At 42.9% G+C, this 119,915-nt stretch overlaps 2 protein-coding genes across 2 annotated transcripts; one reads left to right on the top strand and one right to left on the bottom strand.

Moving 5' to 3' along the window:
• Positions 1-28,413: 28,413 nt before the first annotated feature.
• COMMD5 (COMM domain containing 5) lies at positions 28,414-56,997 on the bottom strand. The gene is made up of 7 exons (XM_082263506.1): positions 56,759-56,997; positions 54,330-54,490; positions 50,560-50,588; positions 46,666-46,716; positions 38,348-38,443; positions 31,471-31,546; positions 28,414-28,752 (listed from the first exon to the last, which is right to left on the bottom strand). Exons 1-7 carry the CDS (start codon positions 56,913-56,915, stop codon positions 28,651-28,653), a joined length of 672 nt encoding a protein of 223 aa, XP_082119632.1. The 5' UTR covers positions 56,916-56,997; the 3' UTR covers positions 28,414-28,650.
• A 20,514-nt stretch (positions 56,998-77,511) lies between these two features.
• On the top strand, positions 77,512-102,191 carry FAM199X (family with sequence similarity 199, X-linked). Its single transcript, XM_082264011.1, has 6 exons — positions 77,512-77,873; positions 80,578-80,797; positions 83,830-83,979; positions 88,527-88,688; positions 94,227-94,487; positions 101,866-102,191. The coding sequence occupies exons 1-6, from the start codon at positions 77,707-77,709 to the stop codon at positions 102,034-102,036; spliced, it is 1,131 nt and encodes a 376-aa protein (XP_082120137.1). The 5' UTR covers positions 77,512-77,706; the 3' UTR covers positions 102,037-102,191.
• The last annotated feature ends 17,724 nt before the right edge of the window (positions 102,192-119,915 follow it).

Below are 119,915 nucleotides of genomic sequence, written 5' to 3'. Positions count from 1 at the left end.
TGTGAGAGGAATGCCAGCTGTGTACCTACCTCTGAGAGGAATGCCAGCTGTGTACTTACCTCTGTGAGAGGAATGCCAGCTGTGTACCTACCTCTGAGAGGAATGCCAGCTGTGTACTTACCTCTGTGAGAGGAATGCCAGCGGTGTACTTACCTCTGTGAGAGGAATGCCAGCTGTGTACTTACCTCTGTGAGAGGAATGCCAGCTGTGTACTTACCTCTGTGAGGGGAATGCCAAAAGTGCACTTACCTCTGTGAGGGGAATGCCAGCTGTGTACTTACCTCTGTGAGGGGAATGCCAGCAGTGTACTTACCTCTGTGAGGGGAATGCCAGCTGTGTACTTACCTCTGTGAGGGGAATGCCAGCAGTGTACTTACCTCTGTGAGAGGAATGCCAGCTGTGTACTTACCTCTGTGAGGGGAATGCCAGCTGTGTACTTACCTCTGTGAGGGGAATGCCAGCAATGCACCTACCTTTGTGAGGGGGAATGCCAGCGGTGCACCTATCTCTGTGAGAGGAATGCCAGAGGTGCACCTACCTTTGAAGGAGGAATGCCAGCAGTGTACCTACCTCTGTGACGGGAATGCCAGAGGTGAACCGACCTCTGTGAGGGGAATGCCAGCGGTGCACCTACCTCTGTGAGGGGAATGCCAAAAGTGCACTTAACTCTGGGGAGGGGAATGCCAGCTGTGTACTTACCTCTGTGAGGGGAATGCCAGCGGTGTACCCATTTCTGTGAGGGGAATGCCAGCAATGCGCCTACCTTTGTGAGAGGAATGCCAGCGGTGCACCTACCTTTGTGACAGGAATGCCAGCGGTGTACCTATCTCTGTGAGAGGAATGCCAGAGGTGCACCTACCTTTGAAGGAGGAATGCCAGCAGTGTACCTACCTCTGTGACGGGAATGCCAGAGGTGAACCGACCTCTGTGAGGGGAATGCCAGCAGTGTACCTACCTCTGTGAGGGGAATGCCAGCGGTGAACCGACCTCTGTGAGGGGAATGCCAGCGGTGAACCTACCTCTGAGGGGAATGCCAGCGGTGAACCTACCTCTGTGAGGGGAATGCCAGCGGTGCACCTATCTCTGTGAGGGGAATGCCAGAGGTGCACCTACCTTTGTGAGAGGAATGCCAGCGGTGTATCTATCTCTGTGAGAGGAATGCCAGCGGTGTACCTACCTCTGTGAGAGGAATGCCAGAGGTGCAACTACCTTTGAAGGAGGAATGCCAGCGGTGTACCTACCTCTGGAGGGGAATGTCAGAGGTGGCACCTACCTCTGGATTACACTTCACACTAACAACTTGATTAAGGGCTCATGCACACTGCTGCTTAATAATAAAAAAAAAAAGCTGTTTTTACAGGCATTTTATTTCTCTGCCTAAGGCTCCATGCACCACTAGGCTAGGCTAAAAAAAAACAAAAAAACTCCAGTTCCCTTGGAAGAAAAAAAACAAACAGATGTTTAGCCCCGGTTCACATTAGTGCGATCGCGGAGATCGCATGTAATTCAGAGCGCACTGCACTACAGTTTGTATGGCTGAATTCGCACTGCATCCGCACTAAACTAGCACATGAGGCTTTTTTTTATCCACAGCAGAATCGGATCGCATGGTGGTTCACACTAGCGCGATCCGATTCTGTGCGAACTTTAAGATCGCACTGCGATATGTGATCGCAACTGGGGGTGTCGTTAACTTTTAATTGACACCCCCTGCGTATCGCATATGGCAGTGTGAACTGCCAGAGGTGTGGATGCGATGCGGGATCACGCTGCATATTCGCAGCCTTCCCGCATTGCACAAATGTGAACCGGCACTTAGGAGCAGTCGGGCCTTTTTTTTTTAGCAGCCCCTGAACTCTCCTCTATGTTATCCTATGTGTCCATGTACACTCATTTAGAGGCAGTTGAGGTGGCAAGCATTTTTTTTGAAAGCAGAAAAATCGTGTTTAGGACTGTAGTTTACTGCCATTTCAAACGCCAAATGCTTGTAAACGCGCTAACCCGTGTTAATTTGCATTTGCATTTTTAGGCGATTTTTTTTTAATCACTTTAGCCCCGGAAGCAGGGCCGGCCTTTGGGGTGTGCGAGCTGTGTGGCCGCACAGGGCGCCATGGGCAACAGGGGCACCGTGCGGCCATCACAGCTCGCAGATGATCAGACCACACAGCGGGAGGTAAACGGCGACCGCGGCCTGGAGGTTCAGTGTAGGGGTCTCTGATGTAAGGGGGGCTCTGTGTGTGGGGGTCTCTGATGTAAGGGGAGCTCTGTGTGGGGGTCTCTGATGTAAGGGGGGCTCTGTGTGGGGGTCTCTGATGTAAGGGGGGCTCTGTGTGGGGGGGGTCTCTGATGTAAGGGGGCTCTGTGGGGGGAGTCTCTGATGTAAGGGGGGCTCTGTGGGGGTCTCTAATGTAAGGGGTCTTTGATGTAAGGGGGGGGCTCTGTGGGGATCTCTAATGTAAAGGGGTATTTGATGTAAGGGGGGCTCTGTGAGGGGTCTCTTCTAATGTAAGTGGGGCTAAGTTATTAGTGATCATAAAAAAGAAAAGTCAAATAAAGTGCAAAAAAATGTGCGGGGGGGGGGGGGGGTCGGGGGTCACGTGCGCGGTGGGGGGCGCCACAGGATTAGCTCGCACAGGGCGCCTGAACGCCTAAGGCCGGCCCTGCCCGGAAGGTTTTACCCCCCCCCCCCCAATGACCAGGTCATTTTTTGCAATTTAGCACTGCACTGCATCCCGGGGGGCGCACAGAGCTGTATTATCCTGCCGCCGTCATATGACATCCGGTCAGGATAATACAACCACAATCCCGCCGTCTTTTTGCTATAGGGCGGGCGGGATGTGGTTAAAGGAAGAGTTCTCTTTTTAAAAAAGAAATAAATAAATGCTCATTTTTTGCAGGTAAAATACTGTATATGCATTTTCTATTTTTCTTTTTTTATAAGACTGGAAAGCATTGTATCCACGTTCAGCAGATCGCAGGTGCCATGCAGGACTCCTACAGACTATCAGTGTAAGCTGTCTGTCTGTCTGTACATTGTATGGGCAAGCAGTTTCTCAAAGACAGGAAGATTCAATGAACTACTAAGGGTACTTGATGAAAATATACTTGTAGTTCATTGATTCACAGGGATCTGTGAATCAATAACGTGGCTGTGTGGGCGGAGCCCTGCATGACCAGGCTCTTTTCAGATAGTGACAGCAGGTATGAGGGAGAAGATCCCCCGCCTGCTGTCATGGGGATCAGGGAGCTGCTGCAGGATCAGGAACATGTTACACGTTCTCCCTAAAAATGGGTGGAACAAGGTGAACTTATCCTTCGATGTCATTTGTTTTGGATGGAAGAGAAATGTTGAAAAACTCCCGTGAGTTAGGCTCCATGTACACGGGACGTTAGAAAAAACGTCCTGCAAAGCTATTTCTGACGCCGGGAAAAAGCAGCTGTTAAAACGTGCTTTCAGTAGCTTTTTCCATTTGCGTTATTGCACGTTTGGCCACGTTGCTTTTAGCAGCGTTTTTCTGCCTCCATTCAAAATCAATGGTTCCCTATGGGAGTCTATTGATTTGAATGGAAGTCGCACCGCAAGTCGGATCAGACTTGCGGCGCGACCTGCACTGTGAGAATCTTGAGGGGGAACTCCACGCCAAAAATGGGAAAAAAACTGCGTGGGGGTCCACCCCAGGTTCCAAACCAGGCCCTTCGGGTCCGGTATGGAATTTGAGGGTAGCCCCACGCCGAAAAAACGGCGTGGGGTCCCCCCCCCCAAAATCCATACCAGACCCTTATCCGAGCATGCAGCCCAGCAGGCCAGGAAAGGGGAGGGGACGAGCGAGCGTCCCCACCCCCCCGGACCACACCAGGCCACATGCCCTCAACATGGGGGGGTGTTGGTGCTTTGGGGCAGGGGGAGCTCTGCACCCTCCACCTCAAAGCACCTTGCCCCCATGTTGATGAGGACAAGGGCCTCATCCCCACAACCCTGGCCGGTGGCTGTGGGGGTCTGCGGGCAGGGGGCTCATCGGAATCTGGAAGCCCCCTTTAACAAGGGGGCCCCCCAGATCCAGGACCCCCTCCCTATGTGAATGGGTATGGGGTACACTGTACCCCTACTCATTCACCATATAAAAGGCAGTGTATGGAAATAACGACAAGAGACGTTTTGGAAAGTTTATTAAAAATCTTCATCCGACTCTTCTTGTCTTCTCCTCTCCAGGGTCTTCTGCTCTTTTGCTGTCCGCTCCTCTCCGGGGTCTTCTGCTCTTTTGCTGTCTGCCCTTCTTCTGTCCTCTCTTCTTTTCTTCTCCTCTCCGGTCTTCTGCTCTTTTGCTGTCGACTCTTCTTCTTCCTCCGGTCCTCCTCCGACGACGTCTCCGGTGATTATGCCGGTCTCCGGTCTCTGCAGCTTATTATATAGCCATTAGGGGCGTGGTCCATGATGAAGTCATCGGGAGGCCCCGCCCCCTCATGTCACAGATGACGTCATCATTTTCGGCGTGGGGCTACCCTCAAATTCCATACCGGACCCGAAGGGCCTGGTTTGGAACCTGGGGGGGACCCCCACGCAGTTTTTTTCCCATTTTTGGCATGGAGTTCCCCCTCAAGATTCTCACAGTGCAGGTCGCGCCGCAAGTCGGATCGGATTTGCGGTGCAACTTCCATTCAAATCAATAGGCTCCCATAGGGAACCATTGATTTTGAATAGAAGAAAAAAAACGTATAACGTGGCTGTCACGTTCGGCCACGTTTCTGCATTTGAAACGCCGGGAAACACACGTTCGAACGCAAATAATTGCGTTCTAAAAAAAGTCCCTGAACGCAACTGCCTGCAAAAGACTGTAAATGACCATGTGTACATGGACAGATAAGATAACATGGAGCTGCGTTCAGGGGCTTAAAAAAAACGCCCAACTGCTCCTAAACGGCCATTTCCAGCGTCCCGTGTACATGGAGCCGTAAACTCATTGATTTTGCATTTCTTTTTGAACTTTCTTTTAATAACAGTGGGCAGGAAAAGCCCTCAAAAAGAGGAATTAAGCAAGTGGCTGTGTCCTTAAGGCTCCATCATTTAAAGATAGTTCTTACTCCCCCCCCCCCCCCCCCACAATAAACCTAAACACACCCAGCAAATCCAGCAGTGTTCTGCTTGGATCCATCACGCCTCTGTTGCTCACCTAGCCCTTTACCATCTTCTACATCTCTGATGTCATCGAGAGGCAGATGACCCTTTCAAGTTCTTGCAGCTGACCCTCAATGGTGGCGATGATGCAGCACATATCCTTTAAGTATAGCAAATATGATCAGTTTTGTTTTTTTTTTTAATAAAAAATAGCTGTTTATTAACATTTCCTCATCACTATTTCATTTGTGCATTATTAACTTATCAAGTAAAATGTTATAGTTTTTCCAGCAGCACACATTTGCATCAACTTAAAAAATGTCCAATATTACTGTATTTGTATATTGATGTTATAGGTGTAACCTAATTGTCCCGCTTTTTCAGAGTGCAGCATACAATGACTTCAGGACAATTGTCTTATGATCCATCTGCCTCTGGATGGTATGCTGCAAGAACATAACCTTCCCACGGTTTTCTCTCCCGGCAGCGTTTTGGCACAACACACCAGAGATCTGCTACTGGAAAATTCACTGCAAAAGAACAGTAAACACAGCGCATTATATAAGTGTTAGTGTAATCACTACACACAGTTAGTCATTTCCCTCATAATGTGGGCATTTATGCAAGCCAAACCTGAATTGTGTACATTTTGATTGCTTTCTGTACATGTACCAACAGGCTGGAAAAACGGAATGAAAACCCATACTGGGAAAATAGTCTGAACTGCTAATCACTCCCTTTTAAAATGCTTGTTGCCTGGCTGTCATGCTGATCCAATGGCTTCTGAGTCACTAACCCAGAACACATACTGAGATCAGAAATTTGGACTCTACCATGACTTCATTCAATTATTGTTTTTTTTTTTTTTTTTTTTACTGATCAGTGAGTTAGAAAGTATTGAAGCATTGACTCCATAACCAGCATTTTCAGAAGGGAATCAGCAATAGCAGTTCCCATATTTGTATCACAAAATCCATTAAATGATCTCTTTATTAGGAGGCAAACATTAATCATTTGCCACCCTGGGGATTTACCTCCCTTCATGACCCATTCCAATTTTTTCCCCACAAATATAGCTTTCTTTTGGAAGTATTTGATCGCCACTGCATTTTTTTTTTTTTTTTTGCGCTATAAACAAAAGACCGACAATTTTGAGAAAAGAAAAATGTACAGTGCCTTGCGAAAGTATTCGGTCCCCCTGAACTTTGCAACCTTTTGCCACATTTCAGGCTTCAAAACATAAAGATATAAAACTGTAATTTTTTGTGAAGAATCAACAACAAGTGGGACACAATCATGAAGTGGAACGAAATTTATTGGATATTTCAAACTTTGTTAACAAATAAAAAAACTGAAAAATTGGGCGTGCAAAATTATTCAGCCCCTTTACTTTCAGTGCAGCAAACTCTCTCCAGAAGTTCAGTGAGGATCTCTGAATGATCCAATGTTGATCTAAATGACTAATGATGATAAATAGAATCCACCTGTGTGTAATCAAGTCTCCGTATAAATGCACCTGCACTGTGATAGTCTAAGAGGTCCGTTTAAAGCACAGAGAGCATCATGAGGAACAAGGAACACACCAGGCAGGTCCGAGATACTGTTGTGGAGAAGTTTAAAGCCGGATTTGGATACAAACAGATTTCCCAAGCTTTAAACATCCCAAGGAGCACTGTGCAAGCGATAATATTGAAATGGAAGGAGTATCAGACCACTGCAAATCTACAAAGACCTGGCCGTCCCTTTAAACTTTCAGCTCATACAAGGAGAAGACTGATCAGAGATGCAGCCAAGAGGCCCATGATCACTCTGGATGAACTGCAGAGATCTACAGCTGAGGTGGGGACTCTGTCCATAGGACAACAATCAGTCGTATACTGCACAAATCTGGCCTTTATGGAAGAGTGGCAAGAAGAAAGCCATTTCTTAAAGATATCCATAAAAAGTGTCGTTTAAAGTTTGCCACAAGCCACCTGGGAGACACACCAAACATGTGGAAGATGATGCTCTGGTCAGATGAAACCAAAATCGAACTTTTTGGCAACAATGCAAAACGTTATGTTTGGCGTAAAAGCAACACAGCTCATCACCCTGAACACACCATCCCCACTGTCAAACATGGTGGTGGCAGCATCATGGTTTGGGCCTGCTTTTCTTCAGCAGGGACAGGGAAGATGGTTAAAATCGATGGGAAGATGGATGGAGCCAAATACAGGACCATTCTGGAAGAAAACCTGATGGAGTCTGCAAAAGACCTGAGACTGGGACGGAGATTTGTCTTCCAACAAGACAATGATCCAAAACATAAAGCAAAATCTACAATGGAATGGTTCACAAATAAACATATCCAGGTGTTAGAATGGCCAAGTCAAAGTCCAGACCTGAATCCAATCGAGAATCTGTGGAAAGAACTGAAAACTGCTGTTCACAAACTCTCTCCATCCAACCTCACTGAGCTTGAGCTGTTTTGCAAGGAGGAATGGGCAAAAATTTCAGTCTGTGCAAAACTGATAGAGACATACCCCAAGCGACTTACAGCTGTAATCGCAGCAAAAGGTGGCGCTACAAAGTATTAACTTAAGGGGGCTGAATAATTTTGCACGCCCAATTTTTCAGTTTTTTATTTGTTAAAAAAGTTTGAAATATCTGGTGTATATGTGCTGGAATTTTATATTTTTTTATACAAGTAGTGGCGGCGATCAGCTATGTATACCAGGACAATATTGCGGCGAACAGTTGAACACTAACTGACACTTTTGACACTGTGGGAACCAGTGAAACTAATACAGTGATCAGTGTTACAAACATGCACTGTCACTGTACTAATGACACTGGATGGGAAGGGGTTAAACACCCAAGGCAATCCAAGGGTTAACTGTGTGCCTAACCAGTGTTTTTGTGTAAACGGTTTGCTGCTTTTACTAAAGGATGTGCTGGATTTTATTTCCTGCTTTGCAGGGACAAAAAACCCATCACTTTCCCCCTGACAGAACAGAGCTCTGCCTTGTTTGCATAGGCAGAGCTCCGTCCTGTGTCTCTGACGATTGGCAGGTGCTGTCGGACATCCATGTGATGCTGCACAGAACGGCCACCCTTAAGCAGTATATCTTTTTTTCTTTTTTTTTCCAAAATGAAGCAGTATATCTGCTATGGGGCGGTCGAGAAGTGATTAAAGCTCTCAAAGCAACCCATCTTGAGTAGGATGCATAGACCTCTGGTCTCCCTCTGAAAATGTTTATTACCTGGCTACCATGTTTACTGATCCAGAACATGTATTCAGGGTAGAAAGTGTGACACAGGCGAACGTCTCAAAATGTATTCAAAGCCAATGGATCAGCACATCATCCAGGCAAATAGTTTTTTCCAAAAGGAGGCGAAATGTGTCAGCCTACATATTTCACTCAGGATTTCTATAAAGGGGACTCCAGCCCTCTCTAGATAGTTTATAGTTATCTGCATTTTCATTGGGGAATTTTCACCATATCCTGTCTCATAGGTAAAATGGGCATGAAAGAAAATGTCCCTAAAGTGTGGGGAGCTGCTGCGTTTGCCAGTGACAATTGCAAAATTATAGAGTTAAAGTTTGTCCCAGTGAAAGCAGTGATCAGAGCCAAGATTAGGCGAAATCTTCCCAGGAGGGGGACACTGACAGAACTGCATACCTGATGGATATTCCAAACATTTCCCAATCTACTCAAAAATACTAAAAACAACACAAAATTTTGCTGGATTTCTACATTTACATTATCCTTACATTTTCCTTTAACATGTTTATGATTAACCATTTCAGGATGAGAATAAGGTGACTTTAAGTGTATGTAAACCCTAAATCTATTTTTAGGTTGTTTGAGCATCATGCCTCACTGTATACAGGTTTTATTTTAAGCAAATTGATTTTTATGAATTTCCTACAAAGTTTCTTTCCTGGAGATCCCGCCAGGTACAGCACTTCCTGTTGCAGGCTGACAATGCTACGCCCCTGCTTTGCAATTAGCAGCAGCGTTGTCAGCCTGCAGTGCAAGCCCACTCAGCCAGAGCTTTAGCTGATATCCTTCAGTCACATAATTAAGTTGTTTGATATGATCCTTAAAATTGGATGTGAGTGCCCTACCAGTACTAAACTGAAACTAGATTGTAGCAAACACCCAGAGCTGCTATCCTAAATGAGGATCTTTCACCATAGCATTACATTACTTTTGGTGAAAACTGAGAGGCAGCCTAAAAGCCAACTGAAGGAATGCATATGGTAGCCTTTAAAAGGGAAAGTCCAGCCTAAAACTAAAATCTCTAAATCTACTTGCAGGCACAATCTAAGACTAACCTATCTAACCCTGTAAAGCAAAAATCATTATTCATACCTTTTCTGAAGCCATTCCAGTCTGGTCTCCAGTGGCGGAAGCTCTGTGCAGGACACAGCTGACAACAGCTCTGAAATGCCTGGGAAGTGACGTCACCCATAGAGTTCCTATGGGGGTTTCGTTGTTGCTGCCTCTTCTTCACCTGCCTCCACAGAGAAGCCGCTGCTGACAGCTCAGTGTTGGATCAGATTGAATCAGCTTCAGAAAAGGTATGTATAGCCAGTTTTACTTCACAGGGTTGGATAGGTCTTAGATTGTGCCTGCAAGTAGCTTTAGAGATTTTAGTTTTAGGCGGACTTCCCCTTTAAAGTGGTTCTATGCATAAAGGTAACCCCCCCCCGCTCCAATACTTACCTGAGCCTCATCACGACCCAGTGATGTGAATGAGAGCCTCGGCTCTCTATTGGGCTCTCCCTCCTCATTGGCTGAGGCAGAAGCATGAGCCATTGGCTTCTGCTGCTGTCAATCACAGCCAGTGAGCCAATAAGGAGTGAGAGGGGGCAAGGCCGAACCTTGGCTCTGTGTGTGAATGGACATGCAGAGCAGCAGGTCAGGAGTGAGTCTGCTTAGGTGCCCCCATTGCAAGCTGATTGCTCATGGGGCACTTAGCAGGAGTATACTTACCTGCTCTGTGCAGTTAGTTTTGCACAGAGCAGGTAAGTATAACATGTTTGTTATTTTAAAAAAATTCCTATATCATCACTTGAAAACACTTTGCAAAGCAACGGCTTAGCGTTGTCAGCCTGCTACAGGAAATCCCACTATGTGTAGGATCTCCAGGTAAGAAACTTTGCAACACATTAAAAATGTTTTCCTTAGGAATACTGTATACAGTAAAACATGAAGAAATAAAGAAAGGAGCCTTAAAAAGAATCTTATTAGTCAGCAAGATTATGTGGCCAGCACTGACCAATGAGCACCTGCCATTGCTTGCATTATGCTATTACACGGCCCCTAGTAATGTTCTAAAGAGCTGGAGCAATCAGTACAGAAAATATTGGGCCAGTTCAGTACAGATAAGCTCCTGAAATGTCTATGTAAGGAAGTATAAATGTCAATAACTCCTTTACATAAAACGACAAGTACTCCCACTTATTTAATAGCAATGTCAACTTGTTTGGCAAGTGCATTCTAGAGATAAGCACAGGCGCTTGTTACATAGCTGAATAAAGCTGCTTGTAATGATCTCCTGCCAACCTTTCTGCAGGAAAGTATCGTCTTACTGGTTATGCAGTGCCAGAGTCTTGCTACATAACCATCATCTATTATGTAGTCCAAGACAGAAAAACTCATGTTACAAAAGCTCAGGGAAGTCAGTCCATAGGTTCCATTCACAAAAACAGAACACATGCAGTATTTTCATTACCACGTGTACTGGCTATATTACTTCACTTTCATGGGTGAACAGAGCGGTAAGGAGTCAAGAAAAATATCACCAGCTATACAGGCCAACATTTCAGTGAACCTGTTTAGCCCTGCATGGGTAGAGGTGCCCAAATCATGCAAACCTATAGTTTGAGAAAATATGAAGGCTACCTATACTTACCTCCGCTGCAAATTCTGCTTACCTGACTACCTCTAGCTTCAGTACTTTCCAAGTCACTGAATAGGAAAAAGTAAGCAGAAAGGAAAGTCAGAACTCTGGGTTCCTTGGATCAGTGACTCATAAATTAGTAAAACCAATGCATGAGCATGACAGTCATTTCTTTTTTTAACAAAGTAGAACGCTTTGAGTATAAAACAGACAAATACAGCTGAGCAGCATGATAACCATATAAAAAGCAGATAGGGAAAACAAGTACAATCCACCATCATCTAGTACAAAGAGTAACATGTTGATCAAAAGGCGCCCCAAATGGTAACAAGGACAATCTACCGACTGGCTTATCCAAAAAGGTCTAATAAGCAACCAATTAAAGAGTGTAGTTTAGGTGAAGGTATTTAAATTATATAACGACAGTCTCACAGTGTAAGACCCCTTTCACACTAGTGCGACTTGTCCCGCGATTTTGGACCGCAAAATCGCATGACAAGTCGTTTTACATTATTTTCAATTAGGCCCATTCATATCAGTGCGACTTGAAGTCGCACTGACTTCAAAGTAGTCCCTGTACTACTTTGGCATGATTTTGAGGCCAAAGACATTCAAGCCCTGTCAAAATTGCAGCAAAAATCACGGTAAATCGCGCAACTTTGAAGTCACACAATTGTGAAAGGGGCCTAAGGAAGGGAGAATGGCAGAGGAGAGGACACGCAGGGTACAGAAGTGCAAGGGCAAAGGGGGAGGAAAGCAGCCACAGAGGGGGAATGGCACAACATCCGTTAAATAAAGAGTCACATCAATCAAATCAAATAAATCAATCACATTTTTTAATAATTTCTGGTTGAATATATAACTGGGTGAAAAAAAAGTTGTGTTTGAAAGCCAAATGATGAATGTAGGCTATTCAAATAAAACCATGAACATAGGGCCTATGCAGTAGGATTGGAAAAAAAATGCCCTTTGGTATGCGTACACATCAGATACGTTTCCAACCCAAATGTTTAACGTAGCCATAATGCATAGACCTCATTAGGCAGCACCAACCACCATAGTGATTTACAGCTTCCACAGTGCTTCCCCAGGTATGAAATACACTATATTGTCAAAAGTATTAGGACGCCTGCCTTTACAGGTACATAAACTTTAATGGCATCCCAGTCTTAGTCCGTAGGGTTCAATATTGAGTTGGCCCACAATAACAGCTTCAACTATTCTGGGAAGGCTGCCCACAGGGTTTAGGAATGTGTCTATGGGAATGTTTGACCATTCTGCCATAAGCGTACTTGTGAGGTCAGGCACTCATGTTGGATGAGAAGGCCTGGCTCGCAGTCTTCTATATTGAGCCCTATGGACTAAGACTGGGATGCCATTAAAGTTCATGTGCGTGTGAAGGCAGGCGTCCCAATATTTTTGACAATATAGTGTATGTATTCTGTATATATCCATCGCGGGGGTTACGTTCCAGGCCCACCGGCGATAAGTGAAAATCTGCGAAATAGAAATACCCTATTTAAATACACCCTAGGCATGTTTTTATAACTTTTTAAATAGCATTTTAAGGTCTTTAAACCCACTTTTAAAACAATAGAAACACATTTAAACACATAAAAGATAGAGAGAGAGCAAGAGCAATGGAAAACACAAAAATATTGTGCAAACAATATAAAAACTAGAGTATGTACATACAGTATTCAGCAGCAAAGAAGACGACGATGATGATGATGATGTTGAAGCTCTGTTGTATGATGACGATGATTGGTTGCACTGCACACCAAATAAGAGCAGCTACTGTTCTTCCGAAGGCGCCTGTTCAGCAGGCACTTCTTCAGGTGAAGGTGGGTCGTCTTCTTGCTGCTCCAGAACCTCCACTTCTCCATCAGTGGTGGCCGTGGAGGTACTTGGGGTGGTTGTGGCCTTCTTCTGTCTTGTGAAGAACATAGTTATAGGCAGTTGCTGGGCATGTTTCTTCTTTTGGGCGAGGAGGTTCTTGTACACCTGGATAGCTCCATCAATGCTGTTTTGAGCTAATATCTGTTTCAGGTCATTGGCCGTACGCATGACCCTCCCAAGGCGCTCAATTGATAAGCCTTCATCTTCTTCCTCCTCCTGTTTCTCCACTTCCTCCTCACTCGCTGACTTGGTGAGTTCTGTCAGATCCTCTTCGGTTAGTGTTGCTGAATGGGTTTCAATTAGATCATTGACGTCGTCCTGGGTCATATCCTGAAAACCTTCACCTCCTAGCAACTTTACCAGCCTAATTGCCCTGTCCACGGCCGAATGATGAACTTTGCCAGGAGAGAACCCTTCATAATCGTGAATAATTTCTTGCCAAAGCTTCTTCCAACAGGCATGCAGGGTCTCCTTCATTTCCTTGAGGGCCTTTTGTATGTTCTCCAGAAAGGTTGCAATGGTGTAATTACGCCAGTAGTCCTTCAAATTTAAATTTTCATCATTGTTCATGGATTCGACAAGATGATTCAAGGAGTTGCGAGTGTACAGCGCCTTGAATGCTCTTATCACACCCTGGCCCATGGGCTGAATTATAGACGTGGTGTTGGGTGGAAGGAACTCAACTTGCACTCCTTTGTAGGATAGATCAATGGCGTGGCTTCCTGCATTATCCTTCAACAGAAGCACCTTAAAAACTCAAGGCCAAGTTCGGCAAGGTAGACCTTGATGGCTGGGATGAAACAATCATGGAACCATTCAGTTGTAAGGTGTTTAGTCATCCAAGCCTTAGGGTTATGCATCCAATGGACTGGTAGCTGGTTCTTGATTTTATGCTTCAGTGCTCTGGGGTTCTTGGTTTTGTAGATCAAGGATGGCTTGATCATAAACCCAGCAGCATTTCCACACATAACCAAGGTTACTCTGTCCTTATAAGCCTTGAATCCAGGGGCTCTGGCTTCCTCCTTCATGATGTAGGTCCGTTTCGGCATCATCTTCCAAAACAAGGCTGTCTCATCCATATTAAAGACTTGCACTGGTCGATACTCACCCTTCTCGATTATACTCTTGAAGGTCTCATTGGTGTACCTTGCAGCAGCTTCATCTTGCAATGAAACGCTCTTCAACTGAAAGCGTTTCTGGAAGCGGTCAAACCATCCTTTGGCAGAAAAGCCTCCTGATGAAGATGTACTAGAAGGCTGATCAGGATTGTCGCTGTCTGACTGTTCAGCTTCCTTCAGAGCCTCCTTGATTAGCAAAAGTGTCGTACAGCTTCTTTGCCTGGGTCCTGATGGCGTTACCATCCAATGTGAATTTTTTATTTTGACAATCTTGGATCTAAATGGCCAAGGCAGTTTCCATCCTGACAATGTTTTTATTGCGGGTAGAAATAACTTGTTTAGCAGCTTGATCGATGGACATTGAAGCATTAACTCATACATACCATAATGGGGGCTACGGCAGCGTAACTCTATCCTTACTTTATCATATCGAGAAGTTTCACCTTCTTCTGAATCGTCAGGAACTTCCTCTTCTTTTTTGGCTCACCAGAAGCCTTAGATGATGGGCGTTTGGGTGACATCCTTGTGGTTATCAAAGGAGCACATCTGCGCATGCTCCGAATCACTCTACTGCTCCCACTTACGTCACCACGTTCGGTGCGGTCCACGAGCGAGGCATGCGTTCCACGGCACTGAATCACTGCTCCTAATTGGGCTCCGCCCATTGGCGTCATCTCCCTGCCGCTGGACAGTCAGAAGACGGGACGAGCCGCGGGACCAGGAAGAGAGCCCCTGAGCCGTGAGGACATCTTGTCATCTTCAATGTACAGTAAGTCTGCTTATCATGTGTGAATACTGCAAAGTGTTATCTGCTCCACTCAGAGGCGCCTTTCTTCTTCTTCTGAATCATAACATACTGTAAGCCCCGGTTCACACTTATGCGAGTGCGGGGTTCGCATGTAATGTCGGAGCACACTGCTCCTTCATTACATGCAATCGGCTGTGCGGTGCGAGTTTAGCCATACACTTTGTATGGCTAAATTCGCACCGCACCCGCAGCAAACACGCACAGGACCCTTTTTTGCAGCCGCATCAGGATCGGATCGCACATCGGTTCACACTTGTGCGATCCGATCCTGTGCGAACTGCAAGATCGCACTGCGATATGCGATCAAACTGGGGGTGTCGTTAAGATTACATTGACACCCCCAGCGTATCGCATATGGCAGTGTGAACTGCCGGGGGTGCGTGTGCGATGCGGGAACAGGCTGCGGATTCGCAGCCTTCCCGCATCGCATAAGTGTGAACCGGACCTAACTCATAAATGCCACAAAATGGTGAAATATACGCAATATCAAAATAATAAGTGTTATAGAAAGCAACGCGATATACCGGGACCGCAAAACTGAACCGCAATATAAAGGGGGTTTACTGTATACCTAAAAAATGAGGGGAATTTATCAAAACTGGAGTAGCCAGCATTTAGAGCAGCTGTGCATGGCAACCAATCAGCTTCTATCTTCAACTTGTTCAGGTAAACTTTGAAAATAATCACTGTGCACTGCCAATCATAAGTGACATTTCCTGCCATACAGCTGCATGTAAACAAGGGACGTGTATGTATGCGGCTGCGAGGCAAACCTCATCCATTTAGGATTGGTGGTGTGCAGATGACAGCTTCCTGTTGGTATAGCTCAGGTGGGTTTGGACTAGGGTTGCCATCTCATCCCTTTAAACCTAGACACACAGGTTCTGAGGCTGATATAATGCACATAAGGCACTAATTGAGTTTTACAACTTCTGGACCGGAAGGATTTCCCCCCTAATGACCAGGCCATTTTTTTGCGATTAGGCACTGCGTTACTTTAACGAACAATTGTGTGGTCGAGCGAAGCTGTACCAAATTAAATTCATGTCCTTTTTTCTCGCAAATAGAGCTTTCTTTTGGGGGTATTTGATCACCTCTGCGATTTTTGCACTATAAACACAAAATAAGCGACAATTCTGAAAAAATATATATTTTTTCACATTCTGCTATATAACATTCCCAAAAAAAATTTTTTAAATCAAAATTTTTCATCCTTTTAGGCCAATTTGTTTTCTGCTACATATTCTGGTAAAAAAAAAAATTGCAATAGGCATATTTTAATTGGTTTGCGCAAAAGTTAGTGCGTCTTCAAACAAGGGGAAAATTTTATGTCATTTTTTTTATTGTTTCTTTTTACTAGTAATGGTGGCCATCTGCGATTTTTAGCGTGACTACAACATTGCAGCAGACAGATCGGACTCCTAACTGGAAATGTTGACACTTTTGGGGGTACCAGTGACATTACTACAGTAATCAGTGCTAAACATATGCACTGTTACTGTAATAAGAACACTGGCAGGGAAGGGGTTAACCTAGGAGTGATCAAAGCGTTAAGTGGGAGCCTAGGGGAGTGTTTTCTAACTGTGTGGGGGGGGGGGGCTTGTGAAATGATCATAGAGACCTGTGATCCTATATAGAAGGATCACAGGTGCTCTGTGATCATTTCAGAAAGAACAACGGTCAGTTGCGGTTATATATAATTTTTCTCAATGACCTTTTCAATCAACTGATAATTTACATCACTACGGTTTTATCACACATGATTGTGTGAAGCTTCTGCACTGTAGGTGGTTCGATTTGTCTTACTTTATCTCTATATATATATGTATATATATATTATATATATATCCTTTATTCTAATTGATCTGGTAGATCAATTTCTCACCAGCACTTAGCACCTTTATACCATTTTTGGTTATTTATTATTTTTATTTTTTCTAGTGTTTCACCTATCTATTCATATATTTATCACTTGGCACTTTATTGCACATAAACTTATATTTTAATGTATACGATATGCACTGCTGATTTATGTTTTATAGGACATCAATTTTAAGTGATGTGATACCTATTTATATATTTATTGCACAGGCCACCTATCTTTCTTGTTTACCCCACATCAGTGTGAGTTCAGTCTGCCCACCAGACTGGTTACAGAGCATTGTTTAGTAACTTTGACACTTTATTCCACACATTTTTTGATACACCTCTTACTGGCAGCGCCAATCACTTCCCTTCCTTTCTATACATATATCATATAACCCTTCCCAGGGCTATATTATGAAGGGGGCTGCAGCCAAGCTTTAATTTCTTATCCTAAGCGCGGATTCCCTCTTGCTCTTTGATTCAACGGTCAGTTGTGTTTACAACAGCTGACCGTCCTTCTCTCTTAGCGGATGCCCGGCCAGCAATTGCGGCCGCAGGTCTGGTGGATCGGCAATCCCCGCTGCCTAGTGGGGGCGGGAGCGCCTCCAGCATTGCTCCTGCGAACCGATGTACCCATACACCGATTTGTGCAGCCGATTCAGCCTGCCGCAGTATATATGCGGCGATCGGTCAGGAATCGGTTAATTACCACCTAATCAGCCACAGAACAGGTGTAACTATTGTGTGTCCTATTTTAAAGGAATGAGGTGGCAACCCTAGTTCGGACTAGGATGTGAACATGCCTGACCTCATCCCCGGTTGTTAAAGCAGAGTTCCAGCCTAAACACACACTCACCTGTCCAACAGTCCAGCAATGCGGCCGCCCGAAGCCTCAATCTTCTCCCTCTCTGTCTGCGGCGCCGGCATCACTGGTGTGGGCACCCGGCTGTGACAGTTTTCAGCTTCACAGCCGGGTACGCACTGCGCATGCGCGAGTTGCGCTACGCGCCGAGATTGGCCGGCAATCTTCTGGGACCTCTGACATGTCCCAGAAGATTGCAGGGAGGGAGGGGGAGAGAACTTCCGCTCAGGGCGCCGCGGCGCTCCGAGCGGAAGTGGGAGCGGGTACCTGTCAAAACTAGGTACCCGCTCCCCCCCCCAAAAAAATGACATGCCAAATGTGGCATGTCGGGGGGTTAGAACTACCTAAAGCGGAAGTTCCACTTTTGGAACAGCAGAACTATTGTGTACCATTGCAAAGTAGAAAGCTGAGCCTGCATATTGAATGAGAAAAAATGGCTGCTCGCATGTATGTATACATAATGACAAATTAAATACACAAAATATAGTTGTTTTTTTTTTTCTTGAATAACTTACAAAGTTTAAAAATATATTATTTTGTAATCAAGTTGTTTTTTTTTTTTTTTAGGCTTCGTGTACACTGGTCTACATTTACTGCAGCTGTGGGAAAACGCAAAATTGCGTTTTTGCCATGTTTTTGCAGTGTTTTGCGTTTATCCACTGAGATGTGGAGGCACAGCTTCTGCCATGACTGCATTGTGAAAGCGCTGGTTAATCGGAAAAGGTTTGGTGTTTATTTCTGTCTACAATGCAGAGAAGTATTTGGAGCGCCCTCTGCTGGGGAAGAATAGGAAGTTGCGTAACATTGTGAATATTTGAAATCAATGCAGCAGGAGAAAAATGTTATCTTCTGTACATATTGCTTGGATTCTTCTGTGGCAGCAGTTAAGACACGTGTGCACTGCGATACTTGTGTAAGCAGAACACCTGAAATCTCACAACAACTTAGTGGCGCTTATGCTAGCAGAACCCACATCCATTAGTAGTAGAAAAAGCTATATCCATCAAAAGCGCCTAGAATATTACTGTCCTGAGGAAGGTGCCTGCCTGTGTGCACCCTGTATGAAGCTGCATTGTTTTAAAATAAATAATATGCACTGGGGCACTTTAATATAACGCCAGGGATTATCAGAAGAATAAAAGTTGCTTTACGACCACTTTAACCTTCAGACTTCAGTCCAAATCAAATTCATGCACCTTCACATCTCATATCAGCCCCAATTCCTGCATTTGTAAATTAGTAGTTTCCAATAGCTGGTTACCTACCAGTAGGGATGAGCTTCAAGTTCGAGTCGAAGGTAAGTTCGACTCGAACATCGCTTGTTTGATCGTTCGTCGAATAACGAACAAATGTGCTTCTTCGCGAGAAATTAGAGTTTCCCATAATGCACCACACGAGTTATGTGATTGGCCAAAGCATGCACCCTGACCTCATACTTTGGCCAATCAGATGATCTCTGCCATGATTGGACTAAAGGCAGGCTGCCTTTAGCCAATCATGGCTCAGGGGCCAAGTACATGCCCACACTACATAAAGGCTGGTCGCGCAGCCGCAGCGCGTGGTGTCATTGTGCGGGCGATGAGACAGGGACAGACACGTGATTGAGGCAGGGAGACCGTCGTTTTTTTGGAGTTTGTCAGACAGTGCAGAGACATTGCTAGCAGTGTAGGGAGGGCCAGGTACGTGTGTGAGGTACAAATTTGTATGGATTTTTTAGCAGCAAGGCCCGTTCCTGCGCCCAGCAAGAGTAACTGCGAGGGGCTACGGTATTTAGGCACCACCAACAAACAAGGCCCAATTTTTCTGCACCCGTATGACAAGTACATGCGCTTTGAAATTTGTATGTATATTTGTATATGACATTTTTTGCTTTAGAAATGTCAGTATAGCTGCAGCAGGCTACATACATCGTAGAGATGCACTACTTTAAAGGCACATTCAGGGGACCCCCAGGCACGATATTTGAAGGAATTTTTCATTTTTAAAGTTTCACTTTAAGCCTCATTAAAATCAGTAAATCAGTGCTCCTTTAAAAACTTTTTTTTCATTGCTACATGTTCCCAAGGTCAGGACCCCATACACTTTTTTAGGGCAATAACTTGGATTTAAGCCTTCAAAATGAGGCCGTTTGATTTTCGAGGTTCGAGTCCCATATACTTCAATGGGGTTCGTTTGTTCGAACAAACTTTTCCTCTGTTCGCTGTGTTCTGGTGCGAACCGGGGGGGGGGGGGGGGGGGTTGGGGGGTTTGGCTCATCACTACCTACTAGTCTAAAATGAGAGTAGGCATCCTATTTAACACCAGGACCGGATCTAGCTTGTCTGTTAGGGTGCAGAAAAAAATTGTAAGGGGGCAGAGGATGGGAGATCAGCAGTGCAGAAGATAGGGTCAGCAGTTTGTAGAGCAGTGTACAGATGCAATTAGTTTGTAGGGCACTGTACAAGGGGTGAGCTGGGCAGAGGCTAGGAGGTCAGCAGGGGAGTGTACAGGAACCACTAGTGTTAAAGCGGAGTTCCAGCCAAAAGTGCAACTTCCGCTTTATGTACTCCTGACCCCCTGACATGCTACATTTGACATGTCATTTTTTTTGGGGGGGGGGGGGGGAGTGGGTACCTAGTTTTGACAGGTACCTGCTTCCACTTCTGCTCGGGCTGCTTAACGGCTCAAATGGAAGTTCTCCTCTCCCCCTCCCTGCAATCTTCTGGGACATGTCACAGGTCCCAGAAGATTGCCCGGCAATTCAGGACGCACGGCTTGTGCCCATCAGGCTGTGAACCCGCAAGCTGTCACAGTCGGATGCCCACGCTAGTGATGCCGGTGTCACCAAGAACAGAGGGCGAGAAGTGAGGCTTTGGGCAGCCGCATCGCTGGACCGTAGGACAGGGGAGTGTGTGTTTATTAAAAGTCAGCAGCTACTTTTTTTTGTAAAATGTGATGTAAAGCAGTGGTCCTCAACTCCGGTCCTCAGGGCCCACTAACAGGCCAGATTTTAAGTATTACCCTGGGGAGATGCAGACTAGAGTACTGAAATCACTGAGCAGCAAATGATATCACCTGTGATGTATTTCAGTTAGCTTGCAAACCTGGCCTGTTAGTGGGCCCTGAGGACCACTGATGTAAAGGAAAGTGCGCTGATTCAACTTGGGTGTGCTGCTACCTTAGAGTGAATATAATGAAGTGTGTATGAAAAAATCAGGTGCGCTAGCCCAACTGATGTGGTACAACATACAAAGTGATGTGTAAATAAAATCACCAGTAACAAAGGAAGGTATACTGAAAAGCAAATCCAAAATGGTGAAAAACAAAATGCAAATCCAAAATTAAAACTAGTGAATCACCAGTGAACAACAATATTGAACGTCCATGACATTAAATCAAACAGTCCAAAAAGTGAAGATGCAAATGCCGTGCTGTAAACACAAAAATCTGGAAGGTGCAAAACTTGTGTTAGGAAGGTTCAGGGTCCCGCCCCCAGATTAGCCTCTTACCAAAGACTGGAAATGAAGGGCATATATGGATATTACTGCTCCGGGGGTCATGCAGCTTGTGAAGGGATTCCCAGACACTCAGGTGACACTCTAGCACACTCGTGATCCCTGGACTCTTACCGGACAAAGCCAAAAAAAGAGCCTGGAATGGTGATATGAGGTGATCCTGCCAGGAATCGCTGGACTCTGGATGGGTGCTGTGACTTCCTGTGTCTAGTATACCTGCAGATGCCGGGGTCACACTGCTGCTGGGTAACGGAAGATCAATTCCAAAGTAGAAGCTCCACGGGTGGCATCTGATACAACTTTGATTAATGTATCTCCAGGGCTGGTAGAAGCTTGCCAAAAGTCCAGAGAGGCAGCAGCAAACAGATGCATGGAAGCAGGACACTTGGTTATCTCCGGCAATATCGGAAGGTGGTAAAAGAATCAGATTTGTCCTGTCTACTTGGCTTGCTTACATGAGCACATTTCCTAAGTCAAACTAGGTCTAGTAGCCAGACAACATTCAGGATACAAACACTAATCACAAAGGATCTATAATCAAGCCTGACAAGGCAGGAAAAAAAAACAAAACTCTAGCATTACACACAAAATTTAGCATGTGCAGCCTGACTCCAGTAACACTGTCTTATCCAGGCAGGTTATGGGGACAATGCAAGAAGAGCAGGATCGGTGCATACAGGATCAAACAGCCTTTTTACACAATGCAGAGGATTAACCCCCTTAGGTTCCACAGTAAGTATAACAAGCATGCTTTACTGCATATACAGACTGATTTTACTGTTGTGGGCTTAGTTACAATTTAAGTAGATATAAACTAAATTACATTTTACTTGCTAAATTGCTGAGCTTTAAACAATTGTATTTTAACACTTATTTTGTTTTTCATCCATTGTCGATCTCTTGCAGCTATTTTCAGGTTACATGTATGCAATGGCTGCATTGCTTTTCTCAGGGTTTGCCATGCCAGTGTAATGCGTGTTAAAAGCCTGCCCATATATGGATCGAAATTTGGGTGGTCCTCGCTGAACCGACTGAAGTATGATCCATGTATGGCCAGCTTAACTTCCCTGATTTTCAGCTATATAGTCTAGCTAGTATTCTACAATGTCACCCTACCTAAATCTAAATATTCTTCAGGAACACCATGACCTTAAAAGAAACTCAAAAATCTTCTAATTCCCTTGCCCAAGTAATACAGATAAGCCTATGAACAAGCAAAGGAATCAATACAGTAGATGACTTGCTCGACCCTAAAGCCCCGTACACACGTACCGATCGTCGGCCGAACGATCGACCGTCTTTTGTCCAGGGCTGTCGTGTCTGTTGAAAACTGCAAAAGACTGCACACGAATTTTGTCGGCCAACAACAGCCAACTGCAGAAGTGATGTCATGTGATTGTTAACTTTCCTTGTCTTTTTTCTTTTCTGAGCATGCCCAGTCTTGCTAATCTGCTGTCTGTCGGCCGAAATCTGTACTGACTGGCGAACAATCGGCCGTTCTGGTGTTGGCCAACAAAAATTTTAATGCCTGCACGACAGATTCTGTTCGGCCGAAAAATGCGCTGTCGGCTGTCGGAAGCATCATACTAACAAGCCTACAATCGGCCGATCGGTTGTCGGCCGAATATTTACGGCCGACAATCGGTACGTGTGTACGGGGCATAACAAACAATCCACCTTCCTTATTATACAAGCCAAATACGCCCTATCCTTTTTCTCATATATGCAATTTCAAGCATTTCTCCCACATCAAATTAACATTCCAGACCTCATATGCCTCCCTCTAACAACACTCCTGAACCCTTTCAGGACTAAAAAACATCTGTGAACTTTATAACCTCCACAAAGAACACCAGTTAACCAATTCCCTACACCTAAATTCGTCCCTAAATGGGCCCTCATCCTCAACCTAGCAGTGGAGAAATGATTGGAAATGGTTCTTGGTCTACAAAGCTACCCTCAATGAAGGCTGGAGAGAAATTCAGCTGAAAATCTTTTACAATGCCTACAATGCTTTTGATCTGCCCATCCATTTTGATCTGCCCTGCCCTTGTATGCTGCATACATGCCCAGCTGTCACACTGGTGAGATACTCCTTTCTAATCACACAGGAGTCAATGTCTACTTGTCTTGGCTTCCTTTTCTTCCAACATTTTGGATCGTTATTGTAGAGCACATACCTTTTGTCCTTTACTTGGATGATCTTAATATTTGTGAGAGTTCATAAACTGCACTTTATCTAGCACAAATTAAGTCTATGTGACGGCTTGCATGTGTTGGCGACTCTCCTTTCTAATAATTATTGACACACATCTGGACATATATCCTGTTATCAGTGCGTTTCGCACAAGGTATGCGTGTTACATATTGCGGCACAGAATATGTCTAGTGTGTTAATATAACATGCTTTTATGTAGTTCTATTTTAACCCCTTGGTTAAAATTTGTATTTTGTGTTCGAAAATTACTTAGAACCCCCAAACATTATATATTTTTTAGCAAAGACCCTAGAAAATAAAATGGCGATCGTTGCCATATTTTATGTCACACGGTATTTGCGCAGCGGTCAAATGCAATTTTTTGGGAAAAAAAATACACTTTCATAAATTTAAAAAAAAAAAAAAAAAAAAAAAAAAAAAAAAAAAAAGGAAAGTTAGCCCAATTTTTTGGTGTTACACCGAGTAAATAGATACCTAACATGTCATGCTTTAAAGTTTTCTCACACTCGTGGAATGGAGACAAACTTAAAAAATCTCCATAGTTGACGCTTTCAAAAATTACAGTCATAGTTAGTTAATTAGAGTTACAGAGGAGGTCTTGTGCTAGAATTATTGCTCCTGCTCCAACTATCGCGGCAATACCTCGTGTGTGGTTTGAACACCGTTTACATATGCGGGCGTGACTTACGTATGTGTTCGCTTATGCGCGCGAGCGCAGAGGGACGGGGCATTTTTACATTTTTTTTCCTAATTGTTTTATTTTAATATTTTTTGTTTTTTTACACTATCCATTTAAAAAAAAATTATGTAAACATCCCTTGTGGCAGTAATAGGCAGTAACGTGCTCTTTATGGTGGGATCTGGGGTCTAAAAGTTTGCAAGTTGGGCTGTTTTTTTTTTTTTTTAATCTGGCGCATTTAAGGCTCTAGTACCCGGAAGTGATGTCATGCCATCGCTTCCGGGTTTTTTTTACAAACCCCATCAGAGCTGAATTCAGCTCTAAACAATGGTGTGGACGACTTTTTTTGATTTCTGAAGGAATTGTCAAAAACTTGCTTATTTACTTTTTTGGTGAATGAGGTCATACTCATTCACATGGGGGGAGGGCAGGGATCCGGGGGCACCTTGGTTAAAGGGGCTTCCAAATTCCGATAACTCCCCTGCTCGCAGACCCCCACAACCGCAAGGGTCTGGGTATGGATTTTGGGGAGGGACCCATCTCTTTTTTTCCATTTTGGCATGGGGTTCCCCTTAAAATCTCTACCAGAATCGAAGGGCCTGGTATGGATGGGGGGGGGGGGGGGACCCTACGCTGTTTTTTCATTGCCGGCGTTATTTTGTTTACATTCAGCTGTCTGTGGGGAAACCCACAGACAGCTGATAAGTCATCAGTTGTTAAGGACATGGCGGCCAGCTTCCCAGCCCGATCAATTTTTGACCGATTCGAATTGGAATCTTTCTGAAAATTTGGAATTCATTAGAAAATAAAGAAACCAAACCAAACTAAATTAAATTTTTCTATTCTGCATACGTCTAGCGACTTTGTAGAGAAAACAAACAAACAAACAAACAAACAAACAATCACATTGGTCATAATGTCATAAAGTCATAACAAAGTCGTACTCACCCAGTCGCATCAAGTCACAATGAAAATTGCACAAGTGTGAATGGACATTAAAACTGTAACGTATATGGATTTTTAAAAAAAGTTATTAGCGGTGACCTAACGCTCTACAGCTGAACTCTGGCACACAAAAAAAAAAAAAACTTGAATTTAAATATATTCCATAATAGCCACCAAGGATAAAAATGATAAATCCACTATGTGCACAAAAGGCCTTTGCAAACCCAGATGTTACCTTGAAAAAGTAACAGGGAAATCATTCTCTGTGCTGCACATTGCCTGTGCTGAGAGCAGAGCTGTAGAAACATCTAGAAAGCCCACCAACTACAGACTGCCTGGAAATAAAACCCACAGCAGGGCCCAGGATACAAGACCAGTCAACCCTGCACAAGGACAGCGAACAGAAGTGACTGGTATCTACTATAGGAAGGCCCTATACAGAAGCAGAGTTTCATGTTGAATAACCACTCACATCTGGAATACACAACAAACACAGATTTAAAAATGATCTGAGCTTTTTCGTGAAGTTTAAATAGTTACTTTGGACCATGCTGGTCCAAATTAACTATTTACGTCACCAACAGATTCAGTGGCGGTGTGCACTGTATGCAGCTTTATCTACATCTGGCCTTACCTCAGTCTGCATTACTCATTCACAGCAAGCTTTGTATTCTACGAATGAATACAAAGCTTCCTCTGGTTGATTTGGCGATGACATCTGTCCACCTAAGCCAATCAGAGGAAGCTCAGAAAAAAGGGTTCAGTTTTAGGTAGACCAACTGAATGAACTGCATATAAAATATGTGGCACATACATTTGTATAGACTATTTTGTTATAGAACAATAAATAGGCTTTGGCTAAAGAGTACCTTTTGATTACAGAGAAATGCAAAAAATAAAATGACAGGTTCACATAAACCCACATTTATTACAAAGGTTTTATTTTTTCAAGAATATATGTACAATGCATGTGGGTAAATTCTAAGCAAATTATGAAATCTGTTAACCTATTTAATCAGAGAATGATAAAACTGAATTTGAAAATTGGTCCGATGCTCTATACCAAAAAGTTGATTTTTCAGGCACGTTACGTAATGAAAAACATCTGTAAGATTAGACTCTGTGGAAGCTGTCACTACTTGACATAAGTTGCCCATACTAGCTCTGAAGTACTAAAGATAAACATGCTCAGTCAATGCACAGCAACCATTATGCTGCACTTCAATCAAGAAATGACTGTCAACCAGGTCTAATACCTGACTGTTTTGTTTCATGACAGAGATCCTTTAAGCCCCTTTCACACTTGTGAGACTTGTCCTGGGACTGCAAAGTCGCATGACAAGCCGTACTTCATGATTTCCAATGAGTACTGTTCATATCTGTGCCACTTCAAGTCACAGCGACTTCAAAGTAGTCCCTGCACTACTTTGGTCTGACTTTGATGCGTTTTGAGGTCCATAGACCTCAAGATTATACAGGCATTGCTTCAAGTCCAGTCAAAATAATGGCAAAAATCGCACTACTTTTTGGGGGCACAAGTGTGAAAGGGGCCTTAAAGTGGAAGTAAACCCTCCTATCCTATTCAGCCAAGGAAGCTGCCATCTTGGCCTCGGTTTGATCCTCAACTGTCATTATGCTACACGTGATCAGTTATGACACCAGCCACTGGATGGTTTGACAGTTTGGTTAAGAGCACAACCAATGTGACAGCATTCCCCGCGTGCCAGGAATGAACAGTTTTTTTTAAACTGTTGGGTTTAATTCCGCTTTAAACACAGGTTAACTGTATTCTATACATTAATTTAATATTTACATGTTTTAAGAAATTATTTCTGCAGATCGTCTCATGGCAAATTTTTCTGCCTTGTTTCACAATCCTCTTATTTGAGCCTCAACTTTCTTTCTATCTACTTATATGTAATAAAGTGGTATGATTGACATACAGTCCTCAAATTACAAAAGGATTGTTTTGTAAAGCTCATCACTGAAATCAGATTTAAATATGATGGGCAGGGCAAACACACCAATAATGAACTTTGTGCTGACCACACATTTAAGCCAGCCATAGTTGGTTTTAACTCAGCTTGCTCAGCAGGGACCGGCCAAGATTTAAACCATCTATGGGCCAAGCTGAATCTATCCAAGTCGATCCAACGATCGACTTGGGCACAACCAGCATGTCGGATTTTTGGCATGCGATTATTGCCATAGCTGCTATCAATAAATCACTGTTAGCTACGCAGGAGGGATTAGCAGGAAAGAAAATTGCACCATCTATGGCCTGCTTTAGAGCAACTTTAATCCTGTAAACTTAGATGGCCCATATATCTAGCTATCTTAAACAGATATATGTACTCGCAAGTACACACGCATACACAATCAGCACTACAAATACTTGTTTGCTGACTTTTTCAAGCATCATTGGATTTTTTAGCGAATTTTTAACGGGACACAGAAGTTCATAATATGGACACATAGCTTATTTATACTAAAATGCAGCAGAGGCATGTGGCAGTTTTGCTTTTATTTACAAACTCCCTGAGGAAATATGGAGTTTATTTATTAAAGACCACAGTGCCTAGAAAAAGGGGTGTGCAGTAACCTACAACAACCAATCAAAATTAGTTGTCAATCTAATGTGGTGCTACCCAACCTGAAAATTACAAGCATTCCCAGGCATCTTACCTTATGGGCCTCAGGCACCAGCTAGGTGATGAAGGAAAAAAATGTAAATTTGTTTTTATTGCCGTTTACCAAAACTGAAATTTTATGATCCCTGTTCAGACCACAGATGTTGTGTAGCTTGTCAAAACCTACTAGAAGAAACATTTTAGGGGCAGGCAGTGATGCAACTGCCTACCTTTTACAGAGATGCAACTGCCTACACCTTTGATAGCAACCCGCCATGTGTTTCTCTTTCAAGCTGTAGACTGGGCAATGCAGTATCAGAAGTTTAAGCAAGGATCATTGTTCTTGTTTATCAGATTTGTGTGCATGAGAAGTCAAATTTAATAAGGGTTTCCAATCAGAGAGCCTGGATAGAGGATAAGATAACAACCAGCAAGAAAAGTGGTAAACTGCTGGGTTGGCACAGTGACTACAATACTCCTTTCCTCACCGAGTCTTTCAGAAACATCCTTAGCATCTGGATACAATCAACTCCCATCACATGTTGGTCAGTGTTGGCTTGAACTTGTCTTCATCTTTTTTCTTTATGGAATTCTCTCTGCAATCAGGAATTTCCTCCGAAACCAGAGCCACTGGCTTCTGGCAGCCATCATACTGATCCAAACTGGGTCATTTAACACTAAATGGAAATGCACACAGACCTTGGTGCCCATTATATGTTAAGGTGGGTAGCTTTATAAAGCATCGGTGCCAACATGTGCACTGTAATTTTACTACAACACTGTGCTGATATCCTTTCATTTAAAAAGGTAATTTTGCAAAAAATGCGAAATATAAAATGTGGACATTTTAGTGATGTCACAGATTACACTCAAGGACCACATGTCTAGCCAAATAATCACCATTAATCTATCTAACCGAACTAATAACTGTTTGATCTAGGGCTTGGCATACTGGTAATTTAGTACTGAAGTAAGTATGGCACACACTGTTCCTCTCAGTTACTTCCACTGCTTTTGCTTTGTATTCGTGTACTATCTCCAAAACCTGGGCAGGCATATCAAGACATTCAGATTGGTACGATTGGTACTAGCAAGGCAGAATTCTGTGTAAAGTGCACAATAAAAATCAGTCCTGGATTTTTAAAATGTTTTTTTTCTCCAGGTCATTCATTTCCTTTAGAATCAGAGCGACGTTATATCTCAGTTCCTGAAACTTGGCAACTGAAACCTGGAAAAGCAAACAAAATTACATTTTATTAGACAAATAACTGGCACAGATTTAAAATCAACTGTCAATAACCTTGTCTGAACACATTCACAAGAATTCAATAAATCCTCAACTACACTCTTCCAGCCCTTTGGCCCTTTCAAATACTATGCGACACAAAGTGGTGCTATTATTTTGCTAAATTAGAAAACAATTACCTCCCGTTCATAAATAACAAAATTAGAGGCAATTAGGACCAACTCTAAGTTGTACAGAAACAGGTGGAGTGCCCGTTTCTGTACGCTGTCTAGTATTTTTTCCCGTTGCCACCTCCTCATCTATCACTTGTAAGGATGATGACAGCTTCACAGCTGACAGTCTCCTAGCAACCAATGACTAGCAGTGGGTGGAGCCTGACACAGAAGATGAAAACACCATTCTCCATCATTATAATACTATAAAAAAACAATAGGAGGAGAGGGCCCTGCTCATAAGAGCTTACAATGAATAGGGAGGGGTAAGTGGTACAAAAGGTTATAACTGGGGGGGGAGAGAATGGGCTGATGGAAGTGATAAAAGTTTAGTTAGTTGGAAGCCTGCTAGGCTTTCCTAAAGAGATGCATTTTCAGGGATAGCCAGCCAAGGTAGGAGATAGCTGGATACAATGAAGAAGTAGAGAGTTCCAGAGAATAGGAGGAGACAAGGGAGCTTGAGATCAGGAGGTCTTCAGAGGAGCGGAGAGGATTGTTTGGGTGATATTTGGAGAAAAAACATTGGTGATGTAGCTCGGGGCAGAGTTGTGAATGGCTTTGTATGTTGTTGGTACTGAAAGCCAGTGGGAGGGACTGGCAGAGAGGGGTGGCGGACACTGAGTGGTTGGTGAGGTAGAGGAGTCTGGCAGCAGCATTCACGATAGACTGAAAAGGGATAGCCTATGGAGAGGTAGGCCTATGAGAAGTTAGTTGCAATAAGGCGAGAGATAACAAGGGAGTGAATAAGTAGCTTGGTGGCTTTAGTAGCTAAAAGGGGTGAATTTTAGAGATGTCACGGAGGTGAAGTCTACAAGCTTTTGACAGCGATTGGATTTGGGGCTGAAAGGACAGGTCAGAGTCTAGGATTACACCTAGTCTCCTGGCATTAATTAGTATCATTATTGATCTCAATGGAAAAGCCATGGAGGGGGCAAATTATCAGCTCGGTTCTAGAGAGATTTAGTTTAGTGGTGCGACATTCATGTTGAAATGCCAGTTAGTAATGCGAGAGGAGACTGAAGAAGGAGTGAGGTGAGAAATACAGATAGACTTGTGTGTAAATCAGCGTAGAGGTGGTATTGGAAGCCGTGGGAGGTGATCAAGTGACCAAAGGGAGGAGGTGTAGATAGAGAAGAAAATGCATCCAAGATTAGAGCCTTGGGGGACCCCTACAGAAAGAAGAAGGGGAGAGGAAGAGACAGATATAGGCAACACTGATATGGAGGAGGAGAACCAGCATAGAGCAAAATGTTGGGGGCCAAGGTAGTGGAGTTTATTGAGTAGGAGTTCAACAGTATCAAAGGCCACAGAGAGGTTGAGTAGTGAGAGTATAGAGTAGTGGCCATTGGTTATAGCAGTTAGTAAATCGTTCGTAAGTTTTAGTAGGGCAGTTTCTGTGGAGTGCTGCGAGCGTAAGTCAGACTGTAGGGGGTCAGGAAGGCGGTTTTCAGTGAGGTAGGAGCCAAGACTGTTGTAGACTACATGTTCTAAATGTTTAGAGGTGAATGGGAGCAAGAAGATGGGTCTTAGATTGCTTAGGTTGGAGGGGTCCATTGAGGGCTTTTAAAGTATGGGAGTGATTTGTGTATGCTTTAGAGGAGAAGGGCAAGTGTCAGTAGCGAGGGAGATACACAAAGATGCTGAGTCTATAACCCAATGTCAGGCCCTAATCTGTTCCCCTTGGCTTACTGCATTTCTTTCCTGTTTCTATCTACTACTCCTAAGAAAGAAAATCAATGCTGGATAACGTTATGTTTTAGGATAGATCTCCAAGCATTGAGGAAGCCCCAACAACAATGGGGTGGAGTTGCTAACAGCATAGAGGCTGTTGACTTTATAAAGTATATGTTCTGTGAAGTTAATGTTTATATAAAAAGGGGAACACCTGTGTACACTATGAACACCCAAACATGCATTAGGGAAATGAAAAAAAGAAACACAATTTTTGCTATCACATGATTGATTTACTAAGCTCAGTGTTGGGTGAAGCAACCCTGAAATAAGTTTTCTTGAAGAAATATATTTTAATGTAAAACACCTTTAAGCCCACCTACTTGTAAAGAAGAAACAGAAAACGTACTTTTCCAGCCACCTGCACCTCTAAACTCCACTCTGTTGCTGTGAAATGGTTTACCGAAGCCTATTGGGAAACCTGTGCTTCTGGTAGTGTTGATCTCCTGGGTCCCCCTTAGCTTGCACTGTTTCCTCCTGCTCACTGCCATACCATTGTGTGCTGAAGGGACGTGGAGGTCAGCAGGGGGAACCAGTGAGAAATGTAAATGACCCAAGAGATGGTCACTTAGGGGACTTTAGGGGTGGATTTCACAGCAACAGAGTAAACTTTTTTTTGGGTGGTTGGTACTTTTAAACAATTCTATAACTGGAAAAAAAAAAAAAAAAAAAAAAAGAAAATTTAACATATCATGAGTTACTTTGTTTATGAAAAATGTAACTGCATAACACTTCTTCCAACACGTAATAGACTTACTTCAAATCGATGGGACTCCCCATTTGACAGCTTCATCTGCATTAAGATGGAAGGCTGCAGGGCTCTTGAAAGAGAGCTATGTAGGTTGAAAATAAAAATAGATATTAACGTGCATTAAAAACAAGAGAATGCCTGAAGAAAAATGTATAAACCCAAGAGAGAAATTATTTTTTTAAATAACATGACTCCATTAAACACTGTTTGCAGCCAAACTGGTAGCATGACCACCAAAATCTCTGGCAACAATTTTATCTGTAGATAAAATGCAAGAATTTAAAAAGATAAAAGATGTCTATATGCTCCCTGCAGCTGTATGATATAGCTGAGCAGTTCTGAGCAAATATTAGAAAAAAACAAAAAGCAAGACATTGCATTTTAAAGAAAAGAAAATAAAAAAAAAGTGTTAAAATTGCTATATTTAGTGATTTCAGTAACTTTACACAATATATTGCATTTCCATAAGACTGCAGGTTACCTAAATTATATTTTTATTAAACCGACTATATTTATTACTTAGAGAACTAGTCTACCACCACCACCGAAATGGGATGTGGAAGTTTAACCTAATTTAGCAAGGCTGGCTGGCCACTCCCAGGCCTTGCTCCTCCGCAGTTAGTGATGGACAGGCTTTTACAACCCTAAAGTTTGGTTGGCTCCCTCTTCCAGGGGAGGCTCTGAAGAAGAGGAATTCCTAGAAACGCGTCAACCCACAGGGTCTTCAGTGACTGTTATACCCATGCATGTGGATACATTGGATGGAATTTATAGAGATCTGTTATGCGCAATTTTCTGTTGTCTTTGTGAGTACAATACTTACCCTGTTTTTATTCAATAAATTATTTGTCTTGGGATAATGCACTAGGTCAGTGCGCCTTCTGTGTTTTTTGTATAGTTGCAGTGTTAGACCTCCCTAAGTCTTTGAGAGCAGCAAGACCGTGGTTACCCGTTTCTAAGGGCAACGAAGACTTAAGCATATCCATCCGAAGGGGCCATTTTCCTTAGCGCATTGTGTGTGCGTGTGTGTGTGTGTGTGTGTGTGTGTGTGTGTGTGTCCTTTGACAGCTCTATGGTCTTGCCCATGATCGTGAGGTTTGAATGGAAGAAAGATTTTGTGGACAGGTATCTTTTATACACATAAGTTGTCGTTAGGAGCACCTTCTTAAATTGACACGACTAATTTGTGTACCACATGAGCACATACTGTAGCCAGTCTGTGGGAACCAGAATTATTGTTGGTTTGGTTGGTAGGGGATCAAATACTTATTTTACTCACTGAACTGCAACTCAATTTAAAACATTTGTGTCATGTGTTTTTTCTGGATTTTTGGTTGATATTCTGTCTCTATCATTTAAAATGCATCTATGATAAAAATAATAGACCCATAATTTTTTTTATAAGTGGGCAAACTTACAAAATCTGCAGGGGTTTAAATAATTATTTACCAAACTATATATGGCTTTTTCTGTACATAAATTTTTTGATATCAATAAAAAAAGTTTGGACTTAAAAAAAAAACAAACAAACCTAATATTTGGATAGAATACTACATCTTCCAGTCTCTTATACCTATACTAAAAAGGTGATAAATCGCCTTACTTACACCAATAGTAAGAGAAGGGAAGGTGGAATACAATATTAGGGGATAGACTTCAAGTCACAAAAACTTCCATTACGGTCTTCCGGAAATGTGCCTAGCAGTTTCTGGTTTAAAGGCCCGTACACACGTACCGATCGTCGGCATACAAACGTCGGTGGACGAAGGATCTGCCGATTGTACGCATGTTAGTATGGTGCCTCCGACAGATGTCTGCGCACAATCCGCGGACAAAAGTCTTTCGTGCAAACATGAAAATATTTGTATGCCGACACCAGAACGGACGATTGTTCGCCTGTCAGTACACAATTCGGCCGACAGACCGCAGATTTGCAAGACTGGGCATGCTCAGAAAATAGAAAACACAGGGAAAGTTAACCATTACATGACATCACTTCTGCAGTCGGCGGACAAAATTCTTGTGCTGTCCTTGTGCTGTCTTTGCACTTTTCAGCAGACACCGACATCCCGGGGAGAAAAGAGGAACATTTGTAAGCCGACCATCGGTACGTGTGTACGGGGCTTTAGTATTTTGAGTATTGCATACAGCAGTTGAAGTCTGAGTAAAATTAGATTTCTTGAGTTACCAATCAACACAAAGTGTTAAATTTGTATAACCTGGAATACTGGCTTTCAAGGCTTCTGGTGCAGTTGTAATATCTACAGATACCTCTAGATATCATCTCTAGAGTAGAGTAAGGGCCATTTCACACGGGCGTTCCGGATGTCCGCAAATCATCCTATTTTTTTGCGGATGATATACGGACATAATGAACGTCTATGGGATTGCGGATGTCAGCGGATGACCATCCGCTGACATCCGATTTTCTTCCTTTCAGTTCTGTTCCGTTTTTTGGAACGGAACAGAACCCTATTAAAAAACGGAAAGGAAGCAAAATCGGATGTCAGCGGTGTCATCCGCTGACATCCGCAATGCCCATAGACATTAGGGATGCACCGAATGTTCGGCGGCCGAAATTATTCGGCCGAAAATAGCCAATAAAAGCACTTTCAGTGTTCGGCCGAATAAGTAAATAGGCCGAATAAATTTTGCCGAACAAATTTATTGCCGCTATCGCGGTATCACGGTTATTAACATGGCCCGATATCGTCGTGGTGGGTGCACGGTGTATTCTGACTGGTCTGGGCCGCCGTATCTGTATCTCATCGGCTCCTCCTGCTGTCTGTCACGGTCACCCACACTGTCTGCTACTGGCCGAGCCGAGGCGAGCAGCTGCCAGTTGGTTTGGAGCAGTGTGGGTGGGCGGGCTTGTGGGGCGGAGGCGGAGCCAGCGCACGAGAGCGGCGGAGTCGGACTCGGCGGAGCAGCTTCAGGCACCACGTGACAGCACCACGGCAAGACACAGTGACACTGGACCGCCGGTGAGTTAGTTTACGATGACTCGATAGCGGTTCATACTATGATGACACCTATTATTCATTTTCCTGTTATGTCTTATCTGCCAAATAATTTGCCATTATGCCCAGCCATTTTTGGGATTTGTGCAGTTTGTGCACCTCTGCCAGGCAGCATAGACAGTCACTGACTGGAGTGTGATTGTAAAGCAGTGTGGGGAACTACTAATACTAAGTGCACAGAAATCACTGCAAATCCCAGACTGCATCAATGTTAATCTAGGCTCAGGGCCCATTACATTAACAGAGGACAACACAAATGCACCTGCATTTCATTACATTTCCGCACATTTATGTGTATTGCTATGGGCACTTCTATGCATTTTTATACGTGTGTTTTTTTTTTTTTTTTTAAAGGTATATTTCCTAAGACTCAACTGTTGTAGGCAAGAGGTTTGTTGCCTTTATGCACATTTATGTGTGTTCTTGTAAGCAAATTTTTACCATTTAATTATTATAATGGTGAAAAAATTGGCAAAATAAATGGAAAAAAAATGCGAAACACCGCGTTCGGTATTCGGCCTTCGGCCAAGCATTTCATTATTATTCGGCTTCGGCCAAGAATTTCATTTCGGTGCATCACTAATAGACATACATTATGTCCGTATATCATCCGCAAACGGATGGGATGATATGCGGACATACGGAGCGGATGGCACAAGGCACCGGAGCGGAAAAAAAAAAAACTGAACGGCCGTGTGAAAGAGCCCTAAGGGTGATTTTGCATTGAAGTAAAGTTTTTTGTATTAATAGATACATAAGTTGTACTACTGCTTATAGTGTATATGCAAATCAATCTACAGCACACTGGAAGCTAAACAAAAATCTAAACTTCCATTTTCATCATAACAAGGCATTTCTGGGTACCTGCATGCTAACTTTGTTGTCCTGCACAGTGTCCAGGGACACCAGAAACTCTTGTTTGTGCATTTAGCCACAACTCTTTTGCCAAGTCAGACTAAGCACTGTGTCATCTACTGCACTGTTTTTGTGGGAAACTCTTGATGCCTTTTCACACCACAACACCAACAGACAAGCCATTTCGCCTTATGTCCTATTGTTTCAGTTCACATCAACATATTGCACTGCAAGAAAACGTATAACAACTCATCACATCACTTTGTTCTCTACACTACGTATACCAGCAGGTGCACATCACACATAAATTGCATCTGCTGGAACCCTAACTCCTGATGACATTATCAACGTAATCCAGTAATCAGAAGCAGGAATGGTTGGGATATACATATAACACAATCAGACTGACAAGTATAGCCAATGTATTCCACAAATCAGAACATGTTTCAAGACAGACTACAGAGGTCTTCAGCATAACATACTCAAGAGCATGTGGTTACAGACAGGCATAACCAAACGGAACCAAGGATCTTTGGTCAGAATCTTGGTACCCAAGATACTGCAGAACCCCAATAAGAGGAGTTCTAAAACAATTCCAGCATATAGGGCAACAATATGGACCAGATGGCCCCAGCCTAACCCCACAGGGTGAGGGGGCCAGACTGGTTCTAAATAAGGTCAGGGAACGAGTCGATGGACCACACAGTGTAAACACCACTTGGGGGGGGGGGGGGGGTTCGCCCTGGAGCACGCTGCATGGTCCACCCGGTCTTAGGACCACCAGAGTGCAAACACCACGGTACCCAGTGTATAAAACACCCTAGGCTCCCAGGAACCCCATTTCCCTTGGGTGCAACTTGAATAATAAATAACCAAGCAAACTTGGATGTAATGAAGAGGGAAATAGAGAGACACAAAAAAAGAGAGACACAAAAAAAAAAAAAAAGGGGGGGGGGATAATGAGGAATGGGGATGAGGGAGAAGAAGTGGTTGCAGGAAAAAAAAAAAAAAAAAAAAGGGGGGATATCAGACGCATTATATACCTTAACATCTACGAGACCACTCACACTGGCATGTACCACTGAGCAAAAAAGGGATTCAGTGTAGAATCAGGTAGGTGAATAACCCCCTTTAAAATAATCACATTTTGTTGCTTTGCAGACCGAAATGAAGACACACATTTTTGTTTTATCCAGCTGAAAAATAGAACACCAACAGGTCAGAAAAATGTTAAAAACAAAAAAAATCACTGAGTTGCAAAAAGGATTACCCCCTTGTGTCAGTATTTTGTTGAACCACCTTTTGCTTTAATTACAGCCTTTAGTCTGTTGGGATATGTCTCTACTAAACTTTGAACATCTAGAATTTGGAATATTTTCCCACTCTTCTTTGCAGAACTACTCAAGTTCAGTTAAATTTGATGGTGACTATTTGTGGACTGCAGTCTTCAAGTCATTCCACAGATTTTTAATGGGGTTTAAGTCTGGGCTCTGATTAAGCCATGCAAGGACCGTCACCTTTTTCTCCTTCAACCACTGTGTGGTAATTTTTACTGTGTGCTTTGGGTCTTTGTCATGTTGGAAGGTAAACCTTATTCCCATTGACAACTTTCTGGAGGAGGGCAGCAGATTTTCCTGAAGAATTTGACGGAATTTTGCCCCATCCATTTTTTCTTCTATCCTAGCAAATGCTTCTGTTTCTGCTGCAGAGAAACACCCCTATAACAGGATATTACCACCTCCATACTTTACTGTAGGAATGGTGTTATTTGGATGGTGAACTGTATTGGATTTCCGCCAGACATAACGTTTGGTGTTGAGGCCAAATGATTCGATTTTAGTCTCATCTGATTGTAAAACCTTTTTCCATATGGCCTCAGAATCTTCAAGGTGCATTTTGGCAAAGCTCGGTCATGACTACGTATGGCCTTTCTTAAGGAGTGGCTTTTTTCTTGCAACCCTTCTATACAAGCCACATTTGTGGAAAATGTGCGATATTGTCACATGCACAGAATGACTACTCATTGTCATTAAGTCATTAATTCCTGTAACTGCTTCAGAGTTGCTGTAGGTCTCTTGGTAGCCTCTCTGACCAGTTTCCTCCTGGCTCTTTTATCCAGTTTGGAGCGATGTCCTGATCAAGGGAGGGTCTGTGTTCTACTAATTATCTTGCACTTAACAGACTTCACTGTGCTTCTAGGCATTGATACAGCCTTTGACATTGTTTTGTATCCCTCTCCTGACCTGTGCCTGTCCACAACTTCCTCCTGGGGGTGACAGTGCCTTGCCACCCATAGCCGATTTTTTGCTTCAGTTGCATTACCAGGGACTGAAATGCTCCAGGAAAGCTCTTTTTATGCTGAGCTAATCAAAATGACCACAGCTGAAAGTCAAATGGCTTTGTGTGCTATTGAGAAGGTGATTAACTACACAGGATTGAGTTTACAAGTCATTTTTAGGGCTGGATCCTTTTTCCAACTCAGTGATTCAATTTTTTGTTTTTTTCTCCTGACATGTTGGTTTTTTATCTTTCACTTGGATGTTATAAGTTGCACTGAGTAAAAGCAGATGGATAAAACAAAAAACTGTGTCCGTCTTCATTTCAGGCTGCAAAGCAACAAAATGTGATTGTATTAAATGGGAGGGGTGGACGAAACATCTGTTCCTACCTGAAGAAGGGCGCAAACTTTATATCCTGAAACCATTGTTCGGAAGGATATGCAACTTGTTTGCATGTGAATATTTTTCAATTAATTTTAGGTGCAGCAAATCCTGAATTTGTTTCCATTAATAAAATACACACTTGCTTTGTCACATTTAAATGTAATGTGCTGATAAATCCCTGTTAGACAGCCAGACTTTGGATTTTAAGCATAGGTCTACTTTAAAAAATGTATAACTGTTCTGTGAAGAAGACTCTAGCAACAATAGTAATGCTTTTCAAGGCATTGTTTTAACTGATATGGCTATGTACTAAATTTAAAAAGGTTATTATAGACACAGAATTACCTGGTTGAAATTGCAACATCAACTCTCCACCTCAAATCTTCCACAGTTGGTAACCTAATCCCTTGTTTTAAAGCTGAATCCTCGAGAATTGGACGCCTAAAAAAAAAAAAAAAAAGTTAACTTTGCTAAGAGTGGGTTTACACTGGTGAGCTGCAGTTTGGGTGCAGCACAATTTACCTGCATTTTACACAAGGTTTTAGTTGCGTTCCCACTGACTTCTATTAGACCATACGTTTTCATGAAAGCTCATCGAAGTCCTGCACATTTGATGCACTTTCAGAAAAAACAGTGTCTAACAGAAGTCAATAGGCACTTCCGGAAAGAATATGTAAATTTTGTGCAAACATATCACTATGTATGCATTTATCCATTCAGTCATATCCAACTCTTGGCGATAATATGAGCCAGCTATTTGGGCACCATGTCGGATATGATGGAGCCTTTTCCATAGAAATTGCTTGGCAATTTATTTTTTTAAGTAGGTCGCCATTTCTTTCCTTAACCCTCCTCAATTGCTAAGGCTTAGATCCAGCATGCAGGTAATAACACATGTGCATAGCCAATTTGTACAAAATTATTAGGGCCAATTTACCCAGGAACCAATCAACCTGGCAGCATGTCTTTGGAATGTGGGAGAAAACCTGTGCAAGCATGGAGAGAACATATAAACTCTACACAGGTAGGTTTCTGGATGAGATTTGAACCAAGGGATGAGTATGGAGTTAGAATCCGTGTGGGTAGAACTCCATAAGGAAAAAAGTAATTGTGGGGGTTTGCTATAGGCCACCCAACCAAAGGGAGGAGGTAGAGCTGGAATTTATATCACTGTTGGGTAATGTAGCAAAGCTGGGATCAGTCATCATATTAGGGGACTTCAATTATCCTGACATTGACTGGGAAGAGGGGATTACACACTCACAAAAGGCCCGTCTCTTCATGGAAACCTTACAGGACAACTACATGTTTAAGTTGGTGGATGCTCCTACTAGAGAAAATGCAGTGCTGGATCTATTCATTACTAAATGACCCAGACCTAATCTCAGAGTTAGGAGTCCAGGACAACCTGGGTTCTAGCGATCACAGGATGATCACATTTAGAGTAAATCACAATAGAGAAAGGCAAGAGGGGAACATAAGAACCCTAAAACTTCAGGAGAGCAAACTTTCCCAAACTGTGCTCAATGATAGAGAAAATAAACTGGGACCAAACCCTAGGAACACTGATCTCGGAGGAAAAATGGGAATGCTTTAGGAACATATTAAACAAAAGTATCTCACAGTGCATTCCTATGGAAAATAAATTTAAAAGAGCCAAAGCCAAACCTGGCTGGCTAAACCGTAATGTTAAAAAACTTATTTGGGAAAAAAAATGGCCTTCAAGAAATATAAATCAGAGGGCACAGTATCGGCTTTCCAGCAATACAAGGAATCGAATAAGAAATGTAAATACAAAATCAAGGCCAAAATCAACTTTGAGAGACAAAATAGCGGAGGATAGTAAAAAGAATCCTAAGAAATTCTTTAAATATATCAACAGCAAAAAAACTAGGGCAGAGCATATTGCACACATAATTAACAATGATGGGAGGATGGTTACTTAGCACACTGAAAAGGCAACCGTGCTTAATGCTTTCTTCTCCTCAGTCTTTAAACAAGAAAAGGAGGGGTACACTGACCATGACTGTACGGTTAGCAGTACTTCCCTGGACTTGCCGCTATGGCTAACATAGGGTGAAATCAGGAAAAGGCTGGATAAAATTAAACACAAATAAATCACCAGGCCCGGATGGTGTTCATCCGAGAGTACTCAAAGAACTCAGTAATGTTATATCTAGACCAATGTTCCTGATCTTTGCTGACAGTATTATGACAGGAACTGTACCGGGTGATTGAAGGAAAGCTAAGGTGATACCGATATTCAAAAATGGGCAGAGGCATATCCCGGGAAATGATAGGCCGGTCAGCCTGACGTCAATAGTATGTAAACTTCTAAAAGGGATGATAAGGGACTATAGACAAGAGTTTGCTAAAGACAACAACATCATCAGCAGTAATCAGCACGGTTTACAAAAGGGCATACTTGTCAAACCAATCTGTTAAACATTCTACAAGGAAATTAGCTGTGAGCTAGATAGGGGGAGACCAGTGGATGTGGTGTAGCTGGATTTTGCTAAGGCGTTTGATACAGTTCCCCACAAGCGCTTAATTTATAAAATAAGGTCTGCAGGCATCGACCACAAGGTTTGCTCTTGGATACGGAACTGGTTAAAAGGGCATGTCCAAAGGGTGGTAATAAATAGCGCATACTCAGACTGGTCTGGGGTGGTAAGTGGGGTCCCCCAAGGCTCAGTCCTGGGACCAATTTTGTTCAATTTATTCATAAGTAGCATTGAGGACGGGATCATTAGCTCGGTCTCAGTTTTTGCAGATGACACAAAATTGGGCAGGGCAATAACTTCACATCGGGAGGCAGAAATCTTACAGAATGACATGAACATGTAGAGTGGGCAACTACATGGCAAATGAGGTTTAATGTGGAGAAGTGTAAGGTATTGCACTTGGGGGCTAAAAACATAAAAGCACAATACACTTTAGGGGGGAAACCTCTGGGGGAATCAAAAATGGAGAGGATCTGGGACTCTTAGTAGAAGATAGACTTAGCAATAGCATGCAATGTCAAGCTGTAGCTGCCAAAGCCAGCAGAATATTAGCATGCATAAGGAAGGGGATGTATTCCAGAGATAAAACTATAATCCTTCCACTTTATAAAACTCTGGTCCGACCACATCTGGGGTATGCTGTCCAGTTCTGGTCGCCAGTCCTCAGAAGGGATGTGTTGGAGCTGGAGAGAGTCCAGAGAAGGGCAACTAAACTAATTAGGGGATTGGAGGACCTTAATTATGAGGAGCGTTTAAAAGCGCTTGATTTATTCTCCATGGTGAAGAGATGCCTGAGAAGGGACATGATAGAAATTTATAAATACCTCAATGGTGATCTCAGCATAGAAAAAAAAACGATTCAGTCGCAAGGATTGCATGAGGACACAAGGTCATACAATGCGATTAGAGAAGTGTTTTAACCTCAGGCAACGCAGGGGGTGCTTTACAGTAAGGGCTACAAGGCTGTGGAATTCTCTGCCACAAATGGTAGTAACTGCGGGGAGTATGGCTACGTTTAAAAGACTCTTGGACGTACATCTCAAGGATCAAAACATTCAGGGGTGTGAGAAATGATTACGGCCACACACACCTACACAGATTGAGCTGGATGGACTATTTTCTTTATTCAACCTCAACCACTATGTAACTATGTAAGTGATCACTGTTCTCACTAAATAAATAAACTATTTTTTTTTTCTAGTTTAACTTTTATCTTGCATAGATTGTTCATTTGGCAGAGTTTGCTGAGTATTCAGATAACAGCCTTTGTGGATAGAGCTGTAATAATGAAAACAGGAGAAGTATGTTCTAGGTCAGTGGTCCTCAACTCTGGTCCTCAGGGCCCAGTAACAGGCCAGATTTTAAGTATTACCTTGGGAAGATGCAGACTATAGTACTGCAATCACTGAGCAGCAAATTATATCACCTGTGATGTATTTCAGTTATCTTGCAAAACTAGCCTGTTAGTGGGCCCTGAGGACCGGAGTTGAGGACCACTGTTCTAGGTTATGTAAAGCTCATCTTACACTATACAATCTGATGGTAGATCTAAAGGAGATTGTACAATCAGCTATGTAGTGCAAGGGCCTGCCTGATTGCATACAGAGTAATTGGATAGATGGTGTGTCCTCCTATTATATAGTTTTGGTAACTCTAAAGGAGATTGTACAATCAGGTTGTATAGTGTATGGTCACCTTTATACACCTAAAATTACTATTTGCGCTTTCGGTGCCTGCCATTAATTGTTAATGGCACACCAAACACGCATTTTGCCATGTGAAAAAACAAGTAGCAAACGCTGAAAAATGCACACAAAAAACAGGCCAGAAATGTCCCGTGAGCCACATGTAGTGCAGCCCATTGAAATCAACAGGCTACCCTATAAGTGTCATGGGAAAAGTGAGCCAAAAATTGTGCACTCCCACTATGCTAGATATAAATGGGGCCTGAAAGTGAAATTGGAGTGTTTTCACAAGAACAATAAGGCTCCATTCACATCTTTTGCTTCAAGCGCATGGCAAACTGCACAGAAAATGCACGCTTTGACTTGCATTTTTTTAGAAAAGCACTGCACCAAAAATCCCAGTAAAAAAAAAAAAAAAAAAAAAAAAAAAAAAAAAAAAAAAAAAAAAAAGAACGCACCAGGCTCCACGCTGAAAAAAAAATAATTCTGGAGCTTCTTAGGGGCGATTGTTGCATGTAAGGCAGTCCATTCAAGTGGATGGGCTGCCCTATGCATGACAATGCTCCAAAACTCCCCCCCAAAAAAAAAAAAGAAAAAAAAAGAAGAATGCGAGTTCCTGCTACGCTGACATGTGAATGGGCTCGACAGCTGAGTGTTTCCATCCACTCCCTCCTATGTACTTGTATAAAGATGGCCATACACTATGCAATCTGACACTATGCAATCTGATTGTATAATCTCTGTACAATTCCCTTTAAATTTCCCAGAACTATGGAATAGGAAGACCCACCTATCTACCCGCTCACTCTATATCCAATCAGGCAGGCCCTTGTACTACATAGTTGATGATAGGTCTAAAGGAGATTGTACAATCAGATTGTATAGTATATGGTGAACTTTACAGAACCCAGAACATACGTCTCCTATTTTCAATACTACAGCTCTATCCACATAGGCTGTTATCTGATCACTCAGCACACAAAAGAATGAGCTATGCAAGATGAAAGTTAAGGCAGAAAAAAATAAATAAATAATGTCTGTGTATTTTGTGAAAAACGGTGATTGATTGCATTTCATTTAAAAAATGTGCACTTGGAAGTGGGTGGTAGGTAAGAGGGTAGTTGATGAAGGGTGTGTGCTAATGAGGTCTACGCCTTCCTGTGTCATGACCTAAAGTCTGACCAGGAAGACAGAAGTAATAGAGGAGTTTTTTTTTAACAGCCATGAGGAAAGTGAGGTAAGCATGTGCAGAATCAATGGAAAAGTTTGTTATTTCTGCAAAAGTAGTAAATTAATAGTTTATTGGTACATAGGAAAGCTGGAATGTATTAAAAAAAAAAAAGAAGAAGATAAGGGCAGGTTATGTCCCATACCCTGGTATGGGACATAACCATACCAGGGTACTCTTTATACAGAAGAGACAGAGAAGGCAAGAAAGGAGGAGGAGTGGCCCTGTATGTGAAAAATAGCATTAAATCTAACCTAATACAAGTTGGTGAGGCCAACATAGAGTCAGTTTGGGTTACGTTGCAGTTTGCTAATCATGCAGTAACTCGTGTAGGTGTGATATATAGACCACCTGGTCAAGTTAAAGAACTAGATGATCTACTAGTTGAAGAAATAGCTAAAATGACAATGAAAGGAGAAGTTATCATTATGGGAGATTTCAATCTTCCAGATATAAACTGGAAAACCAAAATAGCAAGTTCTACCAGGAGTACAGATATTCTAAATTCCCTACTGGGGTTGTCTCTGCAACAAGTGGTTGAGGAGCCAACCCGGAGGGAGGCCATTTTGGATTTGGTATTCACCAATGGGGATTCGGTATATGATGTCATTGTAGGCGAAACCTTGGGATCTAGTGATCACCAGTCAGTGTGGTTTAATATAAGAACTGTGAAAGAGTCACACCACACAAAAACAAAAGTTTTAGATTTTAGAAAAACAGACTTTTCAAAAATGAAATTAGTCATAAATGAGTCCTTATCAGACTGGAACGGATTACATGGAGTCCAGGAGAAATGGGACTACTTAAAAGGTGCATTATTGAAGGCAACAGAAAATTGCATTAGACTTGTCAGTAAAAGCAAAAAAAGGAAGAGACCACTGTGGTACTCAGCAGAAGTGGCCCAAATCATTAAAAATAAAAAGCTAGCATTTTGTAATTATAAAAAAACCCATAGCAATGAAGATAAGGAAATCTACAAGATTAGGCAGAAAGAGGCCAAGCAAGTTATAAGAACTTCTAAAGCGCAGGCAGAAGAAAAACTAGCTCAGTCTATGAAAAAGGGGGATAAGACATTCTTCAGATATATAAATGAAAAAAGGAAATTAAAACAAGGAATAACTAAATTAAAAACAAAGGACGGAAGGTATGTAGAAGAGAATAAAGGGCTAGCCGACTGCCTTAATGAATACTTCTGTTCAGTTTTTACAGAAGAAAAAGAAGGAGAAGGACCTCCACTTGAAAGGATGACTAATGAATCATTTGATGCATGTGTCTTTATGCCCCATACACACGTGCAGATTATCTGCAGACTTTTGTCTGCAGACTTACCTATTCTATGTAGTGCAAGGGCCTGCCGGATTGCATACAAATTGAAAGTGTTTAGGTTTGACCTCATATTATATGGTTTTGGTAAGTCTGCAGACAAAAGTCTGCAGATAATCTGCACGTGTGTACGGGGCATTACAGAGGAAGACGTTCTAAGATTGCTGTCTAAAGTGAAGACAAATAAGTCACAGGGTCCTGATGAGATACACCCAAGATTATTAAAAGAGCTTAGTGGTGAGCTGGCAAAACCATTAACAGATCTATTTAACCAATCATTAGTAACAGGAGTCGTCCCGGAAGATTGGAAATTGGCAAATGTCGTGCCCATTCACAAGAAAGGTAGTAGGGAGGAATCGAGCAACTATAGACCAGCGAGTCTGACATCAATAGTAGGCAAATTAATGGAAACCCTATTAAAGGATAGGATTGTGGAACATCTTAAATCCCATGGATTGCAAGATGAAAAACAACATGGGTTTACTTCAGGGAGATCATGTCAAACAAATCTTATAGATTTCTTTGACTGGGTGACTAAAATAATAGACGGTGGAGGTGCAGTAGACATTGCATATCTAGATTTTAGTAAGGCTTTTGACACTGTCCCACATAGAAGACTTATCAATAAACTGCAGTCATTGAGCATGGACTCCCATATTGTTGAGTGGATTAGGCAGTGGCTGAGTGACAGACAACAGAGGGTTGTAGTCAATGGAGAACATTCAGAACAAGGTCATGTTACCAGTGGGGTACCTCAGGGATCTGTACTGGGACCAATTTTGTTTAATATCTTCATAAGTGATATTGCAAAAGGCCTCGATGGTAAGGTTTGTCTTTTTGCTGATGACACAAAGATATGTAACAGGGTTGATGTTCCTGGAGGGAAACGCCAAATGGAAAAGGATTTAGGAAAACTAGAAGAATGGTCAGAACTCTGGCAACTGAAATTTAATGTGGATAAGTGCAAGATAATGCACCTGGGGCGTAAAAACCCAAGGGCAGAATATAGAATATTTGACACAGTCCTGACCTCAGTATCTGAGGAAAGGGATTTAGGAGTAATTATTTCAGAAGACTTAAAGGTGGGAAGACAATGTAATAGAGCAGCACGAAATGCCAGCAGAATGCTTGGATGTATAGGGAGAGGTATAAGCAGTAGAAAGAGAGAAGTGCTTATGCCGCTGTACAGAACACTGGTGAGACCTCACTTGGAGTATTGTGCGCAGTACTGGAGGCCATATCTCCAGAAGGATATAGATACTCTAGAGAGAGTTCAGAGAAGAGCTACTAAACTAGTACATGGATTGCAGGAAAAAACTTACCAGGAAAGGTTAAAGGACCTTAACATGTATAGCTTGGAAGAAAGAAGAGACAGAGGGGATATGATAGAAACTTTTAAATACATAAAGGGAATCAACTCGGTAAAGGAGGAGAGCATATTTAAAAGAAGAAAAACTACCACAAGAGGACACAGTTTTAAATTAGAGGGGCAAAGGTTTAAAAGTAATATGAGGAAGTATTACTTTACTGAGAGAGTAGTGGATGCATGGAATAACCTTCCTGCAGAAGTGGTAGCTGCAAATACAGTGAAGGAGTTTAAGCATGCATGGGATAGGCATAAGGCTATCCTTCATATAAGATAGGGCCAGGGACTATTCATAGGATTCAGATATATTGGGCAGACTAGATGGGCCAAATGGTTCTTATCTGCCGACACATTCTATGTTTCTATGTTTCTAGGTAACCAAAGGTGAACTTAGCCTTTAAAGTAAACACATGTTCATATGAAGTAAAAAATGTATTTGAATAAATTACCCCGAGCGTATTTGCAGGCTACATAATGAAAACTGTATTATCAAATTTGCCAAGAATCTTTATCTATTATTAATGTGTACATAACACATTTAGCATGTTGTTTAATACCTGTTTCCGTAGACAATATTGGAAAAGTCAGCGATAAAATCATCAGGAATTCTAAAAAAAGAAAAAAAAAGAAAAAATAGATGAAAACATGATAAGAACAGCAATCGCAGAGCAGATTTTAGGATAAAAAAAAAAAACATTTAGTACATCTCTGCAATACTTTTACCCATGTTTTGGCTCTTTAAACACAATGAAGGCACAGAACAATTAAAGCGGTAGTAAACTCTTTGAGGGAAAAAAAAAAAAAAAAAAAGGATTTCCAACTGCAAGGCAATATCATAATGTGCTAGTATGCACTGTATTTCAGCACATTATAAAAATACTCACCTTAAAACGAAGCCCTCCAGTGGCTTCCATCTTCACCCAGTGTTCCTTCCAGGTTCGCAGACTCCAGGCGTCTGACTAGCCAAACCGGAATGACGTCACTTCTGCACATTGCATGCGCGTGGGACTCTCAGCCGCAGCACAAAGCTCTGAAAGAACGGTATGGGTATGCCGTTTCTTTAGAGTGCATGTGTCGGGGACATCGCCAGCTGCTGCTTGCTAGAATATCTCCTAAATGGTGCATATTTAGGAGATATTCATTTTACCTACAGGTGAGCTTTATTATAAGCTTTCCTGTAGGTAAAAATAAAAAAGTATTTAACAGCTGGTGTATCAGAAATATAGTGTGTGCAGACAACTGGAAGCGGATTGGATACTTTGAACAACCATAAACCTAGGGGAGTAATTATGAAATATTTGCAGAGCCATTTGTCCTGCGAAACTGCATATACATATGTTTTGTGCCAATTTCTCATTCATAAGAATGAATAATCATCAGCTCCATCTAGTGCCCATAATATGGTATTTTTCTGAATCATGTTATTCTTATAAGTGAAGAACATCTGACCTGGAGAGAGAATGGTCCAGATTAGATTTTGCCAGCAGTTTCACAGGAAGAATAGCTCTGTGAAACTTTTATATGCCTCTTAGCCTCCATATTGCAATAAAGTGCCAAGTGCTCCAATTTCCCTACAAATATGCAGTGGTCTCTGTGCTTCTATTACATTGTCTGGTCTCATAGCCCTTTGATTTCCATTCTCCTTATTTCCTCATCAAAGCATACCACAGAGAACAAAAAAGGGTGCCACAATGTGCAATCCTATTTATTTTAAAAACATATAAAATAATCACACTCACATGTGTTTGTGCCTCATCTTGGCTACAGCAGCTCAGAATTGCGTAGGAGTCAGCTCCACCACCTACCTGATCAGTGCAAGTGGGTCTCCTGTGAAAGATGACACCAGTGCCTAGGCCCACCCAACGCATTTCGTCATTAGTCATCCCTGATGATCTGCTCACATCAATTAGCTGGAGGAGCTGGCTCCTAAACAATACGGAGCACTTATAACAGCTGGGACGAGGCACAAACATATGCGAGTGTAACTGTGACAGACGCGGGTATCAGATCCCTGACCTTCTCAATAACTTGTGACAAAGGAACAGCCAACGTCACACCATGCTGTCACTTACGTAGCAATGCCAATCTCATGTGCACCATGCACAAAGATTTGCGGGACCACAATCTAGGTGCCAGCAGCCTGAGAGCGATTGTCACTGGGCTAAGCGATTAACCCTTTAACTGCCACCACCCCCTTTGGGGAAACTCGTAATTTTAGCAATACCAATTATGATTTTAGAATATGCATCTGTAACACACACTGTTACCAAAGACAGTTATGTTCATAGGATTTATCTTATACAGTAGCACTCTTCAAATGACAGGTTCTTTTTAAGCTTGCATTAAGAGCTAAGGAACAAAGATAACACTTTTCAAAATATGGTTTTTATTCATGAAAAGGTCAAAGTTGGTGCAAATAAAATATTTACAAAAGAAAAAAAAAAAAAAAAAAAAATAAAAGGTGTTTCAAAGAAATATAGACATAATTCAGCAATGAAGGAAGAATACTTGCAATCTATGTCCTGGGTGTTATCAGAGTTTTGTCGATGAGCCAGGTATTATTGGTTCTCAATCTTGACAGATGTTCCCGATTTGAGAGTAAGAGAGAACTCACAACTGTCCTGGCATCTCCCTTTTTCTCTGGGATCAAAGGGGTGTTGACAGATGCCCCTGACCAATAAAGTGGAGTATCCATGGGCTGTCCTGGGTTTATGACATACCATGTCCCTCCCTTTCACAGTTTTATATCACTATTCATATCTTCCAATATGTTCCGGTTGCATTCTTAAAACTGATTATTGTTCAGCATTGAATTTCACGTCCAGGGATACCTAACACAGGGTAGCTCGGATGAACTTGTAATCCAGGGAATATCTGACAGTTATATTTCCTTCTAGATATGCTAGTGTGGTCATGTATGACCTTAAATCCTTCAGTACGACATTAAATATATACTTATTATTAATGTATCATGTTCCTGTCTGAGTTTATAAATCATATGAGGATTTGTTAAGTTTTGAATTGGGCAGAGGTCTCCGATTGCCTTTTACAATCCCCATTGGTTGTGGGTATCCATTTATAGAGTGCTATGTATTCTAAATTGATTTGGTCAATGTTTTACGATAGGCCTGGACAGCAGAACCGGACATCCTGCCAGGACTCAATTAGCCGTTTACAGCTCTGCACAGGCCTAAGCGCTGTTTTCTGATGTCTCTGAGTTGAGATAACGGCTCTTTTGAATTGTAAAACCTAGGCATTCCATGAATTAACGGAGAAGGGAGGGGGGGGTAAGATCATTGCTGCAATGTGTAACTGTTCTGCAAGACTGTCATGGCTGACCTATGATAACTGAACAACATGGCCACTAGCTACAGCTTTTTGTGTGTCCAGTACGTGATCTTATTACAGTAACTACTTTTTATATGTTTTTATGTTAGTTTTTAAATAAAAACAGGTTTTTCGTTACGGCATCCTTCTTGTTTTTAATATGGTATGTTTTGATGAGGAAATAAGGAGAATGTAAAACAAAGGGCTAGGAGACTGGAAACGTAAAAAAAGAAAGAAAAAAAAAAAAAAAAAAAAAAAAAAGCACAAAGACCAGTGCATAGAGGAAAGCTGTCCCTAACAGAATATAAAGCATATTTTGACCCACTTTGTATGAAAAGGTCAAAACTTCTGGTGAGTTCTCGTTTGTTTGGAAGTTTATTCACAGACACAGAAGAGCATCAGAGGAATACAGAACGGAGTTGACATCAGTGGTAGACTTAAATTTGATTACATTTATAATTTATAAAATTGGAGCACTGGGCACTTTATGGCACTGATTAACTTTTTATGATAATTGGACTTATACATGAGCAGTTTTGCATTATTTATGAATTCTATGCACTGAAATTAGTTCACCATGGATTTATTATATTTATGCACTATAAGGCCCCTTTCACGCGATTGGACCGATCAAGTCCGCCTGTCTTTTTCAGGCGGACCAGATCGGGCCATCCATTCTCCTCTATGTAGAAACGGATGTCAGCGTGGTTGTGTCCGCTGACACTTGTCTGTCATCCGATCCGACAAGATCCGCCTAGATTAGACAGATAGCGATACGTTTGCCATCCGTCCAACGGGTCGGATCGGATGAAAACGGCAAGCTGTCCGTTTTCATCCGATCTCCCCATAGAGGAAAGTGGGACTCTGATGGGTCCGTCTCTGCACAGTGAGCAGAGACAGACCTGCCATCCGCCTGCTCAGCGGCGATCAACAGAGCGATCCTCGCTGAGCGGATCTGCCCCATGTGAAAGGGGCCCAATAGTGCTGTACCTATTAGTTTATTTTCCTATTGAAAACTGCAGTTTAGTATACTAAGCTGCAGAATGTGTTTTAAATGGAAAGAATACAGAATATTCTTTGGAAAAGAAAAAGCACTTTTGTTTCTGGCTTCACATGAGCTTTACCTTAATTCTTTCAAGTCTTCTTTAAATACCTATGAAAATCAGGAAAAAAAAAGCAAGAATGATACTTTTTGTAACTTGCAGCAAAAGGTTAAAAAAACTTAATCTGAAACTATAATTTCTTTCATTTGGAGGGTGATGAGGGAAGCTTCCATGTAAACCAATAACCCTCCAACCTTTAACAATCTAGTGTCAGAGCCTCACTGGCCAACAAAGGCTCTTGCATTTGACTGCTAAATAGTGTGTGTGTGTGTGTGGGGGGGGGGGGGGGGTGAAAAGAAGCCGAGGCCTATGCAGACAATAATCTAAGGGGCTCCCCAGCAAATAAAATTAAATGCAAAAGGTTTAAACCCCCTTGCACTTCTGGTTGTGGCAATCTTGAGTAAGGGCAGATGATTCACGTAGCATTTACTTTCTGGAATCCATCTGTCCCTAGCTCAAGTATGCAGGCAGGATTTTGTACTTAGGTTAGAAACACCTCCTCCTCCTCTCCTTTCCTCCTGAAGACTCCTGGGATGTAGGACCTCATTTGCCTAGGCAGGAACCCAGAATGTAACCGAAGAAATAAAAAGTTTAACACACGTATGATTTACTTATGCAAGCTGCATGAGGATTAAAAATAATCAATGTTGATTGGGAGAGTGAGGTTCCACTCTAAGAACCCTTATTGGATTCTCAAATGGTTAGTGGGGGTCAAATAAAAGTTTTTTTTTGTTTTTTTTCTAATTCAGTGATGAGAAAATTCAAAATTGTAAGATGGAGATTTTTTTTTGAATGAACACATCTCTAACAGTGTATGGAAGTACTTTCACACAGCATTGATCAAGTCACTGAATGTATTGATGAGATCTTTGGTATGAAATGTCCCTTCAAAAATCTACCAGTATATAGCCAGCTTTAGAATCTCAATAAAAGTCTCAGGCCTCTTCTTCTTTAGCCCTGTATCCCTGCAAGGATTTGTGTTTGATTTTCTCATGGAAATGCCTTAAAGCAGAACTCCACGTTCTAACTGGTCCAAATAAACTATTTACTACACTAACAGATGCAGCGGCTGTCAGCACTGTATAAATTGTATGCAGCCTCAGCTATATACAGTGCTGAATTCCAGCAAGGAGACAGGAACCTCCCAACAGAAAATCAAAAATCAAGTCGAGCCGTATTCTATGAATGAGGCAGATGGATGATATCACAATCTGCACCTCAGCCAATCAGCCTGACTTAATTTTGTTCCAGAAAAGAAGTTCCCATCCCACTGCCAGAACACAGTGCTGTATACTGTATGTAGCTGTGCCTACATCCAGTTTACCCAGTACTCATAGTCGTTGCATTTGTTAGTGACTTAGTATATAGAATAGTTTTTCTGGAACAGCTTTGTCCAAATAAACTATTTAAAGTGGAGTTCCACCCTAAATTTATACTTACCTCCATCTTCTTGCTCCGGGTCACCTGAAAAACAAATGGATAATCGCATTTTTTATTTATTTATTTATTTTTTTTACTTACCTCGTAGAGAAGAAAATATACTTACCTTACTTCCTTCTTCCTCCCCTCGGCGGCCACGGCCCGTCGTCACTTCCTGGCTTTGCAATGATTCCTGGGAGCTGAACGTCATCGCTCCCAGGAATCATTGCGCCTGCACCGGCCCCGACGTCAGTTCCGGGGCGCGCACGTCATTCCCTTCTAAACAGCTTCTGGGCATGCCCAGAAGCTGTGGAGGGATGACGCGCGCCCATCGGAAGTGACGGCGGGGCCGGTGCAGTGCATCATGGGGCCGAAGAAGACAGAAGAGGACGCAGAAGAGGATCGCGCTGGCTTCAAGCTGCCCACACCTGAGATGGCAGCGCTGAACAATACTTTCTCAAGGTAAGTATTTGTCCTAAAAGGTAAGTGCAACCCGGGACAGATCAGAGGCTAGCCATTGTGGAATATACTAGCCCTGACTGTCCCGGGGGTATTTTTATGAAAAAAAGTATTCCCAGGGTGGAACTCCGCTTTAAAGTTCACTGAAACCTGGAGATCCGCTTTAAAATACCTTTTCCTTTTTGTGGAAATGTCCTTCCTACCTCTCCACTTCAGCCCTCTAGGCTGGCAACGATTAGCAACAGCCACTGCCCTTGCTTGGAGGAGCTGAGGATGCGTTCCTGGCGAGGTCTGTTGTCTCGTTTCCACTGAGTGGTACGGTACGGTTCAGTACAGTACAGTTCGGTACGGTACACCTTGCGTTTCCACTGCCAATAGTACCCTTTCATGATAGGCGATTCTCTGTCAACCAATCAAGGTTCTGCAGAGTGTAGCTCCACCCTGTTGGTACGGTACTAATGTGCTTGGTACCCCAACAAAAGGGTCCCAAAAAAGTGGTACGGTTCGGAATTAGGGTACCATTCACAATAGAAACGGCATAAATAGTGTAGCGTACCGTACCGCTCAGTAGAGACGAGCTCAGAGAGCACTGGGCAGTGCAGTCAAATTGAGGACTATGCACTGGACTATGCAGTCATACTGAGACACCTTGCACAACTGCTATAACAGAAGGTAGAGCTACAACTATGAAAATGGAGGCTGTTAGTACAATGTTCTGTATATCAGACTAAATATTGCTGTGATTTCAGTTGAGCTTTAACCGCTTGCCGACTGCTCACAGTATATTTACTGCGGCAGTCGGCCCCTCACAGGCAGAGTGACGTAGGTCTACGTCGCTCGCCTGTGAGGCTCTGGGGAGCGAGCGTGCGCCCGCGGAGGCGCGCTCCCGCGCGGTCACGGACCCCCCCGCGCGTGTGACCAGCGGACCCGATGTCCGCCGGTCACTCGGCGATCGGCGGGGGAGAAGGAGAATGTCAGGCAGCTTGTGTAAACAAGCCACCTGTCATTCTCCTCGCTGTAAAAACACTGATCACTCGGATCTAGTATGTAGATCCGTTGATCAGTGTCCTTACAGCTAGAGCCACAGCCAATCACAGTAAGAATCACGCCCCTAGGGACACACACAGCCCCTCCCTCCCAAATAAAGTTAACCCCTTCACTACCAGTGCATTTTTACAGTAACAGTGCATATATATAGCACTGATTACTGTAGAAATGTCACTGGTAACCCCAAAAGTGTCAAAAATGTCAGTCAAGGGTCCGATCTGTCCGCCCCAATGTCGCAGTACCGCAAAAAAAAAAAATTGCAGATCGCCGCCATTACACGTTAAAAAAAAAAAACACCAAAAATGACAGAAATCTTTCCCTTTGTTAGTAAACGCGATAACTTTTGCGCAAACCAATCAAAATACGCTTTTTGCGATTTTTTTTACCAAACATAGGTAGCATAAAACAAATTGGCCGAAAATTTAAAAAAATTTTGATTTTTACATTTTTTTTTTGGGGAATTTCATATAAAAAAATGTGAAAAATATTGTTATTTTTGCAAAATGTACGCTCTTTTTTTGTTTATAGCGCAAAAAGTAAAAATCGCACGGGTGATCAAATACCACCAAAAGAAAGCTCTGTTTGTGGGAAAAAAAGGACGCCAAATTTGTTTAGATACAGCGTCGCATGACCGCGCAATTGTCTGTTAAAGTCACGCAGTGCCGAATCGCAAAATACCCTCTGGTCGTTTAGCAGGAAAATCCTCCGGGGCTTAAGTGGTTAAGGCATGTGACAGAATTGCTTTAAAAAGCAACATTAGGGAGACGTTTAAAATACTGCGCCTTAACATCCCAGCTACAAAGATGCCAATAACTTTACACAGTGCTTCCACCCTCGAGCCAATGTTTCAGTTGGAAATGACTTACTTCTTGTTTAAGTGTGGATACTGGAAGTCGGAGTGCCACTCGTAGCAGTGTGTAAGCTCCAGCAATGATGAAACTAAGCTGTTCTTCAGATAGTGAGGTATTCTGCTGGATTACTTTCACTGCTTCTCTGCAGTCTTTTCCCTCAAGTGCGCCCACCACAGCTAAAAGAGAATACAAAGTCATGGAGAGTTACAAAATGTGCAAGTGTAGTGCAGAATGCAAATGAAAACTGCCGCCAGCACTGACATGATGACAAATCTGGACAGCTAACCAGAAAATAACAATTAGGCTTCATGTACACCGGATGTTTTTACAGTTGCTCCTAGGGGTGTCTGACGTTTTTTTTTTTCCTGCCTCTAAACACCCCTCCATGTTAGCTAATAAGTGTCCATGTACACACAGGTTTTTAGCAGTGTTTAGTGGCTGAAGCTTTTAGAGGCAGGAAAAACCCCACTGCCAGTGCATCCAGGAGCAGCAGCGTTTGGGCAAAAAAAAAAGCTTGACGCTACAAAAAGCTGCTAAAAGCTAGTGCTTGTGCATGAAATAAATGTCAATGGGCAGAATAAATGATTTATTCTGCTGTAAAGCAGCGGCTGGTAGTTTATCTGACAGTGGCAGGCCAGCTGATTGCACTCAGTATTACAGATCTATGAGGCCAGAATAGACAGGTAAGGCCAGGAAGACTCCCACTGCTCAATGTAAACAAACAGTGGTCCTGTGGTCATCAGATGGGGGTAAGTGCACCTCTGTGGGGGAAGTGGGGTATTTTTTAGCGTACACCTAATAACCACCATCCCACCCCCCCCATCTTACTGGAGCTCAGCTCATTAGAAGAAGTGAATGTACACACCCATCTTCACCAGGAAGGATGGGATCCTGGAAAGTACAGAGTTGGCAGCTTCATAGGAGTATATACACAGCACAGAGGGGGTGTATACAAAGTATGGAGAGGGTAAGTATATACACAGTACGGGGGGGGGGGGATAATCACAGTACAGGTTGGAGGGGGTGCTATACAAAGTACAGGTTGGAGGGGGTGGTATACACAGTACAGGTTGGAGGGGGTGGTATACACAGTACAGGGGGATATACACAGTACAGGGGGGAGGGGGGTACACACAGTACAGGGGGGAGGGGGGTACACACAGTACAGGGGGGAGGGGGGTACACACAGTACAGGGGGGAGGGGGGTACACACAGTACAGGGGGGGGGGGTGGTATACACAGTACAGGGTGGGTGGTATACACAGTACAGGGGGGGTGGTATACACAGTACAGGGGGGGTGGTATACACAGTACAGGGGGTGGTGTAAACAGTACAGGGGGGAGGGGTATACACAGTAAAGGGGGGAGGGGGGTATACACAGTAAAGGGGGTATACACAGTACAGGGGGAGGGGGGTATACACAGTACAGGGGGGGGGGTGGTATACACAGTACAGGGGGGGGGTGGTATACACAGTACAGGGGGGGGGGGGTGGTATACACAGTACAGGGGGAGGGGGTGGTATACACAGTACAGGGGGAGGGGGTGGTATACACAGTACAGGGGGAGGGGGGTATACACAGTACAGGGGGAGGGGGTGGTATACACAGTACAGGGGGAGGGGGGTATACACAGTACAGGGGGGGGGGTGGTATACACAGTACAGGGGGGGGGGTGGTATACACAGTACAGGGGGGGGGGTGGTATACACAGTACAGGGGGAGGGGGGTATACACAGTACAGGGGGAGGGGGGTATACACAGTACAGGGGGGAGGGGGGTATACACAGTACAGGGGGGAGGGGGGTATACACAGTACAGGGGGGGGGGGTGGTATACACAGTACAGGGGGGGGGGGTGGTATACACAGTACGGGGGGGGGGGTGGTATACACAGTACAGGGGGAGGGGGGTATACACAGTACAGGGGGAGGGGGGTATACACAGTACAGGGGGGGGGGTGGTATACACAGTACGGGGGGGGGGTGGTATACACAGTACAGGGGGAGGGGGGTATACACAGTACAGGGGGAGGGGGGTATACACAGTACAGGGGGAGGGGGGTATACACAGTACAGGGGGAGGGGGGTATACACAGTACAGGGGGGGGGGTGGTATACACAGTACGGGGGGGGGGTGGTATACACAGTACAGGGGGAGGGGGGTATACACAGTACAGGGGGAGGGGGGTATACACAGTACAGGGGGAGGGGGGTATACACAGTACAGGGGGAGGGGGGTATACACAGTACAGGGGGGGTGGTATACACAGTACAGGGGGTGGTGTAAACACAGTACAGGGGGGAGGGGTATACACAGTACAGGGGGGAGGGGTATACACAGTACGGGGGGGGAGGGGTATACACAGTACAGGGGGGAGGGGGGTATACACAGTACGGGGGGGGCTCTGAATGAATTTGATAAATGGGGGGGATCTTGCACTCACCTTTCAGAATCTTCCTGAACATCTCCTTATCCAGCTCCTTCAGATGTCTCACCATGACTTCCACCTCGGGGGGGATCTTGGCTCCCAGGTAGCTGATCCTATCATTGTTAATGACAGAAGACGAGGGATAAGGATGGACGGAGCGGACTGAGGCCATCTTCCTCTCACCTCCTCATCACACAGCCCAGCACCCGGTGTTCTGTCAGAATAGCTCCACCCACGTGACCCGCCTGGCCCCAGTCATGTGATTTCTGTCGGAAGTGTAGGCGCAGCTAAATGTTTCCAGACACAGCAATGTGATGTTATCAGCAGGGCCCTCTAGTGGACAGTTTAGGCGTTGCCGCTGACATTCCCACCTTCCATTGGAGAGCTTGTTGCTATTAACCACTTGACCTCCAGAAGATTTACCCCCCTTCCTGACAAGGCCATTTTTTTGCGAAGCGACACTGCGTTACTTTAACTGACAATTGCGTGGTTGTTGGACGCTGTACCCAAATAAAATTGAAGTTCTTTTTTTTCCCCACAAATAGAGCTTTCTTTTGGTGGTATTTGATCACCTGTGTTATTTTTATTTTCTGTGCTATAAACCAAAACAGACGAACAATTTTGAAAAAATACAATACTTTTTACTTTTTTGCTATAAAACATATACAATAAAAAAAAATGTAAAAAAAAAAATCAAATTTCTTCATCGGTTTAGGCCAATATGTTTTCTGCTACATATTTTTGAAAAAAAAAAAAGCCAATACCCGTATATTGATTAGTTTTCACAAATGTTTTAGCATCTACAAACTATGGGATATTTTTATTTTTTTAATTTTTTCTTTCTTTTTTTACTAGTAATGGCGCCGATCAGCGACTTATAGTGGGACTGTGATATTGAGACGGACAAATTAGACACCTGACACTTTTTTGGGGACCAGCGACATTTTACAGTGATCAGTGCTAAATATATGCACTGTTACTGTACTAATGACACTGGCAGGGAAGGGGGTTAACATTAGGGGTGATCAAAGGGTTAACTGCGGCACCATTAATTATTGTATGTATACTCTGGTCAATGTGTACGCTCCCAACTCGAATTGGGATTTTTATGGAAATTATTCCACAGGATTTCAAAGGTGCGACAGGGATATCTGATGGTGTGTGGGGACTTTAACATGGTAAGAGACTTTAGACACCTCTTTGCGGTCGACAAGCCACTCGCCATCCCTCAGCAACCTTCTTGGAACAGAGGATATTTCTGATGCATGGCGCTGTCTACATGCGAACAAACGTGACTTCACATGTTTTTTTCCTTGTCATAACTAATTTACATGCCTTGACATGTTTCTGGCTGATACGATTCTTTTACAGATGTCCTCGTCCACCATTTCTGATATCACATGATCTGACCATGCCACTGTTTATATGTCCGTGGTGGAGGAGAACACCTGCCCATCTGCATTTGTGTGGTGCTGCAACAATTCCATCATTCAAACCCCCGAGTACCAAAAAAGCTTTACCAAGCAACTTTAAGGGCTCTTTCACGCGGTCCGCCTCCGTAGGCGGATCCATGCTGCTCAGCCGGGATCGATCCGCGATCCCCGCCGAGCCGGCGGATGACAGCTCCGTCTCCACTTGCAGTGCAGAGAGGGAGGTGTCACAGCCCCCGCTGCTCTCTATGGGGAATCGGATGAGAGCGGACTGCCTGTCCGCTCTCATCCGATCCGATCCGATCCCCAGGACGGATGGAAAATAGGGTTTCCATCCGTCCAGATTTCACGGACAGGATCGGATGCGGATGGCAGCAGGTGTCAGTGGACATGTCTCCGCTGACATCCGCTGCTCCATAGAGCTGCATGGAGGATCCGATCAGATCCGCCTAAAAAACTGACAGGCTGATCTGATCGGACCGCCCGTGTGAAAGAGCCCTAAGAGTTCTTTTCGCCCAATGACCTGATCCCTCTACCTTGTGGAACACGCACACAAGGCTTTTGTGAGAGGTACTGTATATTATTGATCCAGCTGGGCTCAAGAGCAAAAAACAATACAATGCTAAAATTGACTCTCTCCTATCTGAAATCCACTGTCTGAATGCTTTTAAGTGGTTGTAAACCACTGTTTTTTTTTTTTTTTTTTGGACCTTCAAGGTAAAGGCATAATGTTCTAGTATGCATACTAGCACATTATGTGAAACTTACCTGAAAACAAAGCCCTCCAGTAATACAATGTAATCAGTCCATCTTCTCCCCGTCTTCCGTCTGGGTCCACAGACTCCGGCTGTGTGACAGGTCGGAGGCGCAGTGATGTCACTCCCGCGCATGCGTGCAGGAGCCATTATTCACGGCACAGGTATCTGAAGGAATAATACAGGTGGCCGTTCCTTCAAAACGCATGCGCCGATGACATCATTGTCTGCATTTAATGTAAATATCTCCTAAACGGTACACATTTCGAAGATATTTACAGTACCTAAAGGTGAGGCTTACTTATTGGAACAAATTATGCCTTATGCCCCATACACACGTGCAGATTATCTGCAGACTTTTGTCTGCAGACTTACCAAAACCATATAATATGAGGTCAAACCTAAACACTTTCAATTTGTATGCAATCCGGCAGGCCCTTGCACTACATAGAAAAGGTAAGTCTGCAGACAAAAGTCTGCAGATAATCTGCACGTGTGTATGGGGCATTAGGGTTTACTTTCTCTTTAAACAAAGTGTCACCATCTTCTAATACGGCAACCACACTGTCACAATTAGGAACCCGAGAAGGTTGTTGTGTGAATGACATGACAAATACATATGCCGCCTGAAGCTGAATTATTATACCTCAAACAATAGGGCTGGCCGGTTCTTTATTTATTTCAGGTACTTATATAGCGCTGTCAATTTACACAGCGCTTTACATATACATTGCACATTCACATCAGTCCCTGCCCTCCAGGAGCTTACAATCTAAGGTCCCTAACTCACATACATACACAGTAGGGCCAATTTTTATACAGGATCCAATTAACCTACCAGCATGTCTTTGAAGTGTGGGAGGAAACCGAAGTACCCGGAGGTAACCCACACAGGGAGAACATGCAAACTCCAGGCAGGTAGTGTCGTGGTTGGGATTTGAACCAGCGACCCTCTTGCTGCTAGGTGAAAGTGCTAACCACTACACCACTGTGCCACCCATTTGCAAACAGACTCAAAACCTAAAGGACCAAAACCAGGATTCCATATATCTTCCACCTACACAACAACAAGAAAAAAACATATAAATCACCAAGAAATTGCAAACGCGTTTGCTGACTATTACGATTCCCTAAACAACCTGAACCGCACCCCAAACACAACCCAACCCTTAGACACTGACATACAACAATTTCTGCTACGTCTCAACCTGCTAACTCTAAGCAAACCCCAGCTAACGACTCTCAATGACCCAAAAACAGTGAAAGAAATCATAAAGACCATTGACTTCTTACCGTTAGGCAAATCTCCTGGACCCGACAGTCTGATCACAATTATCTCAAGACCTTTAGGCCCCTTTCATACAGGCAGACCGGTCAGATCCGCCTGTAAGTTTTGTTTGGCGGATCTGAGCCGTCACCCTATGCATCTCTATGGGGCATCGGATGTCAGCGGAGACATGTCCGCTGACATCCGATCCATCAAATCTGGACGGATGGAAACCCTATTTTCCATCCGTCCAGCGGATCAGATCGGATGGGATCGAATGAGAATGGACAGACGGTCCGTTCTCATCCAATTCCCCCATAGAGATGCATGGGGACCTGACAGCTGTGTCCAGGGCTGCTGTTAGAAATCACGGGGCCCTGTACAGACTACCTGGCAGGGCCCCCCCAAGAAAATATGAAAGATATATTTAGCTAAAATTACAACAAAATCACTATTATCAGACACAAATTCAACATAATTCCTGCTAAATCTAAAAAAAAAAAATCTATCTTAATGAATAAAAATGAAGATGAGATGAAAAAAATATACAGGCTGGGCAGTTGGAGCTCAGTGATCAGAGAGACAGAGAGAGAGAAACAAAGTTACGAATAAACTCAGGAGCAGAGCTAACATTAGAGCCTGTGCTGGGAGGGGGGCCCACACAGGAAGGGGGATTAGTGAGGGACGACTGTCTCTTTCTCAGCAGATAAAAGCTGATAGCAGGGAGAGGGACAGATCAGATTCAGGTGCTGGAGGAAGATTTCTGTATTTGTTGTCCATCACTAATCCTCCTCCCTGTGTGGGCCCCCCTGTGTGCTTGGGCCCCCTAAAAGAGGGCTGGTGTTCCCCCCCTATCAGCGGCCCTGGCTGTGTCTCCACACACAGCACGGAGAACAGCTGTCATCCTCCTGCTCAGCGGGGGATCGGCAGATCGATCCCCCACTGAGAAAAACGGAGTCTGTCCGACGGACTCTATGTGTGAAAGAGCCCTTAAAGATACTCTTACTCCCTTTTCTTTACCAAGGTAATTGAGACTGCTACCTTTCCCTCAGAAATGCTAAAAGCCCACGTAGTAACCAGGGCCCCCACTCAGGGCCGGGACAAGGAGTGGGCAGGAGGGGAGGTTGCCCTGGGCACAATGGTTTATTGCAAAGAATGGGTTGCCCTGACCCTAACCCTAATGGAGGGGGGGGCGCACTTTGGCATCTTTGCCCTGGGCGCTGGATGGCCTTGTCCCAGCCCTGGCCCCACCTGCCCAGTGACCCAGCCCCGGCCAAGCATTAGTCCCAATTCCCGTGTGCATCCCACAGTCGAACTTAGCAGGTGGCAAGCGCCTGTCTGCCCTGAGCTGCTGTCAGGCCACTTGGGCTGTGGAGGGGGAGCCCATAACTGCAGGAATGTCTGTCCTCCTCCATGGGAACAGGCGCACACAGGACAGTCGAGTCTGACTCCTGTCCTTGTGTGTGTGTGTCACTGGACCCAGCCGTCCAACTTGGAAGCTGTCATTAGCCTGGCTCTGCTGTACCAATAAATATCGCCTTATTGATAATTTGCCATTTTTTTCTCGTCTCTCATGGGTGATTGTGTAGGCGGAGCCCCAGTGCACTGCACTGCCCGGGGCCCTTTAATGCTCTTAAGATGGCACTAGTAGTAACCCTCCTGAACCCGGGGAAAAACCCTGACACATCAGCAAATTTCCACGTGATCTCTCTCTTAAACTCAGATGTAAAAGTCTATGCAAAGGATTTAGCCATTAGATTACTGGACATCCTACAGTCCTCAATTAAACCCGATCCACTGGGGTTTATTAGGGACAGCAAGAGCCTGACGCTTCTAGATGTTTAATTGACCTGATTCACCAGTCACCACACAGAGCTAAGTCGGACGCCCTCTCTGCTTCTTTCCATTGATGCAGAGAAAGGGTTTGACCAGGTCCACTGGGGTTATATGTCCGCTGTACTAACAAAGTTCAAGGGTTCAATAAGGTCGGTGATATTGGCTTTATATTCCACCCCCTATGCTCATGTTTTCCCATCTGGCTTACTGTCTAAATTTATTCCAATATCTAATGGCACCCACCAAGGCTGCTCCTTATCCCCCTTGATTTTCAATCTCACGATTGAACCATTGGCTTTACCGCTTGCTGACTAGTTATGCTGCGGCAGGCTGGCTCTGTTACGCGAAACTACGTACATGTACGTCGCTTCGTGCAGCAGTTAGTGTGGGCACGCGAGTGCCGATTGGCTAGAGGGGGAGCCAATCAGCGGTTCCGGTGGCTGCAATGTCTGCCCGGCACCCGCGATTGCTCCTATGGAGACAGAACGATGGCCTGCTGATGTAAACATGGCAGGCCGCAGTTCTGCTAGTGATGAATACAGGGATCATGTGTTCCTTCTATTTAGGAACACAGGTCTCTGTGTTTATCCAGTGAGCCCATCCCCCTCACAGTTAGAACCCCCTAGGCACACATTTCTGTCCCGTGAAACAATGAAACTGTACGTCGCTTCGTGGGACCGCGAGTGAGGGCGTGCACCAATCACTCCCCGTGGAGACAGAACGGCGGTCTGCCGTTGTAAACACGGTAGACCGCTGTTCTGTCAGCAATGAACACAGGGCTCCTGTGTTTCTCCCATTTAGGAACACAGGTCCCTGTGTTCATTCCATAAGTACATCCCCCACACAGATAGAAGGCACCCCCTAGGGACACATTTAACCCTTTGATCGCCCCTGCTGTTAACCCCTTCCCTGCCAGTGTCATTAGTAGAGTAACAGTGCATATTTATAGCACTGATTACTGTAGTAATGTCACTGGTCCCCCCCAAAAGTGTCAAAAATGTCAGCTAGGTGTCCGATCTGTCCGCTGTAATGTTGCGGTTCCACTAAAAGTAGCGGATCGCCGCTATTAATGCTAAAAAAATAAATATAAATGACATAAATCTTTGTCATAGTTTGTAGACATGATAACTTTTGCGCAAACAAATCAATATACACTTATTGGGATTTTTTTTACCAAAAATATGTAGCACAATACATATTGGCCTAAATTGATGAAAAAATTCGATTTTTTATTTTTTTTTTATTGGGAATGTAAAAAAGAAAGAGAAAGTAAAAAAATAATTGTTTTTTTTTCTGAATTATTTCAGATTTATTTCTTTTTTTTGTTTATAGTGCAAAAAATAAAAACCACAGAGGTGATCAAATGCCACCAAAAGAAAGCTCTATTTGTGGGAAACAATTGGGTACAGCATCCCAACAATTTTAATTGGGTACAGCATTCCACAACCGGGCAATTGTCAGTTTAAGTAACGCAATGCGGAAACGCAAAAAATGGCCTGGTCATTAAGGGTGAAAATCTTCTGGTCCAGAAGTGGTTAAAGTGATGTTAAAGTCTTGTTTTATTTTTTACATAACAAACAGGTCATATTTACCTGCTCTGTGCAGTGGTTTTACACAGAGCAGCCCCGATCCGCCTCTTCTCAGGTCTCCTGCCGGCGCTCCTTGCCCCTCCGTCCTGCCAAGTGCCCTCTCCTGATTGGCTCACTGGCTGTGATTCACTGCCTCAGCCAATGTGGAGTGAGAGACTGTTGCACAAGAGAGAGCAACGGTCTGCTGTGTTTACAACAACAGACCGCTGTTCCCTTTCCACGGGGAGCGATCCCTGGTGCCCGCCGGCCCCGCCGATCAGCTTCCCTGCTGGCAAATGGGCGCATTTGCGCGCCCTCATGATCGCTCCCGCGAAGCGCCGTACAGGTACGACGATTCTCAGGAACCTGCCGCCGTATATCTGTGGTGGCTGGTTGGCAAGGGTTTAATCCTTACTATCACCAGATGTGGAATATCTCACCACTAAAAACATAAACAACCTAAGCAAAAGTTCTACTCCACAGGCTTAAGTGCTGCTCTGAAATGGACAGTCTTATGGAATGGCTGAGAAATACTAATACAACTCACAATAAAGTATGGGTTCCATGCATACATCTTTTCATAGCAACATATTTTTCAAATTCTGGATTACTCATTGGACTAACACCTCTCCACTCTAATTGCATTGCTCTTATCCAGCCTTTTTCAACAAGGGCACCCAGGCACCCTGGGGTGCCTTGAGGTCTCCTCAGGGGTGCCTTGGAAAAATGACTAAAAATTGCAACAAAATGGTATACAAGCCGGTGGGCAGATGACACCTGCCTTTTAGTTACACAAAACCACAAGTTTTCATTGTGCACCATTACAACCTTCAAGCTGCCAACCTCCTAATGACCAATGGCATCATCATTTGATAAGAAGGATGTAAGTTGCCTGCATATCATCCTTGTTTAACTTCTCTGGCCTCTTTTCATCAGCTTTAGGGTCTCATTAACTAAGTAGTGGAGAAAAACTGAGGGAGAAGAGAAACATTGGCATACTAGTCAGTACCAGTTTGCCAAAGTGTATTTGTTTTGGAAGAATAAATCACCTCTAAGGTTGAGTGTCCTACGTGTATTGATGTTGCTGCATTATGTAAAATTATCTTAATAGTTTTTACATTTTAGAAGGGGTGCCTCAAAACTGTCCATAATTTTGGAGGGTGCCTCGAGATTGTCTATAATTTTAAAGTGTGTTACTGAAAAAAGGTTGATCAACACTGCTCTTACCGACTGAAGCCTAAATAAACTCTGAACAATAATATGAACTCATATTTACACCCGTATAGAAGGGCTTTACCCCAAAAGTTACCACGACACCAAAGGGAACTCTATCAGTTGCTCTAACAAAAGGAATGACCTATACCTCACTGGGAAGGCGCCTCTGACCTTCTGGGATATCTCAGTGGAACTATGTTTTCTTTCCCCTCCCCACTTGAGACTGGGGCGGAGGTTCACCTCCCAGCAGGAAAATGACTCTATACATACAGCCAGAGCTACAATAGAATTATTTATGGCCCAGTCAAAGTCCAGACCTAAATCCAATTGAAAATCTGTGGCGAGACTGGAAAACTGCTGTTCACAGACACTCTCCATCCAATCTGACAGAACTTGAGCTATTTTGCAAAGAAGAATTGGCAAAAATTTCACTCTAGATGTAAAAAGCTGACTACATACGCTTTGGAATTCTCGCCTGCCCAGTTTCTCCTGCACCATTCCCCTACTTCGCACACATCCTACACGAAATCACTTACGAACCACATGATAAACGCTGCTCGACAATGCATCCCTGTGTTATGGAATTCCACACAAGCGCCCATGGCTGCAATCGCAGAAATGGAAGAGCTTATTCATGTAGCAAATGATACCCCCACTAAATATCATAAGAAATGGGCATGCTGGACTCACTACACGATCACAGCGGAATTCTCAGCTCTTAGTGAGGCTGGGTCTTATCAGTGCTCCTTCGCTTTGGGCTCCCTGATGGCATCTGACTTGTTTTTACCTTCAGAATCACAACCTCCTTGCTTGCTTTATGCCTGTTGGTGTTAACTTTCATTTTGATTTTGTGGGCGTACCTCCTTAGTCATACCTCCCCCCCCCTTTTTTTCTTCTTTCTTTCTCTATTCTTCATCTTCACTTCTCTCTTTCCTTCTAGTATTCCCCCCTGCTCCCGCCTTTCCTTCCCTGCCACCCGCCCCCTACCCCTTTCCCTACCTACCTAAGTCCTACCTCGCCGTTTGGCCGGCCCAAACAGTGCGCACCTTTATACTACCTAAATCACCAAACTCAGGATCCCCCCTTCTCTTGACACCTCTCCCTTCCCGTGCCGGGGCCCGTAGAGCTCAGAGCATGGGCACGTGCTATGTCATGCCCCTCTCGTGTAGTTTGCCCCTTTTAGGGCACATTTGACTTTTATGGTATCCATATCCCTCTCCACAGCTTAGGTTCCTTACCAATCTGGACCCTCAGAATATAGGCCCGATCCTCCTCATTTTAGGGTACCTTCCAAGTTCACAGTTGCTCTACATGAGAAATATGATACACCCTGACCACTCTGTGTAATTCCTGGTTTACATTGTCCCTGGTTGTCCTGGCTACTTTTCACCTCTTTTCACTTATATGTGATGGCAGGGTTGTCTCCTGTTATAATGTTCAATTGTTGTTCTTTACTGTTCATGCCTGTATTCTTGCATATGGTTTTCTTTTCCTGTAATGCTCCTTTATTTCTCAATAAAATGTTTTGAAAAAAAAAAAAAAAAAAAAGCTGGTAGAGACATATCCAAGAAGACTTGTAGCTGTAATCACAGTGAAAGGAGGTTCTACAAAGTATTGACTCAGGGGGGATGAATACAAATGCACGCCACACTTTTCACATATTTATTTGTAAAAAATGTGGAAAACCATTTATCATTTTCCTTCCACTTTTCCTTTGTATACAGTGCCTTGTGAAAGTATTCGGCCCCCTTGACCTTTGCGGCCTTTTGCCACATTTCAGGCTTCAAACATAAAGATATAAAACTGTAATTTTTTGTGAAGAATCAACAAGTGGGACACAATCATGAAGTGGAATGAAATTTATTGGATATTTCAAACTTTGTTAACAAATAAAAAACTGAAAAATTGGGCGTGCAAAATTATTCAGCCCCTTTACTTTCAGTGCAGCAAACTCTCTCCAGAAGTTCAGTGAGGATCTCTGAATCATCCAATGTTGACCCAAATGACTAATGATGATAAATAGAATCCACCTGTGTGTAATCAAGTCTCTGTATAAATGCACCTGCACTGTGATAGTCTCAGAGGTTCGTTTGAAGCGCAGAGAGCATCATGAAGAACAAGGAACACACCAGGCAGGTCCGAGATACTGTTGTGGAGAAGTTTAAAGCCGGATTTGGATACAAAAACATTTCCTAAGCTTTAAATATCCCAAAGGAGCACTGTGCAAGCAATAATATTGAAATGGAAGGATTATCAGACCACTGCAAATCTACGAAGACCTGGCCGTCCCTCTAAACTTTCAGCTCATACAAGGAGAAGACTGATCAGAGATGCAGCCAAGAGGCCCATGATCACTCTGGATGAACTGCAGAGATCTACAGCTGAGGTGGGAGACTCTGTCCATAGGACAATAATAAGTTGTATACTGCACAAATCTGGCCTTTATGGAAGAGTGGCAAGAAGAAAACCATTTCTTAAAGATATTCATAAAAAGTGTCGTTTAAAGTTTGCCACAAGCCACCTGGGAGACACACCAAACATGTGGAAGAAGGTGCTCTGGTCAGATGAAACCAAAATCGAACATTTGGCAACAATGTGAAACGTTATGTTTGGCGTAAAAGCAACACAGCTCATCACCCTGAACGCACCATCCTCACTGTCAAACATGGTGGTGGCAGCATCATGGTTTGGGCCTGATTTTCTTCAGCAGGGACAGGGAAGATGGTTAAAATTGATGGGAAGATGGATGGAGCCAAATACAGGACCATTCTGGAAGAAAACCTGATGGAGTCTGCAAAAGACCTGAGACTGGGACAGAGATTTGTCTTCCAACAAGACAATGATCCAAAACAAAGCAAAATCTAAAATGGAATGGTTCACAAATAAACATATCCAGGTGTTAGAATGGCCAAGTCAAAGTCCAGACCTGAATCCAATCGAGAATCTGTGGAAAGAACTGAAAACTGCTGTTCACAAACGCTCTCCATCCAACCTCACTGAGCTCGAGCTGTTTTGCAAGGAGGAATGGGCAAAATTTTCAGTCTCTCGATGTGCAAAACTGATAGAGACATACCCCAAGTGACTTACAGCTGTAATCGCAGCAAAAGGTGGTGCTACAAAGTATTAACTTAAGGGGGCTGAATAATTTTGCACGCCCAATTTTTCAGTTTTTTCTTAGTTAAAAAAGTTTGAAATATCCAATAAATTTCGTTCCACTTCATGATTGTGTCCCACTTGTTGATTCTTCACAAAAAATTACAGTTTTATATCTTTATGTTTGAAGCCTGAAATGTGGCAAAAGGTCGAAAAGTTCAAGGGGGCCGAATACTTTCGCAAGGCACTGTATGTGCCACTTTGTGTTGGTTTATCACATACCCCAATAAAATACATTTACATTTTTGGTTGTAACGTGACAAAATGTGGAAAATATTACGGGGTATGAATACTTTTTCAAGGCACTGTATGTGTGTCACCTTTCAGGTAATAGAAAATTGTGGACACTGCAGTGTGTGCTAGGTGATGTGTTAGCCATCCCAGAAAAAGACAAAACCTAAAAAAAACGACCTGACTCATAAATGCTTTTTACAATAAAAGGTGGAGCTGCTTTGTGAAATGATATGGTTTCTGTATGCTGTGACTTGTCAGGAATTTAGTCATGCAGGCTTGTAAAATCACTGGAAGGTTTAATTAGATGAAAACTTGACTGTTTTACTATGCTCATTATGACTAAACCACATTGGTCTAACTATAAGGCCCCTTTCAGACTTGTGCAACCTAAAAGTTGCGCGATTTTGCCATGATTTTGACTGGACTTGAAGCAATGCCTATGTCTATGGACCTCAAAACGCATCAAAGTGATACTAATGTGGTGCAGGGACTACTTTGAAGTCGTTGGGACTTGAAGTCGCACAGATTTAAATGGTACTCTTTGGAAATCATTAAGTATGACTTGTGATGCGATTTTGCAGTCCCAAGTCGCAGGACAAGTCGCACAAGTGTGAAAGGGGCCTTAGGGCTCTTTCACACACTCCGCTCCATCCGTTTATCTCTGCGGGGGATCGATCCGCCGATCCCTCGCTAAGCAGGAGAATGACAGCTGTTCTCCGCACTGCGGACACACAGCTGTCAGAGCCCCATACATCTCTATGGGGGAATCAGATGGGAATGGACCGTCGGTCCATTCTCATCCGATCCGCTGGACGGATGGAAAATAGGGTTTCCATCCGTCCAGATTTGACGGATCGGATGTCAGCGGACATGTCTCCGCTGACATCTGATGCCCCATAGGGTTGCATGGGGGGACCGTTCAGATCCGCCAAAAAAACTGACAGGGGGATCTGAATGGTCCGCCTGTGTGAAAGGGGTCTAAATCTTAAACTATAGCTCACTTCAGATAAAGTACTCCCGTGTTTAACCACTTTACCACCGGAGGATTTTGCTGTCTTACGTCTGGGCCACTTTTTGCGATTCGGCACTGTGCGACTTTAACTGACAATTGCGTGGTCATGCAACGCCGTACCCAAACGAAGTTTACGTCCTTTTTTTCCCACAAACAGAGCTTTCTTTTGGTGGTATTTGATCACCTGTGTGATTTTTACTTTTTGCGCTATAAACAAAAAAAGAGCGACAATTTTGAAAAAATAACAATATTTTTTCACATTTTTTTTATATGAAATTCCCCCCCAAAAAAATGTAAAAATCTAAATTTTTTATCATTTTAGGCCAATTTGTTTTCTGCTACATATTTTTGGTAAAAAAAATCGCAATAAGCGTATTTTGATTGGTTTGCGCAAAAGTTATTGCGTTTAATAACTAAGGGAAAGATATCTGTCATTTTTGGTGTTTTTTTTTTTAACGAGTAATGGCGGCGATCTGTGATTTTTTTTGCGGGACTGCGACATTGTGGCGGACAGATCGGACCCTTGACTGACATTTTTGACACTTTTGGGGGTATCAGTGACATTACTACAGTAATCAGTGCTATAAATATGCACTGTTACTGTAAAAATGACACTGGCAGGGAAGGGGTTAATTTTATTGGAGAGGGAGGGGTTAATGTATGCCTGGTGCTTACTGACATGTGTGGGGGGAGGTGACTGAGTGACACAAGGACAGATCTCAGGTTCAGTTATGCTGAACCCTGCAATCTGACCCTGCCTGTCACTTAGGAGATCCGCCCGCTTTGTTTACACAAGCAGGCGGATCTCCAGACTCGATTCCCCGACGATCGGGGAAGAGCATCGGCGATCGCCGCTGCTCCTCCCCTGGCCCGACTCCCGCTGTGACTGAATACAGCGGGAGCGAGCCTCCGGCGGCGCACGCGCGACACCGAGAAGGGGGAGTGTCTGCCGACGTAGGTCTACGTCGTCAGACCTACAAGAATCACTTTGCCGCAGTAGAGCTCTAGTGAGCAGCGGTAAAGTGGTTAAACACAGCACCTAACGTACACTGCAGTGTCCTCAGTTTTCTATGGCCTAAAAGGTGACACCCAGAGCTGTGCCTGCCATTCAGAAGAGGTTTGTAAGGCCCAGCTACAGCTTCCATGTCTGAACCTTCACCATACAGATCACTAAAAGGCACCCAAAATATCTTGCACAGCTTGGCCAGCCTGGCTGGCAGAATGCGAAATGTTCCCTGTAAATAATCCATGCTGTTCTCTTCATTGATCTGTAGGTTGACTGATAAGGCGTGCCTTGCAGCTCTAAAAGCCTGAGCACGTTGGCACGGGATCAAGGAACAAGATCCAAGAACATATTGAAATAAAGATTTACATCAAAGCATATATGAACCCAGGACAAAAATCCATACCCTGCAGCTTAGCGGTCCTTAGATGTGGTGGCTGCATTACTTTTTTTTTTTTTTTTACCCTTTTTCCCTTTTTTTTTAACCTGGTGATCTGACCACTAACTCATTTCCTGTCCTAGGGTGACATGACATCCATACTAAGCAGGGCTGTCACCCTAGGGCAGGAAGTGTGTTAGGACTAGGTAACACCCCCTCTTTTCTCCATAACAGCGGGAGGTGTTTTGTAGTCCAAAGAGCTAGCAGGGAACAATGCTAACTGATAACAGTCTGGAGGCAGAGTACAGAAAGTTTTCAGCTCTCAAGATTCTGGCTGGATGAACAGTTTTCTTTTATTGCACTTATTGAACGAATAAAAGAATTTCAATGGTATTTTTTTTTTTTTTTAACAGACTAAAAGGGAGGAAATAAGAGAAATGTATTGTTAGAGACTACGTACGCTTACTTTTTACTGGGCTTCTCAAAAAAACAAAAAAAATAATTTCTTCTGTCTCCTTAGGTAACATGTCCATAGGGATCTATTTATAAAGCAGTGAATCAATCACGTCATTAAAGCGGAATTTAAAGGGTAACTCCACTTTCATTGGGAAAAAAAAAATGAAAATAAAGAAAAAATAATATAACGTATACAATTGTGACGCAAGTCATATTGTAACTGAATGTTATTGAAAATGACCTTTCCTTTTCAATCTGCAGCCACTGTAATTTTCTGAAAATGCAATATGGCTACCTGGAGGTGTTCTGTACACAGAATGTATACAGAATACTCCCCTCGAAAACATCATTTCCTGCTTGTGTGATTGGCTCACTGATTTTCCCAGAAGTCTGCCCCAAGATACAAATCAGATTTCTGGCATCCCCTGCAACAAAAATGTAATTTTTGGTGAGATATTCCCAATAGGAACACGTCTAAAGGGATGCAGGCCCAGCAGCTTTCCTCATTAGAGCCCTGCAGCTGCAGCAGCTGATTGATAATTATGAAACCACTCCCATTAGATTCACTTTCCACATGGACACAGAGAAAGAAAACAGGGATTTCTTCAGAATAACAGAAGGTAAGAATCTGAAACAAGGTTTGTTAAAATCCCTGCAATGTTCAGAGATCACCCAGAGGGGAATGTTTTTTTCTCAACAAAAGTGGAGTTACCCTTTTACTCTATTTGAGCACCACTAGCTTAAAATGCTATTATATTGATTTTTATTATTATTTTTTACAATAATAATAATGAAAATAATATTCAAAACAAACTCACCCATCTATGTCTCCATGCTTTATTTTTTTTTAAAGAAATCACTTTAACAAACACCCCCTAGCAATTCTAGCCGTGGCCATCTTCAGTAAGGGCAAATTATTCAAGTAGCATCTTCTTCTCTGTCATTGTTTATTTGGTCAGTGTCCACCTTTGACAGATGGGTAATGTATGGGTTTATATAGTATATAATACATTATATGTTCTATAGCAATTAACCACTTGCCAACCGCCGCACGACTATATACGGCGGCAGTCAGCCCCTCCTGGGCAAAGTGATGTACTGGTACGTCACTCGCCCACGAGCCTCTTGGGGGGCGAGCGCGCGCTGTTGGAGGTGCGCTCCTGCCCCCGCTCGTTCCCTGACATCCCTGCGCGTGTGACTGGCGGTTCCGATGTCCGCCGGCCACTTGCGATCTCCCGCTGGAGAGGGAGAAAGGCAGACGGCTGATGTAAACAAAGCCGCCTGTCATTCTCTCTGATGTAACTGCAGAGACTATACGATCCTGCTATGTAGGATCGTATTTCTCTGTGATTACATCCCAAGCCACGCCCCCCCCAGTTAGAATCACGCCCCTAGGGACACATTTAACCCACTGATCACCAATAAAGTTAACCCCTTCCTTGCCAGTGTCATTTTTACAGTAACAGTGCATATGTATAGCACTGATTACTGTAGTAATGTCACTGGTACCCCCAAAAGTGTCAAAAATGTCAGTCAAGGGTCCGATCTGTCCGCCGCAATGTTGCAGTCCCGCAACAAAAAGTCACAGATTGCCGCCTTTACTAGTTAAAAAAAAAAACAATAAAAATTACATAAATCCTTCCCGTAGTTAGTAAACGCAATAACTTTTGCGCGAACCAATCCAAAAACGCTTATTGCGATTTTTTTTTTTACCAAAAATACGCAGCATAAAACAAATTGCCCTAAAATGTTAAAAAATTTTGATTTTTACATTTTTTTGGGGGAATTTCATATAAAAAAATGTGAAAAATATTATTTTTTCAAAATTGTCGCTCTTTTTTTGTTCATGGCGCATAAAGTAAAAATCGCACAGGTGATCAAATACCACCAAAAGAAAGCTCTGTTTGTGGGAAAAAAAGGACGTCAATTTAATTTGGGTACAGCGTCGTACGACCGCGCAATTGTCCGTTAAAGTCACGCAGTGCCAAATCGCAAAATAGGCCTTGGTCTTTGAGCAGCCAAATCCCCATATATATATGGTATATACATACAGTATCTCACAAAAGTGAGTACGCCCCTCACATTTTTGTAAATATTTTATTATATCTATTCATGTGACAACACTGTATAAATTATACTTTGCTACAATGTAAAGTAGTGAGTGTACAGTTTCTATAACAGTGTATATTTGCTGTCCCTCCAAAATAACTCAACATGCAGCCAATAATGTCTAAACCGCTGGCAACTAAAGTGAGTACACCCCTAATTAAAAATGTCCACATTGGGCCCAATTAGCCATTTTCCCTCCCCGATGTCATGTGACTCGTTAGTGTTACAAGGTCTCAGGTGTGAATGGGGAGCGGGTGTGTTATATTTGGTGTTATCGCTCTCACTCTCTGGTCACTGGAAGTTCAAAATGGCACCTCATGGCAAAGAACTCTCTGAGGATCTGAAAAAAAGAATTGTTGCTCTACATAAAGATGGCCTAGGCTATAAGAAGTTTTCCAAGACCCTGAAACTGAGCTGCAGCATGGTGGTTTAACAGGACAGGATCCACTCAGAAAAGGCCGCCCCATGGTCGACCAAAGCAGTTGAGTGCACATGCTCAGCGTTATATCCAGAGGTTGTCTTTGGGAAATAGACGTATGAGTGCTGCCAGCATTGCTGCAGAGGTTGAAGGGGTGGGGGGTGGGGTCAGCCTGTCAGTGCTCAGACCATACACCGCACACTGCATCAAATTGGCCTGCATGGCTGTCATCCCAGAAGGAAGCCTCTTCTAAATATGATGCACAAGAAAGCCCCAAACAGTTTGCTGAAGACAAGCAGACTAAAGACATGGATTACTGGAACCATCTCCTGTGGTCTGATGAGACCAAGATAAACTTTTTTGGTTCAGGTGTGTCAAGTGTTTGTGGCGGCAACCAGGCAAGGAGTACAAAGACAAGTGTGTCTTGCATACAGTCAAGCATGGTGATGGGAGTGTCATGGTCTGGGGCTGCATGAGTGCTGCCAGCACTGGGGAACCACTGTTCATTGAGGGAACCATGAATGCCAACATGTACTGTGACATACTGAAGCAGAACATGATCCCCTCCCTTCAGAGACTGGGCAGCAGGGCAGTATTCCAACATGATAACAACCCCAAACACACCTCCAAGACAACCACTGCCTCGCTAAAGAAGCTGAGGGTAAAGGTGATGGACTGGTCAAGAATGTCTCCAGACCTAAACCCTATTGAGAATCTGTGGGGCATCCTCAAACGGAAGATGGAGGAGCGCAAGGTCTCTAACATCCACCAGCTTGTCATGGAGGAGTGGAAGAGGACTCCAGTGGCAACCTGTGAATCTCTGGGGAACTCCATGCCCAAGAGGGTTAAGGCAGTGCTGGAAAAAAATGGTGGCCACACAAAATATTGACACTTTGGGTCCAGTTTGGACATTTTTACTTAGGGGTGTACTCACTTTTGTTATCAGCGGTTTAGACATTAATGGCTGTGTGTTGAGTTATTTTGAGGGGACAGCAAATTTACACTGTTATACAAGCTGTACACTCACTACTTTATATTGTAGCAAAGTGTCATTTCTTCAGTGTTGTCACATGAAAAGATATAATAAAATATTTACAAAAATGTGAGGGGTGTACTCACTTTTGTGAGATACTGTATATACATTTCCTATTGTTCTTTAATGGTGTCACATATGAAGTTTTGATTAGAGGCGTTTTGTATAGTGTGTATCATGACCAATTTATGTTATTTTTGCGGTTTGGAAAATGAAACATAATAATATAATTTTTATGATACTTTTAGTAATCATATTTATGATGAGGAATCGGTTCGTTTTTTATTAATATGTATCGATTGAATCCTATAGAATATATCAGTTTATTTGTGTATTTTACTGTGTTTTCATATTTATTATACTTATATGAATTGTGTTTTTGGTGAGGAGATAGGATTGTTACCCAGTTTGGGTGTTTTGGTCTGGTCTTTTTTGCCAATACATCATCCATTTGAGTTCATCATTAAACCACACATGATTACGGGCAAAGATCTGGCAGTGGATTGGGCTAATAAGCTAATTGGTTTGCAGCCTTTTTATGCATATATATTTGCCCATTCATTTGTGATTTATGTCAGCTATGATGAAGCACCAGTGAAGAGTGTGAAACGCGTTAGCTGTTTGCTGTTACAGTGTCTCCTATGCTTTTATGCTGTATGGACTTATCATGTCAATAAAGGTGTTTGCATTGGAGTGCGGCCATCCAGAACTTTTCCTTTTCTCAGCGTCTTCTTCCTTCAATCCAACTGCCCTCAGCTCAGGCATGCAGGCAGAAGGGTGTATTTAGATGAGAAAACTCCTCCTCCAGATGAAAAAATTCCAACGAAGACTTCTGGAATGGATGGCATCATTCTGGCCTAGGCAAGAAACCAGGAAGAAACTGAAGAAACCTAAAATAAAGTTTAAAATAAGTAAATATAATATACCTGAACCACTTTACGACCGCCCGCCACAGTTATACTGCGGCAGACAGCTGCTCCTGCGCGAACCGCCGTAGGTATACGTTGGTTGCGCGCAGGCAGCTAGGGGGCAAGGGTGCACCGCCGGCAGTGCACTCACGCCCCCATTAGTCAGCGGGGAAGCCGATGCAGCGGGCAGGCGGCTCTGATTGCCGTCTGACACCCGCAATCGTTCCCCACTGAGAGAGAACGGTCAGCTGTTGTAAACACAGCTGACCGTTCTTCACCGTGGAATGATCACAGAGCTCCTGTGATCCTGCTTTACAGGATCACAAGTCTCTGTGATCATTTCACAAGCCACACCCACCCCCACAGTTAGAAACACGCCCCTAGGTACACATTTAAACCCTTGATCACCCATAGTGTTAACCCCTTCCCTGCCAGTGTCATTATTACAGTAACTGCATATTTTTTAGCACTGGTTACTGTAGTAATGTCACTGGTCCCCCCCAAAAGTGTCAAAAATGTCAGTTAGGGGTCCGATCTGTCCGCCGCTTTGTCCCAGTCCTGCAAAAAATCGCAGATCGCCGCTATTACTAGTAAAAAAAAGCTGCAGAAGATATTTTGGGTGCCTTGCAGTGATCTGTATGGTGAAGGTTCAGACATGGAAGCTGTAGCTGGGCCTTACAAACCTCTTCTGAATGGCAGGCACAGCTCTGGGTGTCACCTTTTAGGCCAAAGGACACTGCAGTGTACGTTAGGTGCTGTGTTTAAACACTTTACCGCTGCTCACTAGAGCTCTACTGCGGCAAAGTGGCTGTTGTAGGTCTGACGACGTAGACCTACGTCGGCAGACACTCCCCCTTCTCGGCGGCGCGCGCGCGCCGTCGGAGGCTCGCTCCCGCTGTATTCAGTCACAGCGGGAGTCGGGCCAGGGGAGGAGTAGCGGCAATCGCCGCTGCTCTTCCCCGATCATCGGGGAATCGATTCTGGAAATCCGCCCGCTTGTGTAAACAAAGCGGGCGGATCTCCTAAGTGACAGGCAGGGTCAGATTGCAGGGTTCAGCATAGCTGAACCTGCGATCTGTCCCTGTGTCACTCAGTCACCTCCCCCCACACATGTCAGTAAGCATCAGGCATACATTAACCCCTCCCTCTCCAATAAAATTAACCCCTTCCCTGCCAGTGTCATTATTACAGTAACTGCATATTTTTTAGCACTGGTTACTGTAGTAATGTCACTGGTCCCCCCCAAAAGTGTCAAAAATGTCAGTTAGGGGTCCGATCTGTCCGCCGCTTTGTCCCAGTCCTGCAAAAAATCGCAGATCGCCGCTATTACTAGTAAAAAAAAAAAAAAACACTAAAAATGACATAAATCTTTCCCTTAGTTAGTAGACACGATAACTTTTGCGCAAACCAATCAAAATATGTTTTTTTTTTGGGGGGGATGTTATATAGCAGAATGTGAAAAATATTGTTTTTTTTTGTTTTCAGAATTGTCCCTCTTTTTTTGTTTATAGCGCAAAAATAAAAATCGCACAGGTGAACAAATACCACCAAAAGAAAGGTACAGCGTTGCACAACCGCTCATTTGTCCATTAAAGTAACGCAGTGCCGAATCACAAAATATGGCCTGGTCATTAAGGGGGCAAATCCTTCCAGTCCAGAAGTGGTTAAAAATAGTTCACGTTGATTGAAAGAGTGAAGTTCAGTTTAAATCACACATAGAAAGAGGTTCTGAAAGTTTGCTGAATGTCAGATTCACTGCTTTATGAATATATTACTGAGTGTAATCGGCAATATACGCTCATTATGATGATTTTATAAAACTATGAAGCCAGGCCTTGGATTGTGGAAGTCTGGTGAATATTGGCCCAGTCTCTGGCTGTGTGTACAATATTCCCAGCACTGAGCACTATTCCCGTCTGTGTCTCTCCATGCCGTGACTCTCCCGGCCTGTAGGTGGCGCCCGTCCCTGCACGCACACCCCACACAGACAGGAAGAAGGGCCGGCCTGTCTCTGTTAGTCCCGGGAAAAGCTGCGACATTTGCCTCGTCCAAAGGCTGGAGATGCTGAGCCGGTGAGCTGGATTTCACTGGCCTGAGTCAGCACTGAGCGGAGGGAAGACTCCCGGAGATGGCTGGTGGTCTTCCCCTGTGAGCCGTACATAGGAGGCCGGAACCCTCGTGTGCACCATGTCTGAGGGCCTCTATGAGAAGTTCCTGGCCCCAGACGAGCCCTTCCCCCTCCTCTCCCAGAGAGGCAGCATCAGTGAGGAGGGATGTCTGGATGGCAGTGACTTCGGCTGTCAGCTCTCCTCCTGTCACCGTACCGACCCCCTTCATCGATTCCACTCTAACAGGTGGGTGTACAGCAGGCCACATACTCAGGATTTCCACAAACAGCACAGGACACATGGCTACACCCCTATACATGGCAGTCATCAGACACAGGAATATACTGATATACATGGCAGTCATCAGACACAGGGATATACTGATATACATGGCAGTCGTCAGACACAGGGGTATACTGATATACATGGCAGTCATCAGACACAGGGATATACTGATATACATGGCAGTCATCAGACACAGGAATATACTGATATACATGGCAGTCATCAGACACAGGGATATACTGATATACATGGCAGTCATCAGACACAGGAATATACTGATATACAGTGGGTACGGAAAGTATTCAGACCCCCTTAAATTTTTCACTCTTTGTTATATTGCAGCCATTTGCTAAAATCATTTAAGTTCATTCTTCTTCCTCATGAATGTACACATAGCACCCCATACTGACAGAAAAACACAGAATTGTTGACATTGTTGCAGATTTATTAAAAAAGAAAAACTGAAATATCACATGGTCCCAAGTATTCAGACCCTTTGCTCAGTATTTAGTAGAAGCCCCCTTTTGATCTAATACAGCCAGGAGTCTTTTTGGGAAAGATGCAACAAGTCTTTCACACCTGGATTTGGGGATCCTCTGCCATTCCTCCTTGCAGATCCTCTCCAGTTCTGTCAGGTTGGATGGTAAACATTGGTGGACAGCCATTTTTAGGTCTCTCCAGAGATGCTCAATTGGGTTTAAGTCAGGGCTCTGGCTGGGCCATTCAAGAACAGTCATGGAGTTGTTGTAAAGCCACTCCTTCGTTATTTTAGCTGTGTGCTTAGGGTCATTGTCTTGTTGGAAGGTAAACCTTCGGCCCAGTCTGAGGTCCAGAGCACTCTGGAGAAGGTTTTTGTCCAGGATATCCCTGTACTTGGCCGCATTCATCTTTCCCTCGATTGCAACCAGTTGTCCTGTCCCTGCAGCTGAAAAACACCCCCACAGCATGATGCTGCCACCACCATGCTTCACTGTTGGGACTGTATTGGACAGGTGATGAGCAGTGCCTGGTTTTCTCCACACATACTGCTTAGAATTAAGGCCAAAAAGTTCTATTTTGGTCTCATCAGACCAGAGAATCTTATTTCTCACCATCTTGGAGTCCTTCAGGTGTTTTTTAGCAAACTCCATGCGGGCTTTCATGTGTCTTACACTGAGGAGAGGCTTCCGTCGGGCCACTCTGCCATAAAGCCCCGACTGGTGGAGGGCTGCAGTGATGGTTGACTTTCTACAACTTTCTCCCATCTCCTGACTGCATCTCTGGAGCTCAGCCACAGTGATCTTTGGGTTCTTCTTTACCTCTCTCACCAAGGCTCTTCTCCCCCGATAACTCAGTTTGGCCGGACGGCCAGCTCTAGGAAGGGTTCTGGTCATCCCAAACGTCTTCCATTTGAGGATTATGGAGGCCACTGTGCTCTTAGGAACCTTAAGTGCAGCAGAAATCTTTTTGTAACCTTGGCCAGATCTGTGCCTTGCCACAATTCTGTCTCTGAGCTCTTCAGGCAGTTCCTTTGACCTCATGATTCTCATTTGCTCTGACATGCATTGTGATCTGGAAGGTCTTATATAGACAGGTGTGTGGCTTTCCTAATCAAGTCCAATCAGTATAATCAAACACAGCTGGACTCAAATGAAGGTGTAGAACCATCTCAAGGATGATCAGAAGAAATGGAAAGCACCTGAGTTAAATATATGAGTGTCACAGCAAAGGGTCTGAATACTTAGGACCATGTGATATTTCAGTTTTTCTTTTTTAATAAATCTGCAAAAATGTCAACAATTCTGTGTTTTTCTGTCAGTATGGGGTGCTATGTGTACATTCATGAGGAAGAAGAATGAACTTAAATGATTTTAGCAAATGGCTGCAATATAACAAAGAGTGAAAAATTTAAGGGGGTCTGAATACTTTCCGTACCCACTGTACATGGCAGTCATCAGACACAGGGATATACTGATATACATGGCAGTCATCAGACATAGGAATATACTGATATACATGGCAGTCATCAGACACAGGGATATACTGATATACATGGCAGTCATCAGACATAGGAATATACTGATATACATGGCAGTCATCAGACACAGGAATATACTGATATACATGGCAGTCATCAGACACAGGGCTAGACTGATATACATGGAAGTCATTGGACACACGTGTGAGTAAAATAGATTTAATGCTAGATCTGGTTTTAAGAGATTACTTCTTGGGAGAAACCTGGGCCTACTATTGCTTACCTTCCTCTGAAAATTCCCATTGCCTGGCTATTCTGCCGGTCCTCTGACTTTGTTACTTTCTGATCACTGACTTGGAATAAGTGTTCAGATCAGTAATGTCAGAGTAAAGTCAGGATCCCTTAACTGCAGAGGGTCCACATGACAGGCATGGAACTGGCTAACTAGCACGTGCAGAATGAAAATTAGCCATGGCAGTGTCAGTGTATCTCCCAGGAAAGGTTTTCTTAAACTGACCAAAGTTTTTTGAACTAAAAAAAAAAAACAAAACAAAAAACAAGTCTTGCTGGTGTTGGGCTTTAAGTGCTTGAGATGAAGATGTCTGGGTCCCGGGTAGACAGTGAGGTCCTGGAACATGTGAGGTATTATTTCTGTTATCTTGTGAAGGCATTTCAAAGATTTAATGACTCTCCAATTGTACTTTACAGGTGGAATCTGACATCTTGTGGAACTAGTGTGGCAAGTTCTGAATGCAGCGAGGAATTATTTTCCTCTGTCTCAGTTGGGGATCAGGATGATTGCTATTCTCTTCTGGATGACCAAGACTTCACTTCCTTTGATTTGTTTCCAGAGGGTAGCGTATGCAGTGATGTCTCGTCATCCATCAGTACATATTGGGACTGGTCTGACAGCGAGTTTGAATGGCAGGTAATTTGCCGAATTGTGAAATTTTACAAGTTGAAACCCACTTGCATCTCCTGCTCTTGTTCACAACGTTTAGTAAGAATTGAGCTACTGCAGAAAAAATACAGATTTAATTCTTTTTTTTTTAATTCTTTTTATTTCAATATGTGCATAAAAACTAACATTACAAACATCCTTTCAACAAAAGGGACAAAACAATATAAAATAAAAAAATATATACAATATGCAAATAATTATCTGTTTACTTAGTATTCATAATCTCTTTATGCCAAGGTATATCCATTTAGCTTAATTGATCGCCGTTGTCCCGGTGTGCCCCAACCCCTTGCTCCATTGCATTCATAGATTTATTTCCTCATCATACTATGTGCATCCCTCTATATCCTCTTGGTTATCTCCTTATATTCAACCATTGGTTAATGTTGATTGACTCCAATTATCCCAAATTTTATTATATTTCGTTGAGCATCCTCTATGCATATACAATACTTTTTCAAATGGTAAAATCTGATTTACCGCTCTTATCCAGTTCTTAACAACAGGGGGCTTCACTTGAATTCACTTAACTGTGATTGTTTTCCTTGCCATAAACAGCGTTTCTCTAAGCATTATCCTGTGATATCTAGACCATGTTATTTCATCTAATATACCCAGCAAACAGGTTTCTGGGGTCAAAGGTACAGGCATATTCAGGACAGAGGATAATATTTGAATTATTTCCTGCCAGAATCTTGATATCACTGGACAAAACCACATAATATGTATAAAGTCTGCCCGCTTAGCACTGCATCTCAAACATTTAGGAGATGCAATGCTTTGCATTGCATAAAGTCTACTTGGAGAGAGATATGATTGATGTAGCATATATAATTGTATTAACCTATTGTTTGCTGCTGGCGATACATATAAATGGGATGAACAGGCTTCTTTCCAATCTTCATCAGTTAAATTGGGAATTATTTCCTGCCATTTTGTTCTTATTGCCAAGGGATTCATTCCTGAATTAACCCTGGTTAAATGTGCATATATTTTAGAGATTAATCCTTTAGGGCCCTGGGACCTAAGGATACTAATCATTGGATATCTAGAGATCCCAGGTCCCAAAACTCCAAATTGAACTTGTAACGCATGCCGCAACTGTAGGTATCTATATAATGAGGTATGTGGTATATCATATTTCATTTGTATATCTGAAAAAGAGTACATATGTGTTATGTCATATACGTCTGCAAGGACTGATATCCCTTTTTGTTCCCAGAACTGATACTCTACCAATTGTTTCAGTTGATTAAACATTGGGTTTCGCCATAATGGGAGATCCATGTTTATTTGTGTGTTTCCCTCTATACGTTTTGCCTCTCTCCATATTGTACGAGATAATGTTAACATTGGTATTTGCTTATATTTTAATTTATTCAAAGGTGTTTCTAGGGCTATAAGTAAATTATCGATTTGTAAAACATGAGCCAGGTGTGATTCTACCATCTGTGGTGTTCCTGGTACTATCCATCCTGTAAGATGTTTAAGTTGTCCAGCGAGATAGTATCTGTATATATTAGGAAGTGCCATACCTGCTTCTGTTTTAGCTCTGAAGTGTGGTTAACTTTATTTTATTTCTACCCTTTCCCCAAATAAATGTGGTAAATAGGGCATCTATTTTTTTAAAAATAGTTTTAGGGACTATAACCGACATATGTGAAAAAATGTATAAACATTTAGGTAATAGGACCATCTTGATTAAATTTATTCTCCCTGCAACTGAAAGTGGTAATTTAGCCCAAGTAGCTAATTTCGTTTTAATTGTTGTCATGAGTGGATTAAGGTTAGCCTGTAAAGCTGCTTGTGGTAATCTTGTAATATTTATTCCCGGGTATTTGAAAGAGGACACTACCTTTAATAAACTTGAATCCTTGCATAGTGTGAGTAGTTGTGGTTGCAATGGCATAAGGGAGGATTTTTGCCAATTAATTTTAAGGCCTGAATAAGAACCAAATAGTTCTATTATATGCATAGCTGCTTCCAATGATCCATGTGCATCATTTAAATATAAAACAAGATCATCAGCATATAATCCCACTATATCTATCCTTTCTGCCAATGTAATGCCCCGTACAGAAGGGGTTTGCCGAAGTCGAAGTGCCAAAGATTCAATAGCTACTGAAAATAAAAGTGGTGATAGAGGGCATCCCTGCTGGGTGCCTCTATATAACTGTATGGCCTTGGTTAAAAAGCCATTTACCAACAGCTGAGAAGTTGGATTTAGATACATTATTTCCACCCAAGTACAGAATTTCTCCCCAAATACAAATGCCCTAAGCACTGCCTGCAAAAAGGGCCATTCAATAGAATCAAAAGCCTTTGCTGTATCAAGAGAGGCCAAGACACTTGAGTCTGGTAGTTGATCTCTAAGCTGAGCTATAAGTTGTGTTCTTCGAAGATTTATAGATGTGGATTTTCCTGGCATAAATCCAGTTTGATCTGGATGTATTACATTGTTTAATCTATGGGCCAAATTTTTTGCAAGAATTTTGTAGTCTGTATTTAATAATGATATGGGTCGGTATGAAGCACAATCTGTTAAATTTTTATCTGGTTTTGGAATTAGTACTACTGTAGCTAAATACATGGATTCAGGAAGTCTTTTTACCCTGAAAGCTGCATCAAATACTTGAACTAGCACTGGGGCAAGAATATCCACGTATTTACTATATACTTCTAACGGAAGTCCGTCTGGTCCTGAAGCCTTTCCTATTGCTAGACTTGTTATTGCTCTTCTTACTTCTTCCTCGCTTGGATTACAGATTTAATTCTAGAAGTCACCGTGAATAGTTACCACGGTGCATGCCACTTTTTTTTTTTCAAAAGGTTAACTCTCACTCTCAGGAGAGTAAATACTATACTACTAAGTGCCACATGGGACCTTTTTGGTTAGTGTCCATTACCTTCCTTTCATGCCTTTGGGGTATGCAGAAATACCCTGCCTTGAGTAACTTTCAACTGTGCAGAGTAAAGCTTACCATCTTTTTTCTCTCTAGTTACCTGGAAGTGACATAGCGAGTGGTAGTGATGTTCTGTCTGATGTGATACCCAGCATACCCAGCTCTCCCTGCCTCCCCTCCAAGAAAAAGAACAAACACCTGAATCTTGACGAGCTCCCATGGAGTGCTATGACAAATGATGAACAGGTAATACCAACACCACACTTTATATATTTTCTTTTCATCTGTGGTTTAGAAACCTGTTTAGTTCTCCCAAGATTTATTGTAAATCTTTCTATGCTACACTGGAGTACTAGCTGAGAAGATTGTTTCTCTAGACATCAGTAATTGTGTCTATCCCACCAGTGCTGCTTACGTTCTCTTCCTTTTATGCTTTTGAAATGGATTAGTGATGTAAAGCTGGTCATATATGCCAGCTTTTCTGTTAAAGTGGTAGTAAACTCTTTAAAAAATAAATAAAGAAATAAGTTTCCCCCCTGCAAAGCAAAGGCATAATGTGCTAGTATGCACCACTGCAGAGGCTTCCATCTTCCCCCGATCTTCCTTCTCGGTTTACGGGCTGTGGCCACTTGATTGGCTGAGCCTCGATGTCGTCCCTTCCGGCACACAGCTCTGAAGGAACGGCACAGGTATGCTGTTCTCTCAGCGCGTGTGCGCCAGTGACTTCACCAGCTACTGCTGGCTAGAATACCTTCTAAACTATGCACCTTTTAGGAGATATTAATTTTACCTAGAGGTAAGCTTTATTATAAGCATACCAGTAGGTAAAAGCAGACAATGACAGTTAATACCAAAGAAACTGTGTTTTACCTACCTATTTGGGCTTTGAACACACAGACTCCTTCAGCTGTCTGTACATCTGTTAGGAGGTGAGTAATGTACAGTTGAAGAAATGCAGCCAAATGCTCCATATATACACTTATTACCAAAAGTATTTGTAATGCTGCCTTTATATACACATGAACTTTAACCTCCTTGGCGGTAATCCCGAGCGTGACTCGAGGTTGATTTTTTCTATCAGGAGCGGTAACCCCGAGTCACGCTCGGGGTAGATGTGCAGAGAGCGCAGCGGTGTTCTCTTACCTTCTCCTGGCGATCCAGCGATGATCTCTCATTGCTGTGACCGCCAGCCGAGAGTCCCGCCGCTCCTCCGTCCTCCGGTGTGATGACTTCCTAGTTCCGTCCCCTGCAGCAGCTAGCTATATATATATATATATATATATATATATATATATATATATATATATATATATATATATACACACACTATATAATGCATGAATTATAATCTAATCAATAATGTAAATAATAAAATTACATTATTGATTAGATTATAATTCATGCGTTTGTGTTTCAAATTTATCACATCTGGGATGTCTACTAGACTCTTGTTTTGGTCAGGTTTAAGTCAGTAATTACTAAGAATTGTAGGCCTATAATACATAACGCCAAATTTCCATGAAAAGAATTGTACCGCTTTTAGTATGTAATTCCTGACAGAATCATACCGCCAGGGAGGTTAATAGCATCCCAGCCTTTGTCCGTAGGGATGAAATAATGAGTTGGCCCACCCTTTGCAGCTATAACGGCTTCAACTCTTCTGGGAAGGCTGTCCACAAGGTTTAGGAGTGTGTCTATGGGTATGTTTGATCATTCTTCCAGAAGCGCATTTGTGAGGTCCTGCACTGATGTTGGAGGCAAAGGCCTGGCCCGCAGTCTCCGCTCTAATTCATCCCAAAGGTCTTCTACCAGGTTGAGGTCAGGACTCTGTGCAGGCCAGTCAAGTTCCTCCAACCCAAACTCGCTCATCCATGTCTTTTTATGGACCTTGCTTTGTGCACTGGTCCAAATCATTTGGTGGAGGAAGGATTAGAGTGTTGGGTTGTTTTTCAGGGGTTAGGCTTGGCCCCTTAGTTCTAGTGGAGGGAATTCTTAAAGCGTTAGTATACCAAGACATTTTTTACAATTTAATGGTCCATACCTTGTGCTCAAAGCAAGGTCCCAAAATACATGGATGTATACTATACAGTATAGAGGTCATTTAAATAGTTTGTAGGTTCTTCCATATGGCACAAATATATTGAATTTCTTCTTGAAGAGAGGGTTGACTTCTGGTGCCTGGGCAGTAACGAGTGTAATGTTTTATGATCATGGCTATGCCTACGTGCCAGAATGTCAACCGGTGTGTGCCCTGTGTCCTACATGACTTATTGCCAGCACGTTGGCTGTTTACATCTTCACTGATCTCAGGATTCTATTACGATTATTCTATCAACAATTCGATTCTGCGATGCATTCTGATTAATGCCCACGGTATTTATCCGAAATTTCAAGCAGAAAAACTAAATTTTTTTATTTGCATTTGCTCTTAGCGCAATATCCTGTTTTGGGGAGGGTAATTCTTATAACTATCCCAAAAGAGGGCTACAAGGTGTTCACTTTCAGTTCATTACAGAGAACAAAGGGGCATTCTTTACAGACTGACTCTCTCTCAAACTAGTTCTGAGCTGCTCAGTAGATTGTTCTCAAAGACCTGAAATGCTGTTCTGTCCAAAATGCACAAAATATGTGACAGTGACAGAGGGATGGTAGTGGTGGAGGAATGGGATCAGACAGAGGGATGGTAGTGGTGGAGGAATGGGATCAGGCAGAGGGATGGTAGTGGTGGAGGAATGGCATCAGGCAGAGGGATGGTAGTGGTGGAGGAATGGGATCAGGCAGAGGGATGGTAGTGGTGGAGGGAGGGAATCGGGCAGAGGGATGGTAGTGGTAGAGGGATGGTAGTGGTGGAGGGATGGGATCAGGCAGAGGGATGGTAGTGGTGGAGGGATGGGATCAGGCAGAGGGGTGGTAGTGGTGGAGGGATGGGATCAGGCAGAGGGATGGTAGTGGTCGAGGAACGGGATCAGGCAGAGCGATGGTAGTGGTGGAGGAACGGGATCAGGCAGAGGGTTGGTAGTGGTGGAGGAACGGGATCAGGCAGAGGGATGGTAGTGGTGGAGGAACGGGATCAGGCAGAGGGATGGTAGTGGTGGAGGAATGGAATCAGGCAGAGGGATGGTAGTGGTGGAGGAATGGGATCAGGCAGAGGGATGGTAGTGGTGGAGGGATAGGATCAGGCAGAGGGATGGATTGTAGTGGAGGGATGGGATCAGGCAGAGGGATGGTAGTGGTGGAGGGATGGGATCATGCAGAGGGATGGTAGTGGTGGAGGGATGGGATCAGTCAGAGGAATGGTAGGGAGGGGATCAGGCAGAAGGATGGTAGTGGTGGAGGGATGGGATCAGGCAGAGGGATGGTGGTGGAGGGATGGTAGTCTAGAGAAGTGTTTCTCAACTCCGGTCCTCAGGGCACACTTAACAGGCCAGGTTTGCAAGAAAACTGAAGTACATCACAGATGATATAATTTGCTGCTCAGTGATTGCAGTATTCTAGTCTGCATCTCCCCAAGGTAATACTTAAAATCTGGCCTGTTAGTGTGCCCTGAGGACCGGAGTTGAGAAACACTGGTCTAGAGAATGGGATCAGTGATAGTGGCACTCGCTTGCTCTGTGTCAGTTAATTCCCTCTCCTGCATGCTTTGTGTGTGTCTGCCTCTCTTCCGGTGCCTCCAGGGATGCTTCTGCTCATGTGGGGTCTCCTCAAACTCCTCCCCTTCACTCTACTGGCGGTCAGCTCATCAGCTGACTTTCTGCTTCAGTGTCCATCTGGAAGGGGAGGGCACTTTAGTCACCAGGCAGGCTTTGCCTCTGTTCAGAACACTGTACGGAGCTCAGGATGACAGCTATCAATTTGGCCGACTCTCGGCATTGATGCAGATTTGCAAACGTCTGAATCGCGATGCATCGATGCTGCGATTATATTTAACACCCCCTACTTTTTAGTCATTTTTTCATCTTTCCATCGATTAAATCTTCTGCCCTTGTTTTAATTTGGATAGTAAAACTTCTCTCTTTTCTGCCAGTAAATACCTTATACAGCCCACTTTTCTCTTTCTTGTCTTGTCATTAGCCTAAGCTAATGACATCATGTACAGCTCTCTCTCTTGTGCGAGTTTGTCAGCAAGAGAGGGAGTGATGAGCCATAGGAAAGCCAAAGAGAGCTGCAGAGCTAGAGGGGGCTGGATGAGGGCGGAGACTGTAGCGATCCATGTGTATTTATCCAGAGAGTAGCAATGTGCAGGCAAGCAGTGGTGTGTATATGTGTGTGTATATGTGTATATATAATATATAATATATATATATATTGGGACATCGACACAATTCTAATCTTTTTGGCTCTATACACCACCACAATGGATTTGAAATGAAACAAACAAGATGTGCTTTAACTGCAGACGTTCAGCTTTAATTTGAGGGTATTTTACATCCAAATCAGGTGAAAGGTGTAGGAAATACAACAGTTTCTATATGTACCTCCCACTTTTTAAGGAACCAAAAGTAATGGGACAATTGGCTGCTCAGCTGTTCCATGGCCAGGTGTGTGTTATTCCCTCATTATCCCATTTACAAGGAGCAGATAAAAGGTCCAGAGTTCATTTCAAATGTGCTATTTGCATTTGGAATCTGTTGCTGTCAACTGTCAATATGAGATCCAAAGAGCTGTCTGTTAAAGGCAGAAACCTGAGAATCTGGCAAAAGCCCAGTAAGCTGTGTGTTTTTTTTTTTTTTGGCTGCTAATTCAGTGAAATGTGTTTTTCTTCTTTTCTGATCTTTAATACTTTGTTCCCCTAGGTTGAATACATTGAATATCTCAGTCGAAAGGTCAGCACAGAGATGGGTCTACGAGAACAGCTTGACATCATAAAGATAATTGATCCTACAGCGCAGATCTCCCCTACAGACAGCGAATTTATCATCGAACTGAACTGTTTGACTGATGAAAAACTAAAACAGGTTTGTTGGTCAGCTCTCATATAGACAAAACTATGAAATGAAGATTACACAAAAAACAGTTATCGGACACAACACATTACTCTGGAGAAACTGGATACTGCTTATAGTTTTGACTTCCATCCAATAAAATTGCTGACATGGTTTGCTAAGTGGTCATGCTACTGTCTGTGTTTGGGTCTTTGCACACTGGAGACTTTAGCTCCTTTTTTTTTTTTTTTTTTTTTTTTATTTTTTTAATCCTTCAGTCTTAATTGTACAGTACAGAATACAGGAATTCTATTCTTTAACCATGGGTTATGTAGGCCACCTTCAGGTGATTAGACACTGGCAAAATAAGTTTTACTAGGGCCACCCCTAGCGCTCACTGTGAGGGGTGAAGCCTGAACCCTTAATGGGCAAGGCAAGATGAGGTTTTCTTGTAATGTTTGGACTGATTCTGGCTATATACAATTCTCAGTGCATAGCATTCAAGCAGGATGCATAGGCACAGAAATGGGGAATCATTAGCTGTGTGTTACTCTCCATTATTACAAGTCTCTGATGCCCTCAGTGGTAAAAGTATGTACATTATAAATTTGGCTGTCTCTTCCCATCTGTGCTTTGTCTCGGGATGATGACATGGCTGCCACACGCCTCGTGGCTGATGTATTTCCACCCATTATATCAGCTGAAAATCATTTGCTGCACTTCCTTCCACCTTCTGCTGCAGAGACACAGGCAAGGAATATAGTCCGTGTTATTGCAACTCCTAAATTCTGGACATGCAAAACCCTATTTTCTCTGCATCCATTCCATGAGTACCCCGCTGAGGATCCCCTCACTTAGCAATGGTGGATCATAGTCGCTAGGGAGCTGGGACAACTAGCATGCACTGTGCCAATGGCCTACAGATAACTTGAAACGCTGCTCACAGTGATTGCTCTAGGCTAGGGTAATAGCTATGTCTTATTATGACGACACCTCTCCACCCCTGCCCTCCTCTGACTCTAGCTCCCTCTCAAGCTCACATAATGTGCCTGTATGACAAAAGCAGGTTTGGAAAACTTTCAGCACTCTTGGCGCCTTGCTAACCTGATAGACAATGATGGAAAAAAGCAAAGGGGACCCAGAGATTGTACTGGGTGCAGCAGAGCATTTTTTAACCCCTGATAGACGCAAGCAATGAATTCTTGGCAGTTGCTGTCCACTGTAGACACACTGGTCAATGCAGTATAAACTAGTCTTTGTCTAGCAGCACCCGGGTCTCAACAGCTCAAACAAACCCCTATGTGCGCTAAATAATAATAATAAAATAAAAAAATTGGCTTTTCCTATCCATGCACAAATTGAATGTACATTATAAGGATTGGCCTAATTCTGAAAGGATATTCATCCTCTTAAGCTTTTTGCTGAAATATATATCCTATGGAAAAGGAATTTTAGAAGAAATGGACTGTTCCAATAGTAGAGCCTGCCATTTCAGGCCTGAAAAAAAAAATGCTATTCCGTTCCTGTTGATAATGATCCCTCTTTTTAGAGATTTATTGATGGACATTTTAAAGGCCTCCTAAAGGCTTCCTTTGACCTTCCAGGTCCAGCCCTGCTGCTGGCAGTTGCGATCACATCTGCCTGCCAGACTAACTGGACAAGATGGATGAATAGAAAACCTGAACCTGTATTTGATGACCCAATTCTCTTCTAACAAGTGCAGCTAATGCTCCTGGCCTTATTTGTTTTGTGTGGACCTCTAGAGCATGTAATTCACCACATCTCTAGAGTTAATGCGCAGGATGGTTACTTATGGTGACTTATGGTTACAAGCTTGGTCTAAGGCACATCTAATGCATGCCCCTTGATGGCAAATGCCTATTTGGGCAATTCCTTGATAAATTCCTCAATGAATTTGCTTGGAAAAAGTTAATCCTACTCCATAAGAAAAAGCCTAAGTCTGCTACTACTGCTGAGCAGTGGGGACTGTGTCGCTCTCCTCAAACATTGTCAAAACCCACTCTTGATACTTTTGTTGCCCAAACTGGTCAACTAAGCTCACCCAGAAGCCCTCTTCAAAATGAAGGGGTAACCACTATGTCAGTTTGCATTTGCACAAGTCTGGATCTGAGACATCCTTAGCCTCCTGGATCCAATCGTCCTTTTAAATGGGGTACTGAACAGAATCTCTAGCTCTGCCGCTTCTTGCTTCCTGCCCTTCAATTTGCCAGCATCCAGCTTAAAACAAGCAGATTTCCGCATCACTGTGCAACAACTCCAGTAACTTTATTTTTTGGTAATGTGCAGGAGGGAGGGGGGGATGAGGCAGGAATGAGGACCATAAAAAATGGGTTTTGCTTCAAGATAAAGAATTTACAGGCAATTAAGCTCTCCTTTTTCATCTTTTACTTGCCTGTTTGATAAAAAAAAAAAGCAGAACAATTTCTATTTTGCATTTCCTGTCCTGGTAAACATATAGTATAGGACTACGACTTATTTAAATCATTACAGCTGGGTTATATGCAGCTATCTTCAGGTGGTTGGACCTCCCCTTTTGTATAACCCTTTCCACTCTGTTGGCTTTCATTTTGCTAGTGTTTCTAGGTAATGGATTTATTTTGTCTACTGGGAGTAGCTTGGCACCTTTCATTGTTTTTAGCTTTTACACTCTGAATTTCTTCCGAGCTTTTTTTTTTCATCACATAGGTACACCAAAGCCACTGTGGCTTTTTATGCAGCTTCTGGATTGGTGGCCTCCCCACCAGTTCCCTGGGGACTGTACCTGGACCCCATTTGTGTATAGATGTGAGGATGCTCTGTATTTCTTTGCACTAAATTCAGCTGTTAGTGCTCCCCATGGCATGTAGTATAGCTTGTAGAGTTTGAGAATTTCTGGATGTAACCCCTCACATATACCTAGTGAAGTGAACAGCCTCAGATGATACAGAGATTAGACCAATCGCCCTACATAAGTTTTATTTGTAGATCTGTTGTCCTCCGCTTTGTACTCTGTTTAGAATGTGAACATAGTGTTATAATCTTTTCGGTTCCAGCATTGGGTGTGGAGTCTTGTCGTACACTTTGCCGACTGCTCATTGGAGGAAAGGCACCCCCCCCCTTCCACATAGGCAGAGGAAGGAAAAAACATGCAGAGCTGTGCTGTGAATAGACCTCTATGAACCCACCCGGACAAAATTTCCAGCTGCTTTTATCTCCTGTGTCAGAAAACTTGTCAGAAGTTATGCTAATAAAGGAACGGAGCTGCAAAAAACACCAGGCTTAGGGCTTTAGAGAGAGATAAGTAAACACTACAGATAAATGTGTCCACGTTAGATTTCATGAATGAGGTTTACATCCACTTTAAGTTGTAGAAGATGGAAAACAGATTAAAAGTGTTGTGTCCATTTTGTCTTGTATATTGGCCATTTCTAGTTTTGTGTAATAGCTAGAATTTGCAGCAGGAAAGATTACTGAAAAAGAATGAAGAATGATCTGAATATTGACTGGTGCCAAAGAACATTAAAATCTAATCTGATGCAGTTATTCTGAGTTTTTATGAAACACATTTCTATGTAAAACCTTATTTTCAAGAACTTTTAAATTGTATTCTGTTCAGGGCAGTGCATGGTCTTCCTATAAGCATGTACTACTTGGATGTGCATACATCTGTGTAAATCTGGTGCGTATTTCAGGATGTCCTTGATTTTGACAGGCTGCTGGCAGTATGCTGTAAGCTGCACCTGTGACCATGGGCAAAGAATTATGCCTGACTGTACGCTGCATGACCCTTTTGTGGCCGTGTGCATGTACTCTAAAGGTTTATGGAATAATTGCAAACAATTGTGCTTGATGGTGGCCAGAATAATCATGCGCATTTTCATTTATCCTTTTAAGGCAGAAATGCAAGAGTTGCTGTGAATAATTAATCTATTTCAATGATAATATAAAAAACTGCGCTTAGGACTATTCGAATAAAAGTAGATAGATGCAGTAGATGGATAAAATAAGTTAAATACAGTAGATGGATAAAATGAGTAAAATTGGCGCTGCCTAGTTAGGAAGATGTAGTGGGAGATAGTTAACGTGCAAATATGCTGAGGTAGGAAAATGATGCACTGAATAAAAATGTAATGCCCTTTCCAAAGAAAAGGAGATGTACTCTCTGATGGTAGATAAGCAATATATAGTGTGAAGTGCAAATTAAATATAGTACACTGTGGTGCAGTGTGGAAGAAACCACTAGTGTGGATATATTGTGGCAAATGTGACCTGTGGTGTCACCAGAAAAGATGTGCGTAAATGTGGTGATATAAAATGGTGCTCTAAACAAATATAAAATATAGGCAATGTGTTAAATGAGCTACTATAGCTAGAAAATTATAAATACATTAGAACATGTTAAGCAACACAAATGTGACCACACAATATCTAAATAGTAAAATCAATAAATATACTCAAATGTAAAGTGCTAATATAGGGAAGAGGTCTATCCCAAAATATTGGTGACACGTAAATAGAATAAATAGTAGTGACTGGACTCAAATAGAAGTGACAAATAGCTATGGTGAAAAATAGATAATATAAATGGTGAAAAAATGTCCAAAGTGAGGCCAGTGCCCGTGTGGGTATATGAAACACGATAAAATATGCAATAAGCAAGCAAGTCCGTTATTAGCAGCAAATGACAGTTTTCAATAGAGAACATGCAGTGGGTGACCCCGTGGTGGGCGGTGAGGTACTTGGTGACCCCTCTAGTGAATGATGCACTCACCAGAGATACCCACCCCACACAGGGGTATAGAGCGGGTATATATGGGAATCCAATGTATGGCTCCTGATGTCCTCAGCTGGTCCTGGGATTGGGCGTCTGCAGAGGAGGATTCCTAAGTGGGGAGCGCCTGGGGTCTATGTGGAAAACTCGACCGTAGACTGTGTGTATACCGGATTCCACCAGGGTGTCACTCGTATAGGACCGGGATTTTAAAGCAATAAGAGGCACATAGTGTAATCTCGTTTGAACAGGGTAGTTTATTAATCAAATAAGAGAGGTACTCGCATATATTAAAGGTAAGAAGTGCTCTATTTTGATATTTTGGGATAGACCTCTTCCCTATATTAGCACTTTACATTCAAGTATATTTATTGATTTTTTACTATTTATTTAGATATTGTGTGGTCACATTTGTGTTGCTTAACATGTTCTAATGTATTTATAATTTTCTAGCTATAGTAGCTCATTTTAACACATTGCCTATATTTTATATTTGTTTAGAGCACCATTTTATATCACCACATTTACGCACACCTTTTCTGGTGACACCACAGGTCACATTTGCCACAATATATCCACACTAGTGGTTTCTTCCACACTGCACCACAGTGTACTATATTTAATTTGCACTTCACACTTTATATTGCTTATCTACCATCAGAGAGTACACCTCCTTTTCTTTGGAAAGGGCATTACTATTTCAAATCTGATAGTTCAACTCTTGTAGTAGATCTGATTTAAGTCTGCATGCTTCCCTCTTCCCATTTGCATGACAAGTATGGATTTATTCATGTTCTCAGGTCAGGAGCTATATCAAGGAGCATAGTCCTCGACAGCGATCCACACGAGAGAGCTGGAAAAGAACCAGTTATAGTACAGCCAGCACAAGTGGTGTGAGCGGAGCCAGCGTGAGTAGCAGTAGTGCGAGTATGGTCAGCACAGCCAGCAGCACTGGTTCTAGTGGCGGTCACTCGGCTTCTAACTCAAGTGCCAACATGAGTCGAACTCACAGTGACAGTAATCTGTCTGCCAGTGCAGCAGAAAGAATAAGAGATTCAAAGGTAAGAATACTTCTCTAATTGCCACCATTTCCTGTAAATTGTTGTATATGTAATTGAGACTGACTTTAATATTCATTACCTCCTTTTAAGGGCGAAAAGTGCAAACCTAAGTAAATGAATGGCCATGTTTTGACTTTCTTTTATTTCTATATGTATTGGCCAGTATTTGTTGCAGTCCTGTAATTTATTACTTGTTGTTTATGTAGCGTTGTGTGACTGCTGGGCTGTCAGTGGAATACCACAGTTATATATGTAAATGAGGCCAGATATTCATAACCTCTTTTTAAGGAGTAAGGTACACAGTTTGCAGATCATAAGGAAATTCATGATTGTCTTTTGAACTTTTTTGATTTATAGGAAAATATAATTTCTTTGACTTCTTATACACTTTAGTATTGGTGTAATGCAGAGGTTATTTTTTACCTTTATCAAAGTACTGAGGTATTTATTGAAGCATTACAATTGCCTACCAATTGTAAGGGACCACATACAAGACTTTAGTAATGAAACTGGTATTATAAGTAGTAATCAGCATGGATTCATGAAAAATCGTTCTTGCCAAACCAATCTATTAACCTTCTACGATGAAGTGAGCAGCCACCTAGATAAAGGTAAGCCTGTGGATGTGGTGTATCTGGACTTTGCAAAGGCCTTTGACACCGTTCCCCACAAACGATTACTGTACAAACTAAGGAAGGTAGGTATGGACCATAAGGTGAGTACCTGGATAGAGAACTGGCTCCAGGGGAGAGTACAGAGGGTGGTGATTAATGGGGAGTACTCGGATTGGGCGGGTGTGGAAAGTGGGGTCCCCCAGGGTTCTGTCCTGGGACCAATCCTGTTTAATTTATTCATAAATGATCTAGAGGAGGGGATATCTAGTACAATCTCAGTATTTGCAGATGATACTAAATTAGGCATGCCAATATCTTCTATGCAGGATGTGGAAACCTTGCAAGCAGACCTGAACAAAATAACGGGGTGGGCAACTACATGGCAGATGAGGTTTAATGTTGAAAAATGTAAAGTAATGCACCTGGGTGCCAGAAACCAGAAAGCAAGCTACTCACTAGGGGGGGAAAAGGACTTGGGGGTACTGGTAGACAACAAGCTTGGCAGTGGCATGCAATGCCAAGCCGCCGCAAGCAAAGCCAACAGAATACTGGGATGTATAAAAAAGGGGATTCACTCCAGAAATAGAGATTATTCTCCCACTCTACAAGACTCTGGTCCGGCCACATCTGGAGTATGCTGTCCAGTTCTGGGCACCGGTCCTCAGGAAGGATGTGCTGGAACTGGAGAAAGTCCAGAGAAGGGCAACAAAAATAATTAGGGGAATGGAGGACATCCGCTATGAGGAAAGACTACAAGCACTGAACCTTTTCTCTCTGGAGAAAAGACGATTGAGGGGGGATATATCAATGTACAAATACTGTACTGGTGACCCGAGCATAAGGAACAAACTATTCAGAGAAAGGAGGTACAATAAGACACGTGGCCACTCACTAAAACTAGAGGAAAGGCGGTTTAACCTTAAAGTGCGTAAGGGGTTCTTCACTGTAAGAGCAGTAAGGATGTGGAATTCTCTTCCACAAGCAGTCGTATCAGCAGAGAGTAGATGGACACCTTAAAGACCACAACATACAGGGGTATACAATGTACGACTAAAAGCAAACACACACACGCATTCATAGGTTGAACTGGATGCATAGGTTGAACTGGATGGACTGATGTCTTTTTTCAACCTTACTAACTATGTAACTATGTAACTATGTAACTAAGTATGTACAACCTGGTGTGGATCACCAGATTTTGGTTACTTTACGTGTGTTGATATAACCGTTACTCTAAAGTACTGAAGACAAATGTTTTTTTTTTTGTTTTTTTTTAAATGTAGGACTTTGCCAGATTCATTTCTATAAATTAACACTTTGATCAATTTGGCAAGCAGAAACTTCCACAGCCTTTCTGAAGTACAGACTTGTTGGGAACCTCTGATATAATGTAACATACTAAGAAAATGTCATACATTAGGAAATGTAAACCTTTGTAAAATTATAGTTTCAGCAAGTGATCCTCTCTTTTGTATAGCTGATGTAATATGTAAAACTGTTGTCTATTCTCTTTTTTTTATAAAGTGTTTGACACCTGGATCCCCTTCAGCCCCCAGGTCAACCTTCTGGGCTCACCCCGACTGGCTTTTGAAAATATGGCAAAAAAAATGCCGTTACCCATACTCACCGCGGCCAGATGCCTGGTAGCCTTCAAACGGAAAAGCTTTGAGCTGCCATGTTGTTTTGCTTTCTTATATCTAGCAAGGTTACTTTGCGGTATAAACAAGGAAGCTCAGACCTCTGCAGGGTATAAATGTACTTTTACTAAGCAAAAGCATGCTGTACATACAAACTATTACAATATTAGGAACATATCACAAGACTGGCAGATATAACAATGCCTAACACATGAACAGCCTATGGTCTGTAAACAGCAGAAATACGCTTCTTAAACATACAACCCTTGTCCCAAGAATATCAAATAAAATACTTAGCTCTGGTCAGCTTCCAGTGGATCTCTGAAACAAACAAGGCATTGCAAAATCCTGGCTGCATCATGGCTGTCCCCACAGCTGATCCTCCAGAGAGAGAGAGAGAGAGAGAGAGCGAAAGGCAAAAGGGCCTTTTTCTCATGCAAATTACTTTTTATAGCCCTGTATACAAAAGACCACCCACAGGATGTGGTCATTCCTCTTGACCATTCCTCACTCATTTTGTGCATCAACACATGGTTGCACATCCCCCACAGCCACATGGCTCATTAAGTATGCATCGGCCATTTTAAAACCACCTGTGGGTGAGAGAGATTATTACACGTGTATGGGAACATTTTGTAAGAAATCCACAACTGATACAATCCACCTCTTGATCCCATACATTGGCAATAATTACCAGCATTACAAACAATTGCATACATTTCTACTTTACAAAATCTATGGCCTGAAAATCTAAACTCCATATTATGGCAATAAAGTCACTACAAATAGACCATTGCAGCACATGCCACCTGTTGAATCTATAACATATGAATCTTCAACATCTTTTAAAGCCTTTGCCAGGAAAGGGCAAAAATAACCCCCCCCCCCCCCGTTTAATGGGAGGAAAATATTCCCTTTCGACCCCCGTATCATCAGTGCGGTCAGACCAAGTCCCTGGCAGCTACAACGTTACTTTAAATAGGGTTAGCCATGTCCTTGGCAGTCTGTGGAAAGAAAATCCCAAATGATGAAAGTTCCTTGTCCTCCTGGTAAATGCTCAGATGTAAGTCCACTCCAATTAAGCCACCATCAGGAAATCATCTGCATCTTCCTCAGGCTCTCATCTTCTGGTCTGTTCCATCCCATCCGGTTTGGTCATCTGTCCTGCCCTGTTCACCTCTCGATGCTCAGTACCTTAATAGAATTAAAGACAAAGCGGATTATATGTTCCTTCCACCTGTGCCAAAAAACATAGCTCACTGCTCACATTTAACTGCAAAACTGTTATAGGGTGCCCACTGTTGCCCGGTTACATTTTCACTGAAAGGCTTTGACTTCCAACGAAAGGAATAAACTTGCATGTCTCTCCGTGCTGTCCTGCGAATACTAGCCTGCTGTTGTCCAATCATCACAGCATGTATCTAGCAAAATGCCCCATTCTATGACAGCAGAAACACTTAATGTGGCTAAATAAACTATTCCCATTTACTTGTTCCCACTTCTGAAACAAAGCTGGTGTAGGGATGCCATCTATTTCCTCTCTAGGGACCCCCGCCTTAAGTAAATCAGTCCACATGTTTCTTCTGGAGACCATAGGCCTTGTCTTCCTTGCAGGCTTAGGGCCTTTTGTCATCATTAGAAATGCTTATGGGGGCTGCACACCGCTCATTCAAATCTTCAGCTCTGCCTACAGAAGTTTGAACACACTTCAAAGCCACTGCAGGTTTAACTTTACCAAAATCATTCACCTCGCTTGCAGTGTCTTCGGTCACCACTGCAAGCTGCTCCTTGGGCTCAATTTGGGTAGGCCCCTTTTCTACTTCATTCACTTCATCAGAATAGGACACATAGTCATCATCTGAAACTTCAAACTCTTATCTTCTCATCCTCATTGGAGGAGACATCCTCACAATCCCAGTTTTGGGATGTGACAATGGCACGTACCCTGGCTTTACTAACAGGTTTTCGGCCCTTCCTTTCCCTTAAGGCATTAATTGATTTGGTCATGCGGGCTGCACACCGCTCTTGCAAATCATCAGCCCGACTAGCAGTTGAACGCACACACTCTGAAGCAACTGCTTGTTGGCCTTTTAATACCTTAAGTTCATCCTCTGCCTTCTCCCTTCTCTGTGATTCTGTATAGAGAGCATGTAGAAAGTACCAACCCACTGTGGACACTGTCCTCTTCTCTGCTTTACTTACACCAAACCCCTTAAGGCTAAAATCTACAAAATGATCTGAGACTTTATCACCCCAAGTCTTGTTCAAGGGAGAAGCATACTTTGCAAATACTTTAGCAAGAGGCTCTCACTCATGGTTTCTGGCCCAGATAGGTAAGCTGCACACTCCCTTCTGGACACCAGACCTCTCTGCAGCCTTGCTTTTCTTAAACAGCTTACACAGCATTTTTACCTAGCACAAGCTACACAATACACCACAGAAACAGGTCTGCTTCAGTTGAATTTATAGCGCAATCCCGACACGAGCCCCCAACTGTTTTGCTTGCGTATATCTAGCAAGGTTACTTTGCGGTATAAACAAGGAAGCTCAGACCTCTGCAGGGTATAAATGTACTTTTACTAAACAAAAGCATGCTGTACATTATTAGGAACATATCACAAGACTGGCATATATAACAATGCCTAACACATGAACAGCCTATGGTCTGTAAACAGCAGAAATACGCTTCTTAAACATACAACCCTTGTCCCAAGAATATCAAATACTTGTCTCTGGTCAGCTTCCAGTGGATCTCTGGAACAAACAAACAAGGCGTTGCGAAATCCTGGCTGCATCATGGCTGTCCCCACAGCTGATCATCCAGAGAGAGAGCGAAAGGCAAAAAGGGCCTTTTCTCATGCAAATTACTCCTTTTTATAGCCCTGTATACAAAAGACCACCCACAGGATGTGGTCATTCCTCTTGACCACTCCTCACTCATTTTGTGCATCAACACATGGTTGCACATCCCCCACAGCCACATGGCTCATTAAGTATGCAGCGGCCATTTTAAAACCACCTGTGGGTGAGAGAGATTATTACACATGTATGGGAACATTTTGTAAGAAATCCACAACTGATACACATGTCTTGTGGAACTCTACACTAGAATTAGATATTAAACTAACCAAACCCTACTGATCATCTCATTGGTACCCTTGAGCAGTTCAATAAAGTCTGGGAGATGTGGCATCTTAAGGAAGACCTAACATAGCTGTCTTCCCTTTTTTTCATTTTCTCATTACTCAGAAAGCCTTTTATGTCCTAAGGTTTATTTATTACTATTTTTTTATAGAGGGATTCAACTGGTATAGTATATGCCTAGTTACATTGGTCCAAGCTGGGCTAATGTAACTATGTGAAAAAGGCCATACCTGGAATTATTTAACCACTTTTCTCCTGGAGTGGTTTTTTTTTTTTTTTTTCTTTTTTTCCTTTTCAATTTGTTCAAAATCTGCTTTTTTTTTTTTTCTCCTAGAAAAAAATACTTTCAACCACATTCCATGATGTATATTGTGAAAGCAGGCGCTCTGTAAAATAAAATGGTGGCAGTTGCAATTTTTTATGTTGCACAATATTTGCCCAGCTGTTTATCGAATGCACATTTTTAGGCAAAAAATACACTAATTTGAATATTGGTGCACACAAACACACTATTCTAATACCAGTTTCTAGGTAAAATTGTAAATAGATACTAAACATGACAAGCCTTTAAATTGTGCACGCTTGTGAAATCACAGAAAGCTATGGTAGTCAAGATTCAGGTGGGTGGGGTGGCACCTTCATAGCACTGTGTAAAAGTGATCGAGTAGCTCTAGAGCCACCCAAATTAATACCAAGCTTATGTCTGCAGGAGCAGTCACGAGCCTGTTATAAACCCTTAAACTAGGATGTTTATAAATGTATCTTTGGAGACAAGGGGTTAAACAACCCTCTCAATTCCAGTTCTTGCATATCCCCAATAGGTCATGTTTTTCCACAATAGTAAAGGCTGTGGTAATTTCTGGCCCAGTGACATTGACTGTCTAAATCCCTTGTGTAAGATTAAGGGATAAGATCATTTAAAAAAAAAAAAAAAAAAAAGTGTGCATTTATTTTTCCCCTAAGGTGCCTGGAAAGCATTGCATCCGTGATCATGGGTGCAATGCCAGACACCTGCAGACCAGCCCTGCAGCTTTTATGCCCATACCTCCATACAGGCTGTAAATGAACTACTAAGCCGCTCATTAGCAACCTCGCAGTCAGCTACAGTGGCTGACAGGAATTGTAGTTTGTGCATCCACAGAAAACTGTGAATGAATGATGCGGCTGTGAAGATCCCTACTCGCTGTCACAGGGAGAGGCTGCAGCTGCTGGAATATGTTGCGTATTTCAATCTAAATATGGGTGGAACATGTAACCTGTACCAAAAGGTGAACTTATCCTTTTTAAGGTATATTTTTTGGCCTTAGCTGTATCTTTTTGCCAATCTAGTATTCCATGTCTTGATTTTTCGAAACAGGCTGTTAGGCTCACCTACAAATAGTTTCCAAACTGCTTTATGGGAAGTCATACTCTAATCCAACCTTTCTCAACCTTTTCAGCACAGAGGAACCCTTGAAATAACTTTCTGGTCTCAGGGAACCCCTGCTAGAAATGACTAGATCTACATCTCATGATACATTAGTGTGATGGTCAGTGGGAAGAGTGCTCTTTACAGATAGCTAAAAAGATAATTGGTGTCAGTGGGAACTTATCTGAGACAGAAATTGCTTATTGCTCAAGGACCCCCTAGTTCTGGAGGAACCCTGGTTGAGAAACCCTGACCTGATCTCTATACATTGCCCTCCAAATGACCACAGGAGCCCAAAGAAGTGGAACTTGTGCTCTTAGTCACCATGCTTCTTGATAAATGCCAACAAAAGGTGTTGTCTTCTGTAGGATCTGCTTTGTTCTGTTTTTAATTTTTGAAGCAGGGTACTACCCTTTGCTTTGAGGTGCACCTTGTGTTTGGTCATGTGCTACAATGTCGAACACAATACTAATAATCATTCTGTGCAAATTAGTGGTAGGAAAACTTTTTATATGTTGTGTTGCTATATGCTTTTCTGTATCCTAATTTACTTTGTATGTTGTGTTTTAATTTAGAAACGGTCTAAGCAAAGAAAACTGCAGCAGAAAGCACTGCGGAAGAGACAGCTGAAGGAGCAGAGGCAGGCTCGGAAGGAGAGACTCAGCGGCTTGTTCCTAAATGAAGAAGTGTTGTCAGTTAAAGTCAATGAGGAAGATCATGAAGGAGAAGTAGATGTACTTATGTGACAAGGGTGAACATAGCAGTGTTCTTCGTAAGTCTCTATAAGGCCAGGGTATTTAAGTAAACTAAAATATAGAAAAATGGGGTCTCCTATCATATGGTGTAGGATCTAATTTTTAGGTCTCCCAATGTGTGCTGTTGCCCGTGTTTCCTACTTGCCACCAAAGTATAGAGGCTAGTATAAATATTATAATACAAAGAATATAGAGGCTAGTTTGGATTTTGTCTGAAATCTTTTAGGCCATCTGTAGTCTCAGATCCTCGGTACACTGCTTTGGAGGCTGATCATGACCATTCATGCGAGATTATCTGAAGGGACAAACTCGAAAATGTTTCGGCTATGATAACAAAACTTACGATTTTAGTTTTAATCAGTACAGTATTCATCCGTAAAAAGTGACCAGGGAAAGAATACAATACCTCATTGCTGGAAGTTGTATTCTGTCTTCCGAAAATTTTCGTAATCTCTAGTAAACTATTCGTTTTCGATAAGGACGATTATTTGATGCTCTTATCGTGTGTGCGAGGCTTTATTTGTAATAGGTCAGTCATCAATGCAAGATGTTCTAATCCTAGCTGTGTGTGTTTTTTTTTTTTTTTCACAGCAATGCTTATTAAGTAAATGCTAAAGATAAGACCCATAATTTTTTGTGTGTGAACCATCCATTGCAATTATCTTAAAGTGATAGTAAACTCTGTTGTTTATCTTTACCTATAGGTAAGATTATAATAAAACGTGCACTGTTTAGGACAGGATCCTCAAACTACGGCCCTCCAGCTGTTGTGAACTACACATCCCATGAGGCATTGTAAAACTGACATGCCCAGACATGACGAGGCATGATGGGAATTGTAGTTCCTGAACAACTGGAGGGCCATAGTTTGAAGACCCCTGGTTTAGGAGATATTCCTGGGAGCAGCAGTTTGTGACGTCACTGGGGCAGGCACTCTGAAGGAACACATACTCGTGCCGTTCCTTCAGAGCTGTGCGGTGCATACTAGCACATTATATTGCCTTGCACGAGGAAGGCTTTTTTTTTTTTTTTGCCAAAGCGTTTACTACTGCTTTAATTAGTTTAAAAAAACAGATTCAGTCTGCAGAACATTTTTAAAGGTTGGCACAATGGTGTTAATAGAATCCATTACAATGAGTGGCCTTTACTTGCAAACTGTGCTTTACTGTTGCAAAGCAAATGCGTTTCACTGCTGTAAAACACACAAGTGTGACTGGACCATTGTACAAGTTACTAATTAGTGCAATGCAAACTTCTACCTGGTAGAAAATTGGGAAAGAGCACATTGAAAGACCTAAATATACTTGAATAAATACCAGATATTGGCTGTATTCAGCATTGTACTAGTTATTCCCTGCAGTGCTGGTTATCAGCAAACCAATTAAGTCCTGTCTGTCAGACGTGATGTGGACCCCTTTCTTCTTTAAATGTTTTGTAATCCTTTTTTACCACCTTGTTGAAGGTACACACTCTTAACCTGAGAAATTTAATAGATCAACTACTGATCATTAACTAAATGGGTCTGCTGTTAAAAAGATGCCCTCTAAAATGTGCATTCTTAGAAATCTGGCACAGACGTGGGAAGAACACTGTACTTTTCTATGGGGTTTGCTCAATTCAGACATTATCAAGGTGGAAACCCTAAACTACTTTTGTAACTGTGTATATCTGTATATACTAATGTCTCTGCGCTCCAGGTATATTAACTGCTGCTGATGGTGGGGGAGGCCTCTAGCCATGTTACAGTATCTCTACTGATAATTTTCTGTTCTGTGGGGAATGTGTGGACTTTATTCAGATTTGATATTCAGCATTATTGTTTATTTTCTCCTATTTTTATGTTTGACGGTGATGGCTTTTTTAGCAATCCTTCAAATGAAACAGATTATTAACCTTCTGGCGCTGACAGCGCTCAAATATACGGCCTCTTGGCACCAGACAGTCACATATTTATGTGCAACATTACAAAACCAGCTGTGCCAAGAGCGTGCGATTGGGAGCTTTCCGATCATGTGACCGCCATGACAACTAATCGACACCAATGGGTAAAAGGAAGCACCCGAGAACCTAATTCTAAGAATGGTTTAAAGTAAGCCTAATGCTTTAACTGCTCCCACCTTTTTATGTGCCTCCTAAAAACTACTTGAAATCCTATGTATTTGTCAGCTATTTGCATAGGACTAGTCACCCTCTCCATGTGACCGTGCTCAGCCACCAATTACTGTATTGTGGGGGTTCAGGGGGAGTGAACACACATACCCCCTAGCTGGAAGTACTGGTATTTATATTGAGATTCAGTGGAAGATCAATAAAGGTGAAATTGACACCTTAAGGTACCTATTACACTGTGTCAGGCTTGCTAGTAAACTCTTTATTTGCATTTACTTTATAGTTGAAAAAAACTAGACATACAATTTTCTATGATCAAAAATGTTTGAGAAGTTTTTTCATATGTACATTGAATTCATTTCATGTTTTACCCATTAAGGTATGTGCTTTTTATTATGCTTTTTACTTTTGGGGAAAAACCTGCAAACACAAATTTAATAAAGTACCGTAATGTAAGCACCAGATGGTGTCTGCACATACCGTTTCCATGCACTCTATTTAGATCAGGTGATCTGAATCCTGAGTAGCTGTCAAGTTTTTCCACTCTAATAGTGTTTGGCCTTGGCCTCTCTCCTGCGTGTTCCCCTTTATCCAAATGGATGAATAGCCTTATTGTTCAAAAATAACCCGTGGGAGGGATTAGAACCAGTACTATACAGTACTCTATGAGGATGCAGTGAAAATTGCTGTCTATGGATGCCTGGGATTTGAGGCTCTTGGGCTCCAGGAGAGTGCATCTAAAGGCATGTGAAGGCATCTTGTACTTTCATTTGAGTACCAAAACCTTTTTTTTTTTTTCTCTTAACCCCAAGGAATGGTTGCCCAGTTTTGTTCTGTGATATATAACTTTAAACTGAGTAAACAGAAAATAATTTTTATGGTTGTACATGAAAACACTCCAATTCTAAGATTACAGTAACCCAAAAAAATGACCCTTGGGTGTGTGATGGATATAAGAATATTGTATTTTATACATGTGCTGAAACCTTGGAATATTGAGAATTTTAATATGATTTATATACATGTTGAAGTCCTAGATATGGAGCTCATCATTGCACCTTATTTTGTACAATAATCCTCTTACATGCAACTATCTCCTCTAACAATTTGGTCTAACAGAGTATGTGTTGCCCTTATTCTGTGTTTTTTTATATGTTCATAATCCTTGCACAGCTTTCTGCTTTTTAGCAATATGTGCAAGCATCAAATATATCAGATTTACTTTAGATAACAAATGTTACTTAGTCAAAGGTTCTGCTTTGTGCTTTTATTGTGGTATGGAAACTTACATACTGTATATTATGTATTCCTAATTTGTTCAATACCATATCTTTACTATTTATAAAGGTGAGCATGTCCACAGACGTATGACTCATTCTGAAAAATATTGTATGCAGACACCTCCTTTTTATATGCCATCTGCATAATCATTTTATGAAATCCTGATAAACTTTATAGTTAAGTCGAAGATGGCAGGAAACTGCTCTTCAGAAATGCCTGACTTGTAGATATTGTCAATTATGTAAATACACAAGAAATTGCATGTACAAAAGTTCTTTGCAAATGGTTTTAAAGAAAAGTCCTTATACATAATGACCACTCTGGCTTTCTGCTCATGGGCATTGGTAACCTGTCTGTGGCTATTGCAGGTCTGTAAATGGGTATCTCTGCTCTTGGTGATGCATTTTTTTTTTTTGTGTGAACATAACAGGAAATGAGATATTAATAAAGCACAGAACAGTGCGTTCTCTGTCCTTGTTTGCTTTTCCTATTTCCTGGTTGTGTTATGGGCTTGCTAAGCTCAGACCACGAACCCCCCTATTACCATAGGGTGTCTAACCCAGGCCTGTAATGTTCACGTGAAGAAGTCTTACAGTTTTGATTGCTGTTACATGACAACTGCAAAACTTGAAACTGACTTGTATAATTTAGTCAGGAAAGGCAGCCTTGGCTTAACCAATGGCTTAATGCTAAGATGTTTTTCTTACTTGTACAGTATGTATATGTACTCTCTGAACTAGGAATTTTTGTTGTGATTTTTTTGTGTCCATTTTCCTTTTTAAAGTGATTTGTCATTTTGAGAAAAACAGTGCATTCTATTCTGTGGAATAAAACTGATTCATGCCTGCCATGTGTGTCTTGTATTTGATATGTACATACTATCATTGGAAAAAACTCCACTTTTGTGGAAAAAATGTAGCAAATGCACATGCCATATTTTAGACATCCTCTGCAACAGAAATGTATTTTATGATGTGATACTCCCTAAGGGATAACGTTTTTTTTTTTTTAAATACAAGGCAAAATGAGTGTGTATACGGTATCTCACAAAAGTGAGTACACCCCTCATGTTTTATAAAATTTAAATATTTTATTACCTTTTCATGTGTCAACACTGAAGAAATGACACTTTGCTACAATGTAAAGTAGTGAGTGTACAGCTTGTATAACAGTGTAAATTTGTTGGGCCCTCAAAATGACAACATACAGCCATTAATGTCTAACCCGCTGGCAACAAAAGTGAGTAAACCCCTAAGGGAAAATGTCCAGATTGGGCCCAAAGTGTCAATATTTTGTGTGACCACCATTATTTTTCAGCACTGCCCTAACCCTCTTGGGCATGAAGTTCACCAGAGCTTCACAGGTTGCCACTGAAGTCCTCTTCCATTCCTCTATGACAACATCAGGAAGCTGGTGGATGTTGGAGACCTTGTGCTCTTCCACCTCATGTTTTGAGGATGCCCCACAGATGCTCAATAGGGTTTTGGTCTGAAAACATGCTTGGCCAGTGCATCACCTTTACCCTCAGCTTCTTTAGCAAGGCAGTGGTCATCTTGGAGGTGTGTTTGAGGTCGTTATCATGTTGGAATACTGCCCTGCGACCCAGTCTCTGAAGGGAGGGGGATCATGCTCTGCTTGTTTCAGTATGTAATAGTTAGGGATGCACCGAAATGAAAATTCTGGGCCGAAACAGAAAATGCAGGATGCCCTTGGCCGAAAATCGAAAATTACTTTTTTCCCCCAAATAATTTTAAAATAGATAGAACAGGGGCATACACCAAAAACAGGCCGGCGTACACCTGTAGCTGCCACCCTGTCGCAGTATAGTGGTTAATTTAATTACCAATGGTATTTGTATTATGCAGCATGAGGGGGTTAATGTATTGCCACTGCTGGTCACTGATGAATTAGTGACTGACCAGTGGAAGTTAATTAACCCCTTTGTGCTGCATTAGTGCAACCAGTATCAGTGTTAATTAACACTGGTTGCACTGCTACTGGTTGCACTAATGCAGCACAAAGGGGTTAATTAACTGCCACTGGTCGGTCACTAATGCATCAGTGACCAGCAGTGGCAATACATTAACCCCCTCATGCTGCATAATACTAGATACCATTGGTAAGGTCGCCTCAGCATCCCTCCACCCCCCCTCCTGCCTCTGCTTCCCTCACAATCCCAATGCAATCTCCTCACTCTCAGCTTCAGTCCTCCTGTGTCCTTCCTTTCAAAAAAACCCGCCTCTGGCCGGCGGCCCGCCTCCCGGTGATGAATGAACGAACACACCAGGTGGGCGGCCGCTAATGCCTATAACTATGTGAGCGCTTCACTTTCCCGGAGATACATGCCTGACAGGAAAGTGAAGCACTCACATAGTTACAGCTATTAGCGGCCGCTCGCCCGCCCGGTGTGTTAATTCATTCATGCACAGATCGCAGTAATAGTGACATCACCAGGAGGCGTTCGTATCGGCATATTTAACCCATTTCGGCCGAAATGGAATAAGCCCATTTTCGGCCGAAAATTTCGGTGGCTGAAAATTCGGTGCATCACTAGTAATAGTACATGTTGGCATTCATGGTTCCCTAAATGAACTATAGCTGGCAGCACTCATGCAGCCCCAGGCCATGACCCTCCTACCACCATGCTTGACTGTAGGCAAGACGCACTTGTCTTTGTACTCCTCACCTGGTTGCCGCCACACAAGTTTGATACCATCTGGACCTAATAACTTTTATCTTGGTCTCATCAGACCACAGGACATGGTTCCAGTAATCCATGTCCTTAGTCTGCTTGTCTTCAGCAAACTGCAGCTTTCTTGTGCATCATCTTTAGAAGGGGCTTCCTTCTGGGACGACAGCCATGCAGACCAATTTGATGCAGTTGTGCGGCGTATGGTCTGAGCATTGACAGTCTGACCCCCCCACCCCTTCAACCTCTGCAACAATGCTGGCAGCACTCATACGTCTATTTCCCAAAGACAACCTCTGAATATGAGGCTGAGCACGTCACGTGCACTCAACTTCATTGGTTGACCATGACGAGGCATGTTCTGAGCAGAACCTGTACGGTTAAACCACTGCATGGTCTTGGCCACCGTGCTGCGTTTTTTTTTTTGTAATGTTATTTTACTATATAAATCATTAAAAATGAAATATTTTTGTGATTTCCATAGCTCTTGCTATGTCTTGGTATCTTTTTATGTGTTTTTAAATGAGTTTCTATTGTTTTAAAAGTGTTTAAAGACCTTAAAATGCTTTTACACGTACAGTGACAGTAAAAAAAACATGCCTACAATGCATTTTAATAGGGTTTTTCTATTTCGCGGATTTTCACTTTTCGCGGCTGGGTCCGGAATGTAACCCCCGCAATGGAGGGGGGTTTACTGTACTCACTTTTGTTGCCAGTGGTTTAGACATTAATGGCTGTGTTGAGTAATTTTGAGGGTTGAGGGAACAGCAAATTTACATTGTAAGGGTACTTTCACACTGTCCGCTCCGTCGGCGGACTCCGTTTTTCTCAGCGGGTATCGATCCGCTGAGCTTGCGGATGACGACTCCGTCTCCGCTCTGTGTGCTGAGACGGAGCTGTCAGGTCCCCGCTGTCCTCTGTTGGGGAATCGGATGAGAACGGACCGCCTGTCCGATCTCATCCGATCCGCCAGACGGATGGAAAATAGGGTTTCCATCCGTCCGGATTTGACGAACCGGATCGTATGGCAGCAGGTGTCAGCGGAGATGGCTCTGCTGACATCCGCTGCCCCATAGGGATGCATTGGGCATCAGATTAGGTCCACCTAAAGAACATATCACACATCTTCCAGGATGTCCTGGAAGATGTGTGATATGTTCTGTTTTGTTTGGCTTCAGATCATGTACTTTGATTCTCATCTAATACTCATTAGTTCAGCAGAGGGACTTCTTTTCTGGGTATTTTTTTTGGTTATGTATTTCCTATTCCTGTTGGATGAAGTGCCTATTTCATGTGTTGTCCTGGAGAGTTACCGAGAAGTTTAACACTGCATTTTTCTTTGTTTTAGATAGGATGGGGAAGAATAGGGACCCTTCAGATTTCTACTACTAGGTATGTTCTTTTTGGGGTATATACTGTCACAGTAAAGATGACCACTAAGACAAGTTGGGGTCAATCTCTCCACTAGGAGAGGATGACACCTAACACAACTAGAATTTCAGTAGGGACACAGACCACAAACTATGACAGAAGTTCTACCTCTTCACTTTTGAGCCATTGCCATGTAGAAAATGGCATGCAATACATCTGGACTAGCATTCTTTTCTCTTACAAAAAAAAAAAAAAAGATTATTCTGCTTCCTGTAAATGTTGTTGTGTCCATAGACTCTGACACTACATGGTGTTTAGGGAACTGATTAACGAAACCAAGCCTTGGAATTAATATGTAATACACTGCACAACACAGCTGGATATGAAAAAAAAATAATATATATATATAGTGTTTGTTTTTACTAGATTTAATTTTTAATTCTGCCTATATTTTGGTAATTATACTATTTGCCCACCGGAGGGAGCACTAATAATACTTTGTCTTTAGGACAGAATACTTTATAACTCCCAAATGGAGTTGTGAACATAAAACTTCCAGGTGGAATAATGGTTAAGAAGATGAACATGCTAACTTGTCATTGTACATGGAGTTTCAATACATTTAATCAAAAAGCAGAAACTTTCACTTTTGTGAAGTTTTTTTTTTTCCCCTAGAAATGTCAGTAAAAGAATCATCCCACACTGAGAGAGCTAATACTTTTCAGATATAATCCATAGGTTCTGACTTATTGCGCATATGTTACCTGTCTAGAAGATGGCACACTTGTGGTTACTGTTGAGGGAAATGGTATAACAACTGAAACCAGAAATATTTCTGTTGAAAGATTGAACAAATGTGTTATTTATAAAAGGGTACGGTGAGAATAGGGGAAAATAACATGGGAATTAGAGACCTTTGCCGAATACAGAAAATTATCTGAAAACTGTCTGAACGGAGTAACTACTTTTCCTGACTGACTCAATTGCAGCCTACATTCAGATGGGTTCCACCCTCGATCCTACTCCCATACATTTTGAGGCTGAGCCAGAGACTGTGTGTCTATTTTGTCCTCCTTATGGGACCTATCAAGATGGTGTTCTTACCTTTTGTTGATTTACTGATAGATGTCAGTTCCCGAAACTCTGGCAGGGTATGAGTAGATTAGAGTCTGGCTGTTCCCAGCTATTAGTAGCACAATTGCACAATGATACCAGGCTCCCCAGCTATCAGCAGGGTGGTATTCATGGCACATAGATGAGGATCAGCGATTCCAGTCATTGGTGATACTGTGTGACCCTGTGCTCCCAGCGGAATGGTCCCGTATGAGTCTGGATTCCCCAGCAAAACAGCTGGGTGTTTTTTCATGGCACACATGTGAGGAGCATATCTGAGAGCTTACCCAGAGGTGCTATGTTTGACCATATGCTAAGCTAACAGTGGGTAGTAAGTGTGCCCAGCATGTGCGTCGATCACCCTGCGGACAAGGTCTAGGATGCATAAGTATGTACAGCTTAAGGTCAAACAAGGCACTTGACCAGATGCCATGCAGGCTGTTATGGGGTAACTCTACTTAAAAACAAAAACAAATGTGGAGGGCTATACGCTCTCTGGGTGATCTTTGTACAGCAATGACAGCATTTTATCAAAGTTTGGTTTAGTTTCCTACCTTTTCCTGAGCGGATAATCGTTTCATCCCATTCTACTTCCTATATGGCAGGATCTGGTTCATTAGCTACCTGGCGGAATCGCAATGCTCTGATGTGGGAACATGCAGTGTTGGCATCATTTTAGCAGTGGTTAACCCTTTGGGGTTTTTTCTCACGCAAAAAAAAAACGACTGCATTGTGTTTTTTAACAGCTTAAATGCTGGTCTGTGGACCAGACTTCCAAAAGGCCTTGACTGAACTTTCCTTTCAAGGGGATCGCCTGTTTGGTGCTACCCAGGATGACATCATTAAAGGTCTCACAAGGGGAAGAGTACCTTTCTTCAGCAGGCTACTAAGGGCAAGGACCCTCATTGTAGACGTGGGCCCTCCTTCTCATAAGACGTTGTTTCATCACTCAGGGTCGACAGACAAGGGATCGGAGCCCTTCAGGGCGTCCTCTGGAGGATCCAAGTGAACTTGGTCTGACAAGTCAGGTGCGGGCTTCTTCAGACCCACGCACAAGGCCCCTTCAGCAGGAAGGTGTGCCCTCACCCATATCTGGGGTAAGGGGAGCGTCTTTGCTGGTTCCTAGACATATGGACTCCCCTAGTACAAGAACAAGTGGATCCATGAGGTCATTCAGTCCAGTTACAAGATCAAGTTTCGTTCTTGCCCTCCGGTAAGGTTCTTCCTTCCAACGTGTTACTTTCCCCCGTCCGTTTTTTTAGGCTCTTTTTGGGGCGGTGCAAGACCTTTAACTTTACGGGTTATTGTCCTGGTTCTGACTTCGGAACATTTTTAGGGGTTTTACTCAAACCTGTTTACAGTCCACAGGAAGGAAGGCAAGGTGCGTCCAATTCTGGACCTTAAGACGCTGAACTGCTTTGTGCGGGGGCAGAAGTTCAGAATGGAGTCCGTTCGCAAGTTGATGGCTTCCCTGCATCAGGGGGATTTTCTTGCCTCCATCAGCATCAAGGGTGCTTACCTTCACATTCCAATATGTGTCGGTCTCCAGCACTTCTCCGCATTGCCGTAGGAGAGGAGCATTATCAGTTTGTGGCGTTACCTTTTGGTCTCGCCTCTGCTCCTCAGGTCTTCACGAAAGTGTTGGCCCCGGTGCCAGCATTGTTATGCAACTGGGGGATCGCGGTACTGGGCTACTTGGACGTCTTCCTTCTGCGAGCGGAGTCTCCTGCTCTGGTGGAAAACCTGGAAATCGCCATACATGCTTGAGGGAGTTTGGCTGAATTCTGCATCTTCAGAAGTCTGCTCTGGTTCCGTCCACAAGCTGGGCTATCTGGGTCTGACTCCGGACAAACTAGCCAGGGTGCTCCTTCCTCTGGACAAACTCCAGAAAATACAGGCTGCAATTTGTCTAGTGCTGTCCAGCAGATAGTCATCCCTCCGGACTTGCATGCGGGTGCTGGGCCTGATGGTTCAGTTTCAGGTTCTGGTTCTGTTTGCACTGTTCCATGTGAGGTCCCTGCCAGGGAGATTCAGGCCAAATGGGACAAGAATCCGCAGTCTGGACAATCGGACTCGGCTGAGCCGGGGAACGAAAGAGTCCCTGATTATGGTGGCTTTGTGTTTCGGCTGGGCAAATCCTTCTTCCCCTTGTATTGGACAGTGGTCATCACGGATACCAGCCTGTCCAGAGTGGCGTCCTCAGCAAATATTCTGCTCAGGGGATCTGGAAACTGGAGGAGTCCAGACTACTGATCAATGTCTTGGAACTCAGCGATCAGATTGTGCCTGGAACATTGGACAGATTGTCTTCAGGGATGTCCAGTGCATATTTAATTGGACAATGCCATGACTGTGGCTTATGTTCGTCAACAGGGGAGGCACAAGAAGTGTCCTGGCGGCTCCTGAGGTAGCCAGCTTTCAAAGGTGGGCAGAACGGTTTCGTTACAGCCCTCTCCGCCATACACATTCCCGGGTGGAAAACTGGCAGGCGGATTACCTAATTCGGCAGACGTTAGACCAAGGGGAGTGGTCCCTTCATCCGGAGGTCTTTCATCAGTTGTATCTCCGGTGGGGCATCCCTGAGGTGGATCTGTTGGCTTCCCAGCTCAACAGGTGCAGAGGTTGGTGGCTCGGTCACGAGTTCCTCTGGCGGACCCCGCAGATGCGCTGGTGGCCCCGTGGGGGTCAATATCATCTGATTCATGCCTTCCCTCCTCTCAAGCTTCTGCCAAGACTTCTATGCAGGATCGAAGCAGAAGGGATTCCAGTCATCTTAGTGGCCCCAGACTGGCCTCGCCGGGCTTTGTACGCCAGTCTGGTGAAATCGTGAGTTGGTGTTTCCAATGCTGTTAAAAGCTAGGAAAACTTCTAGGAAGATCTACCGTCGTACGTGGAAGACGTATATTGCGTGGCGTGAGTCTCTTGGGGTTCATCCTCACACTTGATCGGTGGCTCGATCTTGATCTTCCTTTAACAGGGGGTTGAGCAGAAACTGGCCTTGAGTACTATCAAGGGTCAGGTGTCTGCCTTAGCGGTCTTATTTCAACAGCCTTGGCATATACTCCCCCTGGTACTTACTTTTCTTCAGGGAGTAAGGCACTTGACACCTCCAGTGTGGTCTCTGTTGCCACCTTGGGACCTTGACTTGGTGCTCTCAGTCCTCCAGAAGCTTTTTTTTGAGAATCTTCAGGAGATTCCCCTGCTTACGCTGTCCCAGAATCTGGTCTTTTGGAATTGGTGGCGTTATCCTGTTGTTCACCTTACGGGTGGTTCACAGTGATTATGTGGTTCTTCATCCTGTCCGTCGTTTGTTCCTCAGGTTGTCTCTGATTTTCATTTGAATGAAGACATTGCGTTTCCTTCCCTTAGTCCCAGGCCAACACATACTAAGGAAATTGCTTTGCGTGCCTTGGATGTGGACCGGGCAATTAGGGTCTACCTGGAAGCTACGGAGTCTTTTAGGAAGTCAGACTCCCTATTTGTTCTCATGGATGGGCCTCGGAAAGGGTTGTCAGTTTCCTCTGCAACCATCTTCAGATGGATCAGACAGATGGCGGTTCAGGTCTATTCCATGCAGGGTCAGGTTCCTACTTTCCCTACCAAGGCTCGTTCTACTCGGGCGCTCAGTGCCTCCTGGGCTTTCTGTCATCAGGCGTTAGTGACGCAGGTTTGAAAGGTGGCTTCCTGGTCATCGGTGCACACTTTCACAAAGTTCTATAAAGTGGATGTGTTGGCATCTGCAGATGCTTCCTTTGGCCGCAAGGTTTTTGCAGGCTGCTGTTTAGAGGACCTGGACCTCTTTGAGGATGTATTGTTTTTTTCAGGTGAGCGCCATAGTTACATAGTTAGTCAGGTTGATAAAAGACACAAGTCCATCTGGCTCAAGCAATAAAAAACAAAAAAAAACAGTAAAGAATACCCAACCATACAATCCCATATACACAATCCTATACCTGTAGTTGATTCAGAGGAAGGCGAAAAAACCCTAGCAAAGCGTGATCCAATTTGCTACAGCAGGGGCGAAAAATTCCTTCCTGATCCCCGAGAGGCAATCGGATATTCCCTGGATCAACTTTACCTATAAATAATAGTACTCATTTATATTATGTACACCCAGGAAAGAATCCAGGCCTTTTTTAAATCAATCTAGTGAGCTATTCCACAGCTTACGGTGAAGAAACCTTTCCGTATTTGTAGACGAAATCTGTTTTTCTCTAGACCTAAAGAGTGCCCCCTTCCTCTGTGTTGACCTTGAAGTGAATAACTCAACACCAAGTTCACTAAATGGACCCCTTATGTATTTATACATGTTGGTCATATCCCCATTTACAGAGAATAGCGCACACATGCAAAAGAAATGACTATCAAATATAAAGGCAAAAAATTAGGATTTGGTCCCACCATATGGCCATATCGTGCTCAAGCCCACCACTACGTCAAAGTACCCCATTGTCAGTGGGTCCTACACTATCCATAAAAAGGATAAATCCTACCTCTCACCATTGGAGATGCTTACTCCTTACTGGGAGAGATGTGCAACTGCATTTTAAGGGAGTCCCTTATAATGCAGTTGCACATCTCTCCCAGTAAGGAGTAAGCATTTCCAATGGTGAGAGGTTGGATTCATCCTTCTTTTTATGGATAGTGTAGGACCCACTGACAATGGGGTACTTTGACGTAGTGGTGGGCTTGAGCACGATATGGCCATATGGTGGGACCAAATCCTAATTTTTTGCCTTTATATTTGATAGTCATTTCTTTTGCATGTGTGCACTATTCTCTGTAAATATGCATGTCGCTTGGTTCATAGCTGCACCAGCTTTAGAAATGCATGTTCAGGGTGTGGTCCCCCCAGCTCTTTGTTGGTCATATCCCCCCCTTAATCTCCTTGTCTCAAGAGAGAATAAATTCAGTTCCTCTAATCTCTCCTCATAGCTAAGCTCCTCCATGCCTCTTATGAGTTTGGTTGCCCTTTTCTGCACTTTCTCCAGTTCCCCAATATCCTTTTTAAGAACTGGTGCCCAAAACTGAACTGCATATTCCAGATGCAGTCTTACTAATAATTTGTACAGGGGCAAAATTATATCTCTCTATCTCTCTGGAGTCCATGCCTCTATTATTTTGTTTGAGCTCCTGTTTACCTGGTTGGCAATAGTTAGCCTTGGGAATTTATTTTTCGTTGTTCCCACCCCTGCTGTTTAACACTGCTTTGGGAAGTCCTAAAGGTTAAGAAGATCAGGAGCTGTGTCTGTCAATGAACGAAAGAGAAAATGTGATTTTTGACATACCGTAAAATCCATTTCTCTGATGTTCATTAACGGACACAGCACTGACCCCTCTGTGGATTTGTAATTCCTCTTGACACTGCTTGTAACAAAACTGAGTACCTATAGCGGAGAGAGGGAGTATACCTCCTGGGACTGCCCATAGACGTTTCCAGACTTTTTCTTTCTGCCTAGTGTCCTACTCCTGTAGGGGGCAGTATAACCCAATGGTTAAGAAGATCAGGAGCTGTGTCTGTCAATGAACATTAGAGAAATGGATTTTACGGTGAGTCAAAAATCCCCTTTTGTCATTTCAACATGGGTTTAAAATGCACTTGCATTGTATAAAATATGTTAGTGTTTGGAATCATGGAGTCCGGGACAAGTGCGTTCCACGGACTAGAGTCGGAAGTGACTTACTGACCCTGGAATATTGTGTGCAGCAACAAAGTGCTGTGAATGCTGTTTTACCCCTTAACAGGGGAGAAATTCTGGTGAGAGGTGGAGAAGGGGGAGCACATGTGAAAACCACCAGCACACCACAAGATTTATGAAACTCAACCAATATTGCATTATGGATTTTTTTGTTTTCTTGGACATTTCACTTTATGGACTTTACCTATACTGTATCATAGCACATCACTTTTTTGCGGATGCTAAGGAATATTGTAAACACAGCACAGTCAGTTTATTGTACATTATGTGTTATGCATAGTTTGATCATTTTTAGTGATTTATGAATTTGTTCACCAGTTCTGCAATCAATTGAGGAGTTTTTGACACATTTAATTGGCAATTTGCACATTGGATCACTTCACCTAACACACTAATTGCAGGTACACTTAAAGGGATACACACTATAAGCAGCGCCATACACACTCCTATGAAAGAATTATTTGCTGACTCTACCGCGGTGGTAGTCTCAGTGGGGGCAGCAACTTAAAAGCCATTCTCATTATTTGTCCATAGCGAGGAACATTTCCCCTTTGTTTTGACTCTAAAGGAGTTTGTTTCCATTCTCCCTGTACAAGGGATCCTGTATTCTGGCAACCTCCAGTTTTTCCTTGATTTGGTTCCAGGAAATTTAACCCTCTTCAAACAATTCCCTAGAGGAAGATACGGAAGAGGATGATATTTTTGCAGGTTTTTGTACCTCTGTTTTGTAGAGCGGTTAGGATGCTTAAAATGGGGGAACCTTCAGAGGTACCTCAGTTCAAATCCCAACCCAGACACCTCTACCTGCACAGCAGGATGTCAGATTATGCACTTATGAGAGGTTTTCCAGCAAATTAAGTCACCTGTTTTATTGATGTGGCCTTCATAAGATTAGCCTGACACATGGAGTTGCCATTGGATGCCTTTTCCTTCAGGGATCTACTCGATCGTGGTGATTGGGTGTGCCCTTGAGGGGAGCTGCATCTTCTGGTGGCAACTATAGGTGTTGACCTTGACCTTAGAAAGTATATCTGTCTCCTGGATAAATAAGTATAAAAGACTTGTGCTGTCAATATATGTAAGAGTGAAAAGATGAAAAAAGATCAGATCTACAAACCCAATTCCAAAAAAGTTGGGACACTGCACAAAGTGTGAGTAAAAAAAGGAATGGACTAATTTACAAATCTCAAACTTATATTTTATTCACAATATAATATTGATAACCTATCAAATGTTGAAAGTGAGACCTTTGCAAAGGTCATGCCAAATATTGGCTCATTTTGGATTTCATGAGAGCTACACATTCCAAAAAAAGTTGGGACAGGTAGCAATAAGAGGCTGGAAAGGTTAAATGTACATATAAGGAACAGCTGGAGGACCAATTTGCAACTTATTAGGTCAATTGGCAACATGATTGGGTATAAAAAGAGCCTCTCCGAGTGGCAGTGTCTCTCAGAAGTCAAGATGGGCAGAGGATCACCAATTCCCCCAATGCTGCAGCGAAAAACAGTGGAGCAATATCAGAAAGGAGTTTCTAAGAGAAAAAGAGTTTGAAGTTATCATCATCTACAGTGCATAATATCATCCAAAGATTCAGAGATTCTGGAACAATCTCTGTGCATAAGGGTCAAGGCTTGACAACCATACTGGATACCCGTGATCTTCGGACCCTTAGGCGGCACTGCATCACATACAGGAATGCTACTGTAATATAAATCACAACATGGGCTCAGGAATACTTCCAGAAAACATTGTCAGTGAACACAATCCACCATTCGCTGTTGCCGGCTAAAACTCTATAGGCCAAAAAAGAAGCCATATCTAAACATGATCCAGAAGCGCAGGCATTTTCTCTGGGACAAGGCTCATCTAAAATGGACTGTAGCAAAGTGGAAAACTGTTCTGTGGTCAGACGAATCAAAATTTTAAGTTCTTTTTGGAAAACTGTGACGCCATGTCATCCTGACTAAAGAGGACAAGGACAACCCAAGTTATCAGTGCTCAGTTCAGAAGCCTGCATCTCTGATGGTATGCGGTTGCATGAGTGTGTGTGGCATGGGCAGCTTAAACATCTGGAAAGGCGCCATCAATGCTGAAAGGTATATCCAATTTCTAGAACAACATATGCTCCCATCCAGACGTCGTCTCTTTCAGGGAAGACCTTTCATTTTCCAACATGACAATGCCAGACCACATACTGCATCAATTACAACATCATGGCTGCGTAAAAGAAGGATCCGGGTACTGAAATGGCCAGCCTGCAGTCCAGATCTTTCACCCATAGAAAACATTTGGCGCATCATAAAGGGGAAGATGCGACAAAGAAGACCTAAGACAGTTGAGCAACTAGAAGCCTGTATTAGACAAGAAGGGGACAACATTCCTATTCCTATACTTGAACAACTTGTCTCCTCAGTCCCCAGACATTTGCTCACTGTTATAGAAAAAAAAGAGGGGATGTCACACAGTGGTAAACATGGACTTGTCCCAACTTTTTTGAGCTGTGTTGATGCCATGAAATTTAAAATCCACTTATTTTTTCCTTAAAATTATACATTTTCTCAGTTTAAACATTTGGTATGTCATCTATGTTGTATTCTGAATAAAATATTGAAATTTGAAACTTCCACATCATTGCATTCTGTTTTTTTTTTTTTTTTTTTTTTTTCACAATTTGTACAGTGTCCCAATTTTTTTTGGAATCGGGTTTGTATGTATCGAGTACAGGATTTCTGCAAACACATAGGCCCCTTTCACACGGGCTTTCCGATCAGGTCTGCCTGTCGGACCTGATCGGATGCTCTATGCACCTCTATGGAGCAGCGGATGTCAGCTGTGACATCTCCGCTGACACCCGCTGGTCTCCGATCCGATGTGGTCCGTGAAATCCAGACGGATGGAAACCCTATTTTCCATCCGTCTGGAGGATTGGATTGGATGAAAATGGAATATATATGGATGGATATATACTAGTTAAAAAATAAATAAATAAAAATAACATAAATCCTTCCCGTAGTAAGTAAACGCAATAACTTTTGCGCAAACCAAGCAAAATACGCTTATTGCGATTTTTTTTTTTGACCAAAAATATGTAGCAGAAAACAAATTGGCCTAAAATATTAAAAAATTTTGATTTTTAAATTTTGTTTTGGGAATGTTATATATCAGTGTGAAAAATATTGTTTTTTTTTTTTTACTAGTAATGGCGATCTGCAATTTTTTGCGGGACTGTGACATTGTGGCAGACTGATTGGACCCCTAACTGACATTTTTGACAGTTTTGGGGGGACCAGTGACATTACTACAGTAATCAGTGCTATAAATATGCACTGTTACTGTAATAATGACACTGGCAGGGAAGGGGTGAACACTTGGTGATCAAGGGGTTAAATGTATGCCTCATGCTTACTGACGTGGGTGGGGGGGTTCTGTGACACAGAGATCGCAGGTTCAGCTATGCTGAATCCTGTGATCTCTCCCTGTCTGTCACAGAGAAGATCCGCCTGCTTTGTTTAGACAAGCGGGCGGATTTTCTCACACTTTGAGAAGTGTGCCACCTCTCCTCCTCCGGCCCGACTCCCGCTGTATCTAAACACAGCGGGAGCGAG

The sequence above is a fragment of the Pelophylax lessonae genome (genome assembly GCF_965119305.1).
Source record: "Pelophylax lessonae genome assembly, chromosome: 7".
Taxonomy (NCBI): domain Eukaryota; kingdom Metazoa; phylum Chordata; class Amphibia; order Anura; family Ranidae; genus Pelophylax; species Pelophylax lessonae.
This window is presented reverse-complemented; position numbering and strand designations above follow the sequence as displayed.

Excerpts from the sequence above, each read along its gene's own strand:
- COMMD5 (XM_082263506.1), bottom strand. The coding sequence starts at position 56,915 with ATGGCCTCAGTCCGCTCCGTCCATCCTTATCCCTCGTCTTCTGTCATT. Across the intron at positions 46,717-50,559 it reads GAAGACTTGAAAGAATTAAG|AATTCCTGATGATTTTATCG; the intron begins GTAAAGCTCATG and ends TTCTTTTTTTAG. Across the intron at positions 38,444-46,665 it reads AATATTGTCTACGGAAACAG|GCGTCCAATTCTCGAGGATT; the intron begins GTATTAAACAAC and ends TTTTTTTTTTAG.
- FAM199X (XM_082264011.1), top strand. The coding sequence starts at position 77,707 with ATGTCTGAGGGCCTCTATGAGAAGTTCCTGGCCCCAGACGAGCCCTTC. Across the intron at positions 80,798-83,829 it reads ACAGCGAGTTTGAATGGCAG|TTACCTGGAAGTGACATAGC; the intron begins GTAATTTGCCGA and ends TTTTCTCTCTAG. Across the intron at positions 88,689-94,226 it reads CTGATGAAAAACTAAAACAG|GTCAGGAGCTATATCAAGGA; the intron begins GTTTGTTGGTCA and ends TCATGTTCTCAG.